Source organism: Octopus sinensis, linkage group LG3, assembly GCF_006345805.1.
Source record: "Octopus sinensis linkage group LG3, ASM634580v1, whole genome shotgun sequence".
NCBI lineage: Eukaryota > Metazoa > Mollusca > Cephalopoda > Octopoda > Octopodidae > Octopus > Octopus sinensis.
In genome coordinates, this window is record NC_042999.1 from 37,037,500 (window position 1) to 37,162,499 (window position 125,000).

The window sequence follows — 125,000 nt, forward strand, 5'->3', positions numbered from 1 at the left end:
TTACTATATTTCTGACCAAAATGTGTTTCAATTAATTTTTAACATAATCATAAATTTAGTCTGGTTTCATTAAACAACTATAACTTTTTTATTTATCAATATATTAATGTGATTTTTGGAAGATAATTTAATGAAATGCTCTCAAACCAATTCTATACTATAATTTTTGTCACAAAGTGACTCTAATTGCAGGTAGATACAGGTAAATTCAACAAAATATAAAATTATTAAAATTTTGTTCAAACATCGCTATAGAAAATGGGTTATTAGCTAATATTCAATTGGGTATACAACACAATTTTATGATAGAATTTGTTATTCTGGGTAACTTTCTGATACCCATAATAATATTTATGGCAAAATAGTCTTAATTTCATTTAAGGTTGTGGGAAACCACAAACTATCCTTTCTTTCGCTTTGTTTACATTTAGTGTAATGGTTCGTTTCCGCCGTAATGATTTCAAATAGGCTCATTCGAAAAAGTAAAAAGAAATAGTCTAAGGCTTTACTCTCCTGGGAAAGTCTGTGGCTTGGTTCAGTTTCTTCAGAAAAATTACCAAAAGAAACAGTTTTTAAATTTTCACTCCATTCAGGTGCCAATTCATTTTCTTTATCGCTGTCAGATCTCTCGGATTCACTGTTTACACTTTCGGAAAATGAAACATCAGATTCATTATCAAATACTACGTGCTTTATTTTTTCAGTCATAGAGTTAGATTTATCAAGGTCTTCAGTGGAAAATCCTTCAAATTCTGACTCGCTGCTTGATATAATGAAATTCGTATCCATTTTTTGTCAGAATTACAAATTTTGAAAACACAATAGGAACAAATTTCGGAAAAAAATCTCCCAAAATTCATGGAATTAAAATTACACTTCGATCGTTGTACAAAACTGTAGATGAACTGTTTACGAAGTATAATCACGTGTTTTCACGAATGTACTAAAGAGATTTGCTCTGATATTCTCATTTAAATATGAATAGGTAAATATGGCGGGTTTGGGCGGCTTGGTCACATGAACCAAAATGTTTTTCGGGTGGCTTTGGGCGGTTTGGTAACGAAAGGGTTAAAGCATTCAAAGATCCCATAAGTCCTAAGCAACACCAGCATAAAGTTTGAACAAAATACGTCAAAATTGGTAAAAGTTATTGCTGAAAATGGGGTGTAGCCAATTTTAGTGGGAAATCCTATAAGGAATCGGTCTATCGATTTTTCATCCTGATTGAATGGAAAACCCCATAAGGAATCAGTTTATTGATTTTTTTCACCCCCAAAAGGACTTAACCGAACACAACATTGCTGATTCGAAAAATCTATATTTATACTTTAAAGTTAGTTTTCACACCCTATCCAGTTCTGCAGGATCAGTGTCACGATGGGGATGCATGGGTTTGGAGTTTGACTGGCAAAAGTGATCAGGTTGCACATGCTGGCCGTTTTGACCCCCCCCCCCCTTCATCATCATCTAACCTCCCCCCCACTCTGTCCCATGGGTTGGGAACCCTTCCGGCAAGGAAAATATAATGCCCAAAAGGGCTCCCAATCCTCTGTGTCAGAAGAGGTTATGTTCAGATCACAACTAAGCCTAAGCTAACTTAGCGAAAGGGAGCTCAGGAGCCTCTAAAAGACAGCGACTAATCCCGATCTAGTCCTAACCCCTCCTAGGGGTACTATTGGTCAAAGCTGCATCGAAGATATGCATTGGAGAAGGTTGCCTTGGAGGTCTGCATTGGAGAAGGTTGCATCAAAGGTTTGCACTGGATAAAGATGCATTGAAGGTTGATTTGAAGGTTTGCATTGGGGATCCAGATGGGAGTAACTTTGGAAAACTTACAAACAGCCTTAACAAAAAAAATAAGGGGCCTGGCTCTTCTAGCCTAATTCTATGAGTAACTTGGCCAAGCGTTGATATTGGCCGAGTGAGCATTGTTGTTGGAAAAGTCAGCATTGTCCAATAAAAAAAGAGAAAGAGTCCCTGACTCATGTTTCCATAGTTAGAGAATATGTCTGGCCAATGCTTCCGGATCACCTGTTTATAACCACATAGGCTGCAATGATGACCTGTTCTTCTTTCTACGTCTTTAAAACTTCGCTATAGACAACATTTCATGTTCTGCCCTGAGGAGCATACACAAAAATAGCATTTCTACCCCCCACACAGGAACAGGCCACATAAAGTTGCCCATTTGAAAAGCACAGCTCCCCCAAATGGATGCCTGCATCCGATTGTGTTTGGGCTTGGGATTTGTTGATGGACATGATGAAGCATGGCCTCACCGGGAACTGCAATCTGCGGAAGTTAAATGGCATGTCTGACCCCGAGGGATAAAGTGGGACGTCAGAGACTTGACTACCAAGCGGGTCCCATTGCACTGTTTAGGCGGATAAAGTGTGCACTCTTTATCCCATTTTAGTTTTAATGAATGATTGTGTAAAATTTTCTTAACAATAGGATATATTGTAAGTCTACACGCATACACACACAAACACACACTTGGTGTTGTTGTTGTGATATGTGTACTCTTTATCCCATTTGAGTTGTTGCTTTGAGGTGTTCCATAAATTGGATGGTGGGTTTTTTTTGAGGTATAGATTAAAGCAGTGATTTATTTCTGGTATCATTATATCATTGAAGATTTTATGGCAGGAGATAAGTTTCGGTGAGGATTATCCTTTGTTTTGTGTCACAGAGTTGTCAATGATCTATCAGCTGTTAAGGTACAGTGTTTGGTAAATTCCATAAAAAATTTTAATTTGTTTTTTGATGTGGAAATGTACATTTCGTTTGATGTCAGCATAAAGTGAAAAAGAGAGAAAATGACAGGGACGTGTGTATATGTTGATGGTGAGTGCGAGATAGAAAGTGTGTGTTTGAGAGAGAGAGGTGTGTGCGTGAGGGAGAGAGTGACAGGATACATTTTTTAATTTATTTTTCCTTGCATCTTGAGTGAGTGATTGACAGAGAGAGACTGATAGTGTAATGCCCTTCTTTCTCTATCAGTCAAACACTAAAAACAGATGTGAGAAAAAATAAATTAAATTTACACTATCTCTCACACAATAACACCCTTTTTCTCACTTTCCAATAACACACACCTCTCAGTCAATCACTCACACACTCACTCAAGAAAGATGTGAGCAAAAATAAATTTTAAAAACGTATGCTGTTACTCTTTCCCACACACAGCGTATATTTTAAAAATTTATTTCTCCTCGCATTTTTTTGAGTGAGTGTGTAAGTGATTGAATGAGAGAAAGAGGTGTGTGTTGTTGGAAAAAGAGAGAGAGGAAGTGTGTGTGTGTGTGTGTGAGAGAGAGATAGTGTAAATTTTATTTTACTTTAACTCACGTCTTTTTTTAGTGTTTGACAGAGAGAGGGAAAGAGGGGGGCGTTTCGCTATCACTTTCTTTCAGTCGCAATGAAAAATAAATTTTACAAATGTACGCTGTCACTCTCTCTCTCACACACATCGACACACCTCTTCGCCATGGAAGGAGGGGACTTAACTCATGTTAGCAAACTTACAGATTTCACCAACGTTCAAAATTGGTAAAAGTTACGGTTGAAAATCGATTTTTACTGCTATCTGCGGGTGTCTCGGGGGAAAAATAAGTTGACAAAAGCACAGCCATGGCCGTGACGAATGTCCTCCTAAAATTGGAGCGACATGTGTGCTGATCTGTGGACGTGCATAAATTACATTCACATGCGCACACACACATCCTGCATTTTATAGATATAGATGATCACAGGAAATCTGTAACTGCCAGTATTCTTTATTTCATGAATTATTTCACTCTGGAGAGCTTACCTGACACTTGTTACCACCCTTCTTGATTTGTGTTAAAAGAATTGGTTTGGACTTACAATATCAAGTAGGAAACATGTTTAAATTTACAAAATAACCAACCTATACTAGCAGTTAGGTGATATAAACATCAGAGATGCTTTGCCCCATACAGAAACTGCAGGAGCTACTCAGAGGTTTTAGGTATCTCGGGGTCACAAGTATTTCACTTCTTAGCCTGAGTGAGATAATGAGGACTGAACTGGTCTCCTCCTATGGGAGGGTCCCACTTGCAGTCTCTTATCAGCCTTACGGTGGAGGCGCACGGCTTAGTGGTTAAAGTGTTGGACTCATGATTGTAAGATTGTGGTTTTCATACCTGGATCAAGTGATGCGTTGTGTTCTTGAGCAAAACACTTCATTTTATGTTGCTCCAGTCTGCTCAGTTGTAGAAATCAATACCACTAGTGGAGGCATGTTGCTTAGTAGTTAGGGTGTTGGATTCATGGTTTTGATCCCTGGACCCGGCAATATGTTGTGTTCTTGAGCAAAACACTTCATTTCATGTTGCTCTAGTCCACTTAGCTGTAGAAATGAGTTTAGCCTGGAGAGGGATGGGCTCCCCTAGGCTTTCTTGCCCAAGATACACTGCATGCCCCCTCCCCCCACGACCCTTAAGGGACTTTTCAAAAATCAACCTTAATCCCCTTGAGCTACTTTCAGCTGCTGTGCCTATATCCTTGATGGATTTCTTCAGTTGTCTGGGTACCAGACCTATCTTCTGCAGGAAATAGCACAATGATTTAGCTGGACAGCTGCAGCAACCAACTTCAATGGGGAATAAATCTGCATATATCACCCATTGATAAGGACCTTGATATTTCGTTGTTCTTTACCTAGTGAGAGATATCGAATCTGTGTGATTCGATATCCCTCAACACGTAAAGAACACTGAGTTTAACCACAATGATTATTTTTGTATTCCTAGAGAGCGGGAACCTGTCTAGTTTGAGTGGTGTTAACACAATCTCCTGGAAAGACAAGTTTGCCCTTCAGATCCATTTGCATCTCACAGTCTGCGGCTGAATACAAAATAGAAAATTTGTCCCCCTACCATTGCGTTTGCTTTTGGAACTGGTCTTTATTAGCCTTCACTCTTTGCAGATCAGTCCATTTGGCAATTTCTGCAAGCACGTCATATCTCCACATCTTTACTTGTATTGGTCTTCTCCCAGTACCCAAGGGTATCTGGTCAAAATACGATTCAGAGTGCATAGTTGTTCTGCACTGCTTGCAGGATGGATATCTTTCTTTGCTCCTTATTTAAAGGTTATTTGGGGTTGGCAAGAGATTAGTAACAGCATGAAGGAAGAAGGGTAATCTTCCAAGACAGTGGGCACAGAAGTGCCTGGTCCACTGTATCTATTGACCTTGGTGGGTAAATTACAATAAAAAAAAAAAAAATTAGGGGGAGGGGAAACAAAACATCGGAAGTAGGTGGGGTTATGAATCTGTGTGATTCGATATCTCTCACCAGGTAAAGAACACTGAGTTTAACCACAATGATTATTTTTGTATTCCTAGAGAGCGGGAACCTGTCTAGTTTGAGTGGTGTTAACACAATCTCCTGGAAAGACAAGTTTGCCCTTCAGATCCATTTGCATCTCACAGTCTGCGGCTGAATACAAAATAGAAAATTTGTCCCCCTACCATTGCGTTTGCTTTTGGAACTGGTCTTTATTAGCCTTCACTCTTTGCAGATCAGTCCATTTGGCAATTTCTGCAAGCACGTCATATCTCCACATCTTTACTTGTATTGGTCTTCTCCCAGTACCCAAGGGTATCTGGTCAAAATACGATTCAGAGTGCATAGTTGTTCTGCACTGCTTGCAGGATGGATATCTTTCTTTGCTCCTTATTTAAAGGTTATTTGGGGTTGGCAAGAGATTAGTAACAGCATGAAGGAAGAAGGGTAATCTTCCAAGACAGTGGGCACAGAAGTGCCTGGTCCCACTGTATCTATTGACCTTGGTGGGTAAATTACAATAAAAAAAAAAAAATTAGGGGGAGGGGAAACAAAACATCGGAAGTAGGTGGGGTTATGAATCTGTGTGATTCGATATCTCTCACCAGGTAAAGAACACTGAGTTTAACCACAATGATTATTTTTGTATTCCTGGAGAGCAGGAATACAAGAGCAGTTTGCTTCAGTACATGGTATATTATGAATATTACTAATATTTCTGAATTCTAGAATATACATTCAGATTTCTCATTCATGTTACTGTGTCAAGTGTAATGCTTTTTTATTCACATTGTTTATGGCTTTGTGATTTCAGTGATATAATTGTATATCTTAAAAATAAAATAGGGTAGGTGTGAGAGGCCAGATATGGCTAGCTTTAACATAGAACAGGTAGAATATTTGAGTTGGTTATGGCTGGTTTGAATGCTAAAGGCTTACACTGGCAGTGTCTGTCTGGCCCAAATATTCCAATTCTTTTATGTTGAACTGGCTAGATCTGACCTCTTACATCTACCCTACAATGTTATTCTAAAAGTAAATAGTCACATCATTGAAACCAATGTGAATATATAAGCATTACATCATCATCATCATCGTTTTCCGTGCTAGCACGGGTTGGACGGTTTGATCGGAGTCTGGCAAGCCAAGAGACTGCACCAGGCTCCAGTCTAATCTAGCAGTGTTTCTACAGCTGGATGCTCTTCCTAACGCCAACCACTCCGTGAGTGTAGTGGGTGCTTTTTACATGCCAGGGGAGGCTGGCAGCGGCCACGATTGGTTGGTGTCTTTTACGTGCCACCGGCACAGAAGCCAGTCAAGGCGGGGCTGGCATCGGCCACGTTTGGATGGTGCTTCTTACGTGCCACCGGCACATGTATCACAACTACAACTTCCATTTGATATTTATTTTGATGTTGATGTACTTGACTCAATAGGCCTCCTCAAGCACAGTAGGTCATCCTACGATCCAAGGTAAGCACAGCAGGTCATTCTGCAATCCAAGGTACTTTGGATGGGCTGGGGCTATGCGAAACTGGTGCAGGAAACAGCCATGAGATAGTAATCTGAATGTTAAAGGGCTAAGGAAGAAGGAAGGAAAAGCAGGGCCAGTTACATCTATTCTTAATCATGATAGAATATCAGTTGTTGACATGATAGTAGTAGATACTAATTAAAGTAGATTGGATAGCTGTTAAATTTGGTTTAGATAAGCAAGAAGGAAAATTCCAACAGGTTCGTAATGAAAATAACATTTTATTTCATTTAAAAAAACAAACTTCCATTTCAGATGAAATGTGAAATTTTAGTAACAATTTATTACAGACAAGAGAGAATTCTGCAGGCACGGATATTTTCAATTGCTCCTTGAAAAGGTAGGACACAGTATGATTTTTCAGTGAAGTAATGGTTTGCATTTTCATAAATATTTTTTTTTTATTCTGAGTGATGAGGTTAGAAAAAGAGATGTTTATAGAGCCAAAATAAATTTCATTAAGAGATGAGATCTAGAAATGATGTATAATTAACTGAGAAGTATGTATTAAGGTCCATATTTGCTACACATTGATATGTATCAATACAGTTGTAGATGCAAGGAGAGATATTGATGGACAGAAATTTTGTTATTTTATGCTGTGTTGATTAACTCTGGCACACACATACACATCCTCACATATTTACAAGAATTCTCAATCATTCATAACACTTTTTTTTTTCATGTGATCCCCTAATCTTTGGTGGCCTAAATGCAAACATCAAGAATGAATCTTTAACGTGAAGTGTTTATCAATCCGAAGAGGTAGGGAACTTGAGAGTGCTGAAACTTCCCAGTAGAGACTTCGTGACATGAATAATTGGTAAAGGATGATTACAGCAGCAGATTGGCACAGCACTACTCCCATCGTTAGAACCTAGAGAAAGAACAATCAAAAACATGTATAACGAAAGTACAGAATTGATGATATGGCAATTATAAAGATTACTAACAAGAAAGGTCTCTAATTATAGTGGATTTATTTAATGGCTTAGTGTGTATGTATATATATACCGGAGTAAACACATAAATGTGAAACAAGGTGGAAAAAAGAGTACTCAAATACCAGTGGTAGAGTAATATGCTTTATTTAAATAAAGATTAATCAGCCGAAATTGCTAGGATGATCCAGTTCTTGACTGAAGATTGAAGGCTTCGAATGTCCCGTCCGTGTTTTTTGTATCGTCTTTTAAATGTTTTACATTCTTGTCCCAGTTTGTATTTTTCTACATATAATATATATATATATATATACACTGTCAAGCTTATCTTTGAGTCTCAATACGCAGTTACTCTTTTCTTTTCTTACTCTCATTGTTCTGTACTGCTAATGTGACTAAGGATGATAGATCTCTTTTGTTCACCATACATTGCTTCCAGTGTAACCAGGAATGCCATGATAGATCAGTAGCCACTACACACATTTTTTTTCTCTCGTTTTTTTCTGTGTCCCTTTCTGTAGAAGAGTGTAGGTTCGAAACGTAAAAGACTTTTTCTATTCCTGAGTGTTATACTAGAACATCTGTTTGTTTTGTACACCACCTGTCTTCGTCTTTTGTTTTTTTCATGAACTTTCCCTATACACACACACACACATACATAAGGATAAGCATATTAAAAGGGGTGCATGGGAAAACTGATTTAAGTAAATGGGTTGGAAACCATTGTTAGTTAGTTAATTTTTTGGCTCAAACAGCAAAAAGCAAGGCCATGTAGGGGGACATGGAGTTATGTACAAGGTGGTGTTCATGTAAAGAGTTCAGGCCACTTGGTTTAACATGATAGTGGAACATAAACAGGTGTCTTGAAGTGGGAAATACATGGCTACCCCAGTTGGACAAGAAAAGACGGTGGTGAAGATGTTATCAGGCCATATCCTCAAGTTAACAGGAAGGTGAATATAAGTGGTATGGAGAAGTAAACTTGGAAGAGTGTGAAAGGAGCATGGTGGATGGACAGAGATGGGGACGGAGGGAAATGTAGCAAGTGGTGAGCAATGAAATTTTGAATACATGTGTGTAATAAAGAGATGTAACTAGTAATATTTGTGAAGCTATGGTATTCTTTTACTTGTTTCAGTCACATTAAACTGCAGCCATGCTGGAGCACTGCCTTGATGGACTTTTTTTTTTAAACAAATAAGCCCCAGGACTTATTCTATTGGTTTCTTTTGCCAAACCACTAGGTTACAGGGACGAATACACACCAGTTGACGGGGACACACACACATGTACATACAACAGCTTCTTTCGGCTTCCGTCTACCAAATCCACTCACAAGGCAAATGCGAAGCCGTATTGGCCTTTGCCTTTCCCTCGGATAACATTAGTGGTATGGAGAAGAGAGGCCGCTATGCATGGGCGACTGCTGGCCTTCCATAAACAACCTTGCCCGGACTTGTGCCTCAGAGGGGAACTTTCTAGGTGAAATTCCATGGACGTTCATGACCAAAGGGGGTCTTTACCCATACCATCATGCAAGCATGGGAAAACATGTCAGATGACGATGACCCTATGCTGGTATTACAGTTTGTTTCTGAACCATACTTTTTCAGGCTCAATCTCACTGCTACAATACCTTGAGCAAGTGTAGTCCAGGACCAAAGTTTAGTCCATCTGTGCAAATTTTTATAAGCTGTGTACATTATATGAAAAAGTGCTGAGCTACAAGTGATGAAAGTTAATATTTTCTTGTCAACAAATTACCTTCTGGCTCTGGACTTCTGAAGTTGAGTAGAATAAGAGATTTATTACTTGATAAAACAGTTAAGGGTTTGTGACAGGAAGGGCATCAAGTTGTAAAGCAACACCATAATAATATATTCATTTGACCTATGCTAACATGGAAGAAAAGAGACTTAAAAGCAGTGAACAAATGAATGAACAAACACTTGCTCTACAACATAAGTGAAGAGAAGCAACAAATAAATACCTTATATCGAAGATATTCTGTTAGCATCCAAGAGAAGAGTACCAAAACTGGATAACACAGGAACCAAAGCATGCAAGACTAGGAGGAAAAGACAAAAACAAAACATAAATAACATTTTATTCAGTTCTAAAAATTGATGTAGATCTTACACAATCACCCTATTCCTTGACTCATTTGGCTTAATGTCTATCCAAATATTTGCTAAACCATAAGAAATTACTTTTCTATAATCATTATAACTCCAAGCTTTGTCTTTATTTCATTATTAGAAAACCTCTCTGTTAAAACACTTCTCTTAGTTTTATATTCCTTTCCAGATTAGCTGTGCATATTTAAGCTACTATACCTCACCCATCTAGCATCATACTTCTGTTGTTGGGTAGAAGGGGCAGATTTTTTTTTAAAGCTAACAAATCAAGTGATCCCCTAAATTCATTCAAATTATCAGTACTTCTAGAATGTGGATTAAAACAATGAATTGAAATAATAGTATGACAGAAACACAAGGTTTCACAATTTGCAAGAGAGAAATAGTTGATTATATTGCATCCAGTATTTTACTGGTACTTAATTTTATCAGTCTTAGAAAGATGAAAGGCAGAGTTGACTGTGACAAGATGTGAAACAATTGGGAAGGAGGGAAGAATATATCCCTTAAATTGGAGACCTGGCAACTGAGTGGATGCTACCAAAGACAACTAAAGTACCCAGTGGTGATCAGGTTAAATCAGGCAACAAATTAAGCCTATCCCTCATGTAGGCCATGCCAGGATTTGAACTCAGAACAGAAAAATTCAAGGACAAATACCGCATGGTATTCAGCCTGATCTTACAGTTCTGCCAATCTATAACACTGGAATGATATTTTTATTACCGACTCTGACACGATGGGATTTGAACTTAAAGGGAAGGGAATTGAAATGAATACTGCAAGGCATTCTACCCTGCACTCTAACAATACTACCCACTGGCCACCTGCTTAAGTTACTATGACATACCTATTAATTTTCGTGTTTTTTATCTTTCATTTACTAGTTTTAGTCATTGGATTGTGCCCATGCTGGGGCACTGCCTTGAATTGATCTCAAGTACTTATTCTGCTATTCTCTTTCTGCCAAACTGCTAGATTACAAGAATGTAAACAAACCAACATCACTTAACACACAGATACACATATGTATATATGCATATATATGATGGGCTCTCTTGTCGAAAATGATGTATGCACATTCAGCTTTTTGCTGAATGACCTGCACAAATGATTTGTTTATAGTGATTAAATGTTCATGCGCATTAGCTCACTCACTCCATCAAATCGACATTGTCTGAATAGGTGCACCATGTGTCAGGTGTTGAAGTTACCGCAGAGCAATATGAAACGAAGTGTTTTGCTCAAGAACACAATGCACCATCCAATCTAGGAATTGAAATCATGAGAGCCCTAACCACTAGGCCATGCGCCCTCACATTATACTTCTGTGTGTGTAAATATATACATGATAGATCGTTAGCCACTACACGCATTCTTTTCTCTCCTTGTTTTTTTCTGTGTATCTTTCTGTCGAAGAGCGTAGGCTCGAAACGTAAAAGACTTTTTCTATTCCTGAGCGCTATACTAATACATTTGTTTGTTTGTACTCCACCTGCCTTCGTCTTTTGTTTATTTTTGTACACTTTCCCTTTATATATATAAGTGGTTTTAGAGACAGAACCACCTTCAACTCAATCAACACTGAAAGATTTTATACCTGACCACTCTATAAAATGTTAAATATTAAATCTTATACAAACTATATCTATTCTGAATCCTGTATTTTCCGTTTATAAGACTACACATGTTTCATGAAAGTACTTCGGTATTGATTAGATACGAGGTATCTAGTTTCAATACTTACTCGGGTTGACATATTCCCAATCTTCAGGTCTGGATTCCTCAACATTTTTCACTACCCCTACCTCTTATATACCTCCATGATACTCTATATCTTCAATATAATCTTACTTAACATGTACAAATGAATAGAAATACAAATGATAATTGAATATACACACACACACACATATATTTACACATGACAAGTTTCTTTCAGTTTCTGTCTACGAAATCCACTCACAAGGCTTTGTTCATCATGTACAAGTGCATGTTTATTCCTCATTATTTCATTTGATTTATTCATTTTTAGGAAAATTGAAGCATGCTTTGACAAACCTGGAGCCTATTGAACTTAATTTGTGTATGACTTTTGGACAACCCTGTATATTTGTCATGTCATATTCTTAATGATAATACAAAAGCCTGTACTTACTTTGGTGAATGTTGCATAAAACTCTCTTTTTAAAGCACTTCTTTCTGATTTGACAGTAGCACGGAGATTCCAAGCAAATATGGCTGCCAGCAAAATACGAAGAAATACAAGTCCTATACCTGCATTTGTACGATGGGCGTAGTACATCCGGTGCTCCTTATCTAAATATTGCTCCCAAATATATAATATTGACTAGAGATACAAAGGAAACAAAAAAATACACATTACAGCAAAATTACTTCTTTTTCAGAAAATAATGAAAAGTTAAAAGATATTAATGATGGAAAGAAAGGGGAGAATTTTTAACGAAGACTCAAGATCACTTGTAGCAGCTATTATATATATATATTACTGCACATTAACCCAGAGTTTCTACCTTTGAATAAGTCGCTACATCCTTGTTACTTGCGTGAATTTTGCTACCCTGGTAACTGTTTATTGAATTTTCCGTGTTAACGGTAAACAAAGGGTAATTCATTCATCCATTTATATATATATATATACACATGTATACACACACACACACACACACACATATATGTATATATATACATACACATATATATATGTATATATATATATACATACACACACACACATATATATTGGACATATTTATAAAGTCAGAAAACAGCACAGCTCCCATGACTTTAGGAAACATTTTTTTCACGCTGAGAGTTGCTGAAGCATGGAACAAACTGCCAGCATCAGTTGTTAGTTTATTGGAGCACTGCATCCTTCAAAACTTCCATGCTTTCTGAGACTCGCTAACACTACACCTGATTTTCTCCCCTCCATACACACACAAGCATGTATCTGACTCAAACATTGTTCGCTTTCCAGACATTTGTACATTACTGCATATACTCTATACGCACTTTCTGACAAGTTGTGGTGCACCTGAGCACTGTATACAATAATTTCATTATTATTATTATATAATATTTGAGTAAAAACTTTGTGGGATGCTGTGTATAGCTTGTCTACAATTTTTGGTGACTTGATGCCATTAACTGTAAAAATGCACATGCTACTGGATTTACTTCAAGAATTCCTTGGTGTCCATAGACTTTATATAAATATTCAGAAAATGGAATTTGTCAGATTTTTTACTAAAATCCACTACAATTGTTTCAACTCGTTCTGCACCTGTAGCTCATAGGTGAGATGCCGCAATCATTTTGCATCGCAGGTGTAGAATGCATCTTCTCAGGTGAATTTTTAAACAAACACCTTGCTATTTCTCCACACTATTTTACTTAGCCATATGAAAATGTATATCTGGGTAGTTGCTGCATTCTAGCAGTTCTCAGGAGAAACTGAGAGACAGGATACACTTATGGTCAAAAAATAAAATACTAATAAGAAAACTAATGAATAAAAGCATAAAACATACGAGATCAAAATAAAACTGAACATACATAGATAGGACATACATGCAATCAAAACAAAGATATAAACAAATAAGTAGACATAAAAAAAAATGTATCAAAAAAGCATCTTTATGCAGAGGCTATCTTTGCAATGACTTCACTTTGTAGTTTTTTTAGCCCTAGGTCAGCCATGGTTGAGTAGACCTATGTTCAAAGCTGTCCCAGCTATGACCAGGAGTGACTGTGTGGTAAGTAGCTTGCTTACCAACCACGTGGTTCCGGGTTCAGTCCCACTGCATGGCACCTTGGGCAAGTGTCTTCTACTATAGCCTCAGGCCAACCAAAGCCTTGTGAGTGGATTTGGTAGACGGAAACTGAAAGAAGCCCGTCATATATATATATGTGAATATATATATATATATATGTGTGTGTGTTTGTGTGTCTGTGTTTGTTCCCCCAACATTGTTTGACAACTGATGCTGGTGTGTTTACGTCCCCGTCACTTAGCGGTTCGGCAGAAGAGACCGATAGAATAAGTACTAGGCTTACAAAGAATAAGTCCTAGGTCGATTTGCTCAACTAAAGGCATTGCTCCAGCATGGCCGCAGTCAAATGACTGAAACAAGTAAAAGAGTAAACACAGTGTATACCTGACACTACACTTTTTTTGTTAGGATGGCTGAAAAATACTGAAGAGCATTTCTTTCAGCACTCAAATGGATTGTATTGCTAATATTGGAACTGATACAACTGATATAAGCATAAAGTTAGTTTAGGTTTATAGGACTTTATGACACAGTGCTAGCCCTGTAGCATAAGTTTATTGTATTTAATCCTTTATTGCCCACAAGGGGCTAAACATAGAGGGGACAAACAACGACAAACAAAGGGTCTAAGTTGATTACATCAACCCCAGTGTGTAACTGGTACTTATTTAATCGACCCCGAAAGGATGAAAGGCAAAGTCGACCTCAGCGGAATTTGAACTCAGAACGTAGTGGCAGGTAAAATACCTATTTCTTTATTACCCACAAGGGGCTAAACATAGAGGGGAAAAACAAGGACAAGACAGGTATTACGTCGATTACATCGACCCCAGTGCGTAACTGGTACTTAATTTATCGACCCTGAAAGATGAAAGGCAAAGTTGACCTCGGCGGAATTTAAACTCAGAATGTAACGGCAGACGAAATACGGCTACGCATTTCGCCCGGCATGCAAATTGGCAGATGAAATACCACTAAGCATTTCGCCTGGCGTGCTAACGATTCTGCCAGCTCGCCGGTTAAGTTTATTGTATTGTGACACAAAACTAAGTAGAATAGTAATAAACTAATGACTGACATATTAAAGTCACTGTCTGAAACTATTAAATGGCCAGGCTAGTAAATCCCAAATTAGTGGGATTCAACCCATAAATGTAATGAAGTTAATAACTTGTGACAGAGTGTAAGTGTCTTAAGAGAAAAATGGGGTATAAAAGGCCTCAGAGGCAGTGTGCAAGAGAGGAGACTGTACATGTGATGCATATAGATGAGGACAGCTGTATAAAGAAGTGTCGATCTCAAACTGCGGAGAAAATCTGTGGAAGAGGTAGACCCAGGACGACATGGGATCATCATCATCATCGTTTAACGTCCGTTTTCCTTGCTAGCATGGGTTGGACGGTCTTGGAAGCCAGGAGGCTGCACCAGGCTCCAGTCTGATCTGGCAGTGTTTCTACAGCTGGATGCCCTTCCTAACACCAACCACTCTGTGAGTGTAGTGGGTGCTTTTTACGTGCCAGGGGAGGCTGGCAGCAGCCACAATCGGCTGGTGCTTTTTACGTGCCACCGGCACAGAAGCCAGTCAAGGCGGTGCTGGCATCGGCCACGTTCGGATGGTGCTTTTTATGTGCCACTGGCACAGGTATCAGAACTATTATTTCCATTTGATAGTTATTTCGATGTTCATGTACTTGACTCAATAGGTCTCCTCAAGCACAGTAGGTTGTTCTGCAATCCAAGGTACTTTGAATAGGCTGGGGTTATGCGAAACTGGTGCAGGAAGCAGCCTGGGTCTTTGCAGTCACAGCATATCTCCAGAGATCTCGCACCTTCATCATTGCCTCTGTGAGGCCCAACACTCTGAGGTCATGCTTGACTACCTCATTCCATGTCTTCCTGGGTCTACCTCTCCCCCTGATACCTTCAACTGTTTGGGAGTGGCACTTCTTCACACATCTCTCCTCATCCATCCACAGTACATGACCATACCATCGCAAGCGTCTCTCTTGCACACCACATCTGATGCTTCTTATGTCCAGCATTTCTCTCAGGGTGCTTACACTCTGTCGTGCGTGCACACTGACATTACACATTCAGCGGATCATGTTAGCTTCATTTCTTTCAAACATGATCTTTGGATTTTGGGTATCACAGAGGTGATGACAGGTGACAGAGACTTTGGTGATTTGCTGTACTTGAGAAGACACGTCAAACTAAGTGAAATCATATTTGTGGTCAGTGCTGGTGACACATAAAAGCCAACTGGTACACTGTGGTGTGGTTGGCATTAGGAAGGCATCCAGCCATAGAAACCAAACCAATACAGATTGGAGACTTGTGCAGCTCTCCGGCTCACCAGTTCCAGTTAAACTGTCTAACCCATGCCAGCTTGGAAAATGGATGCTAAATGATGATGATGATAAAGACAGCCCCAGAAGTAAGCTCACTTGCTTTGCGGAGACATTCTTGTTTTAACAGCAAACAACAGCTGATGGGAACAAAGGCTCAGACTTTCTTTTTTTATCATCATCATTTAGCGTCCGTTTTCCATGCTAGCATGGGTTGGACGGTTTAACTGGGGTCTGTGAAGCCGGAAGGCTTCATCAGGCCCAGTCAGATTTGGCAGTGTTTCTACAGCTGGATGCCTTTCCTAATGCCAACCACTCCGTGAGTGTAGTGGGTGCTTTTTACGTGCCACCTGCACAGGTGCCAGACAGAGCTGGCAAACGGCCACGAACGGATAGTGTTTTATGTGCCACCGGCACGGGGGCCAGGCGAGGCTGGCAACGGACACGAACGGATTTGAATGTGTCTTCTCAAGTACAGTAAATCACCAAAGTCTCTGTCACCTGTCATCACCTCTGTGATACCCAAAACCCAAAATCCAAAGATCATTTTTATAAAATTAAAATTTAGAAAGAATTTGAAATAATTTACCTGAAGAACACAAAGGAGACCAACAAACTTGGCAGCAGGTTTCTTTTTAATGGTTTCAATTGGTGAGGATTTATAAGGGCTGGTTAAGGTCCAACCAAGGGAAAGGCAAAGGAGCATATAAAGCATGGTGAATTGGGATATCACATCAACAACTAAAAAAATAGAAATAAAAAAATATTTGAATTACACCTTCAACTGTTTCATCTTTGAATAAACATTTACTGAACTTTTAAGCACTTTGTTAACTTTTTAAATTCAATCTATACAAACAGAAGCTTATTTCTCTAAGGTTCCCTATTTTTCACAATTGTTCTGTGCAGTATGTATGCTTGTGTATAGAGTTTTGATAATATTTTTATCACTCACAAATTCAGTGAAAATTTTATATTATACAAATTAAAAATATTATATTAAGTGAATAATGCAAATAATCTTCATATTAAAAAATAATAATTTTAAAGCTCAAAGACTTTTTTAACAATATATTAAAAATTTTTTTACGGGTATCTACAGAAAGATGATAGCTATAAAGATTCAATAGAATTTCAAAGAATGAAGGACTATTTAAATAAATATTAGGAGTGCAAAAATATAGAAGTTGAATAAGCAGGGATTAAACAATATAGAACACGAAACCCAAAATAACTAATAACTACTGATTATAGAAATTTACAGAAAATGGAAATGTAATGAATATCAATAAAATGATAAAATGAAGGAGGAAAAGAATATTAGAAAACAAAAAAAATACTGAAGCTGCCAAAAATGCAATGGTTCAAACCCACACAAGTTAACAGGAAAATATTTATGATCATGGAGTTGAACTAAAATTGAATAATTTTAGAATTACGAAGGATTTAAACTCATAAACCATGTATATTTCTTGGTTGTGGCATACAATCAAATAATATGATGTAGATAAATAATTTTGTGACTAGAACATTTGAGAAATAAATGGGGCAAATTGTGTTTTACAAGAGGTAGTTGTATGGTGAGACATTTAACCCTTTAGTGTTTAAAGAGGCCATACCAGGCCAAAATTGTCTTCCTGTTATATGCTCAAACCAGCCAGCTCTGACCTCTCACACTTACCCTACAAAGTCATTCTAAAAATAAACAGGGACATCATCAAAATCTGAGTTACAAGATGCTGTACAATTAATTTAAAACAATGTAATTAAACAGGCTTTACATTTGACAGAGGAATCTGAATGCTAAAGGGTTAAACCACATTGAAAGTTATGATCATGTAAATGTCCATGATCAGATATACAGTAAGATGTTTGTATATCAAAGTTGTGTGGTGAGTTGAGGTCACTTTCTCTGTCAAATATAGTGTTCATTTTTTTATATTGTTTTGAATTAATCATGTATTATTTTGTAGGCTTGAGATTTTTATAGTACGATTGCTTATTTTTAGAATAACATTGTAGGGTAGGTATGAGAAGCCAAATGTGTCCTGTTTGAACATAAAACAATATTTGGGCTGGATACGGCCGGTTTAAATGCTAAAGGGTTAAAGTTATGGTCAAAGAGCTGGATCTATGAACATGTGATTAGACTATCACAAGAAAGAATCTTGAAAGGGACCCTTCAAGCCAAGCTAAGCAGCATGAAGCCTATGAAAAGGACCATGAATGAGATGGTTGGATAATATCCAGTCTCAGTTGGTCACACATAAGAATCCAGTCAAAAAGTTAAATGACAGTTGCTTCTGATAGGACCCTATGGAGGAGGTACCCAAGGACTCTACCCTCATAACCCATTATAGGATTATTCTCTTGTGGATGAACAAGGCATTACAAATTCAGTTGGACTCTTGAAGAGAGATGGTGACATGGATATAAATGTGTTTTTGGCCTGTTCTTCGTGTTCAGAAGTGATGTTGACAGCATATTGAGTGTTATGTTTATCGCTACTTCAACATGACTGTTCTATAGGAATCACAGTTACTATCGTTTTTAACCCCAAGAGGAGTAGCCTCCAGCTGGTTATTGATGCAATCAGCACCTGATATATGTTGCAAGCAGGGGATTGAACCCGTACCACTGTCATCACGAGAAGATGGTAGGGGTTCACTCCCCTGCTTGCAGTGAGTGTATGTGTGTGTGTGTATATATATACTCTTTTACTTGTTTCAGTCATTTGACTGCGGCCATGCTGGAGCACCGCCTTTAGTCGAGCAAATCGACCCCGGGACTTTTTCTTTGTAAGCCCAGTACTTATTCTATCGGTCTCTTTTGCCGAACTGCTAAGTGACAGGGACGTAACGGGTGCAGATTGCATCAATAGCTGGCTGGAGGAGGTTCCTCCTGGGGTTAAAAACAATAGTAACGTTAGTTCCTACAGAACAACCAAGTTGAAGTGTGGCAATAAACATTACTTCTCGGTATAGTTGCTACTTTCATCTCTTATAGAATTTTTTAAACTAGCGACTTTGATTGTTATTTTCTCCAAATATCATCAGATGGTATCTCTGAGCTAGTTTAGGAACTGAACCAGGAATATTAATTTTATTAACATGTCTGAAGTTTTAACTACTGGCCTATTGTTCCAAAGGATATAATGATAATGTCTAGTAACTAAAGTATAATGGACCAAATATCAGAAACAGGTGCTTAATATATCAGAAACAGGTGGAGTATTTTCTCACCAAATTACACTCTTCTACTCCATATTACTGTATACCTTTGAGATAGCCTGCTTGCTGTTACGAAAACCTGGATAACAAGTTTCCTGAGCAACAGATAAGTCATAGAGGTGATACTTTGGTGTCACTTTGGCATGTGATCTACAAGGGAGATTATTGTTAAAACATACTTAGGGATCTTTACCTTTTGACCGACAGATTTAAAAAATAATTTTCTGTAACTAAACACATTTAAACTTCGGACACTGGTAGAATGTGTCATAAAACATCTTTTATTCTTAGCATTTTTGAGAAAAACTTATATTTACGAAGTTATTTCACATTAAAGTTGTCCTATTTTGGTAATTTCAACCAATCAATGACATGTATTCAACTGAATAAAATTACTGCTGTTGTTTGTCAACAACTATTGGCCGTATATTTTTCGTTCGTCACTGTTATTTATGACATCGTTTGTGCGTTTGTACTGGTTTTAAGGTTTTAGGGTTAGGGTTGTCATAAATAACAGTGACAAACGAAATATACACTGCTGGAAGTTCTTGTTGACAAACAATAGCAGTAATTTTATTCAGCTGAATACACATCATTGATTGGTTGAAATTACCGATATAGGACAACTTTAACGTGAAATAACTTCATAAATATAAGTTTTTCTCAAAAATGCTAAGAGTAAAAGATGTTTTATATGACATATTCTACCAGTGTCCGAAGTTTGAAAGTGTTTAGTTACCAAAAATCATTTTTTAAATCTGTCGGTCAAAAGGTAAAGATCCATACTTAGCATTGTAAATGTATTTTCTCAAAATTCTTACTATTTTAATAAGAAAACCACGTTTCATTTATGTTTTAGTAAATAGTAACAGGAGACCAAGAATGAACAATATAATAATTAAAATAAGCATGTAGATCACCCAACAAAGTAAATTTGCTCAAATAGATCACATGGCAAAGTAGCACTGACACAAAATAAACTAAAAAGTAACTTAAAAGTAATCTGTCTTTAAATTGTAGATCACATGCAAGAGTGGCACCTTTGTGATTTAAAACAGCAAATTTTATCTTTGAAGTTTAACAATACAAAAAATCCTAAAAGAAATTGAGCAGGACTTCGTAAAACAGATTTGTTTTAAAGAACATAGAAATAATAAGAGATGCTATTTATTTCAAGCATTTAAACTAAATTTATTTTGTAGTGTCAGTCATTTATTTTAGGTCCACTTTTCCATGCTAGCATGGGTTAGACAAAAGCGTCTTATCAAGACATTGTTTTATGGCAGATGCTCTTCCTGTTGCTAACATTTACTTGTTTTGCAAACAAAGGAGTTTTCATTTCACTTGCCTTTGAAAGTGCAGAGCCACTTGATGAATTATTGACAATTAAATGCAACAAACATTCACCCAGAAACAAACACAAGCATGTGATCATACACACATGATAGATTTTTGTATAGTTTTTGCCTACCAAACTAACTGACAAAGTATTGATCAGCCACGGGCTATAAAACAACTTCCCAAGGTGCCACACAGAGGTACTTTGGGTAAGTATATACAATTAACATATATTTTATAATAAGGCGGTGAGCTGGCAGAAACGTTAGCACGCCGGGCGAAATGCGTAGCCGTATTTTGTCTGCCGTTACGTTCTGAGTTCAAATTCCGCCGAGGTCGACTTTGCCTTTCATCCTTTTGGGGTCGATAAATTAAGTACCAGTTACGCACTGGGGTCGATGTAATCAACTTAATCCGTTTGTCTGTCCTTGTTTATCCCCTCTGTGTTTAGCCCCTTGTGGGTAGTAAAGAAATATATATTTTATAAAAAAAATCATCTTGTCTTTGAACTTTAAAATGAAATTATTACTGAAATTTACTTCATTAAAGAATGAAAAAAAAAACCAGTCTGACCATGGCAAAGTTTTAGAATGGGAAGTTTGAATCATTGACAATATTTCATCTTTTAGTGTCTATGTTAATTTTGTAAACTAAATGCAATTCAAAACACAATGTCATTCTCATTTATGTTTTTATAGAAGCCATATAGAAAATACCAGTCCATATACTCTACTGATACTTTGTTTTTGATTCATGCTAGTTATTAAAATAAGACAATTGTGGCTGGTGCCCCACTATCAGGAGTTCAAAACTAGATAGCATATTGTACTTAGAACATCTTGTATTGTTTGTGTTAAGTGATGTATTCTTTAATGGAGTAAGACATTAACTGTACAACACATGGTATAATGTTTAATCCAACTCCACTATATAAAAGAAAAGATATTTTTTAAAAATACAGTTGAGTGGGAATTTATAGAGTAGTCAGCTATGAAAATAGTGAGTAATAATATTAGGAAAAAAAATCAAAACAAATATTTACATTCAGCCAGCAATTCACAGAAAGGGAAGCCAAAACCATCTTTAGCATACCTACAGAAGGAAAATAATGTGTGAGCAACTAGAACATTTGCTTGAAGGGAGAGTATATTAGTAGTCAGATATTATTAACCTATATCAACCAATTAGTTAGTCAGTCAAGTATTCAGATATTATGCAAAAAACAAAAAGTTAAAAGAAACAACAAAAAACAATGTATGTGTGTGTGTGTGTGCATTTACACATATTTACTTCACTAAAACCCTCACTCCTCAAGCTCTCTCTATCTCTCTCTACACACACAGATATGCACTCCAACTTAAGGAGATGAGTGAAAGTGTGTCCCATTCTTAAGATAACCTCTCTAACACTGCCACTCCACCCATCTAACACCCGTGGACATATTTACAAAGTAAGAAAACAGCACAGCTCCCATGACTTCAGGAAACATTTTTTCACGCTGAGAGTTGCTGAAGCATGGAACAAACTGCCGACATCGGTTGTTAGTTGTCGGAGCACTGCATCCTTCAAAACTTCCATGCTTCCTGAGATTCGCCAACACTACACTTGATTTTCTCCCCTCCATACACACACAAGCATGTATCTGACTCATACATTGTTCGCTTTCCAGACATTTCTACATTACTGCATGTACTTTATATGCACTTTCTGACAAGTTGTGGTGCACCTGAGCACTGTATACAATAATTTCATTATTATTATTGATCTATTGCTCTCACTTCCAACATATCCAAGGTGGAAGAAACAGTTGTAAAAAGCAGGACCTTCTTTATCACCTTGAGTCTCTCTTCCTCTCAAGTGACAACAAGTATGGTCTTTACAGGAGCCAGATCTAATAGAGATCTGCTTTTCTGCATCACACTTTTGTCTCTGGGAATGTTGTACTTGATTAAACATAGTCTTTGACTATGTTTTGCATGAGAAACTCCTAAGCTGCTCACTTTTGAGTATCTTAAAACTCTTGAAGTGTAAAGTTTCTGATCAAACTGACCATAGTCTGCACTGGCAGAATTTTCTCTCTTATATCTTATAAATTCTGGGATGCCTTACAATTTGTTTATGTCCTCTACATTCTTCTTTTAGTGTGAGCTGGCAGAAACGTTAGCACGCCAGGCAAAATTCTTAGCGGCATTTCGTCCGTCTTTACGTTCTGAGTTCAAATTACACTGAGGTCGATTTTGCCTTTCATCCTTTCGGGGTCAATAAATTAAGTACAAGTTGCTTACTGGGGTTGATCTAATCAACTAGCCCCATCCCCCCAAATTTCAGGTCTTGTGCCTAGAGTAGAAAAAATTCTTCTTTTACTACATTAGCAATAATTATTCTTGCTGTTACTTATTACATAAACTACAGAAAGGATGCTACCTTCCATACCTAAACTTTCTCACACAACCTAAGTTTCTTATTCCATACACGTAACACTTCTACAAACAGAAACTTTGAAAATACCTTAGAACAGAAAATCTTTTATTTGTTTCAGTCAGTAGACTGCGGCCATGCTGGGGCACCACCTTAAACTTTTAGTCAAATGAATCAACTCCAGTACTTATTCTATCAGTCTCTTTTGCCAAATCACATTACAGGGATGTAAACACACCAACACCAGTTGTCAAGTGGCGGTGGGGGGACAACCATAGACACAAAAATACACACACACACACACATATACAGATATCTATATCATGGGCTCCTTGCAGTTTCCTTCTACAAGGCTTTGGCCGGCCTGAGACTATAGTAGAAGACACTTGCCCAAGGTGAAACACAGTGGGTCTGAACCCAGAACCATGTGGTTGGGAAAGCAACACCTGCACATCAGCAACATTGCCAAAAACTTTGCTTTCAAAAGATGTTTCGGCACCAAATTAGGCTGAAACAACATGTTTACAGGCTGCTTTATTTTACATCAATGGTTTTCTCACTCACATCCAACCACACAAACCCTTACTCAGATGACATCAGTTTACACACCTTGCTTGCTATCAGCAGTTTAGTTTTAAAAAGTTGTCATTCCTTTACAAGGGACTGCTATATGGAAGCACTCCGTCGGTTACGACGACGAGGGTTCCGGTTGATCCGAATCAACGGAACAGCCTGCTCGTGAAATTAACGTGTAAGTGGCTGAGCACTCCACAGACACGTGTACCCATAACGTAGTTCTCGGGGATATTCAGCGTGACACAGACAGTGACAAGGCCGGCCCTTTGAAATACAAGTACAACAGAAACAGGATGTAAGAGTGAGAGAAAGTTGTGGTGAAAGAGTACAGCAGGGATCACCACCATCCCCTGCCGGAGCCTCGTGGAGCTTTAGGTGTTTTCACTCAATAAACACTCACAACGCCCGGTCTGGGAATCGAAACCGCGATCCTATGACCGCGAGTCCGCTGCCCTAACCACTGGGCCATTGCGCCTCCACAGGACTGCTATATACGACACCACATATGCAATCAGCAAAATATTTAATTTTACAAACAACAGTAGGACATCTTCATTCTTTCATTTTTTACCTCCGTTTTTTTTACCATGCCAGCATAGGTTGGACAAATATATATTGTTTTACAGGCTGAGTACCCTGTCTATTATTAACCCTTATCTATTACAGAATGTAAACACACACACACACACATATATACATATATATATATATGGAAAGAGAGAGAGAGATAATGGGCTTTCAAACAGCTTCTGATTACCAATTCTGCTTGTACAGCACTAGTTAGGCTGAGGTTATAGCAGCAGACACATCTGCCCAAGGGGCTATGCAGTGTGATAGAACCAGAGATGACATGGTAACAAAGTGCAAACTCCATATCCACACAGTTATGACTGCAACTATATGTGAATGTGTATATATAATAAGAAATAATACTGGGTAGCCGAAAACATCACTACACTTGTTTGGTTATTTATTCAACAATGTATAATAATTATACAATATTACATGACATCATGCTATTTGCATAACTGCACCATTTCCCCAGTTGATATGTCAGTGAAATCAAAGCAAAATATTTATGTGCTAAGATTTTATATGGGAATAATTTGTTAGAATTTTGGTGATGGTTTGCACAATTATTAACACTGATTTATGAATATGGAATTTCCCACTGAATTTATAAAGACAGAAAAATAAATCACTGCATTATATTGGAAGTTATGTTAGTGTTGTGGTAACAATTCTATTTCAACTGTTACCTACAACATTATTGGTATAATGGGACCCAACATCCCACTTTGTTTCAAGTCAACATGTAAAAGAAAAACTGAAGCCTTACCGCAGAAGATGCACCATCATTAGAAAGGAAGCAAGAGATTGTAGGGCAGTAGAAGCAGTCAGGAGCTGAATAACTAGTTGCATTGGTCCACCTTTTGAGAGTGTCTGCCAGAGTCGGGGCCAGAATATACAGCCGATAACAAAATAACACAAAGTTAAAAGCTGGTAGAATCCAAGAAGACCTGGAAATAATCAACAAAAAGAAAGCTCTGATGATATCTTAGACAATGTTTTTACTCTTTTAATGTCTGTGTATCATCATAACAGTAATGCCCAATTTTCTGTGATCACACCAGTCTGTCAGAATTTTTCGAAGCAGATTTTCTATGGTCTGATGTTCTTCTCGTCTTCAACCCTCACCTGTTTCCTAGTGGGATAATTTTTACCCCACATGGCCGGACATGTTTTCATGGAAGATTGGAAACAAAGGAGATCATTTCCATGACAGTGACACTTGTTTAAAACAATCACACCAAGTCAAGACAAGGAAACAGAAACACACACACAAACAAGAAGAATGGAGTAAGCAAGTTGTTTTATGACATCAATTTACAGTTGCTTCATCTGCAAATAGCTTTTGAATTTTGATATGTGTCATTAACACTTCATGAATCAATAGCTGCATATATTATTGCATAATACAGTGTTATTCACGAGATCAAACTCAGATGAAACAATTGTAAATTGATGTAATAAAATGACTTGCTCACTACAATTTACTTGTTTATAATTATTTTTAAAATAAGCTCTGTCTGGCACCTGTGCGGGTGGCACGTAAAAAGCACCCACTACACTCACGGAGTGGTTGGCGTTAGGAAGGGCATCCAGCCGTAGAAACACTGCCAGATTTGACTGGGCCTGATGAAGCCTTCTGGCTTCACAGACCCCAGTAGAACCGTCCAACCCATGCTAGCATGGAAAACGGACACTAAACGACGATGATGATGATGATGCAATCTCAGGATTATTGTCTGTCTGATAGCTTGGATGTGTTTAATATGGTAAACTCTAGGGTTAACACCCAAATAAATATATAGGATTCTTTCAGTTTCTGTCTAACATATTTACTCACAAGGCTTTGGTCAGCTTCAGGCTACTTGGGAAGACACTTAGACTAAACCCAGAACTAAGTGATTGAAAAGCATGCATATGTATATATGTAAGAATGGCTGCCTGGTTAAGAACTTTGTTTCCCAACTACATGGTTTCAGATTCAGTCCCACTGCATAATACCTTGAGTATTTTTGTGAGTGGATTTGGTAACTGGAACTGAAAGAATCAGGTTATATATATATATATATATGTGTGTGTGTGTGTGTGTGTGGACGATGCTACAAAATTTTTTATTGAATTAAGTTAACAGTAGCATAACTGCAGAATTATATATATATATTAGAGGTTGGTGCATAATTATTGCGTTTTTTTTAAATAAATTTTTTTCAACAAAAACAATAACATTTAAAAACATTTTTAAATGATTATTCTGACCAACTGCCAAGCAAATGGGAAGCAGTAATTGAAGTAGATGGTGAATATGCTCTGGAATAGGTATTTAAAGATGCTTTGATAAATGTTGTTATTGTTTTTGTTGAATAAAATTTATTGAAGAAAAAGCTGCAATAATTATGCACCAACCTAATATATATAAATATAGGTGCAGACATAGGTGTGCAAACAAGTTCATTTTGGAATTACTTAGTTACAGGTTTGGTCCCTCTGTATGGACACTGTTGACAACTATACCTGTGGACTGACAATCCTGTGAGTGAACTTGGTAGAAATGCATTTTACTTACACACACACATGAATGTGACAGTGTGTTGATTGCAAATGAAAACCTCACTGTTTGTTGCTTGGTATGTTCATTAGATTAAGGGATTACTACATTGCTTGGAAACAGGTGAGGGTTGCTGTTGAGAAAGGAATCTAACATATGCAAGCATGAAAAAGTAGATGTTAAAATAATGATGATGATGATGATGCACATACATACACACACACATTAAAAGTAAAAGTAGAGTTTTGATGATGGGGATTCAGTTATTTGATCAACTGAATTACCTGTTCATTGTATTAATATGCAGGTGACTGAGTATTCCAGATATGTGCACCTTTACCAAAATCTTCAGGTAGAATTACGATATTGCTGTTATTTTGAATTATATAAATCCATCTGAAAAGTTTCCATCTAGTTTCTATCATGGTACCTCATGATGGCAAAGTGAAAGTCTTACTAATTCAGCCATGCTGCATCCACACACACAAAGACAAACATTTACACACTTGCATAGTGTAAATAACAACACTGTTTACCTTCACTTATCCATGTTATATAAATATAGGCCATGATTTAAAAAAAAAACATCGTTACAGAACATGCATAATACAGTGGCCTCCCTTTGCGGTGCAAAAATGTGAGTGTGTGTCAAGTATTTTGATAGAAAATGGTAGTAATCTTACCTGATTCCTCATCACTAAAATGAATGGTTGGGGCTGCAAGTGAGTCTGGGTTTAATAATTTAATGTCATACAGAATGTAATTTGGTTTTTCTAGAGGGGTAAACGGTTTTGTAGGATCACAAGTGTAAGCATCTGCATAGACAATGTGCCATATTTTGGGGTAATAGAAGTGTGCAATAGTGAGATTTCCAGTCTTGTTTGTGAGTTCATCTGCCAAAGGAAAGATTAAAATAATCAAACAAAAGCAAGAAAAATTTAAAAGCAAACTTTCAACAACACAAAACCAGATACGTTTATATTCAGACTAGCAGTATCGCCCGGCGTTGCTTGGGTTTGTAAGGGAAATAACTATATGAGCATTTTTAAAGCTGTAAAGTATAATAGCCATCTCAATATGGCTAACCACAAAGGGGGGGGTGTTACTGTAGCTTTTTACGTTCTGAGATTTAATAATAAATTTTAGAGAGTTACTTCCCTTATATATGCCAAAAATGCATTAAAAATGGGAAAAATTGATGGTAAATTTTTTTTAAATCGTAGACGCGCGCTAATACCCAGAAGGGCTCGATATGAATCACGACTATAAGATACCCGGTTTTGGTTAAACTGCACTGCAAAATGTGGGAGTAGTTAGGAATCTAAATCGTAGGAGACAGACAGCACACAACCTCTCTTTTATATATAAAGATGTAATGTTATGTTTCTTTTTTAATATCAGTCAGGTTACAGTTGATTGTGAAAGTTCTACAGAAAATTGACCGCTAACTGTTGAACAGATAACCCCAACAAGAAAAGGGGCCCCATGACTGATTGGTTAAAGGGAGAAAAAAAAAAAAAAAGGGAAAAGGAAAGAGAAAAGAGAGAATGGGGTCTTTTTTGCAGCTGTTGAAGTTAATGACACACAGATAAATAAAAAACAAAAAATCCAAAATATTCTCTCCCCATTCAATTCCAGATTTTTTCAGCTAACCTACACACATATATAAAAAGGCATAAATTCTCTGCAAAATCAGTTATAATTCTCTGAAATGAGATGAAAGTGCTAAATAAATGATTATCCAAAATTCTGACTACCTCTTTTTTCTTAATATATAAAATCTGTACACCACTTTAAATACATACAGAGGTATGTTAAATGCTGTTGTTGCTATATATACACACATACACTATTTTCAAGAGTGTTGAGCTGGCAGAATCGTTAGCATGCTGGATGAAATGCTTAGTGGCATTTCTTCCAGCTCTTTACATTCTAAGTTCAAATTCTGCTGAGACTGACTTTGCCTTTGGTCTTTTTGGAGGTCAGTAAAGTAAGTACCAGTCAAGCACTGGGGTTGATACAATCAACTACCCCGCCTCCTCCAAAATTTTAGGCATTGTGTCAATCGTAGAAAGAATTATTATTATTTTACATTTAGTTCACAATGCAGTTGATTGGATGTCCCAATAATTTCAGTATTTTCCAGCAGCATTGCACCCTCCAACAGTATAAAGAGCATCCAAGTTATTTTATATTACATTGCAGTTATTTCCTCTAACTCTGCTGCCATCACATCAAACAACAAAACTCTCAAACAGCATATATTTTTGTATCATTCCTTGCTGAGAATTTGTTCTTTATTTACATTATCTACATTTGATGGATATTTGTAACCCATCTTGTTTGTTGCTAACCAATTTTGGCTGATATACCCTCCAGCTTTCATCAAGTGTCTTAGATAAATTTCGAACCTGGGTTCTCAATCCTAAGGTATTTTTCGATATTGTTGTTGTTGTTATTATTATTATTCAGGTCACTGCCTGGGATTGAACTTGGAATCTCAGGGTTAGTAGCCTGCTACTACCTTAGGAATCTTGGGGTTAGTAGCCTGCTACTACCTTAGGAATGAGAACCCAGGTTTGAAATTTCCCCAAGACACCTGATGAAGGCCGGAGGGTGTATCAGCAGAAATGTTGTGTTAACAACAAACAAAATGAGGGGAAATATCCGTCAAATGTAAACAACGTATATAATTCCTATCTCTTAAATATAGAACTGAATTTGTTCTTTGCTCTTAGTTCCAGTTATCCATCATTTTTTCTTATGTTATTGCTTACATAATATGAAACCAATATGGTGCAATGATACTTACATGCGATCCTTGCTTTGTCAAATTTGCTTTGACATGAAGTATCTAGTGTTGCTTCCTTCCAGTCTTCATTGAGAAAAAGATAAAGTTTAGGTATTGTAGCTCCAGTTTCATTTAGAACATACTTGATCATTGCTGATTCCCCTGAAAATTTCAGAAATAGATGGTCACAATTTATTTCATCTGTAACACTTAAATGTAATAGGGAAGAAATCTGAAACAATAAATGTCAAGCAAATTATTCTTCACAAGTTCATACCAGTGGCATAGCTAGTTAGAATCTGTGTCCTGTGATTTTGTCCCCTGTGCAAGTTTATACAGCGGACCCAAAAGTGTTGTCCCCATTAAAGTGTCACCTAGAGCATTCTACCCATAATAATTCCTGACTTTGTACATCTAGGATTGCCTTGGCCGGTGTGTCTTACCATTTTTTAAAACAGTAAGGTGTGATTTGAGGGAGATATGGTAGCTATGCAATTGATTCATACCAGATATACAGTTGAAAAAAAAAAGAAAAAAGTTAAACATTGTTTCTGTAAATATATTTATCTAACCCATGCTGTCATTGAAAAATGGATGTAAAAATGAATGAACGAATAAATATGTCGTATATCTTAAAAGATTTTACATATAGATTTCCTTGTTGCAGTCACCTTTTGCCATTTAAACTAGCCATATATGGCCCCAAATTTTCAACCTGTTTAATGTTCAAACTGGCCAGATATAGCCTCTCGTACCTACAATTAAAAAAAACATAAACAATCACATCAATGAAATCTCAAAACTACAAAGATAATGTATAATTATTTCAAGGATCAGTCCTCAGACCCCTCCTATTCACCAAGTCCTCCAGGCAATAACAGGAATTCAAGACAGGATGCCCCTGGGAGCTCCTCTATACTGATGACCTTGCTTTAATTGCTGAGTCACTATCAGAAGTAGAGGAGAAGTTTCAGGCATGGAAACAAGGGCCTTAGGGTCAACCTAGCTAAAACCAAAGTCTAATAAGTAGGAAGGCAGACAAACCACAAATCCCTTCAGGTAGATGGCCCTGATCGATCTGTAGAAAAGGCGTAGGTAGAAACTCTATAAGATGTACCCAGTGTAAGCTATGGACACATAAGAGGTGCAGCAATATCAAAGGAAGGCTAACTAGTTTTTGTATGTGGCAGATGCTCAGGAGCAATAAACACTGAAAATGTGCAGAGAACAACTTCCGCCACATTCCAGGGAGAAAAACTAGTAGTAGTTGATAGCTTCTGTTACCTAGGTGATCAAGTCAGTGGTGGGGGTGCGCTGAAAGTGTAGCTGCTAGAATAAGAATAGCCTGGGCAAAGTTCAGAGAACTCTTACCTCTGCTAGTGACAAAGGGCCTCTTGCTCAGAGTAAAAGGTTGACTGTATGACGCATGTGTATGAACAGTCATGCTACATGGCAGTGAAACATGGGCCGCGACTGCTGAGGACATGCATAAGCTTGCAAGGAATGAAGCCAGTATTCTCCGATGGATGTGTAATGTCAGTGTGCATACTCGACAGAGTGTAAGTACCTTGAGATAAAAGTTGGACCTAAGAAGCATCAGATGTGGTGTGCAAGAGAGATGACTGCGCTGGTATGGTCATGTGGTGTGAATGGATGAGGACAGCTGTGTGAAAAAGTGCCACACCCTAGCGGTTGAGGGGAACCTGTGGAAGAGGTAGACTCAGGAAGACCTGGGATGAGGTGGTGAAACACAACCTTCGAACATTAGGCCTCACTGATTAGTGACTGAGACCTTTGGAAATATGCAGTGCTTGAGAAGACCCGGCAAGCCAAGTGAGACCATAACCCGTGGCCTATGCCAGTGGGTATAACCAGCCCACTTATGCGTACCTTTCCTTCAGTGGATACTAAACTCTGCTTGCGAACATCTGTTGAGGATAGTGAAATCAAAATCAAATCAAATTCGCAAATTCGATGACCAGCATCTGTGGCAGTGGAGCGCTAAGAGCACCATCCAAGCGTGATCGCTGCCAGAGTAGCTGACTGGCTTCGGTGCCGGTGGCAAATAAAAAGCACCATTCAAACGTGATCATTACCAGCATTGCCTTACTGGCACTTGTGCCGGTGGCACATGGAAAACATTCGAGTAAGGTCGTTGCCAGTTCTGCTTGACTGGTCCTCGTGCCGGTGGCACATAAAAGCACCCACTACACTCTCGGAGTGGTTGGCATTAGGAAGGGCATCCAGCTGTAGAAATTCTGCCAGATCAAGATTGGAGCCTGGTGCAGCCATCTGGTTCACCAGCCCTCAGTCAAATCGTCCGACCCATGCTAGCATGGAAAGCGGATGTTAAACGATTATGATGATGATTCAAATAATGGATATTTCAAAAGAATACCAGGCTCAGTTTACCAGCTGATGATCAGAAATGAGTAACACTGAATACTGGAAACTGGAGCCTTTCAGTTATAATGTATTAAAGAATACCTTAAACTTGAATTGAGTCCTGTAATTTATATTGCTCCTGGTGAATCAAGAAATTCATATACACACACCCTACAATATTTGTTTGCTTTACAATTGTTATATTGTGCTATGGTAAAGTGCACATGAAACCAGTGAAAAGAATTATATTTTTTTATAGGCTTTTGACTATAGCCAAGTAGTTTGTATACCACTACTTTTATTCTGGGTTAACTATTGTTGATTTGTGTCAGCTACAATTGGTCCACGAAAGGGTTTGTAGTTAAATTAAACAAGTTCTAATGCTATGAGATGTGAAGAAGTGAATTATTCAGGTGTCTTGCTCTTCATCTAAATGTGAAAGAGAGAGAGATAAAGTATTGTCGCTTTGGTGAGCTAGCAAGATAGCATGATTGTAGAGCCTGCAAGAAATAGTTGCTAAACCGCCCTCAAATCACACTGAATCATATTCACATTAAGGAAGGACGATGTAGTCCTAGATATCCCTGAAAAGATTAGATGGTCCTGGCTGGAGTGCCCAATTGTGGAGTGGACCAATTGTAGCTGACACAAATCAACAATAGTTACCTCAGATTTCACCCTAGGTGTTGAAGTTGAGAGTAATACCATAGGTTTTTTAATCTATCAGGTTTGTCCTACATATTTGTTGAAGCATTGAAGCAGAGAACCATTCCTTGTTATACACAGCTACTATAAATGTTGGAATATTAGCTTAACCCTGTTTATTAACTATTTCATTGTTGTTGTTTAGAGATCCAGGTCAACTTCAGGCATGGAGTATCTATGACTTCTATCATCATTTAACATTTGCTTTCCATGCTGGTATGGATTGAATGATTTGACAGGAGCTGTTGAGCTAGCTATGTCATGGTTTCTATGTCTGGATACCCATCCTAATACCAACCACATTACAGAGTGTACTGGGTGCTTTTTATGTTGTACCAGTACCAGTAAGATCACTAAGTAACTTGAAATACAAGACTCCTCAACTGAGATGTTGTGAGTAATATTGTGGGAGATATGAATGATGACAGTTGAATACATATGAATGAAAACAGTTGCATCAAGAGGTTCCAATCTCTAACTGTGGAGGGAACATGTGGAAGGGGTAGACCTAAGAAGATGCAGGATGAAGGGGTGAGAAAGGATCTTCAGACGTTGGGATTCACAGAGGAGATAACAGGGGACCGAGACTCCTGGCAGTTTGCTGTACTTGAGAATACACATCAAGCTAAGTAAAAGCTTGGCTGTCCTTGCATACATATTTCTTTACTACCCACAAGAGGCTAAACACAGAGAGGACAAACAAGGACAGACACACGGAGTAAGTCGATTATATCGACCCCAGTGCGTAACTGGTACTTATTTAATCGACTCCGAAAGGATGAAAGGCAAAGTCGACCTTGGCGGAATTTGAACTCAGAACGTAACGGCAGACGAAATATGGCTACGCATTTCGCCCGGCATGCTAACGTTTCTGCCAGCTTGCCACCTTGCATACACCCATGTCTCCTGCATCCTTCTCCAGCTGAGTGTTCCTAATTTTGCAAGCTCGTGGATGCAGGTGCCATATAAATGCACCTGTGCCAATGCTGTGTAAAAGCAGCCAGTACACTCTGTAAAGTGTTTGGCATTAGAAAGGGCATCTGGCTGTAGAAACTATGCCAAAACTGACATGGTGCTTGGGCAGCTCTTCAGCCAGCCAGCTTCTGTTAAACTGTCCAACCCAGCATGGAAAACAGATGTTAAATGATGATGATGGTGATGATGTGGCTTTGTGGCAGCTTATGAGAAGTAACTGTATGACAGAAGAATAAAAACAAGTGTCTTGCAGTAGAGAAAAGACATGGCACTTGAGCTGGAAAAACAGAGAAGAGAGGATTTTTTTTGAAGCCGATAAGGGAGATTTGACAGCTATTTGTAACCAACTGTTTAGCCCTAGGTTGGCACTGATTGAGCAGAGCTATGGTCAAAGGTATTCCTACCATGACCATCCCTATGTTTAGTTTGATTTAGTTCAGTGATAATGTTTTAAGACTATACTACGTAATGTGTCCTTCCTTTTCAAGACAAAAGGATGACTTTTTCTAATAGCTGGGGGACACATATAAGAGATTGTCAAATGACACCCACCAACAGGTTTCCTTGTTGGCTCATTTAGTAGTTGTTTAACTCTAGGTAAGACCTAAAATCAGAGACATTCCAATAGTGACAATTATGTTAGAAGTATGGAGGAGTACTACATCCCCTATGAATTTTCTTTACTGAAGATGGTAAACTGTGTAGTTGCTGCTATTCAAGTAATTACATAAAAGTTCTTTTGTTGGGCAGCTGTTTTTAAACCCAAGTTAACTCTGATAGAACTTATCAGTGACCAAATGTATTCCACTCATTGCTATCCATCTTTTTATGGATATCTAAGACTTATTTATCCAATGTAATTTTGCTTTTCTCAAGACAATAGTATGTAAGGGATTTGAAAAAGATTTAGTTGTTATTTCTAGCAAATTGAATGACTCCTTTACTGATTTTTTTCTTTTACTTTTTCAGTCGTTGGACTGTGGCTATCTGGGCACCACCATGAGAGGTGTAGTTGAACAAATGAACTTCAGAACAATTTCTTTTAAAATCTGGTACTTATACTATCAGTCGCTTTTGCTTGAGCTGCTAAGATACAGGGGTAGTCAAGGGTTGAGGGTATAAACATTTAGTTTTTGATAGGGTTCTTTCGGTTTCAGTCTACCAAAACCACTCACTAGGCTTTGGTCAGCCCAAGGTGTCACACACTGAGACTGAACCCAAGACCATGTGGTCGGGAAGCTAACTTCATAACTACACAGCCAAGCTTGCACCTGCCTGTAATTTACTTGTTCGTTAGCTCCAGATCAGCCATAAGAAAGTATTGCTCTCATATCTGGGGTGGCAGTTCTGCTGCACACACAATCCTAGACTGCAACCAGAGAAGAGCCACTAAACTAATTGGCATAAAGTCACTTAAGCTCCTTGGAACTTTCTGGGCTTGTGCTACTTCCACTCAGGCACCCTTGACTCACTCGTCAACCCTTTCATTAGCCTCGTTGTGTCCAATTTCCCAGGCCTTGCACTAATCATTACACTTGGTCCTCTTTTTTTCCTAGAATATCAACCTATGCACAAACCTGGAAAGGGATGGATTCCACAAGCTTTAAAATGTCCCCAAAACACTCAATTGTCATGACAGCGATCCCATGACCCCACCAGGAGTTGAGAGCCCAAGGAAGAAAGTGTCTCTGTATGACTCGAATAAGTTTTTCCGACCAGCCATTGTGTTGAAACTTAAAGTCTCAATCAACTTCGTCTTTACAGAAGTTTTCCCGAAGAATTACCATTGATATTACACAAACATGCTGTATATTTCAAAGGTTTGGGAACAGGGATTGCAAGCGCACCCCCTAAATTTTTACGGGACAATGAAAACTCTTTGAACAATCCTCGTGAAAAATTGAGTTTGCACCCCCTAAGCAAATTTCGTTCCTGCACTTATGGTATATCTATTTTCTAAATTAGAAACTAGTCAAATTTTCTTCAAGATTAGTTTTTGCTTTTTGAAAACGATAGACCAATAATAATAGAAAATAAAGACTATTTGTTCACATAGATGCAAAATCGAATATCTATAGAAGCTGGTTGCGGGAGTATTTTCAAAGACATGTTGATGCGTCATGAACAAAATAATTGGTATCTTCGGCCAACATTTATCAGGATATCTTTATGCTTAAATGATAAACAAACCAAGGAGAGAATATATATATATGGTTGCTCAGACTGTTAGAAATAGTTGCCACATTTCCCTCAAATCACACTTTACTGTGTTACATAAATGGAAGGACACATTGGACGAGGCAGTCCTAGACATACGAAAGTCAGGAATTATTTACGGCTAGAATGCTTTTGATCAACAACACAATATAATTTTTGCTTCTGGTTGGATTTTTTTTTTCATACAAACACAAATAAATTTCTATCAAATATCAAGCACTAAGATTATGCATCGAACACGTATCTTAGCAAAATTTCATTTAAAACTTATTCATCACAAAGAAAGTTTAAGAAACAAAGTCAGGGGTGGAGTGGGGTATCAAACTGTAGTTATATCACTGTATTCTTTTGCTTTTGATAAGGAAAAAAATATTTAAAGTAAGGGAAGAAAAAACGCTTCGTTAATCAAATTTCTATACTTAAAATAAATTTTCTTTCCCAAAGCATTAAGTAATGGACTTTTGTTCACACTGAACAAAACATCGAATGCAATTTATATAATGATTCGCTGACATTCTTTTTAACAAACCACTAATTTTATATTATAGAGGAAGTCCTCAGCCTGTTAAATATTTCACTGTGGGTAACAAATATCAACACAAGGAAATGCCGATCTATATTATGATCACTCGAAGTCTGAAAACACCTACATTTCTTGACGCAGTATGTTTTGCATAATCGTTAATAATAACCAGTTTTTCAGCTTTTATTTTCATAGAAGTTTTTGTTTATGTGTGCGTGCGCGCGTGACTGTTTGTGTGAGAGAGAAAGTATTGATGTAATTTATAAATATTAATGGATAAAAACCGAAGAAAAAAATAAACTAACCGTGAAAACTAAAAGCTGTTAGGTATTGCCCGAAATCCTTTCGGGCTTCATCTGTCTTGAGCACACCTTTGATAGTCTTGCCTTCACATGATGAATAATAAAATACGTGAAGAATCAAAGATAAAAGTAAATATCCACTGTAAATACTTGACAACTGCAGGCCGGTCATCTCTCTAAATAAATGTTTGTCAAGTTCCGATTGATTTTTTACGTGGCTTCCATAGATTTGGCAATGACGAAACGACAATCAGCTTGAAGAGTTTGAGAGGCTAAAGAAGTGAGGAGAAAAAAAAAAAAATCAGAGGATGAAAGTAAAAAAAGCCACAGTGTAAATATCTTGGTGGTTCCAAAGAGGAAATTCCCTCAAGTCAAGCCATCTGCCTCAAGTAGCGAGGCTCCACGCGGACACTGCCACAAACTGTCGGCTGCCAAGTCTAGCGACACACGTGACCTGCACCAACCTTAGCAGTATTACTACAGCAAAACCTTTGAGTTAAACGGACCCCCTATTAAATGCATTTCGGACTTGACGGACCGAAATAATTATACAGACGGCGATCTTTCGTCTCTAGTAGACCTTTCCGTCGATTTCCGTAAAAAAAATTTTTTTTTTTACATATGGGCTTGCGGGAACTTTTGAAGTAATATACATGCATATACACATACACCGAGTAAAAAATTTCAGTTATCTCTTTCTTTCACACATTACTCTGTCTCTTCACACACACTAACAGAAGCACTTCACTTACACAACATTCTGTCTGTCTCCCACACCCCATCAAACACACACACATGTACATCAATGCTTGTCATGCACGGTAACTTCAAAAGAACTTCCTCGTCATAAAATGGCTTTCTCTTAGTCTCTTTCGCTCTCATTACTTCAAAAGTTCCCGCAAGCCCATATGTAAAAAAAAAATTTTTTTACGGAAATCGACGGAAAGGTCTACTAGAGACGAAAGATTGCCTGTAATACAATACTGTATTACCATTAAAGTCACTACAAGTTACTATTTTAATACACTACCCACCAGAATAGAAGGATTACATATTTTTTTGTTATAATTTAGAAATTCTATATGATGTGAATTGTATCAAAACTTCTTTGGTACAATAATCCCTTAGTTACCATCTATGTAACGGACTTTCTTTTATTAATAATAAATACAACATTTATTAACCACATATATGTTTAATGTTAATTAATTAATTGGTAAAGCAATTAGTAACACAAGTCATCGCACAGATGTTTGGTCGTAAGAAGTAAACAATGTGTAGAACTGGTTTTTGGCAATAGACGCATGCGTCCTGTTCACTTGTCGAACCAGACTTTCGTCTTGGTATGTAAACCCGAGAGAATTTTCTCTTTTATTTCATAGTTTTCTCACATTTTAATGATTTTGCGAAACTATTCCCATTATAGATCGTGAAAAATTAATCCTACTACCTCTGTGATTAATATAATGTATCATGAAATTCTTGTACGTTTAATTTATCTTTCAACGTGCGAAATGTTTTGCACATGTGGCTCTGTTGAGATTGATTTCTTTTACTAGGTATAACCGTAGTTCAGCTTGTGAGATTGATTTCTTTTACTAGGTATAACCGTAGTTCAGCTTGTTAAATTCATTTGCAGTAAACGAGTAAAAATAAGCATTCGAATGGAGTAAAAACATTAGAATTATGGCGATCTTTCGTCTCTAGTAGACCTTTCCGTCGATTTCCGTAAAAAAATATTTTTTTTTTACATATGGGCTTGCGAGAACTTTTGAAGTAATATACATACATATACACATACACCGAGTAAAAAATTTCAGTTATCTCTTTCTTTCACACATTACTTTGTCTCTTCACACACACTAACAGAAGCACTTCACTTACACAACATACTGTCTGTGTCTCACACCCCATGAAACACACACACACATGTACATCAATGCTTGCCATGCACGGTAACTTCAAAAGAACTTCCCTCGTCATAAAATGGCTTTCTCTTAGTCTCTTTCGCTCTCATTACTTCAAAAGTTTCCGCAAGCCCATATGTAAAAAAAAAAAAAATTTTTACGGAAATCGACGGAAAGGTCTACTAGAGACGAAAGATTGCCAGAATTTTTGATAAATTTGTCGAATATGTACGTAAACAAGCTCCAGTATAAAATGGAACAAACTACACAGAAACAAAACTTGATTGTCTACAAAAATTGTAAATATGTTATAAAGCGGTAATTGAGTCGTTTTTAAAATTTTAATCCTACGGCTTTTGTGCCACTGAATTTCTGTAAATGTGTGATTTATCTTTCAACATGTGAAAGATTTTTTACTCGGCGTAACAATAGTTCAGCTTCTTAAATTCAGTGAGGTAAACGAAGAAGAAAATTTTCGAATAAAAGATGGAAAAAAAAAATATTCGAATGAGTAAAAATGTTAGAATTTTTGGTAAAGTTGTCGAATATCTACCTAGGGACCACATAGAAACAACGTGTTGGAATCCCTGAATATCTACAGCAATTCTAAAGTATGGCGTTTAATTGTTTATAAAATGTACTATAAAATCAGTTTACCCGTGTGGCATCACCAAATATCTACAAAAATTCTAAGGTGTGCTGTTTCATGTCTATAAAACAGACCATAAAGCATGAATGAATGAACTGGGTTTAATTACACGTGTAAAACGATTTGTAATTTGGGCGAATGAAGCATGTTTTTGTGTGACCCCTTCCGTTTTGTACTGTAAGTTGTTCAACGAACTTGCTAAGCACCGTCAGAATCGAAATATTTGTTGTACGGAATACACGAACACTAACAATGGAAAAGATTACTATCTTTTTCCTTTCCCATGAGGTATGAGGCTCTTGATCGAAAAGACTTCGCCAAAGGGAAATAAGATGAGATGGTCATAGCTGGAACCTCTTTGATTATATGTCTACTTGATCAGAGCTGATCTAAAGCTAAATACCAAACACAGTAGCTCTTAACACGATAGACATAATTCTTCTATCTCTGTCTTATTCGCCAAAAGTCACTCTGCAATCAAATGACTGAAACAAATAAAAGAATATTCTAAAACAACAGACGTTAAATATTGATGATGGTGATGATGATAATTTGTATGGACGCTTATCAGAAGAACCTTTTCTGTTCTAGGAATCTAGACTTAGTCCATCTTTCGGTTTAATGCTACAGCCTAGTCCTTAAGTGGAATTTGCATTCAGGTCAGTCTCCTGACTGAGCATAACTTTATCTTACCAGTTTTGTTAGCCACGAAAAGGGCCATGGTTGTTGCTCTTCTTTTTCTGACTAAATAATTGTTTAAAAAGAAAATGTAAAAGAACATGAACATATGTGCAGGAGTGGCTGTGTGGTAAATAGCTTGTTTACCAACCACATGGTTGTGGGTTCAGTCCCACTGCGTGGCACCATGGGCAAGTGTCTTCTACTATAGCCTCGGGCCAACCAAAGCCTTGTGAGTGGATCTGGTAGACGGAAACTGAAAGAAGCCTGTCGTATATATGTATATATATATATGTGTGTGTTTGTGTTTGTCCCCCTAGCATTGCTTGACAACCAATGCTGGTGTGTTTACGTCACCGTTACTTAGTGGTTCGGCAAAACAGACCGATAGAATAAGTGCCGGGGTCGAGTTGCTCGATTAAAGGCGGTGCTCCAGCATGGCCACAGTCAAATGACTGAAACAAGTAAAAGAGTATATTACTTAGGCTGACATGTTAATATAGACTTTGAAAAATGTTAAAGTGTAGTGTAGATTTGGAATAAAAGTATTTTTTTTATGCATGTAACATTCAGCAGAAAAACAAAAACTGAAAAATCTCTCAATAAATTTATGTATTAGCAGTTTTTATTATGCATGCATGTATGGATTGCCTTGTCTTACCTTGGGTCTTCAACAACTCATGGAGTTGTTGAAGCACTGTCATTATTTACAGTGTGTTTTGGGTACTTTTTAGTTCTGGTGAAGCCCAAGGAACAGACAGACTGACTGAAAGCAAGATAGGGTGAGAAGACTTGGCCTTTATTTATTGACCCCAAAAGGACGAAACACAAAGTTGATACATCAGTATTTGAACTCAGAGTACAGAGAGCCAGAACAATTCCTGCAAAAGAAGCTATCTGTTGTTATAACGAATCTTCCAAGCCACCACCTTATGCCTTTAGGTTAAAATAATTTAACCCTTTAGCATTCAGATTACTGTAGTTCTTATTCAAATTGTTTAAAATTAATCATGCATTATCTTCTAACTTTGAGATTTTGATGATGTGGTTGTTTATTTTTTAAGAATGACATTGTTGGGCAGATGTGAAAGGCTAGATCTGGTTGGTTTAGACACAAAATATTTGGGCTGGATATGGCCAGTCGAAATACTAAAGGATTAAATATTTAGATACAAAATTCTCTGGATAAAGCTGTACATTTCTGATGAGGGATAAATATCCTGAAACATATGTAAATAGATGTCCAACTATTTTTCTGTTTGCTTAAGTCAACGATAGGATATTTTGACATCATCTCAATTATCAAAGAATTATTTATATTACACATGTTTTAGATGTTTTGAATTACACTGCGTTCTATATAAAGATATATTATTCAAATATTGGATATTTTTGTTTTAGGTTTTAAAGTGAAAAGACATCATGGAATTGGATGAGGTGAAGAAGAAGCACCACAAGCGGCAAAGTGGGCTAAAAGCTGAAAAAAAGAAGGCAAAGCTTAAGCTAGAAGATAATCGAAGTGCGCAACAAAAAAACCCAAAAGCTTTTATTGTACAGTCAGCAAGGAAAGCCCATAAGGCAGTCCAAAGGTATTGTTTAATATTTAACCTGATTCGGTTTTAAATACGTCATTGCTTAACTGGCTTTAATGAAACTTGTGCTATGTATTTGATCATCATCATTTAATGTCTGTTGTCCATGCTGGCATGGGTTGGACAATGTGACCAGAGCTGGCGAGCTGCATCAGACTCCAGTCTGATTTAACATGGTTTCTATGGCTGGATGCCCTCTCTAACACTTTACAGAGTGTGCTGGGTGCTTTTCCATGGCACCACATGAGCACTTTTACAGGATGCTGCACAGGTGCATTAATGTGTTGCTGCATGGGTTCTTTATACCATCATGAGTGCTTTATACCACTAGAAGGATCAGCCTTAATGCTTCTGCAGAGTATGGGTCATTTTGGAGTACGAGGCGCCAGGTATATGTATTTACATATATATATATTTCAGACCTTTATAAAGAATATAGAGACAGGTACATCAAAGACAGGTGTATATATATATATATATTGGCAAAAGTATGACTGAGAAGTTTGCTTTCCAACCATATGGTCTCAAGCTTTGTCTCACTGTGTGGATTTGGTAGGCAGACTAAAAGAATTGCCATTGATATTCAAAATATGTAAAAATATTAATCATATTTGGTAATAAAACCAATCTGAAACAAGGAGCTTCATCAGAGTGAAGAATAAATAGAGAACCCTTCTCCATTTTCTGTTTTCTTTATATATATATACATATATATATATTTATACCGAAAATATTAGAAATAGCTATTTCTAATATTTTCGGTATGTGGTTTAAGCAACTTGTTGCAAATAACCCTTTATTATAATTATATATAATTTTTACCGAATATGGTCCTTTCCATACCGAAAGACTACTAGGTGAAATTTATTGATTTTATCAAATTAATTATATTTCAGCCTTTATATGTATATATATATATGTATGTTTGTGTCTTTACATTTGTATTTGTTTCCTACCACTGCTTGACATCCAGTGTTGGCTTGTTTGTCTCCCTGTAACTTAGTGGTTTGGCAAAAAGAGTCTGATAGAATAAATAAGTACTGGGGTCAGTTTGTTCAACTTAACCCTTCAAGGCAGTGTTGTAGCATGGCCACAGTCAAATGACTGAAATAAGTAGAAGATAAAAGAAATAATAAAATTCAATAACTCTCATTCTTTATGATTTTTTTTCCTCTCATTTTCAGAGCAGAAGATATCAAAGCCAAAAGGCACCACATTCCCATTGTTGACAGAACTCCAATTGATGCTCCACCAATTATTGTAGCCATTGTCGGTCCACCAAAAGTGGGTAAAACAACATTACTTAAATGTATTGCAAAGAAGTATTGCCATCAAAAGTTGAGTACAATTCATGGACCAATTACTGTCTTGGCAGGTAGGTGGGCAACTTTGTTACCACTCTTGTTTTCATTTCTCATTTGTCTTTGAGGTCATCTCACAGAGGAGAAGACCTCACAGTGGAGATGACAAGGGACTGAGACTTCTAGCGGTCTGCTGTGCTTGAGAAGATGCATCAAGCTAAGTAAAATCATGGCCATCCATACATACTGGCAGGTCCTTATGGCCATACACTCTCTCCCTCTCTCGACTGAAAGGTCCTTGGCTTGTGGGTGCTGGTGTCATGTAAAAGTGTTCCTGCTAGTGCCACATAAAAAGTACCTGTGTAAGTGTTATGTAAAAGCACCCAGTACCCTCTTTAAAATGGTTGTCATTAGAAAGGGCATCCAGCCATAGAAACTATGCCAAAACAAACACTCAGAGCCTGGACAGCTCTCTGGCTTGCCAGCTCTGGTCAAACCATTCAACCCATGCCAGCATAGAAAATGGATGTTAAAGGATGATATATGTGTGTGTGAGCTGGCAGAGACGTTAGCATGCCGGGAGAAGTGCTTCGCGGTATTTTGCCTGTCGCTACGTTCTGAGTTCAAATTCCGCCGAGGTCGACTTTGCCTTTCATCCTTTCGGGGTCGATAAATTAAGTACCAGTTACGCACTGGGGTTGATGTAATCGACTTAATCCCTTTGTCTGTCCTTGTTTGTCCCCTCTATGTTTAGCCCCTTGTGGGTAATATAGAAACAGATATATGTGTGTGTGTGTGCATCTGCCTATGCTTTGACATTATGTGATGATTGTAAATGAGAGTGACTGTCATGCAAGTGATGCTGTTCCTTTCCAATCTTCCACGAAGGAAATGTCTGGTTATGGGGAAGTATTACTTTGCTTGGAAATGGGGGGATGGAAGCACTCCGTCGGTTATGACGACGAGGGTTCCGGTTGATCCGAATCAATGGAACAGCCTGCTCGTGAAATTAACGTGTAAGTGGCTGAGCACTCCACAGACACGTGTAACCTTAACGTAGTTCTCGGGGATATTCAGCGTGACACAGACAGTGACAAGGCCGGCCCTTTGAAATACAGGTACAACAGAAACAGGAAGTAAGAGTGAGAGAAAGTTGTAGTGAAAGAGTACAGCAGGGATCACCACCATCCCCTGCCGGAGCTCGTGGAGCTTTAGGTGTTTTCGCTCAATAAACACTCACACGCCCGTCTGGAATCGAAACCGCGATCCTATGACCGCGAGTCCGCTGCTCTAACCACTGGGCCATTGCGCCTCCACATGCTTGGAAATAGGTGACGATTGGTGACAGGAAGGGCATCCAGCTGTGGAAACTTCGCCTCAGCAAATTCCTTCTGACCAATGCAAGCATGAAATAAGTGAATGTTAAATGATGATGGTGATGGTGGTGAAAAACATTATCTGCATAAAATTAATCCCTTTAACACTCAACTTTCTTTGTGACAGCTTCAGCGACTGAACTGTCTTGGCTGATAATAATTAAAGTCATAATTTTCTTACTAAGTAAATTTTTGATCCTGACTCTACTTCTGCCATCTGTCATCTTCAAGTGTGATGTATTCAATCTTATCTGTCACAATACTTACTGAATTACAGATCTCTATCAGAGACCTTTACCAGCTTAACCCTTTAGTGTTCGCATTATTCTGCCAAAATTAATGCTTTTTCATCCACATTGTTTTGAACTAATCATGCATTATCTTGTAGCTATGAGATTCTGATGAGGTAGCTGTTAATTTTTAAAACGGTATTGTAGGATTGGTGTGAGAGACCAGATCTGGCCAGTTTGAACATAAAACAGGCAGAATACTTTTGTCCGGAAATGGCCGGTTTAAATGCTATAGGGTTAATTTTGTTTGGCCTCAATTGTTTTTTTTATTTCTTATTCAGCTGCCTAATCTGTAATTGTTTATAGTTCCCTTCTATGGTAGCAACTCATATGTGACTACATTTAGGACTGTTTTAGTTACCATTTACTGAGGAATTTTTTTACGGCCATTGCTTTGTTAATCTCACTTTGTTTTGATCTTTCATATCTTTATATATAAAAGTGAGGTTGTGTGCTGTCTGTCTCCTACGATTTAGATTCCTAACTACTCGCACATTTTGCGGTGCAGTTTAACCAAAACCGGGTATCTTTTAGTCATGATTCATATTGAGCCCTTCTGGGTATTAGCGTGAGTCTACAATTTAAAAAAAAATTTATAAAAGTGAGGTTGTGTGCTGTCTGTCTCCTACGATTTAGATTCCTAACTACTCCCACATTTTGCGGTGCAGTTTAACCAAAACCGGGTATCTTTTAGTCATGATTCATATTGAGCCCTTCTGGGTATTAGCATGAGTCTACGATTTAAAAAAAAATTTATAAAAGTGAGGTTGTGTGCTGTCTGTCTCCTACGATTTAGATTCCTAACTACTTCCACATTTTGCGGTGCAGTTTAACCAAAACCGGGTATCTTTTAGTCATGATTCATATTGAGCCCTTCTGGGTATTAGCGTGCGTCTACGATGAGTCTACGATTTAAAAAAAAATTTATAAAAGTGAGGTTGTGTGCTGTCTGTCTCCTACGATTTAGATACCTAACTACTCCCACATTTTGCGGTGCAATTTAACCAAAACCGGGTATCTTTTAGTCATGATTCATATTGAGCCCTTCTGGGTATTAGTGTGCGTCTACGATGAGTCTACGATTTAAAAAAAAATTTATAAAAGTGAGGTTGTGTGCTGTCTGTCTCCTACGATTTAGATTCCTAACTACTCCCACATTTTGCGGTGCAGTTTAACCAAAACCGGGTATCTTTTAGTCGTGATTCATATCGAGCCCTTCTGGGTATTAGCGCGCGTCTACGATTTTAAAACAGAATTTACCATCAATTTTCCCTATTTTTAATGCATTTTTGGCATATATAAGGGAAGTAACTCTCTAAAAATTTATTATTAAATCTCAACGTAAAAAGCTACAGTAACAACCCCCCCCTTTGTGGTTAGCCATATTGAGATGGCTATTATACTTTACATCTCTAAAAATGCTTATATAGTTATTTCCCTTACAAACCCGAGCAACGCCGGGTGATACTGCTAGTTTGACATAAAGCTATTATTAGAAATCATATGATAACTGTGTCAAGAGGCTCTGTCTATGTCTAAACAATTATTCCCAACTTGAGTAATATAGCTTACAATAGCTACATATACTAATCTTTCAGTTATGTATTATTTCAGATAACGTTTCTCATTTAGAATTTCCGTGTAATATTCATTTTTCCGTGTAATATTCATTTTTCATATTTTAACTTGTTAAGACTTGAACTCTGTTTTACATTATTTACTAGGTAAACAACGTAGATTAACACTGATAGAGTGTAACAGTGATATCAACTGCATGATAGATATTGCAAAAGTTGCAGATTTGGTATGTACATTTTTATCATTTTCTCTCAATTGTAACAATATAACCTAACACAGTGTTTCCTAACCAGGGTTTCCTGAGAGGTTACTAGGTGTACCAAGAAAAAGTGCAGTAGACTATTTATATGCAAATGCATTTTTTAGTCAAATTTTATATTTGTAATTTTATTATGTGACCATTGCCAGCGCCGCGCCTCCGTGCCTCCGTGCCGGTGGCACGTAAAAAGCACCATCCGATCGTGGCCGCTGCCAGTCTCGCCTGGCCCCCGTGCCGGTGGCACATGAAAAGCACCATTCGACCGTGGCCGTTTGCCAGCCCCATCTGGCACCTGTGCCGGTGGCACGTAAAAAGCACCCACTACACTCACGGAGTGGTTGGCGTTAGGAAGGGCACATCCAGCCATAGAAACATTGCCAGATCAGACTGGGCCTGGTGCAGCCTTCTGGCTTTCGAGACCCCAGTGAACCGTCCAACCCATGCTAGCATGGAAAGCGGACGCTAAATGATGATGATGATTATACACACACAGCTGGCAAAACAGTTAGCACACTGGACAAAATGTTTTGTGCATTTTTTCAGACTTTACATTCAAATGCTAAGGTTAACTTTCAGTTGAGCATTAGGGTCAATGTACTTTCCCCCTAAATTTTTAATCTTGTACCTACAGGCGCAGGAGTGGCTGTGTGGTAAGTAGCTTGCTTACCAACCACATGGTTCCGAGTTCAGTCCCACTGTGGGGCACCTTGGGCAAGTGTCTTCTACTATATCTTCAGGCCGACCAAAGCCTTGTGAGTGGATTTGGTAGATGGAAACTGAAAGAAGTCCATCGTATATATATATATTTATGTGTTTATATGTTTGTGTATCTGTGTTTGTCCTTGCAACATCGCTTGACAACCGATGGTGGTGTGTTTACGTCTCCATAACTTAGCGGTTCGGCAAAAGAGATTGATAGAATAAGTACTAGGCATCCACCGAATAAGTCCTGGGGTCAATTTGCTCAACTAAAGGCGGTGCTCCAGCATGGCCCCAGTCAAATGACTGAAACAAGTAAAAGAATAAAAGTAGAAAGAATTGTACACACACAGCATAATTTACTACATAGCCTCTCTGGATTGTGAAGTGACCCAACTGGAAAAATGATAGCAGAATATGAAATTGGAGGAGAATTTAGTCTAAACAAGATGTTGGTTAAGACAACATTTCTCAACACTTCTGTTACCATATTTCTATTGAAATAAGCTATCTTTGTTTCAGTTAATTCTGAAAATGAAAAATTTACTAAAATAACTTTTTAATTATTAAGCTACTGTTTTGAACATAGATTAACTTGGAATTTTGGTGGAAGGTTTTAATTTAGAACACTTTAAAAATGCGAGTTTGTATCATTAGAACCAAGGCTGGTCTCAGGTGGGTTGGTATCAACCTTCTTTCTGGCATCTGATTTAGCTCAGTTTTACCTAGTAGTTCTCAACTTTTTTCCCTATGGACCCCTTTCATTCCTATTTTATTCTACTGGACCCCCATGTTAAAAAGAATCCTATTATATTTTAATAATTAAATATTTGGAATTGAATGAAAAATTAAAATATTTTGTGTATTGTAGAAGCGTAGTCAATGTATTGCTTAAAAACTTTAACAACTGCGTGTTGTGTTCTTGAGCAAGACACTTTATTTCATGTTGCTCCAGTTCACTCAGCTGTAGAAATGAGTTGCGATGTCGCAGGTGCCAGGCTGTATCGGCCTTTGCCTTTCTCTTGGATAACACTGGTGGCGTGGAGAAGGGAGGCCGGTATGCATGGGCAACTGCTGGTCTTCATAAACAACCTTGCCTGGAAGGGTAACTTTCTAGGTGCAATCCCGTGGTCATTCATGACTGAAGGGGGTCTCAGCATCTCAGCAATCCATGTCACCATGGAACATAGATATTAGATGATAAAACCTTTATAAGATAGTTTTATAATTTGTTTAATCTCTTATGCATTTCAACCCAATGAAAGAAAAATAAAGATTACTGTAGATCAGCAGTTTTCAACCAGGGTCTACATGGACTCTGGGGGTTCATATAAGATTTTGGGGGTCCATGGATGCAATGTAATAGATTAGGGTCCAAAGTAATTTTTCAGGGACCATGAAAAAATTGTGCTTCAGCCTAGTAATGTTTATTGGTTATATGTCCACAATATACAAAATATTTAATTATAAAAATATAATAGGATTTTTTAAACATCAAATGGCTATGGAGGTCCACTCAAGGAAAATAAGAATCAAAAGGTTCACGGACAAAACATAGTTGAGAACTCCTGTTCTAGATTTATAATAATATTTATGTAGAGGTTCCTTGAGACCTGGCATGTATTTCAAATGTTCCTCCAAACATTAAAAAGTTTGGGAAATACTGGTCTATCCTCACATGTGATTGTTTATTACATGAAGTTCTTTTTGATTTTCTTCAGGTTTTGCTTTTGGTTGATGCCAGTTTTGGATTTGAGATGGAAATATTCGAATTCCTTAACATATGTCAAGTACACGGATTTCCACGTGTGATGGGAGTTCTTACTCATTTGGATACTTTCCGTGATGGGAAACAAATGAAAAAAATTAAAAAGCGACTAAAAACTAGGTTTTGGACAGAAATTTATCAGGTAAATTCTACTATGGCTGTGTGGTTAAGAATCTCACTTTGTGACCATGTGATTTCAGGTTCAGTCTCACTGCATGGCACCTTGGGCAAGTGCTTCTATAGACCTAGACTGACCAATGCCTTTCGAGTGAATTTGGTATATGGAAACTGTGTGGAAGCCTGTTATATATATATATATTATATATATATATATATAATATATATATATATATATATATATATATATAAAACTGTAGTTGTGTGAGTGTCTGTCCCCTTCGATTTAGATTCCTAACTACTCCTACATTTTGCGGTGCAGTTTAACCAAATTCAGGTATCTTATAGTCGTGATTCATATCGAGCCCGTCTGAGTATTGGCGCGCGTCTACGATGAGTCTACGATTTAAAAAATAATTTAACATCATTTTTTATTCCATTTTAATGCATAATTTTCCGTGTGTCGATGGCGGCGGAGTTGGCGTCCATGGTCACACCTGCACCTGTTTGCTTCTCCCCCTTCTTCCCTCCCTCGTGAAGCTGTGGGGAAGGGAGTTTAAGGAAATCAACGTCGTAAAGCGTTGTCAAGGAGACCAGCGTTCTTTTAGAACGACTTCATGGCTTGAAGACACCAAAACAGAAATGGCTAAGAAAGCCCGAATTGGCATCTATAAAGGAAGTAACTCTCTAAAAATGCTTATATAGTTATTTCCCTTACAAACCCGAGCAATGCCGGGCGATACTGCTAGTATATATATAAAATTTAAATAACGAGGGAGATAAATTGAATATTAATTTAATTAATATCAATTTAAAACCAGTAGCCTAGCATATATAAAAAAATCTGAAAAATCAGAAAAAATTTCAATACATGTGTATATTTAGGGATAAACCACTAGGTGGATAACCAATACGCTAGAAGAAGATCGCATACGATCTAACCACAAAGAAAAGAATGTTCTCCAGAGAAAATTCAGCAAACACCATGTTCTGGTGTTTATATATATATATATATATATATATATATATATGTTAATAAAATAGAACATATGCATATATATAAACATATATGTACGTACCTACCTCTACATGTACATATACACGCATATATGTGTACAGGACACCAAAAAGACGTCGAACACATAGAGAGACGAAACACATAGACACAAACCAAGGAACAAGACAAGCAAAAAAAAAAGAGAGATACAGGACAATAAGCACAACGAAAAATCCCCTTCTTCAGTCGCTAAGGTTTCATCTACTAAACGTTTCGAAGGATAAAAGCGAGACGTATACTTCGAAGAAAACTTCCTTCCCGCGAAAAGCAAATCAATTAAAATTCTGAGATCTTTTCGCAGAGGGGTAAAAAAAAGCAAGACGGTAATGACAGTACAAACATATAAACAGTAAAAAATATATATATAAATAGTGGGGTTCATTTCTTCAGCTGAACCCTTTGCAGTGGTACTCAAGCCTTGCTGCATCCCCTTGAGTCACTCTGTATCTTCTGCAGAACCATTAGTACAACGGGGCTTATCAAACAGTGTTTATTGTCTGAATTATGTATTACAGCATTTTATGTGTAAATTTTTTAATCTTGGCGCTAATTGCAGACCGTCTTGCTCTGCTCTTCATGCATGGAATTATTGTATCCACTGCAGATGAATCTGGTTTTCTTGTCCTTTGATCTGGGGCAATTGAAACATCTCTTGCATTGTGATGAACGATTCTGGGTGGTGCTTCTGGTAAAATTCCACAGCAGCAAATGATCTGTTTCACATCTTGAGATGTTTGAAGTGACTCCAATCTGTGCTGTGCGTGCAGAGTGGTCAGTGAAATCGATAACCAAAACATGTAATCATAATAATAATAATAATAATAATGGAGACAAAATTGCAAGAGTGTAAACGGGTAATAAGAACATGAAAAAAATTGGGTGGAATATTTAATCATAAAATCTGACTGTTTGGATTACCTAGTGTTTTGAATAAGGCTGGGGTCATATTGACCCCATGGTACCAGTTAAGGGTTAAATGATGATGGTGTTTGTGAGTCGTGAGAATTGATTGAGCAAGAGAAATGACAAAAAGATCTTAAATTTTATTTCAATGTTTGAAATTTTGCCTTTCTCTTTTCATACCTAAAATTCATAAACCGACCCCAATTTTAGAGTAAAGCAATGCTAAATTTCAATGTATATTTTTGCTTTTTAGGGTGCCAAATTATTCTATTTATCTGGAGTAGTGAATGAAGAATATCAAAGTCAGGAAGTTCATAATCTTTGCAGATTTATTTCTATTATGAAATTCCGTCCTCTGCAGTGGAAAATCAGTCATCCCTATTTGCTTGTTGACAGGTCAGTTTGATATTTCTTAAGTAATTAATTAAACTGTATTGAAATGAAGATGCCTAAAATCCTGATTGGGCATTGTTTTGGATTTGTTGAGATCTTTGGGATATAACTACCCCAGGCCACACATGCAACACACAGATACAAGCATTCATAGACAGATAGATTGATACACACACTCACGCACACACACACGCACTCACTCACTCACTCACTCTCTCTCTCACTCACTCAGAATATCTGGCCTTTTTTCCTGGCTGAAGAGTCATAATTCTTCTTAACTCTCTCTAGCAGAATATCTGGCCTTTTTCCTGGCTGAAGAGTCGTAATTCTTCTTAACTCTTTAGCATTTAAACCAGCTGTATCAGGCCCAAATATTCTGCCTATTTTATGTTCATACTGGCCAGATTCATCTTACTCTACAACATCATTCTAAAAATAAAATCACATCAAAATCTCAAAGCTATAAGACAACACATGATTAATTCAAGACAATGTGAATAAATAAACATTACATTTGACAGAGTAATCTGAATGCTGAAGTGTTAACAGATGCATATTTGGTTTATTAGCACACTATTGAAACTCTTTGGAAAAGTTATGTAAGAAAATTTCATGTCTATCTATCTATCTGCTCAGTCGAAGTCGACTCTCGGTTACTCGTTGGATCAGTGTCCTCCAGTCAGTTCTATCCTGGGCCACTTCTTTCAGATTGGCTATGTCCATTCCGGTATCACTCTTGATGGTGTCAAGCCAGCGGGTTCTTGGTCGGCCTCTTCCTCTCTTGCCACTGACCATTCCGAGCATGATGTCCTTCTCCAGGGATTTTCTCTGCAAAATATGACCGAAATATGCCAATCTATGCTTGGTGATCTTTTCTTTTCATGTAAGAAATGAAATTATCCTATGTTTATAGTAGTCTGGCATTTAATGTGCTATGCTTATTGATACACACACATAATATAATGGGATATTTCACAATTTAAATGTATAATTGGTATATATCTAATTGAGGAAATGAAGGTGCATGGCTCAGTGGTTAGAGCATCAAGCTCACAATCATTAGGGAATTAATTTGATTCCCTTTATTTCACATTGCTCCAGTTCACTTAGCTGTAGGAATGAGTTGCGACATCATTAGTGTCAAGCTGTATTGACCTTTGCCTTTCCCTTGGATAATGTCAGTGGTGTGGAGAGGGTGGACTGGTATGCATGGGTGACTGCTGGTCTTCCATAAAACAACCTTGCCTGGACTTGTGTGCCTCAGAGGGGAATTTTCTAGGTGCAGTCCCGTAGTCATTCATGACCGAAGGTGGTCTTTTTAATTGAGGGTAAGGATTCATTGTAAGTTCAATGGCAGATTGTCTACAAGTTGAATCTATTATCTGTTTCATGGGGGGGGGTATTTATATGAGTATATGACTGTTTTATGAAAATGCTTATTAATATGAATTAATGCATTTTTCTAATAACAGATATTTTATGAGTTTAAATGTCGTTATTGCATATATTCATTCTTGAGGGGAGTGATTTTGGGAATATACTTTTACTGCGGAAGTTACATAGATAAATAGTTCACACTGTAAAGTGGTTGGCTTTAGGAAGGGCACTCAGCTATAAAAACCATGCCAAAGTAGACATTAGAGCTCGATGCAGTCCTTGGACACATTGGTCTTTTCCAATCCATGCTAGCATGGAACATGGATGTTAAATGATGATGGTTCTATTTTATTCAAATTTCATGGTGATTATGCAAAATAATGGAATGAATGATAAAATTCTTAAAAAACTGCTTTTGTATATTTGGGATAGGGTACATGTAAGCAATAATAATACTAATTGTTTCAAATTTTTGCACAAGATCAGCAATTTTAAGAGAGCTGGTAAGTTGATTATGTCAGCCCCAGTGTTCAACTGGTACTTATTTTATTGACCCTGAAAGGATGAAACGATCCCAGCAGAATTTATATAATAATAATAAAATTATTGTATACAGTGCTCAGGTGCACCACAACTTGTCAGAAAGTGCATATAAAGTACATGCAGTAATGTAGAAATGTCTGGAAAGCGAACAATGTATGAGTCAGATACATGCTTGTGTGTGTATGGAGGGGAGAAAATCAAGTGTAGTGTTGGCGAATCTCAGGAAGCATGGAAGTTTTGAAGGATGTAGTGCTCCGACAACTAACAACTGATGACGGCACTTTGTTCCATGCTTCAGCAACTCTCAGCATGAAAAAATGTTTCCTGAAGAACCCCAAACGTAAAGAACTGGATGAAATGCTTCTAAGTATTTCGCCAAATTCGCTAACAATCAATAGTTTTGTTTAATATTAACAGACGTAACGTTACTTGATGTAACATTACTCCAACAGTGGCAAAATTATATTCCTAATGTTACCTGGTATATGACAGGAAATACTCTAGTTAGTAAGTAACCAAGTGAGATTAATCTAACAAGATCAGTTATTTCCCTTCGGGACACAAACACACACGCACACACAAAGAAAAGTAGATAGATCAATAGAGAAAGAGAGAGTGAGACTGCTAATTACATCATCATCATCATCATCGTTTAACGTCCGCTTTCCATGCTAGCATGGGTTGGACGGTTTGACCGGGGATCTGGGAAGCCAGAAGGCTGCACCAGGCTCCAGTCTGATCTGGCAGTGTTTCTACAGCTGGATGCCCTTCCTAACGCCAACCACTCCGTGAATGTAGTGGGTGCTTTTTACGTGCCACCGGCACAGGTGCCAGGCGAGGTGCACTACAATTCATTGGGAAGGTTAAAAGAAGAGACAGAAAGTAGACATAAGTTAAAGAAGTGATAGCTAGTAGTACATTTACAGTTCATGGAATAAAACAAAAAGACTAAGTATATATTAAAAGAGTATAACGAGGAATGGTGCATAAACATGCTAGGAATAGCGTTGGCAAATTTTATGAAGCATGAAATTTTTGAAGGATGCAGTGTCTTGACAGCTAACCACTGACTGGGTAATCTCAGCATGAAAATATGAGCGCGTGCTGTTTTTTGAGTTTTATAAGCATATCATCCACAAGTGGTAGAAATATTGAATTCAAAAAGGTGGCCAAAATTGTTGTTGGAAAGATTGGACATAATCTTGTGGGCTTCTATCAAGTCAGCTGCTAATTGTCATAAATTTAGTGTCCTGATGCCTAGAGAAGCAAAACTTCCAAGATATAGTAAGTGACAGACAGACGGTATTTGTCTGGTTACATATCTCTGAACAGCTTCATCATCATCATCATCATCATTTAAAGTCCGCTTTCCATGCTAGCATGGGTTGGACGATTTTGACTGAGGGCTGGCGAACCAGGCTCCAATCGTGATCTGGCAGAGTTTCTACAGCTGGATGCCCTTCCTAACGCCAACCACTCTGAGAGTGTAATGGGTGCTTTTTACGTGCCACCAGTCAGGCGGTACTGGCAATGACCTCACTCGAATCTTTTTACTGGTGCCAGTGATCTTCCAGCATAGGAATGTTTTGGATAAGATGGAGTTTCGGATAGGAGATACAAACTGTAAATGTGGATGTAACACATCCATATGAATCTTTAAATAGGGAGCTGGTGAGTGACTGACCAACGGCTAACTCAGTGATGTTAAAACACCTTTGATCTTTTGGACAATTTTAGAAATCTGATTCATCCAACACAGATCATTGTTAACAGGGAATTCGCAGTAAATTACTGTTTGTAAATAAATTTTATTTTAATTTTGTTTCTATTTTACTTTATCTTCCCTTCCTATTATAGATAGGGTTATTTTTCTCAGGTGGCACATAAAAAACACCCACTACACTCTCGGAGTGGTTGGCGTTAGGAAGGGCATCCAGCTGTAGAAACACTGCCAGATCAGACTGGACCTGGCGCTGCCTTCTAGCTTCCCAGATCCCAGTTGAACCGTCCAACCCATGCTAGCATGGAAAACGGACGTTAAACGATGATGATGATGATTCAACTATGAAGTAGTTGAGGGGCTTCTTTTCCAGTTATGCAAACGAAAACGAGCAGGATTATGTCCCTTGCTCAGTTACACTTTAGTAATAAAAAGTTTCAACATAATTTCTCTCTCTCTCTCAAGTTGAATAAAATTCATGGCTGTGAGGTTAGTAGTTTTAACTTCATAACTTTATAGGAACGGTCTATTTTGTGTCACTTTTAGCAACATATATTTGGTAATGTTTTATTTGATAATTGAAACATGTTTATATTTTACTGTTCACAGATTAGAAGACATTACGAACAGAGAATCTTTGAGAGTCAACCCTAAATGTGATAGAAACGTTTCTTTGTATGGATATTTACGTGGAACTCCCATGAAAAACACAACAAAAGTTCATATCCCAGGTATACTGTCTATTAATATATACACACACATCATCATCATCATCATTGTTTAACATCCACTTTCCATACTAGCATGGGTTGGACGATTTGACTGAGGGTTGGCGAACCAGTTGGCTGCACCAGGCTCCAATCTTGATCTGGCAGAGTTTCTACAGCTGGATGCCCTTCCTAACGCCAACCACTCCGAGAGTGTAGTGGGTGCTTTTACGTGCCACCAGCACGGGGGCCAGTCATGCAGTACTGGCAACGACCTCGCTCAAATGTTTTTTCATGTGCCATCGGCTCAAGTGCCAGTAAGGCGACGCTGGTAACGATCATGCTTGAATGGTGCTTTTTACGTGCCACTGGCACGGAAGCCAGTTAGCTGCTCTGGCAACGATCACACTTGGATGGTACTCTTAGTACCCTACTAGCACGGGGCACAAGTGCCAGTAAGGCGATGCTGGTAACGATCACACTTGAATGGTGCTTTTTACGTGCCACTGGTACGGAAGCCAGTTAGCCACTCTGTCAACGATCACACTCGTATGGTGCTCTTTGTGCCCCGCTAGTACGGATGCCAGTCATCGAATTTGATATATTAATATACTGTCTATTAATATACACACACATGATTGGTTTCTTTCAGATTATCTACAATGTCCACTCACAAGGCTTTGGTCAGTCTGGGGCTATACTATAAGACATGTGATTGGGATACAACCTCTCTCTCTCTATTTATTCTTATTCATACCTCTCTCTCTTTCTCTCTCTCTATCTAGTCCATGTGTATGCATGTGAATGTTGACAGTTTATGGCTTTGCTTGTTCTCAGCTGAGCAAAATGTTCTTTCAATGTTTATATTCTGCATTGATGTTACAACTGGTTGCTCTGTGCTTTCAAAATCCAGTGGAATTTAAAAAAAGTAAAAATCCCTTGAAATACTAGTTAAAGGTTGATGACAGGAAGGTCATCCAGCTGTAAAATGAAGCATCAGATAAGTCTTTGTCCACCCTATGCTGACATGGAAAAACAAATGATAGAATGAACAAAGTAGTTACCCTGTTCCTTTCAATTTGTTTTTTTCATTTTTGTATTTACAGGCTGTGGTGATTACTCTGTTGACGATGTACAATTCTTGCCTGATCCCTGCCCAACTCCTGACATCTCGAAAAAGAGAACATTAAATGTTAAAGAAAGACCAATTTATGCTCCAATGTCAGGTGTCGGAGGAATCATATATGACAAAGATGCCGTGTACATTGATATGGATCAAAACGATGACGCTAATAAAACTGATGAGCAGGTAATTAACAGGTTTACTCTGCATTGGAATTGTTCGTATGTATGTTATTGATGGTAAATGAAACGCTTTTTTTTCCCTAAAAAGATGTCTCCAGAAATGACTGAGTCTGATATTTGAACTTGGGTTTCCCTTAACCTTTTCGTTACTATATTTCTGACCAAAATACACCCCTTATGTGTTTCAATTAATTTCTAACATAGTCATAAATTTAGTCTGGTTTCATTAAACAACTATAACTTTTTTATTTATCAACATATTAATGTGATTTTTGGAAGATAATTTAATGAAAGGTTCTCAACCAATTCTATACCATAATTTTTGTCACAAAGTGACTCTAATTGCAGGTAGATACAGGTAAATTCAACAAAATATAAAATTATTAAAATTTTTGTTCAAACATCGCTATAGAAAATGGTAACGAAAGGGTTAAGCTTTAATGTGCTAAAAATTTTTTCCTGATTAAGTGCTATAGAAATTGAGTTCTATCTTTTATGCCATCAAATACAGTATATATATATATATATATATATATGTGTGTGTGTGTGTGTAACGCCATGTTGGATCGTTAGCCCCTACACGCAATTTTTTTCTCTCCTTGTTTCTTTTCTGTGTATCTTTCTGTCGAAGAGTGTAGGCTCGAAACGTAAAAGACTTGTTTTATTTCTATTCCTGAGCGCCATACTAATACATTTGTTTGTTTGTACTCCACCTGCCTTCGTCTTTTGTTTATTTTTGTAAACCTTCCTGTTATATATATATATATATATATATAATATATATATATATATATATATACGGCAAGAAGTTAATGGAGGGGATCCAGAGGTAGTATGCATCAACTGTTAGACATTATACTATCTCTATTTATTTTAAACAGTTCTGAGAATATGTATACATGTGTAAAGATTGTGTTTTACATATAAAGTACCAGTAATTTCTAGAATAGAGACAGAAGGGCAGTTTCTTATGGCTGTTTCTGCTATGAGGTTACAGTACCCCACATGTTATTTCCATCTGATCAGTGAACTGTAGTGATCGGTAGATAAAATTAGGGTACTTGGGTGTGCCTGTAGGCTTCGTCAGAGAGTTTAGAAGAGGGTCTAAGAAGTTCAGAGGGCTAATTTATGTATATATAAATATACATATGTACACTCACATATATACACACACACATACATATATATATATATATATATGCATCTATACATATACGCACATACACACATACAATAGAATCAGTTATTAGTAGGTGTAGTACAATATTCTTATTAGAGAATAAGAAGGAAAATAAGGGTAGAATCAAAGTAAGCAATAAAGTTTGAGAGGAGTACAGTTTTGTAGAAATGAAAAGGTATATGAAAGGAGAAATATATACATACACACACACACACACACACACACACACACACATATATATATATATATACATTGAGCAAAAATTTAGATGCACCAGAATTTTGTATGGTGTTATCCATAAAAATTTATGGGGTGATTATAATCAAAATAAGCAACAAGAATGACTCCGGTAATTTGGTACAATCGTTTCGTACTACATCATTTTATTAAATGTTGTAAGTATTACAACATTACTCAGCATCTTAAATCTGTTGTAATACTTGCAACATTTAATAAAATGATGTAGTACGAAACGATTGTACCAAATTACCGGAGTCATTCTTGTTGCCTATTTTGATATATATATATATCATCATCATCATCATCGTTTAACGTCCGCTTTCCATGCTAGCATGGGTTGGACGGTTCAACTGGGGTCTGGCAAGCCCGAAGGCTGCACCAGGCCAGTCAGATCTGGCAGTGTTTCTACAGCTGGATGCCCTTCCTAACGCCAACCACTCTGAGAGTGTAGTGGGTGATTTTATGTGCCACCGACACAGGTGCCAGACGAGGCTGGCAGACGGCCATGCTCGGATGGTGTTTTTTATGTGCCACCGACACAGGTGCCAGATGTGGCTGGCAGACGGCCACGCTCGGATGGTGTTTTTTATGTGCCACCGACATACATACATACATACATACATATACATAGACACATATTTCATGCATTAGGAATGGTGGATTCCTGCAATGGTTCGTATTTTCCTTTCATATAAATATACACACATATATAAACACAATATGTTTACAGTTGAGGACTTAAGATTGTGGTCCCCATTACGGGGGTGAAATTTTATATTAATAGTTATGATAGCAGTTGGTACTAAAGGTAGTGAATCTCCAGCTAGTGACCAAGATACTGTATTAGTTTCTGTTGCTTTTTGGTTAACAAGTTGCTGAATCCCTGTGGGTAATGGGGTGGGACTGACCATAACCCTCTGCCCATTACCCACAGGGATTCACTTGTTACCCTCGCCCGTTTGTTATGTTCAGTAATGTAATTGCCACGCAATAACCAACACTTGTGTATTAATAATTGGGTATTCTACCAGCAGTATATTGGATAGATACTATCCGTTAGTTGACTTACAACCTCTAACTCTTTGAATTATATATATATATATATATATATATAAACACACACACACATGCTCTCTCTCACTTTCTCCCCATTCATCACCCTCTTGTACTCTCTTCTATATACATCTATCCTTGATGAGGCCCACTATGGAATATTGCTCAGACATTTGGAATAGTGCTGCTACTGCACACACAAACATCTTAGGCCACATCCAGAAAAGGACCACATAATTGATTGGCATAAAGTCACTCACAGACTCATTCTAGGCTTTGTCTCACTGGCAAGCTCTTTCCTCTCTCTACCTTTTCGTTTGACACTATATTAGCCTCTACTCCTCAGAGCTGGCTAAGTCATGTTTCCCCCAACTTGGGCATTTCCAACCCACTTGTCTCTTCTCCAATCAGCTTTGTTGTGTCTCCCCACTCCGCAATCCCATGATAAACACTATGCCTAATCCTTTCTTCCTAGAACATTGATCTTCTGAAATTGTCTCCCCGCTCATAAAAAGCACCATCCGACCGTGGCCGTTTGCCAGCCCCGTCTGGCACCTGTGCCGGTGGCACGTAAAAGGCACCCACTACACTCACGGAGTGGTTGGTGTTAGGAAGGGCATCCAGCCGTAGAAACATTGCCAGATCAGACTGGGCCTGGTGCAGCCTTCTGGCTTCCCAGACCCCAGTTGAACCGTCCAACCCATGCGAGCATAGAAAGCGGACGCTAAATGATAATGATGATGATGTTGTCATTGCTGTCATCATCATCATCATCTAACATCTATTTTCTATGCTGGCATGTGTTGGATGGTTCCACAGGAATTTGCATATCAGAAGACCGCACCAATCCCTGCTGTCTGTTTTGGTATGGTTTCTGCAATGTTAGGGAAATGCCATTCCTAATGGCAACAACCACTTTACAGAGTGCAGTGGGTACTTTTTATGTAACAACAGAAGCAGTAAGGTTACTAAGAAACTTTGAAGACAAGACCCCTTCAACTGAGGCTGGTGGGGAGTCGTACTGTGGAACAGAAAAAAAGGAGTTATGCATTAGATGGGAAACATGGCTACCTCAGGTGTAGAGAGAATGGAGAGAGAGAGGGGTAGGGAGGGAGGGGGAGAATGAGGGAGAAGATGAAACAGATGTGATAGGGAGTAGCTTATAAACTGGAGAGGGTGTGGGTAAGTTCACAAGATTTGCAAGAGGAGAATGGCAGATGGTGGGAAATCTAATGAGTAGTCATAGGTTGGGAGGCTATTGTGTACTAAAAAAGAAATGTTAGTGAAATTTTCATAAATACAAAACAACTTTAGCATAAACAAAATTGATTGCTGACAACACATGGTGTTTCAAGGAAAATACCTGTATTGGTTCTGTAAAATGCGTTATTACTATGAAAATATTTGATATTATCAAAATAATGATTATATAGGCGCAGGAGTGGCTGTGTGGTAAGTAGCTTGCTTACCAATCACATGGTTCTGGGTTCAGTCCCACAGCGCGGCACCTTGGGCAAGTGTCTTCTACTATAGCCTCGGGCCGACCAAAGCCTTGTGAGTGGATTTGGTAGACGGAAACTGAAAGAAGCCCGTCATATGTATATATGTATGTGTTTGTGTGTCTGTGTTTGTCCCCCTAGCATTGCTTGACAACCGATGCCGGTGTGTTTATGTCCCCGTCAATTAACGGTTCGGCAAAAGAGACTGATAGAATAAGTACTGGGCTTACAAAGAATAAGTCCCGGGGTCGAAGTGCTCGATTAAGGGCGGTGCTCCAGCATGGCCGCAGTCAAAACGACTGAAACAAGTAAAAAAAAAAAAAGAAAAAGAGATAGTGTTGATGGAATATTGTAGCTGTAGATTTACAAGAAGCACAGGTATCAAACTGTTGTTGTGAGGTAAAACAGCTCTTTTGCTTCAAATACTATCTGCACATTTTGAAACTGGTTTGAGGATGAATGTCTTTCCTTCATGGTGCTACAAACTAATCCCTAGTTGCTGTGAATGAATTGTATTTATATAGCTTCTAAGATTGACTAAAAGTTTGATTAATTTTTTATTCAGTTATTTGATTTGTAAAAAGTTAAACAATGGATTTTGAAACTATATCTGTATAATATTCATGCATTATACATGAGATCGCCATGATGATTCGCTAGCCCCTGCATGCATTTTTTTTCTCTCCTTGTTTCTCTCCGTGTTTCTTTTCTGTGTATCTTTCTGTTGAAGAGTGTAGGCTCGAAACGTAAAAGACTTGTTTTATTTATATTCCTGAGCACCATACTAATACAATTGTTTGTTTGTATTCCACCTGCCTTCATCTTTTGTTTATTTTCATAAAGCTTCTCGTTAATATTCATGCATACCTGTGTAGTAAGAAGTTTGCTTCCCAGCCACATGATTTCAGGTTTAGTCCTAGTGAACTTTGGGCAAGTGTCTTCTAGTATAGCCTTGGGCCAACCAAAAGCTTTGTGAGTGGACTTGGCAGATGGAAACTGAAGGAAACCTACCGTGTGTGTGTGTGTGTGTGTGTGTGTGTGTGTGTGTGTGTGTGTGTGACTGTCTCTTGCCTTGACTTTGTGTGATAGTTGTAAGCAGGTGTCACCATCATGTAAGCAATATCCTTAGTAAAAAGAAGTAATTTCTACTCTTCTCCTCTGGAAGCCATCTACTCGCAATACCAGAGGGCGCACACTCCCCTACCCTGATGTAATCTCCAGGGATACAGGCATCCAGCAACAGGACCTCCGTAATGCCATGATGGACCGTGAAGTCTGGCGTAGCATGGTAAATTCCATTGTCTCGACCACGGTCGAACAATGATGATGATGATATCCTTATTTCCAATCTTTCGTGAAAACATATCTGGGCATGCAGTAATAATACCTACTTGGAAGTAGGTAAGGGTTGGCCATGGGAAATCCACCTCAATAAATTCTGTCTGATCTACGCAGGAATGGAAAAGTGGACATTAAAATGATGATGATTCAAACACTTAAAGGGCATCAGACTCAAGTTCTGTTTTCTCTTCTCAGTTTTTAACATTGTATGAAATGCATTTTCTACTAATTACTTGCGTACTTTAACTTATGAAGTACTTTATTTTGTAGCCAAACACCTTGCTGTCCAGTTTAATGAGTGTTCAGAATACTGTTGACAAGAAGATGTCTGCTAGCCATTTCACCATGTTTACAAATGCAGAACCCATTCAGTCTCTTGATCCTATGTAAGTAGCTTTTATGTTATGACAATATGAAATGTCTTTGTGTGTATTTCACTGCTTTTGTATGTTAACCCTTTAGCGTTCAGTTCTGTACCCCACCATCTGAGCGTGATCGTTGCCAGAGCAGCCAACTGGCTTCTGTACCCGTGGCACGTACAAGGGCACCATTCGAGCATGATTGTTACTAACGTCGCTTCACTGGCACGTGTAAAAGATTCGAGCGAGGTCATTACCAGTACCGCCTGACTGGCCCCCATGCCGGTGGCACGTAAAAAGCACCCACTACACTCTCGGAGTGGTTGGCGTTAGGAAGGGCATCCAGCTGTAGAAACTCTGCCAGATCAAGATTGGAGCCTGGTGCGGCCATCTGGCTCGCCAACCCTCAGTCAAAATCGTCCAACCCATGCTAGCATGGAAAACGGACGTTAAACGATGATGATGATGATGATTACTCTGTCAAATATAATGCTTTTTCATTCACATTGTTTTTGAATTAATCCTGCATTATCGTGTAGTACTGAGAATTTGATGATGTGATGGTTTATTTTGAGGATGTCATTGTAGGATATGTGTGAGAGGCCAGATCTAGATGGTTTGAACATAAAAGAATAGAAAATTTGGGCCGGATGTGGCCGGTTTAAATGCTGAAGGGTTAAGCATGTGGGTTTTGGGTTCAGTTTCACCGTGCAGCACTTTGAGCTAGTATCTTAAACTATAACTCCAGGTTGATCAATACTTTGGAAGTGAATTAAGCAAATGGAAACTGTGTGGAAGCCTGTCATATATGTATATGTGAGTGTGTTTTTGTTTGTCCTTCTTTTCCCACCACTTGACAACCATTGTTGGTTTATGCCCTTGTAATTTAGCCAGTCAGTAAAAGATAGTGATAGAATAAGTACCAGAGTTGAAATAAGTACTGGGGTCAATTTGTTCATTTAAACCCTACAAGCCCATGCCCCAGCATGGTAGTGTGGCAACAATCCAGTGACTAAAACAAATTAACAGTTGAATAAAAAAAACAGAAAAGTACCTTAAATCCTCGTGTATAATCCGCATTTCCCCCCCAAAATTTAAAGGTCAAAATCCCTAGTGCGTACTATATACGAGGTTAAAAATGAAAAATGTTTTCTGAGCAGTGTCCGAGTCTCTATTTGCTGTCCGGCAATGTTTATTCAGATGTATTTTGTGATGTCGGGCGCGAAAATACATTAAGCTAAGCCTGAAAGCAATGAAGTCATAAAAGAATCATCCATAACTTGCAGTAAGCAACATTTATTAAACGTTATTACTGTTATTTCTTTATTTTCTGCAAACAAAATGCACAAAAAAAGCTACACGTTTGCATTTTGTTATATATGCAATAATAATAAAGCATGTTACCATATACATTTTTACAAACCAAGGACGTTATATAGACCTCCTTGACTCAAGTTAGAGAAGGGGTGTGTATTATACACTAGGTTTAGGTTTTTCAGAAGTACAGCCCCCTAAAAATCCCCTGTATATTATACTCCAGGGCGGACTATACTCGAAGATTTACGGTATAGGTGAATTTATAGTATAGAAAATTTAGATGTTTATTATGTTTCAAATTGTTGGATGATCTTTCTCTTATTAACTGTACAGTTCCACAGCCCTGTTTACTTACAGGTATCCCCTGCATTATGGAAACATGTTTCTGAAAATATTGCTGTGGTGTGGAGTTCTGTAATGTTGAATTCCATGCATATGCATGGCTGTGTGGTTAAGAAACTCTCCAAACATGTGGTCTTAGGTTCAGTCCTACTACATAGCACTTGGGAAAGTGTCTTCTACAATAGTCTTGAGTTGGCCAAAGCCTTTTGAGTGAATTTGGTAGATGGGCTAGTAATGATAAAAATGCCTGTCGCGTGTGGATGTGTATTTGCGTGTGTTTAGGTTTACACTTGTCTAGACATCATGTGGTGGTTGTAAATGAGCATCACTGTCATATAAGTGAGGTTGTTCGCAGTCTTCTTTGAAAAACATTTCTAGCTATGGTGAACTACTACTTAGCTTGGAAACAGATGAGGATTGGCAACAGGAAGGGCATCCAGCTGTAGAATATCATACTTCATCAAATTCTGCCTAATTCATGCAAACTTAGATAAGTGGATGTTAAAAATGATGATAAAAGCCTATATGCCATTGACTTCCCTGAAGAAATACTGGCACGGGGCCAGACGAGGCTGGCAACGGCCACAATCGGATGGCACGTAAAATGCACCATCCGATTGTGGCCGTTGCCATCATCGTCTGGCCCCGTGCCGGTGGCACGTAAAAAGCACCATCCGATCGTGGTTGTTTGCCAACCTCGTCTGGCACCTGTGCAGGTGTTATGTAAAAAGCACCCACTACACTCACAAAGTGGTTGGCGTTAGGAAGGGCATCCAGCTGTAGAAACACTGCCAGATCAGACTGGGTCTGGTGCAGCCTTCTGGCTTCCCAGACCCCAGTTGAACCGTCCAACCCATGCCAGAATGGAAAACGGACGTTAAACGATGATGATGATGATGTTAGGGAATTCCATGCTATGGCAAGATTTTCAGCTATTCAATGCTTCTATAGCACAGTGGGTTTCAGAGTTTCATTTAGGGACTTGAAGCAATGCTTACTCATTGATGAATTAAAAAAAAATAAAAGAAGATACATTGCCATTTAATAAATACTAGTATTGTCAAGTAAATACCTAATGTATATAAAATACCAACCTTTTTTTTTTTGGTCTATTAATGTTTTATAAAAAATTTTTATGAATGCATTTTAATTCAAAAATATTTTTTTATTGGGAATTTCTTTTTAGAGATGAAAATGAATTATCTGACGATGATGATAACGGTGAAGAGGAAAATGGTGAAAAGGCATCAGCTGGAAACAGTGAGGTAAATTACTAAGTATATATTGCTCAGATATATATACATATATATATATATATATATATATATATATATATTATACACACACACACACAACTAAATATATATATAGTAGGTCAGATGTTGACTTAAGTATTTGTTTTTGTCATATATGTATGTAGAAATGAATATAAAGTTTTTTAATTGGCAGAAAAGTTACAAAAATGATTCAAGGGCTGAGAGTTTCATGCATGACACTTATCAAGCTCTAGTAAGAATTTGATAAGTGCCATGCATGAAACTTGTAGTTTTGTAGGTTTTCTGCCAATTAAAATATGGGTCTGTGTATATGTGTGAGGTGTGTGCATGTGGGGGGTTTATGTTCTATTGCTACTGTTTGTTCTTCCTGACCTATATATAAATATATAAGCTTGGCTGTTATGGTTGAGAAGTGTGCTTCCTAACCATGTAGTTTTGGGTTCAGTCCCACTGGTAGTCACCTCCATTCAAAATGGGATTACCAACGTTTTTAGGTGAATACTTGAAGAATTGTGGAAATTCATTCCACAAAATGCACTGCCAGTCTGGGAATTGAAACCCTGATCTTGTGATCATGAATGCAACACCCTAACCACTAGGCCATACACCTGAGATATATGAAGCAAAACTGAGCTTAAAAGAAATAACTCAGAGTGGCCAGTGGCATGTAACTGAACAACATAAACAAATACAAGTATATGGAAAATCAAATAACATAGATTGTTGATTTATTAATATTATCCCTACCTCTAGAGGCTGTATCATAATTTCCAAATAGTAGTTAAGACCAGTTCCATATGAGAAGTCTTGAAATAGTCTTAAGTCTCATGCATTTCCCAAAGTTGACATGCCATTAAGGAAAATGGCTCAGAAGGGAATAACTTATTGAAAAAATAAAATAGTTATTTGCTTTCTTTATTACAATTATCTTTAGGGATAGTGCTTATGTGTAGTTTCTCTAGCATGAAGTAAATAAGAGATAAGATAACTTACAGATATAAACCACTGTCTTCTGTGTTTGTTACTGACTGATAACTAACTACTTGCATAGTAACAAACACTTGGTTGTCTGCTTTTTATATGCCTCACTGCACAGTATCAACATCTAATTTAATGCATGTGTGAGTATGTAGTTAAGAAGCTTGTTTCCCAATCATGTGGTCTCCGGTTCAGTCCCACTGTGTGGCACCTTATATTCTGGGCTGTCCAAAGTTTTGTGAGTGAATTTTGTAGATGGAAACAGAAAGAAGCCTGTCATATATATATATATATATATATATATAGTTAATCCAAACAAGAAAACACAGCAACGCGAGGACGTGGAACAATTAAAGTATTATTTGACGCTCAGGAAAGAAGGGAAGGAGGGTATATATATATATATATATATTGGCTCCCGTGTTGGTGACACATAAAAAGCACCATTCAAGCGTGATCATTGCCAGCGTTGCCTTACCAGCACATGTGCTGGTGGCACATGAAAAACAACATTTGAGCATGGTCATTGCCAGTGCCGCCGGACTGGCTCCCGTGCAGGTAGCATGTAAAAACACCTTTGAGCGAGGTTGTTGCCAGAACTACTTGTCTGGCCCTTGTGCCGGTGGCACATAAAAAGCACTCACTACACTCTTGGAATAGTTGGCATTAGGAAGGGCATCCAGCTGTAGAAGCTTTGCCAGATCAGATTGAGCCTGGTGCAGCCTCTGGCTCTCCAGATCTCAGTCAAACCGTCCAACACATGCCAGCATGGAAAGCAGACGTTAAACGACAATGAAGATGATGATGATGATATATATATATATATATGTGTGTGTGTGTCTGCATACATGCATGCACATATGTATACACATATATACATATATATACATACAAACATACACATGTATACATACTTTTATATATATATATATATACACACACACACATACATGTGTGTATTTGCATGTACTCTTGTCTTGACATCATGTGATGGTTGTAAATGAGCATCACTGTCATACAAGCAGTATTGTTCATTTCCAGTCTTCTTTGTAAAACATGTCCGGCCTTGGGAAAATATTACTTTGCTAGGGAATAGGTGAGAGTTGGCACCAGGAAAGGTGTCTGGCTGTAGAAAATCTGCTCCAACAAATTCTGTCTGACCCATGCAAGCATGGAAAAGTGATAATGATGATGTTCTCTGGTTGATGAAATAGATTTATTTTCAAACTTACATAAGCGAAGGAGTGGCTGTGTGGTAAGTAGCTTGCTTACGAACTACATAGTTCCAGGTTCAGTCCCACTGCGTGGCACCTTGGGCAAGTGTCTTCTACTATAGCCTTGGGCCGACCAAAGCCTTGTGAGTGGATTTGGTAGATGTAAGCTGCAAGAAGCCTGTCGTATATATGTATGTGTATATATATATATGTATGTGTGTGTGTTAATATGTTTGTGTGTCTGTGTTTGTCCCCCCCAACATCACTTGACAACCGATGCTGGTGTGTTTGCGTCCCCATAACTTAAGCAGTTTGACAAAAGAGACCGATGTGATAAGTACCAGGCTTCCAAAGAATAAGTCCTGGGGGTCGATTTGCTCAACTAAAGGCAGTGCTCCAGCATGGCCACAGTCAAATGACTGAAACAAGTAAAAGAGTAAACTTAAGTATCTAGAAATTTGCTTGCATGGGTCAGATAGAATTTGTTGGGGCAGATTTTCTACAGCCGGACACCTTTCCTGTTGCCAACCCTCACCTTTTCCCTAGCAAGATGATAGTCATGCAGATAAAATATATTAGATATCAAAAATATCAACAACAAATTTATTCTTATGTTGCTTTAGAAATGTTTAATTAGTCCTGATATTTTGAGTAAAAAATCATTTGTTCAGATCTTTAAAGAATTGGAATGTGATATATATTTATAGATCTCATTACAGCCATGTATCTCCTCTACAGTAGACACATGTTTGTCATCCCTCTATCATACTTTAACCTTTCATCACCTGACATAAAGTCATCTCTCTCAATATTATACCTATTTCTTTACTACCCACAAGGGTAGTAAAGAGAGGACAAACGGATTAAGTCGATTATATCGACCCCAGTGCGTAACTGGTACTTATTTAATCGATCCAGAAAAGATGAAAGGCAAAGTCGACCTCGGCGGAATTTGAATTCAGAACTTAACGGCAGACGAAATACCACAAAGCATTTCACCCGGCGTGCTAACGTTTCTGCCAGCTCACCGCCTTCTCTCTCAATATTATACCTCCTTGACTGTGGTTCTTTTCTTGTTAGTTATTTGGTGACCTCACTAATGTTGGTGCCTTGTAAAAAAGCACCCACTATACTCTGTAAAAGGGTTGGTGTTACAAGAGGCATCTAGCTGTAGAAGCAGACATTGTGGCTTGGTGCAGTCCTCAGGTTCACCAGCTTCTCTTAAAATGTCCAGCTCATGCCAGCCTGTAAAATGGACATTTGATGATGATCAATATGTCTATTTTGTTTGCTGGCGTTTGTGTGTTTCTAGTTGTTGGTAATGTGTTCACATTTTTTTTGTCTAAATATTTGTATTTCTGATACATTTTTATAGGAAGACACTGATTCAGAAACTGAAGAACCCGCAGCAAAGAAAGCAAAGGTAAGGATGTCTCTGAAGTTATTTCTTTCCACCTCCTCCAATGCCACCTCCCCTCTCAAAAGAGTTTTTTTGTTTGTTTTGCAAGTACTTGGTGACCCTGTCATTGCAAGCGCCACTTAAAAGCATCCAGTCCACACTGTAAAGTGGTTGGTGTTTGGAAAGGCATCCAGCTGTAAAAACCTTGCCAAAACTGATCTCACCTGTGCTTGTGCCACGTAAAAAGCACTGAGTTCATTCTGCTATGTGGTTGGTGTTAGGAAGGGCATCCAGCTGTAAAAATCCTGCCAAAACAGTTACAGAAGTCTGGTGCAGGCTTCTGCCTGGTCAGCTCTTGTAAAAACCGTCCCACCCATGCCAGCATGGAAGGCAGATGTTAAACGATGAATGATGATGATTGTACTTATGATATAGGTGCAAGCATAGTTGTCTGGATATGGAATTCACTTCTTACAGGGGTTTCGAATTCCATTTCACTGTCTGGTCCGTTGAGCAAGAGACTTCTACTATTGCCTTGAGCTGATCAATGGTGTGTGAGTGAAATTGGTTGACAGAAATTCTACAGAAGTTCAGAAAATGAATATAAAAGGATTATTATGAGGGTTATAATGTATTTAGGTGTAGGTATGGCTGTATAATTAAGGAGTTTAACTTTGCAACCATGAGAATTGGGGTTCAGTCCTGCTCTATGGCATCTGTGAGCAAATGTTTTCTATTTTAGCTTGATCTAACTAATAACTTGTGAAGGAATTTGGTAGATATAAACTTTAAGAATCATCATCATTGAAGCTCCGGTGTCTGGCGACGGACTTGGTAAGCACCCACAAAGTTATCAACCACCTCACCAACAACAACACTGAACACCTTTTTGATCTCCATGTGTCTAACACACGTGGACATGCCTACAAAGTCAGGAAACAACACAGCTCCCATGACTTTCGGAAACATTTTTTCATGCTCAGAGTTGCTGAAGCATGGAATACAACTGCCTGCATCAGTTGTTGACTGCCATGACACTGCATCCTTTAAGGCCCTCATGCTTTCCGAAATCTGCCGAAACTACACCTGATTATATATACACTTTAGATGAGTTGTAGTGCACCTGAGCACTGTACACAATTATTATTATTATTATCATCAGTATTTAACATCATTTTTCCATGCTGACATGGGTTGGATGTTCGGAAGGAGCTGGCAAGCCAGAGGACTGCATTTGGCTTCACTGTCTGTTTTGGCATGGTTTTTATGACTGGATCACCCTCCTAATGCCAACCACCTTACAGAGTAGACTTAGTGCTTTTTATGTGGCAACAGCACTGATGAGTTCTGTTTTGGCATAGTTTTTACAGTTTGATACCCTTCCTAATGTAAAACCACTTTACAGAGTGGTCTGGGTGCTTTTTATGTGGCACCAGCACTGACAAGGTCTGCTTCAGATGGTTTTTATAGCTGAACGCCCTTCCAAAACACTGGCCACTTCACACTGTAACCTTCATATATAAGTGTGTGTGTTCTTGCCTATGATGTTTATGCACTGATTGTAAAAGAAGTTACCATTTATACAAAAAATAGTGTCTTTTGTCTGCAATGTTCTGTGAAAACATGGGAAATGTCACCTTGCTTGGAGCAGGTGAATGTTTGGTGACAGGAGGTGCATCTGACGAAAGAAAATCTGCCTTATGTCTTCCTTGACTCATTTAAGCCTAGAAAAGTGGACATTAAAATGATTATGTGTTTGTGGTTGTTTACTTTCTGTTTGTTTCCATGACACCGTTTGAGTGATGGATGACATCTTACATTATAAAAAAAGACAACGGCCTAAGGTGCCACACAGTGGAACTGATCTTAAAACTATTTGGGAAGGGAGATTTTTACCACATGACCATGTCTGCTCTTATATATATATATATTATATATATATATATATATATATATATATATATAGACACATACACACACATATCTGTAACTAATTGATAGTTAAACAGTATTATTGTTATTGATAATATATATTTATTGCAAATATACAAATGGGATATTTATCTAATTTCATTTCATTTTAATTTGATAATTATGTTCATTTTGAAAATTCGTATTCCATTTCATTATTGAAATTTGGATGAAGTAAAATTATAATTATTGTAACAGGCACAATAATTATAATTTTGTACATTTAACGGCAAAAATATGTTTCTAACACTACCTGTTATATGATAGGTAAGACTCTATTTCATTATTGTTAACATGGCTAAACTATTTATATTTTATTTTAGATAACTAAATCTGCAAAAGTACCTCGAGAGGCTGGTGCAGTGCCATCTGGTTCTTCATCATCTGATGAGGAAGATGAAGCTGAGGATGATGAAGAGAGTGATGATGATGATGATGATGATGAAGAGAGTGATGATGATGATGATGATGATAACTCTCAAGAAAGGGGTGTTGAAGAGTTAAGCTTTGATGATAGTCAAGAAAAGGGTGAGCAGTTGTTTCTGTTTTCTTTTTGAAAGATTGGTGACTTTATAATTTGTTTTGTGTGTGTGTGTGTGTATGTACAAGCATTATCATGTGATTAGGTAAGTCACACGGCAACAACGTGATTTCACATTTAACCCTTTAGCATTCAAACCGGCCATATCTGGCCAAAATATTTAACCTGTTATATATTGAAACTGACCAGATCTCACCTTTCATCTCAGCCCAACCATGTCATTCTAAAACTAAAAAATCACATCACTGAAATCTCTAAACTACAAGATAATGCATGATTGATTCAAACCATTTTAAATAAACAAACATCACATTTGACAGAATAATCTGAAGACTAAAGGGTTAATCCTATTGCATGGGCAAGTGCCTTCCATTGTAGCATTGCATTAACCAATATTTTGCAAGTGAGATTTAAGAGATGGAAACTGAGGAAGCTTTTTGTGTCTGTACGTTTATGTTGTGAATCGGTGCATCAAGTTATGTTACTTTACATTAAAATGTTGAGACTTAGTTGTTCTATAAATGGAGACACATGAAATAAATACCAGAATGAAACAAAATAATGGGGTTAATATGACTGACCAAAATGAATGACAGTTCACTGTATTCCTGTGTGTTGTAAGAGGTGACTAAAAAGATTGATGTTAAAAGCATTTGGCTGTGAAAACTGCTTCAAAAATGTTCTATCCAACTATGTAAGCATTGAAAAGCAGATTTAAGAGCAGTGTTGATGGTATGTTTTATATGTACATGAATAAACTGTCACTTACTTAATATAAAAAACAAACTTTTAAATGATGTATCTGTAGAGTTTTTCCTATTGTATATAAACAAAATCTGTGAATAATGATTGTTTAAAACTTTAATCCATTGCCTGTCCTATGTATTGTATGTGATACACAGGACATATTTCCCTGGTACCCATGCATCATATAATACACATTCCCAATTTCTTTCAACTAACAGAGTAATTTGGCATCGGTCATGACTAGGATTTCACTTGGCTTGAGAAGGCCTGTCAAGCCAAGTGAAATCAGAGTCATGACTGATGCCAGTGTTGCATAACTGGCACTTGTGCTAGTGGCACATAAAAAGCATTGTTCGAATGTTGGGCCTCTCGGAGGCAGTGGCAAGTGACCAAGACCTTTGGCGTTATACTCTGCTTGAGAAGACCTGTCAAGCCAAGTGAGATTGTAGTCATGGCCAATGCCAGTGTTCCATAACTGGCACCTGTGCCGGTGGCATGGAAAACAAGCATGGGTATTTAAGACAAACTTATGAAAATGCTTTGGACATCATCATCATCGTTATCTTTTGACGTTCGTTTTCCATGCTAGCATGGCTTGGATGGTTCGACTGGAGTTTGGGAAGCCAGGAGGCTGCACCAGGTTCCAGTCTGATCCAGGAATGTTTCTACAGCTGGATGCCCTTCCTAATGCCAACCACTCCATGACTGTAGTGGGTGCTTTTTATGTGCCACCGGCACAGGGGCCAGAGGAGGCTGGCAACGGCCATGATCGATTGGTGCTTTTTACATGCCACCGGCACGGAAGCCAGTCAAGGCGGCGCTGGCATTGGCCACGTTTGGATGGTGCTTTTTACATGCCACTGGCACGGGTATCACAACTACAATTTCCATTTGATATTCATTTTGATGTTGATGTACTTGACTCAATAGATCTCAAGCGCAGCAGGTCACCCTATGATCCAAGGTACTTTTGAATAGGCTGGGGCTGCTAATATGAAACTGGTATAGGATACAGCCGTGAACTCACTTTATTTGCTGGGTCTTTGCAGTCACAGCAAATTTCCAGAGGTCTCGGTCTTTCGTCATTGCCTCTGTGAGGCCCAACCTTTGAAGGTCATGCTTGACCACCTCATCCCATGTCTTCCTGGGTCTGCCTCTACTCCGGATTCCTTCAACTGTTTGGGACTGGCACTTCTTCACACATCTCTCCTCATCCATCCGCAGTACATGACCATACCAGCACAAACGTCTCTCTTGCATGCCACATCCTATGCTTCTTATGTCTAACATTTCTCTCAGGGTTAATAACCATACATTCATATAGTTTGGTCTAATACTTTGTTCTATGATAAAAGATACTCTTGACATAGAATTTGAACCAGTAATATGGAAGTCTAGATCTATAAATTGCTTGTCTATTCATTAGACTTCCTGTTAAACAGTTTCAGTCATAGATAACCTTTTGAAAAGAACATAATTCTTCAAACTTTGGTTGATTACTGGTGACAGTTTTTCTTTTATTTGTCAATATATTTAGTTTCCATAAAACTTGTTCATTTATAATTTTTACAGCTTTTTCTTCTTACATTCTCATAGTTTTAGTTTGATTATTTATTTGTTAAATTGACAGACCTGGTTAGTAGACTAAAATTAAACAGCTTTAACTACTATATTCTCAAATCACTGTATGATAGAGTCCCTCATATTATGAAGTCATTATCTGGTAGGGTCTTCCATATTAACTATTTTGTTACCATATTTCTTTTGAGATACACTGCTTTTGTTTGAATCAATTAAAAAAAACTTGGTTCAATTAATTTAAAAAAATTTTTGAAATAAAAATTTATGAAAATACTTTGTCATTATTAATCTGGTGTTCAGAACATAGATTTATATCACTTTTAAACTTGAAGTTTGTATCATAGAATCAGGACAGTTTGGACAGGTTGGTATCAAAGGCTTAAATCATTCTTATATTTATATTTGTAAGGAAACATTATAGTGGAATATGGTGTTGTTTAATAAAATTATTTCTGAAATCATATAATTAATTTTTTTGAGTATTATTTAGAATTTTATTATATTTGAATAATATAATGTTCTAAGTTTTAAATTTTAACAGGACATCTTCATTGGAAATCAGACTTATTAAAAAAGGCTTCCATCTCCTTCAAGCAAAGACAGTCAGAGAAAAAAAACTTCCGAAAACTGATATATGGTGATGGTAAGTATTACTACCATTTGGTAGTACTTTTGTGTTTTTGCTTTATTCCGTTTCTAAACCCATTTAATATGTTTATAGGAAAATAAAATTTAGATGTTTTGGTAAGGCAGTGATAATTCTTTAATGCTGTAATATGAAATGGGATTAAAATTGGTTGTTTTTAGTTTTTCTTTGAAGAATTAATTTCTCTGAAATTATATTGTTCTCATAAGAATGTTTAACCATTTTGTTGCCATATTTCTGGGTTCAATTAATTTTTAAACTAATGAAAACTGGCCATATCTGGCTCAAATATTCTACCTGTCTTATGCTCAAACTGGGCAGATCCTGTCTCTCATACCCATCCTTCAAGATCATATTAAAGATACACAATCACATCATTGAGATCTTGAAACTGAGATGATGCATGATAAATTTGAAACAATGTAAATAAATATAGGCACAGGAGTGGCTGTGTGGTAAGTAGCTTGCTTACCAACCACACAGTTCCGGGTTCAGTCCCACTGCATGGCACCTTGGGCAAGTGTCTTCTACTATAGCCTTGGGCTGACCAAAGCCTTGTGAGTGGATTTGGTAGACAGAAACTGAAAGAAGCCCGTCGTATATATATGTGTGTGTTTGTCTCCCCAACATCACTTGACAACCGATGCTGGTGTGTTTACGTCACCGTTACTTAGCGGTTCGGCAAAAGAGACCGATAGGATAAGTACTAGGCTTACAAAGAATAAGTCCCGGGGTCGATTTGCTCGACTAAAAGGCGGTGCTCCAGCATGGCCGCAGTCAAATGACTGAAACAAGTAAAAGAGAGAGAGAAATAAGCATTACATTTGACAGACTAATCTGAATGCTAAAGGATTAACACAGGAAATTTGTATAATAGAACCAGGGGCAGTTTCATGCCAGTTGGTATCAAAAGGGTTAAACATATTTCAGCTTAAATCAAATAGACCCATGATCAAAGGCATTCCAGTCATAACTATTTTGTATTTTTCTTCTGACATAGTAAACCTAGGAATACATTAACCAATGTATTCTTTTTTTTGAACACAGTAGAATACAGTGGCATTTGTATGAGATTTGAGATAGGCTGTTATTTCTAACAGATTGACTGACTGTTTACAGTCTCCTTTATTGCCACATGGACTTTGTAGGGCCTCCTCATTGGGTTCTCTCTTTAGAATATAATTAGTATTTCATGTCTTTCGTGTATTTTTCAATATTTTCTTATTAGAATGTATTCAATTGTAATATAAATATTCTAAGAAATCATCTGAGCGTGGCCGTCTGCCAGCCTCGTCTGACACCTGTGTCGGTGGCACATAAAAAACCACCATCCGAGCGTGGCCGTTCGCCAGCCTTGTCTGGCACCTGTGTCGGTGGCACATAATATCACCCACTACACTCTCGGAGTGGTTGGCATTAGGAAGGGCATCCAGCTGTAGAAACACTGCCAGATCTGACCGGCCTGGTGCAGCCTTCGGGCTCCCCAGACCCCAGTTGAACCGTCCAACCCGTGCTAGCATGGAAAGCGGACGTTAAACGATGATGATGATGAAGAATATATTTGTTAATGACTGTATAACAAAGGGAACAAAGAAGAAAATAAATGAATAAAAACATCTTATTGAACTCATTCCTTTTTTACTATAGACGAGGAAGAATCACCTGAAGACGAAAACAGTGATGAGGAAAAGATTGGTGGTCTCTTCAAGCTAATAAACAAGAAAACTGCTGAAAACCAATCTCGTAAGAACTGCCATAACACAGACTCCTCCAAGTTGGTTGCGGACAAGTTACAGGATTGGAGTCTTAATGAGGTTATTATAGCTTTTTATACATGTATATATTATTAAGTTATTATAATATCGCTGTACTCATTGCAAGTATGGGTGTGTGGTTAAGAAGTTCACTTCCCAATCATGTAGTTTCAGGTTCAGTCCCACTGTGTGGCACATGAAGTTTTTTTTCTTTTATAGTCCTGGGCTGACCAAAGCCTTGTAAGTGGACTTGTTGGATAGAAACTGAAAAAACCTGTAGTGTGTGTATATATATATATATACATATATATATATATATATATATATATATATATATATATATATATATATATATATATATATATATATGTAAAAAAATACAACTGGGACAAGAATGCAAAACATTTAGAAGACAATACAAAAGACACGGACGGGACATTCGAAGCCTTCAATCTTCAGTCAAGAACCGGATCATCCTCGCAATTTTGGCTGATTAATTTTGAGATTATATATATATATATTATATATATATATATATATATATATATACACACACAAGATCACTTCCTCCAATGCCCCCTCCCCTCTCAAAAGATTTTTGTCATGCAGGTTACTTTGTGACCATGTCGGTGCAGGTGCCACTTAAAAATATTGGGAAGGCATCCAGCTGTAAAGACCTTGCCAAAACTGACTTCGCCTGTGCTTGTGCCACGTAAAGAACACTATGTGTTAGGAAGGGAATCCAGCTGTAAAAATCCTGTTAAAACAGTCACAGAAGTCTGGTGCAGGTTTCTGCCTGGCTGGCTCCTGTCAAACCGTCCCACCCATGCCAGCATGGAAGGTAGACATTAAATAATGATGATGATGGTACACACACACATGATACTGTTGTCATGAAAAAAGCAGCCAGTACACTTTGTAAAGTGGTTGGCATTAGGAAGGTCATCTGATCAGTCATAGAATCCATTCCAAAGCAGACAATAAAGCTTGGTGCAGTCTTCTGGCTTGCCAGCTCTTGTCAAACAGCATGGAAAATGGACAGGAAATGATGGTGATGAAATGTATGTAACTATATATGGGTGTGTTTAGTTTTTTTTTTTTTATGTTTCTAATCTTGTGTAGAAATATGTCCCACCATAAAGGAAATGTTACCTAGCTTGGGTTAGAAACTAGTAAAGATTTGTGTCAGAAAGGACATCTGGGCATCTGGGCATAGAAAATCTGCTTCAATGAATTCTGTCTGACCCATGCTTGCATAGAAAAATGGATGTTAAAACGATGATGAAGATACATACACGCGTGTGTGTATGTATCTCTCTATATATTATATTATATATTTATATATATATATATTATTATATTATATTATATATATGAAAGGCAGTTTGTCTGTATGTGTGTCTGTCAGGTTGTACCCTCACCCTGACCACGGCTTTCAACCGATTCTGATGAAACTTGACACACACATAGCACAATGTCATAATTCAAAACTAACACAGCGAAAATTTTGAAAAGTTCACCCAGTTCTGAAAAAAATCGATAAATTCGAGATGGGGTCGAGAATCTAAGCTTATCATATGCAACACATTTTCCGTTGTAGTTTTTGCTACTTGCAATCTATTTTCACCAAACTCATGGTGAAGCTTAATGTTACCCTAAGGAACTTAATTCTGACGTTAGTTTTCCGTGCAATACCTTACCATCAGAAAAAATCGATAAAATCATGCCATTTTGGGAAATCGCGTTCAAGTTCAAGATGACATATTTTCAATAATATCTTTAACAAATTGGCAGGAATTTTTTTTGAAATTCACAGCGAGCATCATGTCTGCTCCAAGGAGCTATATGGCCCTTTTAATTCCAATAGGATACGTTATTACTGGAAAAAACCGCAGAACTGGGTTGGGTGTGCTAAACAAAACCAGAAAATGCACTTTGACTGTCATAGATTTTCTTCATGCATGCAAGGGAACGGTGCCTTGAATGTGTTAATGCCTTTTAGGCTTCATTTTACAAAATAACGGTTCAATGAGTACAAAAAAGGATAAAGGGCATTGCTTATCGACAAAGTTTCTTACATACCTGGGCTATGCTGCTAGTATATATATATATATATATATATATATATATATATATATATATATGCACACACACATTTACATACCTACCATATTTACTCATGTATAAGTTGTACCCCAGTTTCTGTAGTTAAAATCAAATGCAAAATACTGTGATTTATACATGAGTAAATACAGTATATATATATTCATTCTAATCCCCTTTTTTCTCCATTACAGAGGCTTATATGCCCTGATAGTATACTATTTTCTATAACCAATATATAGTGAAGGCTCATAATTCTATATACATACATACATACATACATATATGTATGTATATATATATATATATTATATATATATAAACTATTCTTATGGAACTGTGTATGTTTATCATTTCAGGTGAGAGACCAAATACGTGATTGCTTTATAACTGGTAAGAAGAATTTTGGAGATGCTGCCGCTACGCTGTTAGAAGCAGATGGTAAGTTTGGTTTAGTAATTAATCAGTCATTACAATTTGACGCTGATGTTTTATAATTTCAGTATATTGTTATTATGGTGCTGTTTGACCTTTTGCCTGCCCTGTGTGTCACATGTGATACACAGGATGCTTTTCTTTAGTGTCCATGCATCATATATGCAATCCTAAATTTTTTGTTTTTCATTAGAGTAATTTGGGACTTAAAAAAGAAAAACATTATATTACTTAGAACGTATGAAACTAGGAGTAACTAAAAATTTGGAAGCAAGCCCTGGACATCTAGGCATCTGTAAACAAGCTTGGACATCTCACCTTTAGTTCTCTCTCATTCTTTCTTACCCTTATCAACGATAATGCAGTCAGTTATGACTTGTTCTTATTCTTCTACACAATCACAAATATGTGGTTGGCGTTAGGAAGGGCATCCAGCTGTAGAAACACTGCCAGATCAGACTGGGCCTGGTGCAGCCTTCTGGCTTCCCAGACCCCCAGTTGAACCGTCCAATCCATGCTAGCATGGAAAGCGGACGTTAAACGATGATGATGATGATGTAATAGAGGATTATTTTATTTCTCTTCATGTAAGCTAAAATTGCCAAAACTTGAGATTTTTTTCCACATTTTTTTTAAAAATAAAATATCATCATCATCATCATCATCATTTAGCGTCCGCTTTCCATGCCAGCATGGGTTGGACGGTTCAACTGGGGTCTGTGAAGCCGGAAGGCCGCATCAGGCCCAGACAGATCTGGCCATGTTTCTACGGCTGGATGCCCTTCCTAACGCCAACCACTCCGTGAGTGTAGTGGGTGCTTTTTATGTGCCACCCGCACAGGTGCCAGACGGAGCTGGCAAATGGCCACGCGGAACAAGAACGTAATGAACGATAATGAAAACATACGGACAGATATACATATATATATCATCATCATCATCATCATTTAGCGTCCGTTTTCCATGCTAGCATGGGTTGGACGGTTCTACTGGGGTCTGTGAAGCCAGAAGGCTTCATCAGGCCCAGTCAAATCTGGCAGTGTTTCTACGGCTGGATGCCCTTCCTAACGCCAACCACTCCGTGAGTGTAGTGGGTGCTTTTTACGTGCCACCCGCACTGGTGCCAGACAGAGCTGGCAAACGGCCACGAATGGATGGTGCTTTTTATGTGCCACCGGCACGAGGGCCAGGCGAGGCTGGCAACGGACACGAAACGGGGCGGTGCTGGCAACGGTCGCGAAACGGAAAGTTCTCTTACATGCCACCGGCACTGGTAACACATCTGCAATTTCCATTGATCGATTTCGATTCTGATCCTCACTTGCCTCAATGGGTCTTCACAAGCAGAGTTTCGACATGCCACCGGCAGCACATCCGCAATTTCCATTGATCGATTTCGATTCTGATCCTCACTTGCCTCAACACGTCTTCACAAGTAGAGTTTTGTGTCCCAAGAAGGGAAGGTATGCATACGTAGGCTGGCTCCATCCCATGTAGAAGGCCACGGGTTGTGGACTCACTTGTCCTGCCGGTCTTCTCGCGCACAGCACACTTCCAGAGGTCTCGGTCTCTAGTCATTTCCTCAGTGAGACCTAAAGTTCGAAGGTCGTGCTTCACCACCTCGTCCCAGGTTTTCCTGGGTCTGCCTCTTCCACAGGTTCCCTCAACCGCTAGGGAGTGGCACTTTTTCACACAACTATCTTCATCCATTCTCGCCACATGACCATACCAGCGCAAACGTCTCTCTTGCACACCACAACTGATGCTTCTTAGGTCCAGCTTTTCTCTCAAGGTACTTACACTCTGCCGAGTGTGAGTACCGGCATTACACATCCATCGGAGCATACTGGCTTCATTTCTAGCGAGCTTACGCATATCCTCAGCAGTCACGGCCCATGTTTCACTGCCATGTAGCATGGCTGTTCGTACACACGCATCATACAGTCTGCCTTTCACTCTGTGCGAGAGGCCTTTTGTCACCAGCAGAGGTAAGAGCTCTCTGAACTTTGCCCAAGCTATTCTTACTCTAGCAGTTACACTTTCAGCACACCCGCCCCCGCTGCTGACTTGGTCACCTAGGTAACGGAAACTATCAACTATTTCTAGTTTTTCTCCCTGGAAAGTGACGGAAGTTGGTCTCAGAGCATTTTCAGTGTTTATTGTTCCTGAGCATCTGCCACATACAAAAACCATCTTCCTAGTTAGCCTTCCTTTGACATTGCTGCATCTCTTATGTGTCCATAGCTTACACTTGGTGCATCTTATAGAGTTTCTACCTACACCTTTTCTACAGATCGAGCAGGGCCATCTACCTGAAGGTGTTTGTGATTTGTCTACCTTCCTACTGATTACGACTTTGGTTTTAGCTAGATTGACTCTGAGGCCCTTCGATTCTAATCCTTGTTTCCACACCTGAAACTTCTCCTCCAGTTCTGATAGCGACTCAGCAATTAGAGCAAGGTCATCAGCATAGAGGAGCTCCCAAGGGCATCCTGTCTTGAATTCCTCCGTTATTGCATGGAGGACTAAGATAAATAGGAGGGGGCTGAGTACTGAGCCTTGGTGGACCCCTACCTCTACCCGGAATTCTTCACTGTACTCATTTCCAACCCTCACCCTACTAGCGGCGTCCCTATACATGGCCCGCACAGCTCTCACTAACCATTCATCTATCCCTAGTTTTCTCATTGCCCACCAGATAAGGGATCGGGGGACCCTGTCGAAGGCTTTCTCCATGTCAACAAAAGCCAGGTACAGGGGCTTATCTTTGGCTAGGTATTTCTCCTGCAGCTGCCTTACCAGGAATATAGCATCAGTAGTACTTTTCCCTGGCACAAACCCAAACTGCATCTCATCTAAACTAACTCTCTCTCTAATTAGTTGGGCTATGACCCTCTCCGTAACCTTCATCACCTGGTCCAACAGCTTGATACCTCTGTAGTTATTTGTATCTAGGGCATCACCTTTACCTTTGTAGCAGTTGACTATTATACTGCTACACCAGTCATTGGGTATGACCCCTTTGTGTATCACCTGATTAACTATATGGGTGACTAGGCTATAGCCGACACTACCAGACATTTTGAGCATCTCTGCAGTGATTCCTGATGGGCCTGGGGCTTTCCCTGTCTTCATGCTTCTAATTGCCTTAGCTTCCACAGAACTATCAACTCGGATAGCTGGTCCCTCTGTTGGGTCAACATTCGGCAGACTCTCTTTATCCCATTCATTTTCTTCATTCAGCAACCTTTCATAGTGGCATCTCCAGACCTCTCTCTTTGCATCCTCATTTAGCGCAAGTGAACCATCTTCCATGCGAACACACTTCTCTCCTACCACATCACGATTCTCTCTCACACACTGTCTTGCAACACGAAACACCTCCAGTCTTTGGTCCTCACGGCGCAGAACATTGGCAAATTTTTTCTTATCTGCTTCCCCTCTGGCTAAATAAACCTGTCTCCTAGCTTCTCTTTTGGCAGTCTGATACAATTCCCTGCTACCCCCATTTTTCCAGACCTTCCAAGCCTGTCTCTTTTCTCTATAGCCCTGTCTACAATATTGTTCCACCACCACGTTATTCTAGGTCGAGAGGGGTCTTTGCACCAGCCACAGATCTGGTCAGTGGCTCTCAGCAGGTTGTCCCTTAGAAACGTCCAGCTGTCTTCTACCCCCTGTGATGCTCTATCCCCTTCTACTTCGTCAAACAGACACATACACTCATAAATACACATATAAAAATGCACTTGAATGCATATACATAAATACAAATGTATTTACAAAATATATATTTTTTTTTTTTTTTTTTTTTTACTTGTTTCAGTCATTTTGACTGCGGCCATGCTGGAGCACCGCCTTTAATCGAGCAACTCGACCCCGGGACTTATTCTTTGTAAGCCCAGTACTTATTCTATCGGTCTCTTTTGCCGAACCGCTAAGTGACAGGGACGTAAACACACCAGCATCGGTTGTCAAGCAATGCTAGGGGGACAAACACAGACACACAAACACACACACGCATATAAACATATATACGACGGGCTTCTTTCAGTTTCCATCTACCAAATCCACTCACAAGGCTTTGGTCGGCCCGAGGCTATAGTCGAAGACACTTGCCCAAGATGCCACGCAGTGGAACTGAACCCGGAACCATGTGGTTGGTAAAGAAGCTACTTACCACACACCCACTCCTGCGCCTATATATAAATTTATAAATATAAATTAATAATTTTAAATTTTTAACTTTAAATTTAAATAATTTAAATTTTGAATTTTATATTTTATATATTTTGTATATTATATTAATTTATTTCTATGTTTTGGTTTATGTTTTTCACTGTTTGATTTGCCTAATAGTGGGTTTATCTCTAATTTAATTTATATATATATATATATATATATATATTTGAAACTGACTTATTGGAAGTCCACCTGAAGATTGTCGATCAAGACAAGAAACAATTGTAGTGGCGGTTTTTTTGACTATTTATTAAAATTTTATGTATTGATTAAGTCTTTCCTTGTTTGTTTTGCAAAATAGTGGTTTTGTCTCTAATAATATTTTATATATATATATATATATATAGATAAGGCACTTGCTGTCAGTAATTACTCTGGGTAGGCAGTTAGTGATCTTTATGTAGTAAAACATACAAAAAATAAGAGAAGTACAGCTGCGTGACTGAGTTGAAGGCAGATTTACTTCCGCCTTTATAGCACGTAAAGAAAACAGTGTTGTAGGGGTGTACACAGCATATGTACTACAGTACCACTATGGCATAGCTTAATACTGAGATTGAAAAGCAGGGACAAATTATGCCTACCTAATCTACAAAAAAAACAAAATATTTTGCATTTTATGCATAATAATCAGAGTAACCTTCATAATTTTATTGAATTAAGAGCATATTTTGCCACAAAAGGAAAATGTTGCTATCGATCTATTTTATTCAAGGTAGGCACTGTCTACCTTGCCTACCTAGACAGCACATCCCTGGTATAGATATATATATCTTTTTCTGTTTCTCTCAATCTCTCACTCTGACTTTCTCTCTGACACTTACCTTCCTCTCCTTCCTTGTCCTACTGGAGTAACCAAGTATCTCTTCCATGGCGAGACAACTATCTCTATCCCTCTATTATACTCTAACCTTCCACCTGTCTCACAGCCATTTCTCTTGGTTCCAATCCTGTTCTCAGCTGAGAGGTCTTTGTCTTGCAAGCTACTTGGCAACGCCTGTGCTGGTGCCCTGTAAAAAGCACCCAGTACACTCTGTAAAGTGGTTGGTGTTAGGAAGGGCATCCAGCCATAGAAACCATACCAAAATAGACAAATGAAACCTGGTGCAGCTTTCTGGCTTGCCAGTTCTGGTCAAACTGTCCAACCCATACCAACATGCAAAACAGACATTAAATGATGATGTTAGTGATATATATATATAGGGAGAGTTTATGAAAAAAACAAAAGACGAAGACAGGTGGTGTACAAAACAAACAGATGTATTAGTATAACGCTCAGGAATAGAAAAAGTCTTTTACGTTTCGAGCCTTCGCTCTTCTACAGAAAGGGACACAGAAAAAACAAGGAGAGAAAAAATGTGTGTAGTGGCTAAGAGAAAAGATGAGAAAACACAGGAGATTTGTTTTACAGTATTAAGGAGTATATTAAATTCATAATAATAAAGATATTATTATACAATTTTGTACAAAATGAGATTTTATTTTTTCAACATAATCATAATAAGAACCGTTTCGCATTGCTCATCAAGCTAAGGTTTGAAAAATAGACATATTGCTTGGGGGAAGACATATATATATATATATATTTGTGTGAATCTTAAACTCATTTTTTTTTTACTAATGAACATTTAATGTAACATATTGCTTGAAATGTTTTACAGATGAAATATTTGGGGATTTTGAAGATCTTGAAACTGGAGAAACATACAAAGGAAAAACTGAAAATGAAGCTGATAAAAATGATGATGCAAATGAGGACGAAGGTAATGGCTGAAACGAAAAGCATTAATCTGTTTCTGTGATTTGAAGAAGACCATGTTTGCTGTGTGTGTGTGTGTGTGTGTAAGATCTTTATGTCTTGATGTATGTGCATGCTAATTGTCAGCAAAAGTGTGTCTGGTCATTAAACTCTTTTGCTGTTCAGAAAATATTACCTAACTTGAGGTTTAGTTATATTCTCTTGGAGAAAAATCTTTTTGAATCTGCTTGAACAAGTTTTGTCTGACCAATGCAAGCATGGAAAAGTATATAGTAGTGGCATTCATTGGCCGTTGCCAGCCTCGGGCCGTTGCCAGCCTCGGGCCGTTGCCAGCCTCGGGCCGTTGCCAGCCTCGGGCCGTTGCCAGCCTCGGGCCGTTGTCAGCCTCGCCTGGCCTCCGTGCCGGTGGCACGTAAAAAGCACCATCCGACCATGGCCGTTTGCCAGCCTCATCTGGCACCTGTGCTGGTGGCATGTAAAAAGCACCCACTACACTCATGGAGTGGTTGGCGTTAGGAAGGGCATCCAGCCGTAGAAACATTGCCAGATCAGACTGGGCCTGGTGCAGCCTTCTGGCTTCCCAGACCCCAGTCGCACCGTCCAACCCATGCCAGCATGGAAAGCGGACGCTAAACGATGATGATGATGATGATTCCATCTTCAGAATTTTCTGAAAGTTTTGACTGTTTTGCAAATAATTTGTTTCAGATGATTCCAAAACATCAGAAGAAAAACGAATGGAGAACAAACTGAAATTGAAAGAAATGTTTGATAAAAGTTATGACAATAAAGGTGATGATGAGTTTTATGAAACTTGGAAAAGCGAGGCAGAATCACAGGCGAAGGTAAGGAAAATAGTTTATGTGGTCAACGTTCTATGTTTTATGCATGAATCTCTTTGTTGGAACAGTAATATTGTATTACAAATATACTCCAGTAATACTGTTCTGTACTACAGTAATATTGTTTTGTACTCCAGTAATACTGTTCTGTACTCCAGTAATACTGTTCTGTACTCCAGTAATACTGTTCTGTACTCCAGTAATACTGTTCTGTACTCCAGTAATACTGTTCTGTACTCCAGTAATGCTGTTTTGTACTCCAGTAATACTGTATTGTACTCCAATAACACTGTACTGTACTCCAGTAATACTGTACTCTACCTCAATAATACTGCACTCCAATAATATTGTACTGTACTTCAATAATACTACTACACTCCAATAATAATGCACTCTAATAACATTGTACTGTACTCCAATAATACTGCATTATATTCCGATTAAACTGTAATGTAGTTTAATTCTAATGGACTGTACTCTAATAACTGTATTGTACTCCAATAACACCATATGCCACTAATACTGTACTGTACTCCAAATCCTACTTGTTATCTTTTAGCTCCAGATTAGCTCTGTTCAAATAGACTTGAGCTCAAGGGCATTCCAATTGTGACCCTCCCATCCTTTTGTGTGTCCAGAACCACAGTGCTCAATGTGTTCTTTTTTGAGATGGTCATATGATTTGAGGGAGATTTGGTTGCTATTTCTTGCAAGATCAGCTACTGCGTAGAGTTTTCTTAGTAAGATTTATAAGTTGAAGTTGAAATACCAACTCTGTACGAGAGGTTTAGAAATGATTTTGGTGGTTGTCACTTCTTTACACCAACATTGAACTTGACTTCAAAGTTGTTTTTTGTTGACTGCAATACAACTTCTATACTTCAACTTTTGTTGTTTAATTAATGTAAATATTTTTGTAATTGTTGTGCACATAGTGATATTGTCAACTTTTTTGGTTCTTTCTAATTGGATCAGTGAGCACTTCTTTATCCAGCTGTCATCCTCCATATGCATCATATGTCTATACCAGTTCAGGTTTCTCTTTGCAAATAGGCACACACATGACTTCTAGTTTAGAAACTTGTTTCCCAATCTTGTGGTTCACTTCCACTGCAGAGCACCAGGATTACCTTCTCAATTTTATCATGCCTGTTGTTATATTGTTAATAGTATTAATGGCATCTTGTAAAATTTTGTACATTTTCTTTTTCATATAAATTTGTAGCTAAATAAAGAAGAATTTACAAATCTCCCTGATGACGTTCGCGTCCAGTATGAAGGCTACCGCCCTGGAATGTATCTTCGGATAGAAATAAAGAATATGCCCTGTGAATTTATCCAGCATTTTGATCCGAGCTATCCTATTGTTATTGGTGGTATCCAGAACATTGAAGAAAATATTGGCTTTGTCAGAGTAAGTATGTGTTAACGAGATTATGAAGACAGGTGATTGTGTTGTTTGAATGACATCAAGCAGTAGATTTATTTCAGCTCAGTTTTATTGTAACGTAGATGACAAAGAATCTGATACCACATCATCATCATCATTCAGCGTCCACTTTCCATGCTGGCATGGGTTGGATGGTGCAACTGGGGTCTGGGAAGCCAGTCTGATCTGGCAATGTTTCTGCGGTTGGATGCCCTTCCTAACACCAACCACTCCGTGAGTGTAGTGGGTGCTTTTTACGTGCCAGACGAGGCTGGCAAACGGCCACGATCAGATGGTGCTTTTTACGTGCCACCGGCACGAGGCCAGTCGGGGCGGTGCTGGCAACGGCCACGTTCGGATGGTTCTCTTACGTGCCACCGGCACTGGTATCACAGCTGCAATTTCCATTGATGTTGATCGAAAAATATTTATTAGCAACAGAGACAGTGTTAATACTTAGTTAGGTGATATTTATCCCCACTTAAATGTGGAAGTTCTGTTAGAACAAACTATACTGTGGTAGTTACCATGAGGAAACTCTCATATTGGCTTTTTGGTGCAAAATGCACACTTGTTTATATCGCTAGCGGAGAGAAAAATCTCTACCATCTCCAGCACTGAGACTACCAGTTCACATGATTTCAACCTCTCTGGTCTTGTCAATGATGGAGGTTTGCTTGTTAGAGATGTCAATGATACATCTCCCTGGCCAGCAATACTTTAAATAACAGTGCCAGTGCAGGCACTGGTGTTGTGATTATCCAGTGTGCTTGTTAAAAAATATTTATTAGCGACAGAGCCAGTATTAATATAGTTTGTTCTAACAGAACATCCACATTTAAGTGGGAGTAAATATTACTTCTCGGTATTAGTTCTGCGTCTGTCACTAATAACCCTTCTGTGGAAATGTTTGAGGACTTAATTTCTATGAAAGATTAATTCTATTAACAATGTCATTGCATCAAAATTTTTTATACTTATGTGCTGGTAAAATATCCAAATAAATAATATGGCATTTCCTTTTCTTTTCGTATTTAGGCTCGCTTTAAGAAACATCGTTGGTATAAAAAAATCTTAAAATCCAGAAACCCTGTGATTATGTCAGTTGGTTGGCGAAGATTCCAGACACTCCCAGCTTATTATATCCAAGACCATAACTATAGGAATCGTCTTTTGAAATACACACCAGAACACCTACATTGTAACACTATGTTTTGGGGTAAGTTAAAATTTTATTGTTCACCCTTATTTATGATTGTATGTTTCTTGTAGTCCCATCCATCTAAGATATCCAGCTACCAAAATATTAGGTGGCGATGTTTTTGTTGTGTTTGCTTTGTTGTTAGCCACTCTCTTAGAAACTAGGAAGTTCAACAAATTTTTTATCAAAGGTTAATAAATTATCTTTTTGTATTTCGAAATTATTGCTTGAATTAGTAAGTTATTTAGATTTTAAATATGTGGCATACCTATTTTGAATGTCTCATATGAATGTTCATCATCATCATTGTCCATCCATTTTCCATGCTGAGTGGACTGGAGCAACATGAAATGAAGTGTTTTGCTCAAGAACGCAACGCGTCGCCCAGTCCAGGAATTGAAACCACAATCTTACGATCATGGTGCTGACACCCTAACCACTAAACCACACGCCTCCACAATGTGAATAAATAAGCTTTACATTTGACAGAGTAATTTGAATGCCAAAAGGTTAAAGTGTTAAATATATATTGAAAGTTATCATTTATTGTTATTTTGCTTCTTTATTTTTTCAGGACCAATTGTTCCTCAAGGCACTGGTATTTTAGCTATTGAGACATTAGACAATTCTTCAGTAAGTTTTTCAGCTCCTTACTTTATTACTTAGTGTTAATAGAATATAATGTTATTGTTGTTGAGCAGACTTATGACCAAAGGCATCCAGCTGTGATCAACATATCTTCTTCTTTGTTGTTGTTGAGTAAACCTAGTCAAAAAAATACCTGCTATGACCAACATATCTTTGTTGCACAGTAAACCTATGCTCAAGTGTATTCCAACAGTAATCAATATATCTGTGTTGCCATTGAGCTGATTTAAGGTCAAGGACATATCAGCTGTGATCAACACATCTGTTGTTTAGCAGACTTAACTGAAGAGTATACAGCTGGGATTAACATATCTGTGTTATTGTTGAAGTGATCTAAGGTCAAAAACACACCACCTATTTCTTTATTACCCACAAGGGGCTAAACATAGAGGGGACAAACAAGGACAGACATAGGTATTAAGTCGATTACATCGACCCCAGTGCGTAACTGGTACTTAATTTATTGACCCCGAAACACACCACCTGTGATCAACTCATCTTTGTTGCTGTTCAGTTACATACCTGCTGTATCAACACATCATTTTGTGCACTTAGAACTACACTGCAATGTGTTTTTCCTTTGTTAAGACAGTAGTGTGAGATTTGAGGAAGAATTGGTTGCTGTTTCTAGTAGGCTGAGTGATCACAGCTTCTTAATTTGGTACACTGCATGGCACTCACTTGGTTACAACGTCAGAGGTTCTAGTGGATCCAGTCAATGGAACAGCCTGCTCTTGAAATTAACGTGCAAGTGACTGAGCACTCCACAGACATGTGTACCCTTAACGTAGTTCTCAAAAGACAATTTTGCCAGCTGAGTGGGCTGGAGCAATGTGAAATAAAGTCTTGCTCAAGGACACAACTCTCTGCTGGGAATTGAACTCATGACCCCATGTTTGCGAGCCAAATGCTGTAACCACTAAGCCATGTGCCTACACATACATTATATTAATGGTTTTTGATTGATTTTTCTGGTGGAGATTTTATATTTGATGTTTCATTTATATTTCAGCCAGGTTTCTGTATTGCGGCCACTGGTGTTGTTTTGGAAGCAGATAAATCAAATGAAATTGTTAAAAAGCTAAAATTAACTGGAGCACCATACAAAATCTTTCAGAAGAGTGCCTTTATTAAGGTTTGAATTAAAATTTCTTTATATGTAATATATCTAGCAAGTGGATAGTAGAACTGGTTGAGCTTTGGTCAAAATATCTTGCAGTATTTCATAACATCCTCATCACCATTTCACTGCCTGCTTTTCCATGCTTGCATGAGTCAGATGTTATTTGTTGAGGTGGATTTTCTTTCTACAGCTGGATGCCCTTCCTGTTGTCAACCCTTACCTGTTTCCAAGTAAGGTAAAATTCCCCTAAGACCAGACATGTTTCCACAATGGTGACACTTGTTTACAATGATATCAAGGCAGGAAGACAGTAACACATGGACTCACAATACACACACGCACCTTTCAGTTTCTGTTTACAGAAATCCACTCACAAGATTTTGTTCAGTCAGAGGGTATATTAGATGACAGTGGTCCATAGTACTTCACAGTGGGAATGAACCTAAAACTACATGGTTATGAAATGAACTTCTTAACCACAGAGCCATCCTAAATATGCTTTCATTCTCAAAACGCTTAGTGTGATCATCATCATCATCACCATTTAATGTTTGCTTTCCATGCTGGCATGACTGAAAACTGGTAAGCCGGGGAGCTGCACCAGGTTCCAGTCTGATTTGGCATGGTTTCTATGGCTGGATGTCCTTCCTAACACCAACCACTCCAAGTGTGTAGTGGTTGCTCTTTACATGCCATCAGCATGAGTGCCATTGATGTGACACTGGCATCAGCCATGACTATAATCTCACTTGGCTTGACAAGTCTACACAAACATGGTGTATCACCAAAGGTCTTGGTCATCTTTCACTACCTCCATGGTACAGATAGACTTATTAAAGACTCTTCATCTGTTTTCAGTCCAAGGTGTTGTACTTTTTATCAATTTTTTGTAAGAAAACAGTTGGTCATGTAGGAGTAACTGTTGTATAAACTGCTTTATTGTATCATTTAGATTGATTTTTTATAAAATTTACTTCACAAGATATATCTAAAGTACAATGTCTTAGAAGGTATTTATGTCCTTGAAAGCTAAGCACCATCTGTTCGGTTGAGAGGAGGATAACCTGAATTCAAGTTTTATTCGTTACAGTCTGTTGATTGTATTACTAATTGCTTGAACTGATTACTAATCCCATCAAACTGTGCTTTTGTGACCTAGACATCAATGTTTTAAAACTGATCTGTTTTACATTACATTCCAGACAGGTCAAGTGCTAATTTGCTGAAGCAGAAATATCGATATAGCAAATATTCTACTCAATACCACAGCTTTGCCTGTCAGTTGCTTGATCTTAACTACTTGTATGTCCCTTAGTGGCTGACAATATGTGCATACATTTCTGATCATGAGCAGGAGTAGTGGGGGAGCATCTTAGCCATGTGTTGAGAATGATTGTTTGTGGTTTGAATAAATGTAAGAAAAGCAAAGTTTGAAGGAAATATTAGCCATTTTTCATACTTTCTAGGGGTAAACAAATAGGGAATAACAGTTGCTACCCAAAGACAAAAAGTTGATTATCAAATTTAGTGTTGCATTAGTTTTACATTTCACTTTTTGCCACTGTGATGGTGTTAGCTGCCGATTCTACTTATTGAGGTGTCTTGCAGGTACTTGGTGACCTTACCAATGCTGGTGCCATGAAAAAAAAGCACCTGGTACGCACACTGTTTGAAGTGATTGATGTTAAGTAGGTCATCCGGCTGTAGGAACCATACTAAAGCAGACTGGAAATTGGTACAGCCTTCTGGCTTGTTTGTTTGGGTCAAACCATCCAGCCAATGCTTGCATTGGAAAAAGGGGATGTTAAATGATGATATGGAGTGATGGTGGGTGAGAGCAGATATATCACAAAGTTGAGAGAATGCTTTAGTTTTGCCAAGAGAGCAAGACAACCTCTGTGGTGTTGGTGCTATGAAAAAATATACCCAGCACACTTTGTAAAGTGGTTGGTGTTAGGAAGGGCATCCAGCTTTAGAAACCAAGTGAGGCATTGGAGCACGGTGCAGTCCTTTGACTTGCCAGATTCTGTTGAACCGTTCAATCCATGCCAACATGGGAAGCAAACATAAAGTGATGATGATGATGATAGCAATGCTGATGATGTATGTGTTAATGTTTGTCTGTTCTATATGTTATATAACTGGACAGTGAAATCGTTCCTTATTTATAGCTATCGCATATTCCTTGATATGTATATATCACCAGCATCATCAAATTTAATGTCTGTTTTCCATGCTAACATTGGTTGGCTGGTTTGACAGGATTTGGTGAACTGCAAGGCTGCATTAGGTGCCAATGTCTGTTTCTGTATGGTTTCTACAGCTGGATGCCCTTCTTAACACCAACCACTTTATAACATGTACTGGTGCTACTTCCATGCCTTTAGCTGTAGTGAGGTTGTCAAGTAGCTTGCAAGACTGGAAAAGAACAAGAAAGGGGAAAAGTGCTTGAAGTGGGGAGAAAATTTAAGAGAGGGAGAGTTGTCAGGTGTTAGAGTTTAAAGTACTCATACACACATAAATACATTGTGCTCTTTTTTTTTCCCCAATGCAGGATATGTTCAACACTCCTCTTGAAGTTGCTAAATTCACTGGTGCTTGTCTTCGAACTGTCAGTGGTGTGAGAGGCCAAATTAAAAAAGCTGTTAAAAATCCGCCTGGTGCCTTTAGAGCAACATTTGAGGATAAGATTGTTATGAGTGGTTTGTATTTTTTTGCTTGTATCCTATAATTTTTTTATGCTCCATTGTGAAGGTCATGTTTCTGTTGTTGAGCTGACACAGTAGTTTCTGAGTGAACTTAACTCAAGAGTCATTTATCTCCTTAACCTTCTCCATACTATATCCCTGTTGGAATGCACTGCCTTTGTTTCTATTCATCATCATCATCGTCATTTAACATCTGCTTTCCATGCTAGCATGGGTTGGACGGTTTGACTGTGGGCTGGCAAACCAGATGGCTGCAGCAAGCTCCAGTCTTGATCTGGCAGAGTTTCTACAGTTGGATGCCCTTCCTAACACCAGCCACTCCGAGAGTGTAGTGGGTGCTTTTACATGCCACCGGCACGGGGGCCAGTCAGGCAGTACTGGCAACGACCTCGCTCGAATTTTTACACATGGGCCAGTCAGGTGGTACTGGCGATGACCTCGCTGGCATGTGAAAAATTCGAGCGAGGTCATTTCTATTAATTTTGAAAATAATGAAGAATATAATAAAATGAATATAATAAAACATAATATAATAATATATTATTATAATCATCATCATCATCATCATTGTTTAACGTCCGTTCTCCATGCTAGCATGGGTTGGACGGTTCGACCGGGATCTGGGAAGCCAGAAGGCTGCACCAGGCTCCAGTCTTATCTGGCAATGTTTCTACAGCTGGATGCCCTTCCTAACGCCAACCACTCCGTGAGTGTAGTGGGTGCTTTTTACGTGCCACCCGCACAGGTGCCAGGCGAGGCTGGCAACGGCCATGGTCGGATTGGTGCATTTTATATATAGTATACAATTATTATATAATATTATATAATATCATATATATTATAATGATATAATAATGATATAATATAATAAAAAAATATAGTATAATAAAAAGAATATAATAAAATGAATAATATAATAAAATGATTTAATCATTATTAAAACAATGTTTGAAATATAAATTAACATGAAATTTTAAGGAAAGTTTTAATTTAAATTGCTTTAACCGTTTAGCATTCAGATTATCCTGTCATTGCCAAGCTTATTCATTCACATTATTTTCACTTAATCAAGCATCATCTCAGAGCTTCAAGATTACAATGGTGTGATTTTATATTTTTAGAATGACATTGTAGGGTAGGTGTGAGTGGCCAGATCAGGCCAGTTTGGGCATAAACCAGGTACAATATTTGGTCTGGGTATGGCCAGGTTAAGGGTTAAATAGAAAGTTTGTATTATAGCATCAAGGGAAGTCTTCATGTAGTCTTCATCTAACAAATTTGCACACAAGGCATTGGTTGTCCTGAGGCTAAAGTAGAAGACGGATACCCAAAGCACCATAACTGTGAGATAGAACCCGAACTCACATGGTTGCAAAGCAAATTTCTTAACCATACAGCCAGGCCTACATTATTCCTTATATTTATACCTGTATTTCATTGCTTACATAGGTAGATTTTTTTTTCCATTACTGCATTTATTTTTTCATTGTAAACCATTAGACTGTGAAGTGGAATATATCAGTCTGACAAACTGAAGAAAGCTCAGTCGTTCTGGTTAGCTGGCAATAGACTTGAAAACAGCTTGCTTGTTTGTGCAGGTGCAGTCAGTTCAAAATAGATTTCAAGGGTCATGAGGAGAGAATGTGCACTATTTCAGGTCTTTCCTCATGATGACATTCCAGCGCACAGGCCTCTGCTCATTGATGTGAAGCTCTCCCTACTCAATTGACAGACTTATTTGGCCTTAAGTCCATTTTAGGATCATCACCACCATTTAACTTGTGGAGTTGTGCAGGTCTGATTTGGCCTATGGGCACACAGTTATCTTGCCTCACACCCACACATCACCCCCACCAACCAGGTTTCATTATTCTTTTTCATCCATTTCCTCTAGTGGCTGACCCCTCTCACCTGTCAGCAGGTTGAGCTGGATTTCTTTCAAGATGACGTTTGCTTGACGATGATTGATGCCAATTGATAACATTCATTGTCTCAGTCTGATTCCCATAAAATTTCTACATCCAACTTCTATGTCTGGAATCGGTAATTCTTTGCTACATTGAAATATAGGCTGGCACCGTGTAAAAAGCTCCCGTGCCGACGACACATAATAGTGCCCATGCTGGCACCATGTAAAAGCACCTGTGCTGGTGTTGCATGAAAAACACCTGGCACACTTTGTAAAGTGGTTGGTGTTAGGAAGGGCATCCAGCCATAGAAATCAGGCTGAAATCAGGGGCCAGATTAGACTAGAACCTCGTGCAACTCTTCTGCTTGCCAGCTCTGGTCAAACTGTCCAACCCATGCCAGCATGGAAAACAGGTGTTAAATGATGATGATGATGATGATGATGCATGTATTCCAGAAAGAATTAAGCAATAGAAGATAAAAATGATTGTAAGAAAATAATTACTCTACTATTTTTCAGAAATAAAAAAATGAGTTAGCTAAATGTCTTTAACAATCTTACCAAGGAATGCCTCATACATACAGACAGATAATACTGTTGTCATTTTTGTATGTATGTACTTGTGTGTATATGTGTGCCATACCAAGAAAGCCAGAGAGAGAAAGAGACCTGGATAGAATAGTGATTCATATTTTTGTTCTGTCTTTAACAATAGTGTTGAGAAATGTGTGTATATACATGTATACATACATATAGAAGGAGAGAGAGAGGAAGTGGGGAGTTGTGAACCAAACCAGAAGTTATATTACAGATGGACAGATCTCACAAAACTTATAATGTTTGATGGTTTAGTAATAAAAAAACAAACAAAACAAACTGCAGAATTGTCAAATAAAGTTTTGATAAATAAATAAAAAAAAAATATCCTTGGCCATTTCAGATATTGTCTTTGTCCGAACCTGGTATCCTGTTGACCTCCCAAGATTCTACAACACTGTTACATCCCTGCTTCTATCACCAAGTGAAAAGATGTCTTGGAGAGGTATGAGAACAGTAGGACAGATCCGAAAAGAAGAGAATGTTCCTGTTCCGCATAATAGTGATTCATTTTATAAGGTAAGAATGAGTCTTTTAGAATTCCTCTGTGTGTGTGTGGAAATGTTTTTGTCAGTGGTGAATAAGTAAATGAATGAATGTTGTCTAACTCCAGGTCAGCTCTGAGTGGAGAACCTATGATCAAAAGTGTTATGGCTTACGTCATCTTTTTTTCTTTTTTCAGACTTGTGTATCTATGATTACATCATCCAATATATTCTTCTGTCTTTTGAGACAGTAGCATCTGAATTGAAAGCAGTTTGGCTGCTATTTCTAGTAGATCAAGCAACTATTGCTGAGTCTATCTCTTGGCTCTTGTTTGCTTATTGGATAGTTGTATGAGTATTTGTATGTGGTGTGTATATGTATATATGTATGTGGTGTGTATATGTATGTTCAGGTGGAAGTATGTGAGTGTGCATTGTTTTAATGTCCACTTGTATCAGCTGGCATGAGTTGGACAAGACTTCTTGTGGTAATCTCTTATAGTTGGATGCCCCTCCTGACACCAACCTCTTTAGTTGCTACTTAATGACATGCAGCCAAACAGTCTCTTCTTCATCATGATTATCATCATTTAATATCCACTTTTCCACACTTGCATGGTTCAGACAGATTTTCTACAGCCAGATGCTCTTCCCATTGCCAGCACTCACCTGTTTCCAAGCAGTATTTCCCCCATGGTCATTCATTTTTTTCATGGAAGACTGGAAACAAACAACATTGCTTGTATGATGACGATGCTCATTTATAACGGTCGTAATATCTATTCTAAAAACCAAAAGATACATGGTATACATTCGCTACATTAAATATGTTGGAAACTAACCTTTTTAAGTAAAGAAAAAAAACAATACATCCATCATATGATCCTTCATAGTACCATTGGCTTCATCATCATCATCATTTAACGTCTTTTTTCCATGCTAGCATGGGTTGGATGGTTCAACCGGGGTGTGGTAAGCCATGGAGGCTGCACCAGGCTCCAGTCTGATTTGGCAGTGTTTCTACAGCTGGATGCCCTTCCTAACGCCAACCACTCCGAGAGTGTAGTGGGTGTTTTTTATGTGTCACCGGCACAGGAGCCAGCACAGACTGGCAAACGGCCATGATCGGTTGGTGCTTTTACATGTCACCGACACGGACACCAGTCAGGCGACGCTAGTAACTGCCACGCTCGAACGGTGCTTTTACGTGTCACCAGCACTGGTGTCTTAACTACAATTACCATTCGAATTTTTGATGTTGATGAACTTGACTCAACAGGTCTCCTCATAACTTATAAGTAAACACAAAAATAGAATATACAATATAACACTTATTGGGGTGAGAATATGTTTGTTACACACACACACCACACACACACTCTCTCTCTCTCTCTCTCTCTGTGTAAAGATATGTCTGGCTGTGCAGTTACGAAATTTACTGCTCAATCAAATGATTTCAAATTCAGTCCCTCTGTGCAGCAGCTTATTCAAATGTCTTCTTCTACTATAGCCCTGGACTGGCTAATTTCTCATGTCTATTTATACATGCATGTACATGTGTGTGCACACTCACACACACACACACACAATGTATATATTCATACATGTATACACGCAGACTTACATGTATTATACACATGTATATATCTATACTTGCATGCATAGGATGTTGGCATTCCATGGCTTTGCTTGACACTGTTGGCGTTAGGAAGGGCATCCAGCTGTAGAAACATTGCCAGATAAGACTGGAGCCTGGTACAGCCTTCTGGCTTCCCAGATCCCCGGTTGAACCGTCCAACCCATGCTAGCATGGAGAACGGATGTTAAACGATGATGATGATGATGATGATGTCCAAGCAAAATGGTGATGTGATGCTTACAATCCCGATTGACATTATGACTGGTCACTGTGCACCTTGGAAGGCCATTAAAATAAAAAAAAAAAAAAACCTCTTCATGACCACCACAACAACAACAATAATAACGGCAGTAGCAGTACTGTTTTAACAGCTACTTTTCATGTTTGCATGGCTCAGGTGGAATTTGTTGAAGTTGATTTTCTATAGTTGGATGCTTTTTCTGTTACCAAGTGAGATAATATTCTTCCTTGGTTGGATATGTTTTCAAAAAAAGACTGGAAATGAATGAAGGACACTGCTTGTATGATAGTGCCACTTGCTTACAACCAAGATGTCTAGGCAGAGACACAAAATCATACATGCACACACACATACATATACGAAAGGCTTCATTAAGCTTCCACATTCTAAATTCACTTAGAAGGATTTGGTTGGCATGGGGGTAGAGTAGAAGACACTTGCTCAGGGCACCATGCTGAACGTGAAACCATGAGGTTGGGAAGCAAATTATTTAACCATACACAGACACACCTATGCCTTTAGAAGGTTAAAGTTGTAACATGCTGTCTCAAATATGTTCCTGTGTAACATATGCTAGTATGGAAAGACTGATATTAAACAGACAAATGAATATATTTCAACAATGAACTATTATGTGAAATTCTGTGAGACAGACAATTGCTTTCTAGCTTAAAGTTGCTAAGTTCTTTTGTTTGACACATCGAATCTTTTCAAGGTCAGCTTTACATATGGATCAATCAAACTGCAGTAACATATATGCATAGATAGTGATTGTGTTGTTGGTTTGGTGGATCATCTCCTAATAATTGATATAAAACCCCAATGACACAGAATGCCCTCTGTCGTCAACCAGGAGAATTCATATCTACGAAGCAATTGCCCAGCTCCCCTTCAGGGTTGGCGAAAGCAATGGGGTGGACAATGAAAAACCTGGCTGATGACAGTCAAGGCTGATCTGGAACCCAACCTAGGCCCGCCTATCTACGGCGTTCGCCGCTGGAATAAGGAGTTAGCCTAAAACCGCCAGGTCTGGTTGGCATTTGTGAGAGATGCAGCATTGAGGATGAATGAAGCCAGCTCAACCCACTCCGGGTGAATGCTGTCTCAAGACAAGAAAGAATAACACAAAATCTTATTTATTGTAATATTTAGTAGATATAGTCACATGCATAGCTGTGTGGTTAAGAAGTTTGCTTTTCAACTATGTGGTTTCAGGTTCAGCTTGTTTGGCTAATCAAACCTTATGAGAGAATTCCACAGCTGAAGTGTTAAGGCTGCATATCCTGGTGAAGTGAATTGGCCTGCAAAAGTCCTGTGCCAGTGTCATGTAAAAGGCACTTGTGCCAGTGTTGCATAAGAGCGCTCTGCCTGTGGCATATTAAAAGCACGCAGCACACACTGTAGAGTAGTTGATGTTAAGAAGGGCATCCAGCTGTAGAAACCAAGCCAAATCAGACTGTAACCTGGTCACCATGTAACTTGTAAGACAAAACTCCTTAACTGAGGTGGGGGTGTGTTTAGTATCGAAGGAGGTGGCTTTGGTTAAAGTATGATATTTCTCTTTTTCTCTTTTCTCTTTTACTTGTTTCAGTCATTTGACTGCGGCCATGCTGGAGCACCGCCTTTAATCGAGCAAATCGACCCCGGGACTTATTCTTTGTAACCCCAGTACTTATTCTATCAGTCTCTTTTTTGCCGAACCGCTAAGTGACGGGGACGTAAACACACCAGCATCGGTTGTCAAGCAATGCTAGGGGAACAAACACAGACACACAAATACACACATATATATATACATATATACGACAGGCTTCTTTCAGTTTCCGTCTACCAAATCCACTCTCAAGGCATTGGTCGGCCCAGGGCTATAGCAGAAGACACTTGCCCAAGATGCCACGCAGTGGGACTGAACCCGGAACCATGTGGTTGGTTAGCAAGCTACTTACCACACTATATATTAATTGTATACATGTGTGTATCTGTGTGTGTATACATATCAGTGACTCTGAGAAAACTGAACTGCAGACTGACATCACCAATTGCAGTTCAGTTATAGTTGGTGATATCAGGATTTCTGGTGATGTTTACTGGTATTTCCTTTCAACAAATCCTCTGCTAATTCTGTGCTTTTGAATTCCTCTAGATTAAAAAAATCTAGCCATTTCTTGAAAAGGAGTTAAGGATTGGTGGCAAAAAGTGCATCTCACTGTAAATATCCTGCCTCCGTTCCCTTCCGTCTAAGCCATACATGCATGGCAAACAGGCAAAGCAAATGAATGAATAAATAAAATGGGTAGGTGTGGCTGTGCTTTAGAAGCTTGCATTATGTGGCTTCAAGTTCAGTCTCACCGTGCAGCACCTTGAGCAGTGCCTTCTACTACAGCTGTGGGCTGACCAATACCTTGTGTTTGTATTCGGTGGAAGCACTCCGTCGGTTACGACGACGAGGGCTCCGGTTGATCCGATCAACGGAACAGCCTGCTCGTGAAATTAACGTGTAAGTGGCTGAGCACTCCACAGACACGTGTACCCTTAACGTAGTTCTCGGGGATATTCAGCGTGACACAGAGAGTGACAAGGCTGGCCCTTTGAAGTACAGGTACAACAGAAACAGGAAGTAAGAGTGAGAGAAAGTTGTGGTGAAAGAGTACAGCAGGGATCACCACCATCCCTGCCAGAGCCTTGTGGAGCTTTACGTGTTTTCGCTCAATAAACACTCACAACACCCGGTCTGGGAATCGACCGCGAGTCCGCTGCCCTAACCACTGGCCATTGCGCCTCCACCTTGGATTTGGTAGACAGCAATTGAAAGAAGCCTATTGAATATGTGTCTTTGTGTGTGTGTGTGCATACCTGTGTCTTGATGTTCTGTGATAGTTATAAATGGGCATCGCTGTCATACAAGCATTATCCTTCATTTCCAATCTTCCTTGGAAACATCTCTGGCTATGGGGTACTATTTGGAAACATCTCTGGCTATGGGGTACTATTTGGAAACAGGTGAGGGTTAGCAACAGGAAGGGCATCTGGCCATAGAAAATCTGCCTCAAAAAAATCTGTCTAACTTATGCAAGCATGGAAAAGTGGATGTTAGATAATGATATTTTGTGTGTGTGTATATATGTGTGTGCTTGCATGTTTGTGTGTGTACCCATAACTTGACATCACATGATGGCTGAAACGAGCATTGCCATTATGCAAATGATGTTGTTTGTTTCCAATTTTTTGGTGAAAAACATGCCTGTCATGGGGGAAATATCTTGCTTAGAAACAGGTAAAGGTTGGAGACAGGAAGGGCATCTGGCCACAGAAAATCTGCCTCTGCAAATTCTGTCTGACCCATGCAAGGATGGATAAGTAGATGTTAAATGATGATGATGTTTTCAGAAACCCCTATCAGAGATAATATTGGTATCAAATTTTGGCACAAGGCCAGCAATTTTGGGGGAGGGTGCAAATCGGTTACATCAACTCCTATTCTCAACTGATACATATTTATCAACCCTTGAAAGGGTGAAAGACAAAGTTAGCCTGGTAGAATTTGAACTTAAAACATAAAGATAGATAAAATGCTTATCAGAAATAATTATATACTCCACTATTTCTCATTTGTTATCTTTTTTTTTTCTGTTTGTTTGTTTTTTAGAAAGTGGAGCGTAAGGAGAAACCAATGAAGCCATTTAAAATCCCTCAAGATTTGAAACAGGCTTTACCTTTTAAGAGTACCGAGAAGAATATTGCCCCCAGAAAGGTACCCTACAAGAGAGTTGCTGTTGTAAAAGATCCCAAAGAAGCTAAGGTAAGATATTACTCTTTTACTTGTTTCAGTCATTCGACTGTGGCCATGCTGGAGCACTGCCTTTAGTCGAGCAAATCAACCCCAGGACTTATGTTTTGTAAGCCTAGTACTTATTCTATCAGCCTCTTCTGCTGAACCGCTAAGTTATGGGGACGTAAACACACCAGCATCGGTTGTCAAGCGATGTTGGGGGGACAAACACAGACACACAAGCATATACACACACATACATATATATATACATATATATACGATGGGCTTCTTTCAGTTTCCATCTACCAAATCCACTCACAAGGCTTTGGTCGGCCTGAGGTTATAGTAGAAGGCTTTTGCCCAAGGTGCCACGCAGTGGGACTGAACCCAGAACCATGTGGTTGGTAAGGAAGCTACTTACCACACAGCCACTCCTGCGTCTATATTCTGAATAATTTTGATTTTTTTTTTTGTTTTTTTTTTCAGAATAAAATTAAAGTGTTATATTTATAGTTAATAATTCTGTACTGTCTTTGTTTGTTCGTTAATAGGTTGCCAAATTGATGAAGATGTTTAGAGAGCTACACAAGCATAAAGAACGAGAGGAACGGATGAAGATGCGGGAGAGGGTCGACAAACACCGTGCAGTTCTTGCCAAAGAAGAGGAGAAGAAAGTTCAGCGATTGAAAGACATAAAGAAAGTTGTCTACCGCAGATTAGGAAAAATGGAAAAACAGAAAGAAGCTTTGGAAGAGAAAAAAATGAATTGAAGGAAAGTGTGTGTGGTGTGTGCGAGAGAGAGAGAGAGAGAGAGAAGTGTATGAAAGTGGGATCAGGTGGGGAGATAGTCACTTGTTGCAAAAAATGTCCAGAATAATGGCAGTGGTGTTTGTTTGTCTTTGTACAAGAGAACTAAAGGAAATGTCTGTTCTGCTATCAGCAGTGGAACTGAATGCAATGGTTTAATGACTCCATATATGTGTCATTACATTGGTTTTTATCACTGTACAGGTTCAATAAAAAAAAAAATATGAAGAATTATATTTATTTTGCAATTAAATGCTTCCATTGTATTTCTTTCATAAGGAAATGGAATGAAAAGAAGAGAAAGAATGGTTGTAAATAATGAGAAAGATAATTTGTCTAAAGATAACTTATCTTGTGGTTAAAAATAAATGCTTAACAATATAATGCTTGTCAAATCCGAATGCTCCATTCTCTCATTATGATTTTCCCACCTCTTCTACTTCTCTACTCCATTTAGTCTTTTTTCCTATCAATTGAACATCACTTTATTCTGGTGCTTTTTTCATTATTATTTATTTTTTTTTTGTTAGTCTATCTGAGGTAAATTTTATTGGGACAAATAACACTGTGTAATATGATTTTTGTCCTTGGGTAGCAGCTCTTTTACTCCTTTACTTGTTTCAGTCATTTGACTGCGGCCATGCTTCAGCACTGCCTTTAGTCGAGCAAATCAACCCCAAGACTTATTCTTTGTAAGCCTAGTACTTATTCTATCGGTATCTTTTGCCCAAACTGCTAAGTTACAAGAATGCAATCACACCAACATCGGTTGTCAAAGTGATGGTGAGGGGACAAACACACACACACACACACGCAACGGGCTTCTTTCAGTTTCCATCTATCACATCCACTCATAAGGCTTTGGTCAGCCTAAGGCTGACGTAAGTTTTGTAACAGGAAGAAACATTGCTTACAAAATGATAGCCGATCGTTTGCGAAGAAGCGTGTCTACAGTCAACACGTAGGTCTTTTGCTCTGGTAACCTCTGCTCTCTGCCATGTTCACGCACGACCAACTATATATTGCTATGAGTAGAGCAATGGATTCAGCTAATTTGGAAATTCGTGGAGAAATGGAGAATATCGTTTATATTGTGTGTATATATATATATATATACACGGGCAACACACACACACATTGCATGTATGTGTTTTGTACGCATACATGCTCGTGTGTGTGTGTGTGTGTGTGTGTGACTGAAGCCATTCACACATACATAACAACCCGTCTGTCAATCACTCACTAAAAATAAATTTTAAAAATCTGTTATCTCTCTCTTTCCCTCTCCCTCCGTCTCTTTACACCGTCGCTAGAAGGGGACTTAATTCATGTTTGGTTTGTAAACAATGGTGAATTTCTCCACCGTGAAAATCCTTAGATGTTATGGCTCAAAATTATTTATCCCTATTCGCGGGTGCCTCGGGGGAAAATAATTTGACAAAAATACAGCTAGGGTCATGCTGAATGTCCTAAAATTTGAGCGACATGCGTGCTAATTTGTGGATGTGCATAAACTGCATTCACGTACACGTACACACACACGCACACACATCCTGCCTTATATATATACAGATAACAATATTTCAGCTTCAACTCGGTGCTAAATCTGTTTGATATATATAATGGAAAATAGATCAGTTTCAAAACATTGACATCCAGGTTACAAAAGCAAAGTTTGAAAGGAATATTTGTCATTTCCTTTTTGCTTTCTAAATAGAAGCAAATAGGAAATAACACTTACTGATCAAAGACAAGGAAAAAAAAATGAATTTGGTACACTGTAATTTTTATATATATATACCCTTCTAACTGGTAATTTAAGAAGGTATCAAACTTGTCTGACAAATTGAGTACGAACCACATGGTTCTGGGTTCAGTCCCACTGCATGACACCTTGGGCAACTGTCTTCTATATCCTTGGGCCGACCAAAGCTTTGTGAGTGGATTTGGTACATGGAAACTGAAAGAAGCCCATCGTATATATGTATATGTATGTGTGTGTATAAGTTTGTGTGTCTGTGTTTGTGCCCCCAACATCGCTTGATAACTGATGCTGGTGTGTTTATGTCCCTGTAACTTAGCGATTCGGCAAAAGTAACTGATAGAATAAGTACTAGGCTTCCAAGAATAAGTCCTGGGGTCGATTTGCTCGACTAAAGGCGGTGCTCCAGCATGGCCACAGTCAAATGACTGGAACAAATAAAAGACTAACCATTGTGTCTCAAGTGTAATTTGTCTTTTCTAGTCTCCAGTTATAATCTTACTTTGATTTGTCAAATTGCTGATATATGTCAGTTGCAACTCCCAATAGAAGTGCCCCTGTTTTTCAATGATGGGGTGGGATTTGAATTGAGGATGCACAGAGGTGGAACAAAGGCCACAAAGCATCTTGTTTGCACTTTGATAGTCCTACCAATTCATCGCTCTGGACTGGTACATACTTTTGTTGACATTGAAAGGAAGAAGTTTATTTCTCAATACATAGTTCTGGGTTCAGTCCCGCATTGTGGCAACTTGGGCAAGTGTCATAATACATATATTCAAGACATAACACGATTTACAGAATATATTTATATTGAACTCATATATTTTCATGAACTTACAACTTCGTGGAATTATTAACGTTCAAAACACGCAGAAGCCCCATAAATGATAAAATAAGGAGAGGCTGTGTGGTAAGTAGCTTGTTTACCAACCACATGGTTCCGGGTTCAGTCCCACTGCATGGCACCTTGGGTAAGTGTCTTCTACTATAGCCTCGGGCCGACCAAAGCCTTGTGTGTGGATTTGGTAGACGGAAACTGAAAGAAGCCCGTTGTATATATGTATATATATATATATATATATATATATATATGCGTGTGTGTTTGTGTGTCTGTGTTTGTCCCCCTAGCATTGCTTGACAACCGATGCTGGTGTGTTTATGTCCCCGTTACTTAGCGGTTCGGCAAAAGAGACCGATAGAATAAGTACTAGGCTTACAAAAAGAATGAGTCCCGGGGTCGAGTTGCTCGATTAAAGGCGGTGCTCCAGCATGGCCGCAGTCAAATGACTGTAACAAGTAAGAGAGACATATATCACGAAATGCATGCATGTTACACACACACACACACACACAAATGGATATACAAGAACGTTCTCGTATAATATTAATAACTTATGTCGAACGAAATTTCTTGCAAAATCCAGGGCCAATGTAAAGGAACTAACAATTAAGAGATTCCTAAAAGCTACTTCCACTCATCTGTGTATTCATTTTGAAGTCTTGCAGAGTCTCGTGTAATCTCTTGTAACCTCATCTAAAATGAAGGCAATTATCAACATTTTTATGAGGATTGTTTGAAGATTGTGAAAGCTCTTTCCACATGAAACCATCGGTAACGTTGTTAATCTACAAATAAAAAGCATATCTATCTACCTGCCTACATATCTACAGGCATATATACATACAAACGCACCCCCCTCTCTCTCTCTCTCTCCACACACACACAGGGTAACCCAAAAGTCACTGAGGGGTTTTAATTTTTAATAACGCCCTTATTTTTTTGTTGTGTCGATGCCCCCAGACGATGAAGTAGGCTAGCCCAATACGTAGATATAGAGGGAGAAGTCTGGACGTCGAGGAGTTGAGTAGAGGTCATCGGAACGTGCGATATGACAGTGGCGACGAGGATTTCGTTGCTCACAGCCACTGTAGTATTGCGATATAACAGTGGCGACGAGGTTTCGAATAGTACCGAAATGGAAGAGTTACTGAAAGCAGTTGTAAAACAACAAGAGCAGCAGCAACTACAGAAGTTAACAGAATTGTTACTGCAGTCGAGAAATACGACAGAATCATTTGCAGTGCAGCAGATGGTGTTGCAAATTCCTTCGAAGAATTTCACTACAATCCGGATGAAGGAACTACTTTTGCTGCATATTACAGACGATACGAAGACATTTTCCGAGAGGAATGCAAGGGATAGTCTAGTGAAAGGAAGTTAAGGCTCCTTTTGCCAAAGCTTGCTCCTCCGGAACACGAAAGTTTTTATAACTTCTATTTTGCCGAGAAAGCCCGCGGAATTGTGTTTTGATAAAACGATAAATATTTTGACTAATATTTTTAGCGAGAAAAGTTCGTAGTTTAACATTCGATGGGAATGTTTAAATTTAAAGAAAAACGAGTCCTATGATTTTGTAACATATGCCGGTATGGTTAATAAGGCTTGCGAAAGGTTTAAGCTGGAAGAATTAACGCCAGATATGTTCAAGTGACTAATATTCGTTAAAGGGCTAGTGGCAACGGAAGACGCGGAAATTAGAAAAAAAAAAAGAATACTATCAAAGTTGAATCAAGATGTGAAACTCACTTTGCAGAAAGTGGCTGAGGAATGCCAACAAATAATAAACCTTCGAGATGATACAAGAAAGATAAAAGACAAGAATAATAATGTACAAATGTGTAAAGAAAGTACAGAAAGAAGGAAAAATTTGAATTCAAAACGGCGCTATGGCAGCAAAGGCGTCCCCAGTGCAGATTCAGCCGTGGCCCAAAACGGATTCGGCATGGTCTAGACTACATATGAATTTCGCAGGACCAATAAATGGCTCTCATTATATCATTGTGGTGGATAGCTATTCCAAATGGCCTGAAGTGTGTAAATGTTCAAGGCCAACCACAAGTGTGACTATTGACTTCTTGGAAGATCTGTTCGCTCGCTATGGAGTGCCAGATACGATCGTGTCAGATAATGGTACACAATTCACGGCGAAGGAGTTCGAAAGATTCTGTAAGTCGGTTGAGATGAAGCATGTGTTAACTCTGTCATACCATCCAAGGTCAAATGGGTTAGCGGAAAGATTCGCCGACACATTCAAGAGAGCTTTAAGAAAGACCAGACGGGAAACCCTTGAAGATACAAATATGACAAAGTTTTTGCAGGTGTATAGAATAACACCGAATCCAAATGCAGAGTCGGGTAGGTCACCCGCAGATTTGATGTTATCCAGAAAAATTCGTTCTAGTTTTGACAAATGGTTGCCGAGCAGGAAACAGAAAATAGAAAATTCGTGGGGAGGGGAACGAAAATTTTTAACACAGGTGACAAAGTGTATTTTAAAATATATAGTAACGGAAAACAGGACTGGGAATAAGGAAGTACAACTGGACGTCTGGGTAACGTGATGTACATGGTAAAAGGACCAAAATATGAACACAGAAGGCATTTTAAACCAATTTTAAAAAAAGATATACAAAAAAAAACAAGAGAGGCGAGAAGAACCAATGGATTTATGGTATGATTTGTTCGAGGTCCCAGAACCACAAGCAAAAGCAGAACCGAAATGTAGGTCGAACAAGAAGAGAAAACCTACAGAAATGATGGAAATTAATACTAAGAGAAAAATATATGCCAGTTTCTCACCGAGGAAATAAAATTGATAAATTCAGGTTTTAAAAACCTAAAAAGGGGAAGGCGTTGTGTCGACGCCCCCAGATGATGAAGTAGGCTAGCTCAATTCGTAGATATAGAGGGAGAAGTCTTGGCGTCGAGGTCATCGGAACGTGCGATATAACATTTTATAAATAGGTGTATGAAATTTTAATTCAATATAGAGGAGATAAAGGAAATTAATTCGTATTTGTTCCTTTTCATCATACCGCTGTAATACGTATGAAAAATGACATCTTTTAAATGACATCCATCCGTGTCCTCTCCAAATTATGTTCCATGACAGCTGAAAGGGTTTCAGGTCCAGTTCCTGATTTCTCTAGTGATATTCTCCTTCAATTGCTGCAGGGTTTCTGGTTTGTTGACATAAACCTTCTACTTGAGGTACCCTCACAAGAAGATGTCAGGGCTGTTCAAGTTTGGGGAACGCGATGGCCAGTTGACATCGCAGTAGGGAGAGATGAGTCTTTCTCCAAAACATTGCCTCAGCAACTGTATTGTCTCTCTTGCGGTATGAGAAGTTGCCCCATCTTGCCGGAACCACATATCGGACATATTTTGAATGGCCGGGCGCAAAAAGTCCTCAATCATGAACCTGTACCGCTCCGTCTGGACTGCCTTCGTGTCAACATGCCCAGATTCTGTTCAACACTCTCTTGCACTTGTTTCCTTGCATCATCGGTTGTGACAATGTGAGGTCTCCCACATCGTGGGAGATCACTTACTGCCCCTTGTTTTTCAAAACGACGAACTAAGTTCCTAATTGTGTTTTCACTTGGGGCATCCCTCACTTGAAAGTGCCGACAACATGCTCTCTGGGTTTGAATAATTGACTCCTGATTTTGATTGAACAATTTCACCAATTGGGTTCGTTGTGCGATGCCGTATTTTTCCATAATTAATTTCCAAGGACTTAGTCCATAAAATTCCCGAAAAGAAAAAGGTAAAAAACAAATCAACAATTACAACCCCTCAATGGGTCACCCTGTACATATATATATAAAACACAAGCACACATACACTCATACACAAACTATGGATGCCTTAGAAGCTCTGCAATCCGATCCTTTGTGACGATCACGCTCTCACCTATATACTGTGCTATGTTGGTCATGCAACGAAGTTTGACAATAGACCACTTTGTATTCAACTCTCCGCTTGCACCTCCATTCTGTATCCATTTCACTGAACCATACTTTATTCTGTACTGCTAGTCCTCATCCACTTCGCAGACCACTCGTTGTTGACAACAATCTCTCTTTTCTCTTGCCATTGTTCATTGCCATTACTATCCCCACTCTCTTTTTTATTCTCTTATTCCCTTTCTTTTATTCATTCTAGTTTTCCTTCTGTCGTGGCTCTATCAGCTATCTAGCTTCTAGGTTACGTTGCTCTGCGTGGACGGCGAGGGTATATAGATAGTGAGGATTCTTTTACCCTTTAGCATTCAAACTGGCCATATCAAGCCCAAATATTCTACCTATTTTGTGTTCAAACTGACCAGATCAAACCTTTCACAACTACCCTGCAGTGTCATTCTAAAAGTAAACAATAACATCTTTGAAATCTGAAAGCTATGAAATAATGCATGATTAATTCAAAACAATTTGAATGAATGAACGTCACATGTGATGCTATGTCATATTAGTGCTATGATAAATGCAGACAGTACTCTCTGGAAGTCTACCACCAGGTCCTGTCCTTGTTGCGGTGTGTCACTTGTGTGGTTCAATGACACTGAGAGATATGATAGCGGAGAGCAAGCTCCTCGTAGGATCCCTCCCCTATGCTAGACAGGTCAAAGGATAGAGACCAGTTTAAAATGGACGACCTTTTAGGAAGTGGACTAGCGTGGCTCTGGCCTTGGTAACATTATAATTTCCTGGTTCCAAATGAGTTAGGTATAGCAGCGGAAAGAACTACGGGGACAAGAGTTGTAATTGACTGTCACATTTTATTCAAACGCCTAAATGAAAGTACAACAAAAGATGATTCGTCTTGAACGATTTTGTCAGAAAATATGCATATTGGTTTCTCATGTAGCAGGAACTTGACGGAACACAACAGCGCGTCAAAGCTCTCTGCAAAATAACTCTCCTCTCGCCATACCGAGATTCGAACTCGACCAACACACTGAAAAATAACGGGGAAGATTCTCCTTTTTAAAGCTGATTATAGGTTCCAGCAAACAAGCATAATTTTCCTTCGCTAGGTTGGTCTGTCACACGATGGAATTGAATAACCTGCGTAAAGCCAGAAAAACTCGATCATCACGTGACCAGGTCATGTGACCACATGTGGAAAACTCAGCGTATGAGCCGATATCAGGGTATTTAAAACTAAGTGACCGAATGATAAACATACTTCTGCTACAACCTTTTCCAAGAAGTAGGGATATTGCATAGGTCCAACGTCCCTACGGAGAAAAAGAGCAAAGTTACAGAAGCATCGATGGCAATTCAAAACCAAGACGTGAGAGAGAAAAAAAATCCCAGTCCAAAGTCGAGAACAGGGAACAAAAGTAATCGATGGTCTATTTCTCTATAGAGAGTGAAGGACTTAAGAGAGAGAGAGAGAGAGAGAGAGAGAGAGAGAGAGAGAGAGAGAGAGAGAGAGAGAGAGAGAGGAGATTCATGTAAAGTATTTATGAATCAAAAGTGTGGAGACAACTTAGGAATGAGACAACGCTTTAACTTTGTCAAAAACATGACAACTTCTCTGAAGCTGGTGCCATAATGAAATGCATGCAGTTCACTATGTAAAGTTGTTGGGGACAGGAAAGGCATCCAGCCGAAGAAACCGAGCCAAGAATGAAACGTGGTCCTCCAATCAATCAAGAAATAACCCTGAATAAATATTGCCTTGGGTTATGTTGACCTATCATTTTACGTCCGCTTTCCTCGTCCGTTTTACATGGTGGCGAGGAAAGCGGACGTAAAATGATAGTAATGTTATATTATATATATATATATATATATATATATATATATATATTATATATATATATATATATATATATATATATATAATATATATATATATATATATATATACACACAACCACATATATATACACATATGTGTGTGCGTGTGTGTATGTGTCTGTGTATATATATATGTGTGTAATACATACATACATACATACATACATACATACATACATACATATATGCATGTGACACACAAAACCATACAAAAGAACTATAAACCGAATAGAAACAGAAAAGGAAGCATAATTTAGTTTCAAACTTGAGTCACGAGGAAACAGATGATTGTCAGATGGAGCCAAATTAGGAGCAGTGGGAGGGTGATCAGCCAGTTCGAATCAACAGTCAGGCAGAGCTGTCATTGAAACCAAGGGCTTGTATGCTGGAACATTGCCCAGATGAAATATGACTCCTTTCGTTAGTTTTCCCGGGCGTTTGATCTTGACAGCGTTTCGTAACTGCCTCAGTATGTTGGCATAGAACTCATCATTGATGGTGTGGCCTTTTTGAAGATAGTCAATAAACACAATGCCTTTTGCATCCCAAAAATCTGAGACCATCACCTTCCCTGCAGATGAAAAGAGCTTGGCCTTCTTTGGAACAGGTGAGGAGGGGTGTTTCCACTACAGGAATTGACTCCTTGTCTCGGGCTCAAAGTGATGAAGTCAACACTCATCATGGGTTAGGACACGTTTAAGGAAACCTACTGAACCTGTTTCAAAAATGTCAGATTTTCCTGTGATGTGATCAACCCGATGCGCTTTTGATCAAGTGTCAGAAGACGTAGCACCTACCTAGCAGAGGCCTTCGTCATACAAAGTTCATTGTGCAGAATATTATCAACTCTCTAATGGAATATGTTAATGGGATTGGCTATTTGATTTATAGTCAATCGCCTGTCATCTATCACCGTGTGGTGAACGAGATCAATGTTTTCCTCGGTGGTGGTAATTGCAGGACGTCCTGACCTTGGGTTATCTTCAAGATTTTCCCTTCCCCTTCTAAATTCAGTAGCTCATTTTTATGCTGTTGATAAAGCTAGAGTGTCATCTTCTAATGTAGCAACCATGTCAGTATGAATGTCCTTGGGAGCTAAACCATTTTTCTGCAGCTACTTGATAACAGCACAATGCCAAATTTTGTCCATTTTCAAGAGAAATCGTTTCTAGTTACTCTTGAAATTTTCTTTGAACAGTGAGATGTCAGTTTACCTGGAAAGAAACAACGCAGTTATTAATAAGAAGGGCTGAAATTAATGCATGCAAGATTTTACAAACTAACATCACTTCTTAATAGTCAGCCAATGAACTTTTGAGCCACCCTCGTACAGTAAAAGATACTTGCCCAAGGTGCCGCGCAGTGGGGGAAAAACCTGAAACCAAGTGGATGCAAAGCGAGCTGTCATGCCTGTGTAGGCAAAATTTTTAAAAAATCCGTTTTAGAAACACAATATAATTGGTAATGATACTTTAAAACTCCCGGCAATAACTCTCATCACTTTGCTATTTGTTTTTATCAAATTCAATTACTTTAAAATCAAACCCCCTACCTACAAGTAATTAAAAAAAGATAACACCCACTGGTCTTAACATAATTGTTAACACCTATCCACTCCATCATCTCCCTCAATTATTTTTCATTGCTCTCAACATTATCACCAACACTTTTTTTACTTCTGAACATACACCAGTTCAGCTGACGTGGGTCGTGTTACTAAATTCAACACTTTCTCTTATATGGTACACCTTCCACCCTTTCACTCCACTACTCCCTCTTTCTCATTCATTTATTCATTTCCATTGCTGAGTGTGAAGCAGTAAGACAACTGGTTCTTGCGAACACAACTTCACTCTTTTCCTCACACTGCTGTTTGGTGTAAGTTTCTTGTCTATCGCCACTACTGTTGAATTTAATTACAAAGGCGCTGTTAGTGCATTACCCTTTCTCAAGGTGATTAGAAAGAGGTCAGGAAATTGAATTGACAGTCGTAGTGAGAAAAAGAGTGGTGAAGGTCATTACACTGGACGTTAAACTTAATGCTTTACAAAGATTTAAAAACTCATTCGTATTGGAGAAAAACATTAGCATTTGCATGTCTTGAGTGGGAACAAAATGAGAAAGACAAAGGTACTCAGGAAACTACTCCGTTAACTGCTCGGATATTTTCTTTTCTTTCTTAAGTAGATCTGATATAATGCTTAATATGGAACGGTTCCTAAATGAGTGAACAGGCGTTAGACAGAACGTAATGTGCCGACAAACACAACGGTCATTCAAGCGAAAGTTCAAAAGTTTGTATGACAATTTGCTGAATGAGAAGTGTGCAACTATTGATGAAAACCTTCTTTGGCTTGTTAAAGCTGGTTTAACATGTTTAGAAGGCGTCTTATTTTCTCAGACAAAACAGCCTGTGTTGACATGAAGCCTGCCACTACTTATCCTGTAGAGCTGAGGAGAAAATGATTACTGAGGGTGGTTACATATCAGAAGAAGTATACAATGTTAATAAAATCGGGCTATTATGGAAGACCGTGCTGCTTGGACTTTTATTTTTAGTGAAGAAAAATTGGTATTAGGCTTTAAAACTTCCCAAATCGTTTGACACTTCTTATTTCTTTATTGCCCTCAAGGGGCTAAACATAGAAGGGACAAACAAGGACAGACAAACCCCAGTGCGTAACTGGTACTTAATTTAACGACCCCGAAAGGATGAAAGGCAAAGTCGACCTCGGCGGAATTTGAACTCAGAACGTAACGGCAGACGAAATACCGCTAAGCATTTCGCCCGGCGTGCTAATGATTCTGCCAGCTTCTTATGGAGGAAAATGTTGCTAGTGATATGAAATGAGAGCTCTTACTTGAATTAGACATTCTGTCCAATGCTCTATCGACTTTACCATCATTAGTGACGTCTGCAAGAACTGCTGGGAGTGGAGGGCACCCAAATTATAGATAGCTCATTCAGTCTTCTGCTATAAGAAATTCTAAAAACTGTGGTGTTAGTGGTGTTATGGGTTGTGATGAGCTATGTGGTGTTGATGGAGTGGATTGTAGATGAGGTAGACGGAAGTTAAGACTGCAGGGGCCTGTGGTACAGTCACGGGGCATGCGTGGGCAAGAAGCACGTGTGGTCAGTTCGAGCAGAGACGGCAGCGAGCAAAGACGTGTTTATTTCTTGAAAGTGATCGCTCATTCCGCCGAAGTCAACAGGTAAGGCCTTTTGTATTTCTTTCTCCCGTTTGCTTCTTTTTCTGTTGTCCTTTTCTTCCACCACACTAAAAAAAACTAAAAAGAATCACCTTACCTTCCAGCCTTCTAAAGCGTTACACCTGCATGCTTGCATTCAAGAGACTAAAGAAATAAAAGGTTAAAAAAATAACAATATATTAGCCATGGATGTATTCAACTTCAACTATTCGACAACACCATCAAGTGTGCAGAACACTAGAGCATTACTTGAAAAGATAGCGGACCTTGATAGATAAATGCGATGAATGGTATACGCCTAAAACGCGGTGAGTTGGCAGAAATGTTGGCGTGCCGAGTGAAATGCTTAGCGGTATTTCATCTGCCGCTACGTTCTGAGTTCAAATTCCGTCAAGGTCGACTTTGCCTTTCATCCTTTCGGGGGTCGATTAAATAAGTACCAGTTGCGTACTGGGGTTGATATAATCGACTTAATCCGTTTGTCTGTCCTTGTTTGTCCTCTCTGTGTTTAGCCCCTTGTGGGTAATAAAGAAATAGGTATACGCCTATGACTCTACTTGCGTCTAACGAACGCTTCGATATAAATTCGTGAAGATTTTGTATCGTCAAATGAATTTACCCCTGTAAATAGAATACTTGCTGGTAAATTTACTGCTTATACTGTCCTCCAGCTCCACTCTATCTAAATAGACAACTGCGAAACATTCTCTCCAACTCTCTAACAACTGTCACTTTGCCGCAGACATTAATAAACACAGAAAGTTCAGAAAACATTTGTTATTCTCAGAAAAGAAACACACACACACACACACAAACATATACGTACACACACACACACATATACGTACACACACACATATACGTACACACATATACGCACACACACACACACACACACACACACACACACACCTCATCGAAGTGGATGATTGATTATACAAGTGGCTTCTAAATAACTGCGTTATTCGAAATTAAATGACAGCAAAGTTCGTTCCAGCTTAGAACAACATAAATACATCGCAGTTAGATATTGATTATAATTGATTATAGTAGAGAGAGAGAGAGAGAGAGAAGAGAGAGAGAGAGAGAGAGAGAGAGAGAGAGAGGGAGAGAGAGAGGGAGAGAGAGAGAGAGAGAGAGAGAGAGAGAGGGAGAGAGGGAGAGAGATACCTGCTGAGCGTGACGCCTTTATCACGATCAGTAATCTCTCTCTATATAAACGGCAGTTTGTCTGTGTGCGTGTCTGTGTGTCTGTTGGGTTGTACCCTCACCCTGACCACGGCTTTCAACCGATTCTGATGAAACTTGACACACACATAGCCCAATGTCATAATTCAAAACTAACGCAGCGAAAATTTTGAAAAGTTCCCCCAGTTCTGAAAAAAAATCGATAAATTCGACATGGGGTCGAGAATCAGGAACACAAACAGCAAACTGTCTAGGGGACGCAACTCGACCTTTTTAACTCTAAAAAAAATTTACCTTAATCTTTTTGCTATTTTTTTGGCTATAACTCTCTAAAAATGCTTATATAGTTATTTCCCTTACAAACCCGAGCAACGCCGGGCGATACTGCTAGTTATAAATATAATTTTATGTTTAGCTTAATAAACCTTTTAGCCCAGGCGGCTCGAGTTCGATTCCCGGCATAAAAGCGTGTTATTTTTAATAGGCGCAAGTTTACTCCCCAGTAACATAGTTCCGGGTTCAGTCCTACTGCATAGGACATTGAGCAAGTGTCTTCTACTATTCCTCGGGCTGACCAAAGCCTGGTGAACTGGTGAATAGATTTGGGGGACGGAAACTGAAATATGCCTGTCGCGCGCGCGCGCACACACACATGTGTGTATATATATGTATATATGTATATATACTTATATGCGTGCATGCATGCATGTATGTATGTATGTATGTATGTATGTATGTATGTATGTATGTATGTATGCATGTATGTATGTATGTATGTATGTATGTATGTATGTATGTATGTATGTATGTATGTGTGTGTGTGTCTGTGTGTGTCTTTGTGTCTGTCTCCTACCACTGTTTTACAACCGGTGTTCGTGTGTTTACGTCCTCGTAACTTATCTGTTTAGCAAAAGAATACAGATAAATAATGTCAGGCATCAAGTTGACTCAGTAAATGAAACGGTACGCCGTAGTCGTTGCCTTAAAAACGCAGCCTAGTGATACAGAGGTAGCTCGCTTCCTGAAGATTGTCCGATCCTTCGTTTTCAAAGTTCGAAGGGAGTTGGAAGATGCCGACGGGGATCCGAAATCAGTAGCTCAACACAAAACGCGTACATAGTGTTCCGATACCATGAGAAGACATAACTGTGCATAAAAGTCTAAGAAACAATCGACAGAATCCCCGGAAGTCAATCAAAGCCATCGCAAAGGATCTCAAAGTTTCAGAATGTACCTATTTCTTTACTACCCACAAGGGGCTAAACATAGTGGGGACAAACAAGTACAGACAAACGGATTAAGTGGATTGCATCGACCCCAGTGCGTCACTGGTACTTAATTTATCGACCCTGAAAGGATGAAAGGCAAAGTCGACTTCGGCGGAATTTGAACTCAGAACGTAACAGCAGACGAAATACATATTTCTTTATTACCCACAAGGGGCTAAACATAGAGGGGACAAACAAGGACAGACATAGGTATTAAGTCGATTACATCGACCCCAGTGCGTAACTGGTACTTAATTTATCGACCCCGAAAGGATGAAAGGCAAAGTCGACCTCGGCGGAATTTGAACTCAGAACGTAGCGACAGACGAAACACCGCTGAGCATTTCGCCCTGCATGCTAACGTTTCTGCCAGCTCGCCGCCTAGCTAATGTTTCAGAATGTACCATCAGAAGAGTTGTGAATAAGAACACTCAGTACAAGTAGTATGTGATGCGGATGTAACAAGGGAGAATCTTTCAATCCGTGCAAATTCCTTGCCATACAAGTTAAAGCACGAAGAGGCTGGAATGCTTTGATTTTCCTCGGAAGAGAAAAAAAACTTCGATTGACTCCAAAAAGTAAAAGGGAAGGAACAACTGATAGTTACGAAGAGACCAGAATGAGGTTCCAACGGTCATGCGCACTAAGTTCTTAGCTACTGGTATGGTTCTGGGAGTCGTTAACAACGCGGGAGATGTCATGCCTCCTCAGGTTCTTCACAGTGCTTAAGAGGCAATGCCGCTGTCCACACAGAGATGTTGGAGAATGTGAGACGCCGGAAAGAAGAGTAAGCAACGAAAGACGGTAGGTCTACCAGCAAGACTCTGTATCATCTCATGGAATGGAAGCACTCCGTCAGTTACGACGATGAGGGTTCCGGTTGATCCGAATCAACGGAACAGCCTGCTCGTGAAATTAACGTGTAAGTGGCTGAGCACTCCACAGACACGTGCACCCTTAACGTAGTTCTCGGGGATATTCAGCGTGACACAGAGAGTGACAAGGCCGGCCCCTTGAAATACAGGTACAACAGAAACAGGAAGTAAGAGTGGAGTGAGAGAAAGTTGAGGCGAAAGAGTACAACAGGGGTCGCCACCACCCCCTGCCGGAGCATCGTGGAGCTTTAGGTGTTTTCGCTCAATAAACACACACAACACCCGGTCTGGGAATCGAAACCGCGATCCTCCGACCGCGAGTCCGCTGCCCTAACCACTGGGCCATTGCGCCTCCACTGTATCATCTCATAAGGCTAGGACAACCCAAGCGTGGAGGCGTGCCAATCTTCATGATCATATTCTTCCAGACACATGGCTTCCTAGCTCACCAGACATCAATCCACTGGAATATTATGTATCGGGCGTAGTCGAGAGAGAAGTCAATCAGCACGCCCATAACATCATACAATCTCTCAAGACCGCCATAACCAGCCAAATATCCAAAATTGATAAAAATCGTCTGATTCAGGCATGTCAACGCTTCGGATCCCGTTTTGAAGCAGCCATTAATGCTAACGGTGGATTGGATTCGTTGAATGTGTGATAAAAGGCTTCTCAAGATTACTTGTATCAGTTTGTTTTCAAATACAGCTTTTCTTTGATGAGCTATGAGTCTTTTTCTAAATTCATACAAGTAAACCAAAAAAAAAACTGACACACTCTGTATATATATGTATGTATGTATGTATGTATGTATGTATGTATGTATGTATGTATGTATGTATGTGTATATATATAGGGTGGCCCAAATGTAGGTTTACAGTTAACACGTAGGCACTTTAAATTTCTTTTAAAACATTTTACTACATTTAAATTTCTATCTTACAATTATATTGTTTAAGCACATCTTAAACAGACAATGTTTAATCTCTCAGATGCTCAAAATATCTTCCTTCAGCATTGCAACATTCTTCAAACCCCTGCAGAACACTCTGACACAGTGCGGCACAAATTCTGATCTCCATCTATTTCAGTGAATGTGTCAGAAATGTAATCTTTGAATTCATTTAGTGTTTTGAGATTCTTTTCAATTGCGCTGGGCTGTCTATGTCGTCAGAACGAGTGACGAAAGAATACCCAAAGTCCTCATGTACAGCCAGCTTGATAGTGGGCACAGGAATGTTGGTCGACCATGGCTCAGATATAAGGACAAGCTGAAGAGTAACTTCTTAGCTGTGTGGATAGCTCACAACACCTTTGAGCGAACAGCCTTGGAGCGAAGAAAATGGAGATCGTTGCATCAAAACAGTATTAGAAACTTTGCTGCAACCAGCATTAACAGGCTTCGGGGTACAAGGCCAAGGAGAAAAGCGGTTGAAAATATACCACATGCACTGACCTGTAATCCTCATACTTGTAGTATTTGTGGCCTTCTTTACAAAACGTTGGCGGGGCTTAAATGTCACATTCGACATAAGCATTGCGACTGACAAGGAAAGAGTAGGTTGTCGGATCCTCATACGTCAAAACCGATGGGAGAGTCCAGTACACCACACACACCCACACACACACCCACACACACACACACACACACACACACACACACACACACACACACACACACACACACACACACACACACACACACACACACACACACACACACACACACACACACACAGAGGTTAAGATGAGAATTTATGTTTAGATAGGAGACTTTAAAATGTAGTATGCAAACCTTGTTTTGGGTAAGTCTCTAGTAGTGTGCTTTGAGAGCGCGTTCACCACTTACGGCTACCAGGCGTCATCTGCGGTTCTGCACTTTAGTTGTTGGATCTACATAAGGAATTTTTAGGTGCACGTTTAATACATTTTAATATGTATGTATGTATGTATGTATGTATGTATGTATAGGCGTAGGAGTGGGTGTGTGTTAAATAGCTTGCTTACCAACCACATGGCTCTGGGTTCAGTCCCACTGCGTGGCACCTTGGGCAAATGTCTTCTACTATAGCCTCGGGCGACCAAAGCCTTGTGAGTGGATTTGGTAGACGGAAACTGAAAGAAGCCCGGCGTATATATGTATGTATATATATATATATTATATATATATATATATATATATATATATATATATATATAGATATATACTTATATATGTGTGTGTGTGTATGTGTGTGTGTGTTTGTGTGTGTGTGTGTTTGTGTGTCTGTGTTTGTCCCCCCGCAACATCGCTTGACAACCGATGCTGGTGTGTTTACGTCCCAGTAACTTAGCGGTTCGGCAAAATAGACCGATAGAATAAGTACTAGGCTTACAAAGAATAAGTCCTGGGGTCGATTTGCTCGACTAAAGGCGGTGCTCCAGCATGGCGACAGTCAAATGACAAACAAGTAAGAGAGTATGTGTGTATGTATAAAGCTATGAAATAAGCAATGAAATAAGCAATGAAATAAGCATTGATAACAGCACGGAAACACTCGTTAAATGTACTGCCTTTATCACGGTCAAGAATCGCGAAAATAATTTTGCGCTCAGCCCTCAAAATTAATAAATCCTGGTGAACCTGAGATCAGTCATAAAGCAATTCTAAACTTATTTATATCAACATGATCATAAGATAGCTACACGCCTCGCCCAGTGGAGTAGCCTTCGAGAAGTGTTTTCTTGGTTTCAGAATGCAAGAAATAAAAGCAATGAAATGGTCATTTGATTGGACATCGTGGACTTTTACCTACCGCGGAGAATGACCAGTGACACTCTCTGCAGCAACCACTCCACCTCGCAGGGCTCATTTCTCTGACGGGCCGCAGTTGTACCGATTAGAAAATGTCCCGCGAAATTTTTTTAGTAAAATTAGGAACATTTTTCGTTAACTTTTAGTATTGTTTTCTAGATCTGAGATAAATAAAAACAAAATCTGCCAACATCTTGTGCAACTGTGTGGAAGCACTCTCTCTCTTAGCACTCCGTCGGTTACGACGATGAGGGTTCCGGTTGATCCGAATCAACGGAACAGCCTGCTCATGAAATTAACGTGTAAGTGGCTGAGCACTCCACAGACACGTGCACCCTTAACGTAGTTCTCGGGGATATTCAGCGTGACACAGAGAGTGACAAGGCCGGCCCCTTGAAATACAGGTACAACAGAAACAGGAAGTAAGAGTGAGAGAAAGTTGTGGTGAAAGAGTACAGCAGGGATCACCACCATCCCCTGCCGGAGCCTCGTGGAGCTTTTAGGTGTTTTCGCTCAATAAACACTCACAACGCCAGGTCTGGGAATCGAAACCGCGATCCTATGACCGCGAGTCCGCTGCCCTAACCACTGGGCCATTGCGCCTCCACTGTGCAACTGTACACTTACGTTGACAAACTCTACAATAGATGCACTTCTCCTCATTGTCATCATCATCATCATCATTATCATGGACAGTGACACGTGATATGTTTTTGCTCAGCTTTTCTTAATTTCTATCATATTTCAAAATCTGTTCCAAGGCTATGACCTAGGCAAATATTTCTTTCTTGACATCTAGTCACATGCAAAAATTGTGTATTCAGCTTGAATTCCTTAATATAAAGGGCGTCGTCAAATTAAAATGCTTTTAACCAACATCTGTTAGATGAATGACGAAGTGTGAACACACAACAGAATATGACGGAAAAGATGAACTCATATCGCTGATACTATGAGAAACATCTCTCTTTCTGTGTGTGTGTGAGTATGCGTGTGAGTGTGTATGTGTGTGTGAGAGAGAATGTGTGTCTATCTCTCTGTCTGTCTATCTATCTATCTATTTTTAATTTTTAAAAAATTTTTTATTATTTTTTTAAATTAAAAAAAAATTTTTTTGTTCTTTTCTTCCCTTTTACGATCCCTCTTGATCGAAAACCTACGCTACCCCTTTTTTTTGTTTCTTTTGTTTTTTGTTTTTTTCATCCCCCAAAAGAAAAGCTCTACCTTGTAACTTGTCCCATCTGTGTGCAGCCCTGTGTGGCCAATAAAGAAACTTATCTATCAATCTACCTATCTATCTATATAAAGGACACAGAATTTTAGTAGTTATCGATGTTTGTGTGGAAAAATTCCCAGCAAAACTCACCCATATGCCCCCCCCCCACCACCACACACACACCAAATGAAAGGTGAGCTGGGAATCCAGTGTTTTTTCCCCCAGTCGGCACTCCGGTGAATATCAGCTAAAAGAATGTTTAGAAAAGAACATCATTTCAATAGAATCAAGTGTTTCACACTAACTGAAAATCCGGAACGTTCCCTGCAACAGATACAGGTCCTATACATTAAATTCCATTCAGAGATCTGAGATTATAGTTGAAGGTATCTATTCCAGGTTCTGCGCAAAGGGACTGAAACCGAAACCGAAACCATGTTGCGAAACGGAATTGTTTACTACACACAGTGGCGTAGTTAGAGTGTGTGCCATTCGAAGCAGTCCTCGAGTTTGCCGCCCCGTTCCGCGGTAAACATCGTATACAAGCTTAAACAGCGGACTCGAAAATGCCGCTCCAATAAAAGCGTCGTCCGGATAGGGTCACTCCCCGCCCTCCGCTCCCCTCACCCATCATTCGGCGCTCCACCCGCTCTGCCTTCGCCCTTGCTGTTCTACTGATTACACAGCTATACTCATGAACAGAATTACTCTGTAGGTCACAGATAACGATTCTGATCTTATTTGATAAATAAACAACGTCTGAGTGCAGTCTATTATACAGAACTTCTTTGTCGAGTTTGGGCCTTCATGAAAGACAAGATTGCTGGCTACGTCGAATTATTCATTTACATAGAATTGAATTATTAACAGTTTAATTTTTATTTTCTACAACCATGTATGCGATGTATAATTTTATGCTTCTGTATAAAATATAGGCGCAGGAGTGGCTGTGTGGTAAGTAGCTTGCTAACCAACCACATGGTTCCGGGTTCAGTCCCACTGCGTGGCATCTTGGGCAAGTGTCTTCTGCTATAGCCCCGGGCCGACCAACGCCTTGTGAGTGGATTTGGTAGACGGAAACTGAAAGAAGCCTGTCGTATATATGTATATATATATAAGTGTGTGTGTATATGTTTGTGTGTCTGTGTTTATCCCCCTAGCATCATTGCTTGACAACCGATGGCTGGTGTGTTTACGTCCCCGTCACTTAGCGGTTCGGCAAAAGAGACCGATAGAATAAGTACTGGACTTACAAAGAATAAGTCCCGGGGTCGATTTGTTCGACTAAAGGCGATGCTCCAGCATGACCGCAGTCAAATGACTGAAACAAGTAAAGAGTAAAGAGTAAATATATTTTGTAAGCCAAGAATCTTTACATAGTCACTCTTACTTTAGCCCCACGTTCTCAGTGAAGCTTAGGCCATCAATAACTTTTCTCCACTGCTGTCGACTCGGTTGTCTTTTTTGTTTCTCTCCAGTTGAATCCCTGTTTTTCAGATCTGCCTCAGTGTTCTGCCTTATTGATTTCACTGTTGTGAGGCCCTCCACTCCTAGGATTTATCGGTTTCGAATTACACACACACTTTTTTACTATTTTACTTGATTTAGTCATTTGACTGCGGTCATGCTGGATCACCGCCTTTTACTTGAATAAATCGACTTCAGGACTTATTCTATCGGTCTCTATTTCCGAACCGCTAAACCACGGGGACGTAAACACACCAACATCAGTTGTCAAGGGATGGTGGAGGGGAACAAACACAGACACACAAATACATACATACATACATACATACATACATACATACATACATACATACATACATACATACATACATATATACAAAGATCGGACTTCTTTCAGTTTTCGTATACCAAATCCACTCACAAAGCTTTGGTCGGTCTGAGGCTATAGTACAAGACGCTTTCCCAAAGTACCACGCAGTGGGACTGAGCCCGGGACCAAGTGGTTTGGAAGCAAGCTTCATACCACACAACCACTCCTGCGCCTATATATATATATATATATATATATATATATATATACACACACCACAGACACACGCATATATATATATATTTATATATATAAATATATGTGTATACACACACACACATACACACACATATATATACATAAAGCAGAGTGTGTATGTGTGTGCGTGTGTGTGTTTGTGCGGCTATTCCCTATGGATTCGAAAACTGAGTTGCCGATTTTGACGTATAAGGTATCAAAAGATTCAGTAATCTTTAGGCTACCAAATAAAGTATGTTTTTTGTACAACTCTTTTTTACTTTAAAAATAACCTCGCAAACGAGATCGGGTCGCACAATTTTGAGGTCTTTAGTTAAGAGGGGCTGCTCTGCCTGAACAATCTTTATGTCTTAGATAGGGCATAACGAGAAAATGTTTAAGATACATAGAGCTTTACCAGGAAATGAAACTTCGAAGATATACTGTCAACTTTATTAGTATTATTTAGTAGATAATCTTTTAATCTGAAGTATGCGTGTCTGTGTTTTGTTTAGCCCAGAGTTGCCTCTGATGTAGGAAACCCATCGCATAGTTTTTTTCTTCTTCCTGAAATACTGTAATTATGTGTCTTTCTTTTGATGAAAGGGGATGTTTTAAGAGAGATTTGATTGTATTTGTAGTAGCTCAAGTTACCACAGAGACACCAGTGTGTGTGTGTGTGTGTGTGTGTGTGTGTGTGTGTGTGTTGTGTGTGTGTGTTGTTGTGGTGAAGAAAGTATTTTTTCTCAGAATATTTTGCACAATAATCTTTAAAGAAATCTGGACATCTTTCTTACTGCTAACCAGTCAACTTCAAATTACAATTGTTAATTGTTGGAAGTCAAATAGGCTGAGATGTTCATATAATGTATAGAGTGGAAGTCCAATACGAAGTTTTGAACTCATTATCTTCTGGTTAGTAATCTATTACCTTAAATTTGTAACTATTAAGTCTTTAAACATTATTTTACAGAGTTTAAGTCTTTCGACTGTCGCCATGATGAAGGTATCACTTCAAAAATTTAATCATACTGATCTCAGTACGTATTTCAATCTGGCATTTATTTTAACGATCTCTGCTCGATGAACTTCTAAGTTTGAAACATAGTGGGACAATACTCGATTTAACAACAAATACACACACCACACACCACACACACATGCACGCGCGCACACACACACATTAGGTGCAAGAATGACTGTGGTTGAGAAGTTTACTTCCCAACCACTTGGTTCCACGTTCAGTCCGTCTGATTGGTACCTGAGGTATGTGTTTTCTACTATCGCCCTATATAGACTTGTGACTGAATTTTGCTAGACGGAAACTGCAGCGTTGTTCACATGAAAATGACCGAAAGACATGGTTATAAGGAATTATTTGCTTCATACCCCTCGTGTACCGATTGTGCCCATAAGAAAGGAACAAGTAATACAATGTAGCTGTAGGGTCATAACACCCGGGCAACGTCGGGGTGCATTGCTAGTGTGTGTGTGTGTGTGTTGTGTGTGTGTGTGTGTGTGTGTGTGTGTATGTATATATAATATGGGTGGCTAATTCCTAATTTTACAGCTTAAACAGAGAAATGTATTCATCATTAAGTGAACAAGGGCACTAACCAGCATCAGTATTGCTAGAAATAAGAGTCAAAACAACTCAATAGCCACAAATAGCACTATCTTAATGAGCTGACAAGGGAGACGACAAGTCCCCTACGGTCGCAGATAGAGTTACATCACCATGATTTTGCATATATATTATTATATATAATGTAA

General features: G+C 38.6%; 2 protein-coding genes across 2 annotated transcripts; one reads left to right on the top strand and one right to left on the bottom strand.

The window, feature by feature from the left end:
• Window positions 1–7,054: 7,054 nt before the first annotated feature.
• LOC115209063 (integral membrane protein GPR180) lies at window positions 7,055–37,157 on the bottom strand. Its single transcript, XM_029777141.2, has 9 exons — window positions 36,652–37,157; window positions 29,563–29,703; window positions 27,434–27,643; window positions 24,975–25,155; window positions 21,684–21,733; window positions 16,663–16,814; window positions 12,087–12,278; window positions 9,781–9,858; window positions 7,055–7,726 (listed from the first exon to the last, which is right to left on the bottom strand). Exons 1-9 carry the CDS (start codon window positions 36,818–36,820, stop codon window positions 7,571–7,573), a joined length of 1,329 nt encoding a protein of 442 aa, XP_029633001.1. The 5' UTR covers window positions 36,821–37,157; the 3' UTR covers window positions 7,055–7,570.
• A 689-nt stretch (window positions 37,158–37,846) lies between these two features.
• Window positions 37,847–102,496, top strand: LOC115209794 (ribosome biogenesis protein BMS1 homolog). Its single transcript, XM_029778333.2, has 25 exons — window positions 37,847–37,991; window positions 41,284–41,471; window positions 42,659–42,849; window positions 46,166–46,245; window positions 48,699–48,887; window positions 51,076–51,218; window positions 55,465–55,586; window positions 56,669–56,871; window positions 62,451–62,566; window positions 65,385–65,463; window positions 69,043–69,090; window positions 71,361–71,565; window positions 74,448–74,549; window positions 76,200–76,366; window positions 78,769–78,850; window positions 84,745–84,846; window positions 85,551–85,687; window positions 86,910–87,098; window positions 88,152–88,332; window positions 88,889–88,947; window positions 89,975–90,097; window positions 92,640–92,787; window positions 95,643–95,818; window positions 101,311–101,463; window positions 101,988–102,496. The coding sequence occupies exons 2-25, from the start codon at window positions 41,305–41,307 to the stop codon at window positions 102,204–102,206; spliced, it is 3,381 nt and encodes a 1,126-aa protein (XP_029634193.1). The 5' UTR covers window positions 37,847–37,991; window positions 41,284–41,304; the 3' UTR covers window positions 102,207–102,496.
• Window positions 102,497–125,000: the final 22,504 nt, after the last annotated feature.

Excerpts from the sequence above, each read along its gene's own strand:
- LOC115209063 (XM_029777141.2), bottom strand. The coding sequence starts at position 36,820 with ATGACCGGCCTGCAGTTGTCAAGTATTTACAGTGGATATTTACTTTTA. Across the intron at positions 27,644-29,562 it reads TGACAAAGCAAGGATCGCAT|ATGAACTCACAAACAAGACT; the intron begins GTAAGTATCATT and ends TTCCTTTGGCAG. Across the intron at positions 12,279-16,662 it reads GTCTCCTTTGTGTTCTTCAG|TCAATATTATATATTTGGGA; the intron begins GTAAATTATTTC and ends TTGTATCTCTAG.
- LOC115209794 (XM_029778333.2), top strand. The coding sequence starts at position 41,305 with ATGGAATTGGATGAGGTGAAGAAGAAGCACCACAAGCGGCAAAGTGGG. Across the intron at positions 56,872-62,450 it reads CTAATAAAACTGATGAGCAG|CCAAACACCTTGCTGTCCAG; the intron begins GTAATTAACAGG and ends TTTATTTTGTAG. Across the intron at positions 87,099-88,151 it reads AAAATATTGGCTTTGTCAGA|GCTCGCTTTAAGAAACATCG; the intron begins GTAAGTATGTGT and ends TTTCGTATTTAG.